The sequence below is a fragment of the Astyanax mexicanus genome, chromosome 19, assembly GCF_023375975.1.
Source record: "Astyanax mexicanus isolate ESR-SI-001 chromosome 19, AstMex3_surface, whole genome shotgun sequence".
NCBI classification, from domain to species: Eukaryota; Metazoa; Chordata; class Actinopteri; order Characiformes; family Acestrorhamphidae; genus Astyanax; species Astyanax mexicanus.
Window position 1 is genome coordinate 35524509 of NC_064426.1, and position 144179 is coordinate 35668687.

General features: G+C 38.7%; 2 protein-coding genes across 2 annotated transcripts in view; one reads left to right on the forward strand and one right to left on the reverse strand.

Annotated features, from left to right (window-relative positions):
• Positions 1–27618: 27618 nt before the first annotated feature.
• Positions 27619–102243, reverse strand: ngfra (nerve growth factor receptor a (TNFR superfamily, member 16)). The gene is made up of 6 exons (XM_022664978.2): positions 102059–102243; positions 94042–94204; positions 72815–73177; positions 49388–49613; positions 47379–47605; positions 27619–28613 (listed from the first exon to the last, which is right to left on the reverse strand). The coding sequence occupies exons 1-6, from the start codon at positions 102092–102094 to the stop codon at positions 28561–28563; spliced, it is 1068 nt and encodes a 355-aa protein (XP_022520699.2). The 5' UTR covers positions 102095–102243; the 3' UTR covers positions 27619–28560.
• A 33985-nt stretch (positions 102244–136228) lies between these two features.
• The window catches only part of selenow2a (selenoprotein W, 2a), a 12195-nt gene continuing 4244 nt past the window's right edge, over positions 136229–144179 (forward strand). Inside the window, exons 1-2 of the mRNA XM_022664998.2 lie at positions 136229–136352; positions 139554–139651. Of these exons, the coding sequence (XP_022520719.2) occupies positions 136324–136352; positions 139554–139651 (127 nt within the window). The 5' untranslated portion in view covers positions 136229–136323. The remainder of the gene's footprint in view (positions 136353–139553; positions 139652–144179) is intronic.

Below are 144179 nucleotides of genomic sequence, written 5' to 3' on the forward strand. Positions count from 1 at the left end.
CAAAGCAACACACACACACACACACACACACACAGTAGCTGTCCAAGTGAACAGATACAGGCTATATGTAGCAATTCAATAACAGCAAAGTTGGAAAAGAGATCCAACAAGTCAGCCAGTGAGCCTGAAAAGATTAGGGTAGATTAAGGCTGTAAAGTGAATCGCTAAAGCATATGGCAGAGAGTGTGTGTAAGTGTGTGTGGGGTGTGTGTGACTGTGTGTGTGTGTGTGTGAGACTGTGTGTGTGTCTGATATGATGATGGTGATGATGATGATGATGATAGTTACAGATGAACAGATGGTGAGACATTGCCATGGCGCTGGTTAACAAAGTGGCAGTGGAATGCTGTAATTGATACAGTGACAAAGTAATAGCCTAGTGTGTGTAAGCACATGTGTGTGTGTGTGTGTGTGTGTGTGTGTGTGCACATAGTTTATAAAGTCTACAAGTGTTGTTTTGTCCTAATATTATTTGGTAACAGTTTATTGAAGGGTGACATTCATAAGACTGAGCAACCGTACAAGTAGTGTTGCCAACTCCTCAGTATGGAAAGTAGCTATTGGCGCTAAATGAGGTCATCACCTAATTTGCATAATACATGTTTTTGAAGCTGTAAAGGGTTAAGGTTGTGGGAGAGAAAAAAGTGAGTAAAAAACACTCTAAATATGTTAGAAATGTTACAAATGAACTCCAACAAATGAACAACTTCTGTTGCTTTTTAAATAGGCAGTCACTTTTTTTACAATAACTTCATTTTTACGTGAATTACATAACTGAGTTTTTTGCCATGTTGTTTTTTTGTTTGTTTTATTTTATTTTTATTTTTTTAAGATTTCTTTCTTTTTAAACCAGTTATAGACCAATTGTTCAATGGTTCAATAGATATTTAGCTTTTTAAAAAGAGGCAGACACTGTGGAGGAGGTGAGTGACAGGCTATGTGGTGAATGAGGTGAGTGACTGACTGAGACTGTAAGTTAAATTAAGTGATTTCTTTTCGTGTCACACTGAAGACACATTTATATTTACATCCTGCTTTGTAAATATGGGGCGTGGTCAGTCGGCGGTGGCTGTGGGCAGGCACGGTTCATTAACAGTGTGTTCGTGGAGCGGTGAGGGTGTGGTCTGACTGTTGCGTCTTTTTGGGTCTTTACGTCTGTGAGAGACTGCACTGTGAGTGTTGTGGGCGGGGCTCACGGCAGCCCCCGCTGCTCGCTGCGGACAGTGACTGAAGAGCATGTGTGTTCATCTCAGAGTCGCCAAAAGTCTCCAATAACACCACAAAAACTCACTAGATTTGTCGCTAGTCGCTTTTTTTTTACAAAAAAAAGTCGCTAAATATAGAAAAAAAATATTTAAAAAAATCGCTAAATATAGCGACAAAGCCGCTAAGTTGGCAGCACTGCGTACAAGCCTATAATGATAACTGATAAAGTATTTCCATGTTGTTAAAAAAGAACAAAACAAAAAACTGTGAAGCTTGGTGGTGGAAGCCTCGTGGTTTGGAGTTGCTTTGCTTGTGATCTGATCATTGAGAAACAATATATATTTTTTATTTTAATAGGAGAACGTCAGTTGTGAAGAGGTAGAGTTGGTGTAATACAGTGAATAGTCCTATTTGAATAATGTTTTTTCATAATTCATATTATTATATTAACTACTTAACTGAGTAAAGAAAATTGACATGAAGTTCATTAAAGTAAAAGGCCAGTTAATGTGAAAAAGTTCAAGAACTTTTCAAGAAAGTATCCTCAAGTGCAGTCGCAAAGACCATCAAAAATGTTATGATGGAACTGGCACTCATCAGGACCACCACAGGAAAGGAAGACCAAGAGTTGCCTCTGTTGTACAGGATCATTTCATCAGAGTTATCAGCCTCAATGATATTTTGGATTGATATGTTTTAGGTGATCGCTTATGCATTCATTTATAGTTTGGATGACTTCAGTATTTCTTTATTTCAATGTAGGAAAAAAAAAAAACGTGTCCAAATTTTTTACTGGTACTATATATTTTATTTCCGATTTTAGGGTCACGGTTCGATTCTCGATTTTCTTTTTTCTTTTTTTTACAGCAGAGAGGCCTATGCCAGTTTTAGATTAGTCTATGGTCAGTCATTGGTTTGATTCATCAAATTTACAATATCTTATTTCAAAAGGTGGGCTTGATATAAGTGATGCAAAGTGATACAAGTGATCTGTAATACATCACATTAGGCACTAATGGTCAAATTTAAATAATTGAATTAAGATATATATGTAATGCCATCCAGTGGCTTTTTTTTGGTAGCAGCAGTGTGCACTATTAAAACAGCAATGTGCAACATAACAAAATAAATAATAAAAAATACAGGAACAGTCATGTACAAAATAATAGAACAATTAGAGCCTTAACAAACTGAACTCTATCCTACTATAACAGTTAAACATGAAAAATAAGACTCCATTTGCGTAGCGCGAGCGTGCTTGCGTAGCTTTGAGGGAGGGATCGTCGATCATCTTTTTTACTTCGAGGCTCGAGACCATGACATAATTTCAATCGATTTCGATAAAATATCGAAATCGTGACACCCCTATTATATATATATATTTTTTTTTTTTCAATACCCTTAACTTGGATGAAGATCACATCAAATTTTAAGGCCTATTTAATGCAGAAAACCATGAAATTCCAAAGGTTTCACATACTTCTCGCTGCCACTGTTCTGCTAACTACATAATGACAGAAACGACAAAGTGAAATGTATTTACCTGAGATATGTGGAATATATACTGTCAGAATAAGTGAGTATCTGATAATGATATATAATTATACGGAAGAAAAAAAGAGAAATGAACAGAATGAATGGCACCTCACTATGTGGACTATTCAGTACATCTGCTCGCTCATTTATTCGCTCTCCTCTTTCTCCTTTTCCCTCTTCCCCTTCTCCTTCCTTTCTTTCATCATGCTGGTGGTCCGTATTTCTTTTTGGGGGGTAGCAGCAGGTGGTGTGTGAGGGTAGGGTGTTGATTTGCAGATGTGATAATGAGTGTGTGGTAAGCTGAATTACTTCCCCCTGTGGATCCTGCAGCACCGCCTGCTGCTGTACTGCAGAGTTCTGTGGGAGACGGACGTGGCGGGACAGCCCTGCAGCTCCTCTGAGGCTGTGGAAGCAGAAGACACAACTCAAGAAGACAAATACTCACAAACTGAGAGACGTTTAGATGTATTATTGGGGGAAGTTCTAGTTTAAAGTGAGGAAATCAGTGTGGTAACTGTATTTGAGGTGTCCAGGATCCAGATACCCCTCAGTAATTCAGATACTTCAGGTGCAGCTACTGCCAACACAGGTTTACTGTTTTACAAACACACAGGATATTGTAGTGCCACAGAATTTTGGGGAGGAGGAGGGGCTAATAACCTCTCAGGGGACCACTTTAGGCACCACATGAACACTCTTTGCATTCAATGCATCACAAACCAAACTGCAATTCATTTCAGCATGGTCGAGCAATTAAACAATGATTTAATATTATTTTGTATGTTAACTTAAATAATAATGTCATTTTTAAACATCTGCAGCCAACCAAATGTTATGTTATGTAGCATAAAATAAATAAATGAAACATGTAGGGGAGGATGTTGTGTCTGTTAAGTTTAGTTGGTTGAGCATTATTCTCCCTCTTGGTGTTGGGTTACACAGTGGATAAGGGTCTCTGCCAGTGGGCAGCCATGTAAACTTGCTCTTCTTTTCAGAGTAAAGCTCAACTAAGCAAAGCCAGCTATGGTCTTGCCTAGTTACTCCGTCCCAGTGATGCTTTTCCACCAACACAGAACTGGCATCGTTTTGGTTCGCGAACATAATTTTGCAAAACTGTAATTTTCACCTACATAAGTACAATGAGAAATATGAGGAGGAAAATCAGTTCACATCCAAAGGTAATAAAAATGTATTTATTATTTATGTACTTGAAGGTCAGTGATTTTTAGGTGACCAAGGTGTTCTGAATGATGTAATTTGTGTTTAGCGATTTGCAAAAGCTGTGATTCAGAATGATATTTGAGTGTGAACATGTGGAATCGTGTTTAGAGTTTAGCAGTTTGGAGCAGTTTGTTTTTGGATTTGTGTGCATAGTTTCATATTTTGTGTGTACACAGTGTGGAAAAACTGTATAGTCTTCAGATCTACTGGAGTTGTGTCAGAGCCAAAGTCAGATAATCTGTAAATGATCTCTCGACTTTAATCCAGTCTTAACTAATTCCATATCTTATAAACCCTTTTTTTCAGAGTTTGTGAATGCCCACATTATCCTGCCTGACAGTGATGGAAGTTTGACATTCACAGGGTCTCCTGCCGTCTCCAGCTTTTGCCTCAGACCATCTGCTCACTGTTCAGTTACTGCTGCCAGCTTCAGACTAGATTCCTTCATTCCATCATTACTGCTACATTTACATGGATGCTGGTGGCTGCTGCTATTATTATTATTATTATTAGTAGTAGTAGTAGATTTATTATTATTAGCATGTTTCTTTATCTTTACTTTAACTATTTTTTACCATCACTACTTTAACCACATCATCATTGCATCTTATGTAGGTTATGGTCTAGTGGTCTATTTTTAGTGGTGTTAAAAATATAAATCAGTTTTTTAATAAATGATCAATCAATCTGAAAAAACTGCAAGAACCTTGAAATTCAAAGTTGGTCAAAAGTTATGATGAAACTGGCTCTCATCAGGACTGTCCCAGAAAGGGAAGAGCAAGAGTTTCCTCTGTTGCACAGGCTAAATTCATAAGAGTTACCAGCTTCGCAAGAAATCACAAGTTAACAACAATCCAGATAAGAGCAAGCTAAGTGCTTTTCTCAATTATTAATTAATCAATCAATTAATCAATCAATCAATCAATCAATACATTTACAAATTTAAAGGGAATGAAAAATTAGTTTGAATTATAAAAACAAGCAAACAATATAAGATTTAATTAAGAAGAAATAAAATAATTTCAAATAAAAGGATGTTCTTCTAAACGGACAGGATAAAATGTAAAGTAATAAAACAAAGAGATAAATAATTAGACTAATAAAATATAAACGCAATTTAAAAAGTGAGGACTAAAATAACACCACAATTATAAAAAAAAGGTGATTGATGAAACTAAAATAAATAAATAAATAATAATAACAATAATAATAATAATAATAATAAAAGTAAAAGTGCAAAATAAATTAAATAAAAAAGGTAAAACGCCAAATGTAAAACCGGTGACAAAACAAATATATAAATAAATAAATAGGCTAAAAGGTAAAATACAAAACTAGATAAATAAAAAGACAAAATAAATAAAAAAACTCAACTAAAACAGTTACAGGCTGTCTGATGGTGAGTATTGGTGAGTATAATGAGTCTTCATTTACAATGTAGGAAAAAAAAAAATAATTGTCCAAATTTACTGTAATGTACTATAAATTGTACAAAAAAAAAAAAAAAAAAAAAAAAAAAAAAAAAACCTGGTAGACAAATGTCCCGTTTTATACTCTTAATTTTAAAAACAATGTGTCTACAAACTTTTGAACATAAAGTGCAGGTCAAGGGTATAAAACACAATGCCATTTTTTTTCTTCTGAAAGATTTAATATATTTAATGTATTTTTTCCCTTGCACCCAACCCATTAAAAACTAGCTGGAATGCTACAGTCATTTGTCACCGAAACCTAATTGAGAATATTGAGCATGAATAATAGCACCCTGATTCTGGCTTAGCGCCACTTTGCTTAAATTGTGTCTTGAAAAAAAAAATTACGAATTACTCTCCTTATAAAGTGGAAATCAAACATCAATCAGAGGTTATATTAGTGCATGCTCTGCCTGTTTCAGCTCTTCCTGCTCGTATCCGGAGCAGGCGTGAACATTAGCGATGAGTAGGTTATAATTTATCAGTCTGATTTCCAGGGGTTACAGACACCCCTATAATTATAACTCAGTCTTTTCTCTTCTTTCTGCTGCCAGTGGGCACCAATCTGAGTAACGTAGGTGTGACACACTTCAGAGTGATGAGTTAAAGCTTACACATGAACAGAACAGCGTAGTGTGTGTGTTAATTTAAATATAAAGGTTTATATAGTGAAGTATGTTAGTATGTTTGGCCAGAAAAAAACACACTGAAGTCTTACAAGTTTGTGTTGATGTCCTCTCAGTGTGATTACAGTGAGAAGTTAGCTAAAAAAAAAAAAAAAGATATTGTAGAAGGCTCTGCTAGTGTTAGCTTTTAGCTCTCTTTTTTCACATGCTATACTTTTACTTGTACTATGCTCACTGTGTCTCTGGTAGAAACAATTTGGTTCGCGAACCTGATTTTGAAACTTTCGCTGCATTTTCAGCAAAAAAAAAGTAGGTTCCGTAAGCAGGAATATTAGTTTACAGCTTGAACTGAAGAATACTAGGTTCTTCAGCACAAACCGTGATCGCATCTGTTCACAGCCACTGTGCAGCGCCCTCTTCTGATGACATAGGGTTCCAGAACCAGTTCAAGTTCTTTTGGTGGAAAAGGGCTATCTGATAACATCGTTATCCAGGTTCAGAGTAGCTCCACACCTCATTGGTAGAATCCGGAGAGCCCTGAAATTTAAAACAAGCCACAAAATAAGGGAAAATAAGCTTTAAAATGAGATTTAAATCTTATTTCATTCATTTTAAGACTTTGAGATTATAGCTTATTTTAAAAAAAAAATCTTTTTAAGAAAATTTTGCTCACCTCATTGTCAGATTTTTCTACTTAATTTAGGTATTTACATCTAAATTGATCTACATTTTGTCTAGTTTTTGCTAATAAATTTTTTGCAGTTAATTCTGATGACATATGGTTCCAGAACCAGTTCAAGTTCTTTTGGTGGAAAAGGGCTATGTGGCAGGGACGTGCACAGGAATCTTGAAGGGCAGTTGCTCTAACCTGAAGAAAGCCCCCCCCCCCCCCCCCCCAAAAAAAAAAGAGTCTCTCTCTCTCTCCCTCTCTCTCTCCTGTATTCGTCTCTTTTCCATGGGCATTTCAAATTTTCTGCATTAACACAACGTGCATGTGAATAATTTGAATAGTGCTTTAAGTCCATCATTCATCTTGCTTGATAAAATGAAATGTTATCAGCTGCTTAGTTTGGTTAGCCTCCCACAAAACAACCTGAGCCATGTAAATCGGTGACTGCAAGTTAGCTGGCTGTCGAGTTTTTTTGCTAAACGTGGTACAGTAGGTGGCTGTCAGATTATTTAGGATCACTAAACGTCCTAAACTCGACGACATCGGATTTTAGAGAAGTTGATTGTGATCATGTCTTGTAATACTGTGAAGGCTACATTTCAAGCTCACCTTCAGGGCAGTCGCTCTACTCCCACCGGTCGTGTGCTGCGCTTTTTTTTTTTTTTTCTAGTGAAGCGTGCTGCATGTCCCCCGCTACGCCCGCGCCCCTCCCTTTTGCCTATCTCGAGGTGTCTGAATCTGAATGATTGACTCTGAAAACTTTGTTTTACAAAACTTCAAACAAAATTACAAATTATAAAGAAAATCTTGTTGAAATATGAATCATATTTGCCTATATTATTTTTTCCCCTTCCTTGGAAGGGCAATATCAGCCAAGGACGGCAAAAGGGCAGTTGCTCAAGCACATTGGGCCATAGCGTTTGCACGTCACTGCTATGTGGTAGGCTAGTGCCTTTCTGAACTGTGTCTAACTTGGAGCATTAGCTTTTAGCCTTTCAGCCACGCTTCCATATTCTCCCACTGCACCTGGAACATTTAGCATTAAAGGGCTTTCACTGGTGGGCTATGTGTGTGTAAACTTTAAAAAAAAAAAACAGTATGAATGAGTTAAAGGAGAACTTTTGGTGTAGTAAAATTGTTTTTTGTGTGCAGTAAAACATGATAAAGAGTACTGACCTTTGTTGCATAGCCCACCTCTGCTCTCCTACAGCTTTCTAAATTCTAGTAATTTTGTGCTTTTAGAACCAGCACTCTTTACAACGGGTGCTTCGGGTCATCCACTTTCCCCTGCAGATAAATTGTTATCTGATAACATTGTTATCCAGGTTCAGAGTAGCTCCACACCTCATTGGTAGAATCCGGAGAGCCCTGACATTTAAAACGAGCAACAAAATACGGGAAAATAAGCCACAAAAAAAGGCTATGTGGTAGGCTAGTGCCTTTCTGAACTGTGCCTAATTTGGAGCATTAGCTTATAGCCTTTCAGCCACACTTCCATATTGTCCCACTGTACCTGGAACATTTAGCATTAAAAGGCTTTCACTGGTGGGCTGTGTGTGTGTAAACTTTAAAAATAAATACAGCATGAATGAGTTAAAGGAGAACTTTAGGTGTAGTAAAATTGACTTTTGGTGTAGTAAAACATGATACCTCATACCTCATTGGTAGAATCCGGACAGCCCTGACATTTAAAACGAGCCACAAAATAAGGGATTTTTGCTAGATTTTAATCTTACTTCATTTATTTTCTCAATTGATCTACATTTTGTCTAGTTTTTGCCAATGGATTTTTTTGGCAGTGTAACATTTGCCCCACCCCTCCTGAGAGATTAATCAGGAGCCGCCGCTGATTTCAGTTATGGCAGATGTTCTTTGTAATGAAGAGACAGCAGTGATTGAGGTTCAGGGTTTGGTTCGTCACTTCTGCGTACTGAAGTCTCATTATTCAGCTTTCTAATGAAAATACTGTTTCCATTCTAGCGCACCTTTAATAAATTCATGAAAGGCAAACACTCCTCTGTCTGTTTTCAGCAGATTGTTAAATCTGTAATTAAAGTGGAGCAGAAATTAATAACTGACACGTCCTGTCTGACACTTCCTGTCATTTCTCTCACAACGTTTTTGTCTCCCTCTCTCTCTCTCTCTCTCTCCCGCTCTTCACTTCACTTGTCTTCTTTATCTCTCTATTTGCTCTCTCTCTCTCTTTCTCTCTCTCTTCTATTCTCTCTACCTTTCAATGTCCCTCCTTCAAGCATACATACAGTATATTTCAACACATCTCTGTGTCTTTGTCTTTCTCTCTGTTTCTTTCGTTCTTTCACAGTCTCTCTTTCTCTCTCTCTTTTTTATGTCACTTCCTCTAACACAGAAACATCCCTACACATCTCTCTCTCACGCACACTCTCTCTTTCTCTATCTCTCTTTCTTTGTCAAAGTCCCTCCTTCTAACATATCTCTCTCTCTCTCTCTCTTTTCTCTCTTTCATACCCTCACTCAAACACACATACATCACTACATATCTTTGTCTACTGTCTGTCTATCTCTTTTTTTCTCTTTCTGTTTTCCATTGTATGTCTCTCTCTCTCTCTCTCTCTCTCTCTCTCTCTCTCTCAATGTGTCTCCCTCTAACACACACATCCCTACAATCTCTGTCTTTGTCTCTCCTTCTCTTTTTAACAATCTTTCACTTTCTCCCTTAAACACACACATCACTACATATCTCTGTCTGTCTCTCTGTCTCTCTCTCTCTCTCTCTTTTTCTCTCTTTCTCAAGCTGTCTCCCTGTAACACATCACTACACATCTTTGTCTGTCTGTCTGTCTCTCTCTATCTCTCTCTTTCACAAGGTGTCTCCCTCTAACACATCACTACACATCTTTGTCTGTCTGTCTCTCTCTCTTTTTTTCTTTCTTTCTCAAGGTGTCTCCTTCTAACACATCACTACACATCTTTGTCTGTCTGTCTGTCTTTGCAAGGTGTCTCCCTCTGACACAACACTACACATCTTTGTCTGTCTCTCTCTTTTTCTTTCTTTCTTTCTTTTTTTCTTTCTCTCTCTCTCTCGCAGTCTGTCTCCCTCTAACACACACATCCCTACAATCTCTGTTTTTCTCTCCTTCTGTTTTACACTGTTTCACTCTCTCCCTCAAACACACACATCACTACACATCTTTGTCTTTTTGTCTGTCTCTCTCTCTCTCTCTCTTTCAATGTGTCTCCCTCTAACACACACATCCCTACACATCTCTCTCTTTCTTTTTACTATCGTTCACTCTCTTCCTCAAACACATACATCACTACACATTTCTTTCTCTGTCTCTCTCTTTCTCTGTCTCTCTCTTTCAATGTATCCTCTAACACACAGATCCCTAACACATCTCTCTCTTTTGCTCTTTCCCATGTTCACTGTCTGTCTATAAGTCTCTGTCTCTTTCTCTCTCAATGGGTCTCCCTTTAACACACACATCTCTACACATTTCTTTCTCTGTCTCTCTTTTTTCTCTCTTTCTCTTTTTCACTGTCTCTCTCTCTCTTTCAATGTATTTTCCTCTAACACACAGAACACTAACACATCTCTCTTTTGCTCTCTTCCTCTTTCATACTAATATTCATTCTCTCACATCACATCTTTGTGTCTCTGTCTGTCTCTCTCCTCTTTTTTCTCTTTCTCTTTTTCACTCTCTTTCACATTCTCCCTTAAACACACATGCATCCCTACACATTTTGGTCTGTCTGCCTGTTTTTCTCTTTCTTTCTCTCTCATTTTAAATTTATTTTTAAACTCAGACAGTAGATAATTCAGCCTGTAATTTTCTCAGAGGACATCTAAGAAAAACACGTACAGGGGTTGGACAATGAAACTGAAACACCTGGTTTTAGACCACAATAATTTATTGTGGTGACGGACAGTTCTGGTGGAAACAGGAGAGTTGAGGTGAACACTGAATTCTGCCGTGATTTGATCAGCCGTGGTTTTATGTTTTTTGGATACAATCCGGGTTAGCACCCGAACATCCCTTTCAGACAGCTTCCTCTTACAGCGTCCACAGTTAATCCTGTTGGATGTGGTTGGTCCTTCTTGGTGGTATGCTGACATTTCCTTGGATACCTCTTGATACATCGCAAAGACTTGCTGTCTTGATCACAGATGCGCCAGCAAGACGTGCACCAACAATTTGTCCTCTTTTGAACTCTGGTATGTCACCCATAATGTTGTGTGCATTGCAATATTTTGAGCAAAACTGTGCTCTTACCCTGCTAATTGAACCTTCACACTCTGCTCTTACTGGTGCAATGTGCAATTAATGAAGATTGACACCAGACTGCTCCAATTTAGCCATGAAACCTCCCACACTAAAATGACAGGTGTTTCAGTTTCATTGTCCAACCCCTGTACATGGTTGTTCTGGATGGGAATAAGGAGGGAATAAGAGGATAAGAACACCCCATGAAAGATAAAAGAAACGAATCCCATCCGGATAGGGCTTAACATGAACATTAAATCCGAAAACAATTTCATTCTTTCTTCCACAGCTTGAAGATTTTGTCCATGTTTATTTGGACCCTCATGGAGAAAATAAGAGCTCAGTTTTCTGTAACATGAGTTTGAGAGTCAAAGTTCAGACACCTGCTGAGACTCATACTTAAACAAACTCAAAGTTACCACACAGCTTTCTCAAACCTCCCTGCTGTTTATTTCATTCAGTCTGTTACAGTCTTATGTTCCAAAAACATGGAGATGGGAGGAGTCGGCGAGGCTCAACATTATCTGGATTCTATTTGACAGTTGACTCCCCATGACTGGTGCATGAAGGAAGGAGGGAACTGTAACTGTAACTAACAAACAAATAAGAAAAAATGTAACAACCAGAAGAAACTGGATCCAGTGAAAGGGTTTCTCAGCATTCTACAGTCTACAGTTAGAAAACGGGTGGCCTATTTTTTTGGTGAATACAAGCTTAACAAAAGAGCAGCTTTCACGGATATCAGCATGGAGGAATTGAGAGCTAAGCGGGGGTAAGTGGTGTATAGATTGCAGCGGGTCATGGGCCAGCTTTAATGAAGCATATGGATGTATTTTGCTATGTGGTTTGGCAGTCGCCTCAGCAAGCCATACTTTGTGGTCTTTCTCTCTGTGTCTGCTCTCTGGCATTCTTGAAGGAATTGAAAACAGTTCTCACATCCCCTACAGGGAAACCGAGACGTGGCCTCAGTCGACGATTAAGGGCAATCGACAAGTCGGCCGGTCGCTTTCCGCTGGGAATCAGATATGAATGACACCTTATAATGGAGCTGTTGACAGATATTTGATTTTGATGTGTTTTCGCTCTAATGAATTTCTACTGTCTAATAACCTCCAGTTGTTTGTAGGCTGGCCTTCATCAGCTGCAGGCAATCATTATTTCAGCATTATAAGTCATGTGAATGGGGAAAATTCATCAGTTCATGTCATCAGCCCTTTTTGAACCTGTTTCAGCTTGCATGGAGCTGGAGGTGGTACTGAAATGTTTCTGGGCCATTCCACCAAATGACCCAGAACAATACAAAAAAATAAACTTATTTTTTAACTTTTACCTCTGAACCTAATATCACATGTATTTAACTGTTCAAAACATGTACTGGTCAATCTCAGACAGCTTTACTTAATTTTTTACAAGGTTTCTAATCTGAAGCTGGTTACACAACTCAGGTGACATTTAAAAAGCAGGTTTAAAAACAACTCCACTCATTTCTTTGATTTTCTTTCAATAAAGTCTTTTTTTAAAGGAATGGTTGATTGCATATTCAAATAATTGATAGTTATGACAAAAAAATAATTCCTGTTACAGGCACTCATTCCTGTTACTTTTTATGTTTACATGAAAGTAACAGGAATCTGTTTGCAGCATTGAATTAGCAAAAACATGAAAAATAGCTAAATGGCGGCCACTAAAATGCATATTTTAACTTAAATATTATGGATTTTTTTTATATATATATATAATTTGATTTCTAATTTTTCTCCCCAGTTTTGCACAGATAATTACCCAACCCACTCATTAGGACTCCCCCTATCTCTAGTGATGCCCCAACACACCAGGAGATTGAAGACTAACACATGCTTCCTCTGATACATGTGAAGTCAGCCACCGCTTCTTTTCGAGCTGCTGCTGATGCAGCATTGCCGAGTAGCATCACAGCGCGCTTGGAGGAAAGCGCAGCGACTTGGTTCTAATACATCAGCTCACAGACGCCCTTTAGTGATGTGGGGAGAGAGCGCCATCTACCCACCCGGAGGGAGCAGGGCCAATTTTGCTCCCTCTGGGCGCCGGCAGCTTGATGGCCGCTGGACCACTCAGCGCCCACAAATATTATGGATTTATTATGAAAAATATACTTTTAAGCAAAGATTTGAGGTCACACAACAATGCGAAAAGAATTACATCTCTGAAGGTTTTTAATAATTATATTTCATGGTAAAGTTTATAGTTAGAGAGTGGGGACAGGTAACAAATACAATTTGTCCAGTATTTTTTTTCTATTTTAAGTAGTTTTTTTCTATTTTTTAAATTACATATCTTACTTTTGCAATTAGGTCAATGTACAAGACACTATGCTTAATGATAAATGTATTTTTAAGTTATTTTGTGTGCACATTTAATTAATACATGCAATTTCCTGGTGACAGAAATGGCACTAATTCTGTGAAATATGTCTTCTAGAGTTTAAGGTGAGTTTGGTTTTAAAAGCACTGTTTATCAAGCGTTCATTGGTGCTTGTCCAACAGAACAATGCTGGTCCACATACCACTGCCACGCTTGCCCAGCTACCGTTCCCAAACTTTTCACAAGAAGAAGCTATATCATATAATCTATCATATATGATTAAATTTCAGATTATTTGCTATTAATTTTAATAGCTTTTCTGCTCAGAATGTGTTTTTGCTCTACTGAATTTCTACTGTCTAAAAGCCTCTAGTTGTTTATAGGCTGGCCTTCCTCAGCTGTAAGCAATCATCTATCAATATTTAATTCTTTGAAATCATGTGAACTGTATCATGTGAATAATCATCAGTTAAAACATATGTAACATCTATTTTAAGCGTTTATTTCTTTTATTGTTGATGATGAAATTCCAAAAATCAGTGTCTCAGAAAATTAGAATATTATATAAGATCAATTGATACTTTCTGCAGTGTGGGCAGTGTGCCAAGTCCTGCTGGAAAATGAAATCTGCATCTCCTTAAAAGTTGTCAGTAGCAGAGGGAAGCATGAAGTGCTGTAAGATTTTGAGGGAAAACAAAACTGCACTGACTTTAGACTTGATAATAAAACACAGTGGATCAACACTAGCAGATGACTTGTCTTTCCAAACCATCACTGACCAGCTTGCTTGACCAGCTACTATTCCCCAGCTCTTCACATGTCAAAGCTAACCCTGTCTCAGTTTAACTGAACCCTAGTTCAACTCACACAGAGCTGGAGGCGATTCAGAAAGGTTCCTGTAAGTTTGAGGTGCAGAATTTGAAACTCGGCCAGTTCTGTTTTAAAAGCACAGTTTGCATTAATGTATGGTGGCTGAGAGCTGAGTTTAGAGCTTAATATTAGTGTACAGTACACGTCTGTTCCCTGAAGCGCAGCAAAGTAAAAAAAAAATATATATATATATAAAAAATGGTTTTGAATCTGGGAAGTTGGTTCTGGTCCAGCTACTGTTCCCACGCTTTTCACATGGCAAAGCAAAACTGTAGAACAATTGAATTACATTTTTTTTATTATTATTCATGAAGAGCCAAACCTCATTTTTATTTATTTTCAATTTGAGCTGCATGTTTTTGGGCAGTTACTAAATATCTAAAAAAAAGTCGTTATGTCACAGTACAAAGCAGATGTTTCTAGATGGAGTTTTTTTCATCCCTCTGACTTACTTTTTTTAAAAGTAGAAGAGGTAGCAAGAGAAATCTTTTTAATAGATTCTCTTTTGCAGCAGGCTACAGGCCGATAATACTAACCTCTGAATGGCGAAAGAGCTAGTGCTTAGCACGGTTAGTGGGTAATGCTAATGCTGCTCCAGCAGTGCAAGCCAGGGTTAGCAGCATGCTACAGGCTGATAGTACTCACCTCTAAGAGGCAAAAAAGAGCTAGCACTTAGCATGGTTATTGGCTAAAGAGAATCTATAAAATTGCTAAATAGGTGGTTGTAGCTTAGATGAGTACTATCAGCCTGTAGCATGCTGCTAACCCTGGCTTGCACTGCTGGAGCAGCATTAGCATTACGCACTAACCGTGCTAAGCACTAGCTCTTTCGCCATTCAGAGGTTAGTATTATCGGCCTGTAGCCTGCTGCAAAATCTATAAAATTGCTAATTAGGGGGTTGTAGCATGGGGTTGTAGTAATCCATCTTATACACCTTGAACATACAACCTTTTGTCAATGCTCATTCCAGTATGCAATTTCAACAGAACAATGCTTTTCACGTACTGCTTTTGCATGGAAAAGTGTAAACAAAAATTTTTACTGTTTTTTTTTTTTTTTTGCACGAAAATATTTTCATTTTTCAAAAAAAAAAAAATCATCAGTGCACTTTATAATGTGGTGCACCTTATGTAAAAACTCTATCTTGACTAGCACTGCTGGAGCAGCATTAGCATTAGCCAATAACCATGCTAAGTGCTAGCTCTTTTGCTGTTCAGAGGTGAGTACAGTATTATCAGCCTGTAGCATGCTGCTAACCCTGGCGAGCACTGCTGGATCAGCATTAGCATTACTCACTAACCTTGTGAAACACTAGCTCTTTTGCAATTCAGAGGTTAGTATTATCGACCGTAGTCTACTGCTAACCCTGGCTAGCACTGCTGAAGCTGCATTAGCATTACCGCACTAGCAAGTGCTAGCTCTTTACTCACCTAAATCTGTGTAGATTAACATCCAGTGCTCATTTGTCTTTAAAAGTAAATTATTTTTTTAAGAATTAGTTTTACAGTTTACTTAACTTAGCTTAGTATTATAGGTCTCACAACCCAGCGACAAGACCTGCTGAATTAGAAGGAAAACATGGCGACACCCCTGTTTCTTACTAGTGTTGCATAAGGGTAGATTGCAATGCTATTCAGAAGGATAATAACAGTTATGAGAAACAATAGTTCATTAAAAATTCAGACTGATATTGGCTGCTCATAACTCGCTACATGCTATATGTACAGAAGTAGCGTGTAAAGCATGTGTAACTCAACATGCCAGATGTCTCGGTACGAAGTTGTAGAGGTTCTTAATAGTGTCCTGCGATATTCCATTCCATGCAACTACATAAATATTCTCTCAGAGTTTTTGAGAGAGGTAGTGGTATGGCAGTATGTGGGTGAGCATTGTCCTGTTGAAACCTTGTTGATTTTGAATCCTAAAGCTTTTCTGCTTGTGAATTCCTGCCATCCAATAGCAGAGCTTCTTTAGCCTGTACCTACCCAGAAAGTGAAGAAAAAAAAAAAAGCTAGGGAAATTGTCCCACCCATTTAGCTGCTTATCACAAGTGATGCCACAACACAAGGATGAAGGTGAAGACTAGCACATGCCTCCTCTGATACATGTGAAGTGCTGCTGCTGATGCAGCATTGCTGAGTAGCATCACAGCGCATTTGGAGGTTCCGATACATCAGCTCACAGACGCAGACTTGTGCTGATCGACATCACCCTTTAGAGTTATAAAGGGGAAAGAGCGCCATTTACTGTACCCACCCAGAGTGAACAAGGCCAATTGTGTGTCTCTCTCTCTCTCTCTCTCTCTCTCTCTCTCTCAGGGCTCCGGCAGCTGATGGCAAGCTGCATGACCAGGATTTGAACCAGCGATTTCCCGAACATAGTGGCAGCACTTAAGACCGCTGGATCATTTGGGCGCCCCTATTATTAGATTATTGTTTTAATGATGAAATAATAAAAAGGCTCTCAGATTTAAGACCTAAATGATTTGATGGTGCTGTATTTGTTGTGAAAAAGGAAGAAGGAAAAAGGAGGCAGACGAGACAGAGTCAATTATATTTGGTTTTTATTCTATTAGATGACTAATTTATTTCCTTTGTAATTTACATAAGTGTACCGTCATAACAACTTCAGGAAATGTTGTTTTTTACATTTACACAATGCATTGTAAAGTATGGGCTAAGTACAGATAACATTCATCCCTACTGGAGGGGCGGCGACCGAGTGGAGACGTGGGTTTAAACATACTGTATAACTGGAGTATTAAAGGTTTTTTCTTCTGTGTTCGTCTAAAGCAGGAGCGTAAAAGGATTGGTTATGGCTTGCTGAACACAAACCTACATCAGATACTGTCACTTGTATAGGATATGCAATATAATGATAAAACATACAGAGAAAACATAAAACTCTTTGTGTTCAGTCTGTATCGGTCTTTAAATGCATAGTATGGTACAGTATTTAGTGAAAGTGGGAAAGTGACAGTAATTGAAATATTTGCTTTAGTGTCTAAATCCCCTGCTGGGGCACAAATACATAAAATATATACACTCATCATCATCATCATCAGAAGACACAAAATTGGTTGCATCAAGAAGGTAGTAGTATTGTATAGTAGATTGCATGCGTGCAATGATATTACACGCTTTTAATACACTTCTGTGGGCTAGTTTCAGCAGGATGATGCTCCTCCACATACTGCTAAAGTTTCGAGTATTTTTCGCACTATAGGATAGCACTTAAAATGCTTTAATTTTCCCAAAAATCAACAGTGTGTCTTATAATCTGGTGTGCCTTATGTATGAATTTAAACAGTCAGGTTGTAAGAAGCAGTAAAGCCACTCCTCTACGCTAAAATTCAGTTTAGTTCTCCAGCATCGAGACTAAAAACTGGAGCAGCACTAGCGTTAGCCGCTAACCGTGCTAAGCGCTAGTATATTGAAATGTAGTCTCTGTGTTGAATCGTTTACCGTGTTAAAACAAGCTACGTGGGGCGAACCGCTGGCTATTATTGCCCTGTTTTTTTTTTACTGGAACACTGAGGGTTCCTCAGTGTAGCGCTGCTGGGTGGAATTTAGTAGCGCTAGAGGTTAGCCGCTGATGCTAATGCTAATGCTGCTGCATCCAGCCTTAGTGGAAATCAGGAAATGAATAGAAGCGCTTTACTCTTTTACCCAAATCACACAAATAAACAGGTTTCAGGAGAGAAATCTGTGTAGATTAACACCCAGCACTCGTTTGACTTTAAAAATCACGTTGAAAATGTTTTTTTTTTTTTTTTTTACGAATTACAGTTTTGTTTACTTAGCTTAGCTTTTAGTTAATTTTAGCAAGAATTCCTGCTGAATTAGAAGGAAAACATGGCGACACCCCTGTTCCTTACTAGTGTCACATAATGCGCCTTACAATGTAAAAAAAATACGATACTATGCCATTGCTATTTCTCAATATGTATTATTCTAAATGTTGAATCATTTATTATTATTTTTCTGGTAACAAGACGGATCTTCCTTCCTTCTGGATGAAACTATTTTCTTTTTTCTTTTTTTTTATTGGATGATAATGATGATGATAAGTGTAGTTACTGCATGTGTGCAAGTGAATGTTAAAAAAAAAACACACACTTCAATCAAAAACACAGAACAGTGGATGAACATTAACCTGGATGTTTTAAACCTGGATAATGACATTTAATGTCCTGTAACCTACATCGACATCTTCTCTAGACAAGAAAAAAAAAAAGTGACATACATTTTTAATCACAACAGATATCAAGCAAAAAATTAAAACACAAAAAATGAACCCAAACCAAACGAAACAATGCAGAATACTGAACTCTCTGAAAGTAGCTCAAAGACGACGGATGTAGTCCACAGGCACTTTATGGTGCTGGACACTCTTTGAGTGTACTAATTCCACCTAGTTAAATGCTACAAAAGTAAACTGTCTTTAGAAAATACTGCTCTTAAAAGATAAGATTCTATTAAGAAACCAAGCCTAGTTCTCGTTTTAAAAACAGGAATGTGGTTAAAAGCTACAAGCGGAACAGAAAAACAATAAGACTGGACGAAGTTAGCGCAACACATTTAGCATATGAATATTGATAAATGGGCTTGAGTACATTCTCTCTCTTTTTTTTTTTCTTCCTGGAGCGATGAACAGATACGACACACACGGAGGAGGTTGTCAGATATTGATTGATGGCGACTGTATGCAATGAGCAGAAGGAAGTGCTTTATGGTGCTGCTGGCACGGCTTAGAAAGGGGAATTTGGAATCTGTCAATTTGCTGATTTAAGGGCTTTTTTTTGTTCAGGTTCTTTTATCCATATTACTTTTTTAAATACTTTTTCAAAAAGGTGGTTTGTATTAAGATACCCAAAATATTTCTCTCTCTCTTTCTATCTCTCTCTCTCTTTGTCTCTATGTTTCTGTGAGGTAAAACCATTTTCTCACATAAATCTCACAATCTCAAGTAACAGATTAAAATTTTGAGAGCAGTGTGAACACTCTTAAAATCCTGATTTAATCAAGTCTGATAAGGTTGTCCAGGCAGGCTAAATACATTTTGTCTCAAAGAAAAATAAGCCACACAAACTGATTGCCACTGATTCAAATCAATTCAGACTACATTCATTAATAAGTGGTCTTAAATCTGTCTCAAATATCTGAATGTGAATGCACAATTAAAGCATGTTAAATAAAGTAAAAGTGATACTAAATTATCTTACAGTTACAGTTTCGTCAACACTGTGGTGATTTTATTGCTGTTTAAAATACACTCACGTCCTCACTTTGGCTGTGCTCACATTGCAAAACTAAATTGACACAAATCTTTGTGACTTTTTATGTTTAACCAACTCAATTAAAAAAAAATCAAAAAGTAATTTCTTTGTGGTTTTAAAAGTTCACTTTACAACTGTAAAGTAACTGTTTCTGTGTGGTTTTTCCATTTTCTCACCTAAATGGGACGGATTAGATTTTTTTTTTTTTTTTTTTTTTTTTAGCAGTGTGAACACTCTATAGTCTTTTTTTTATCCCGATTTGACCAAGTTTGTATGTATTTGCCCAGGCATTTTGTATTTAAGCTATGTAAATTAAATGGATTCAGATTACATTCATATGCAAGCGGTTTTAAATCTAATTTAAATATCTGCAATGTGAATGCACAGTAAAAGTGTGAATACAATCTGAAAAAAAAAAAACAGAGTTTGTAAAATTGAAAGACTTTTTTCATGCTAGGCATCTTGGCATGTTCTCCTCTCCACCAGTCTTACACACTGCTTTTGGATAACTTTATGCTACTCACTACTGGTGCAAAAATTCTGGCATTTCAGCTTGGTTTGATGGCTTGATTATATTCCAGAGCTTTTCAATTTGGTAAAATCAAAGAAACTCTTTTTTTCAGAGATATATGTGTAAAGTAAATGCACCCTCTTTCTTTTCACCCACATCTGTAACCATATATAAACATGTATCAGTACTCTGGTCCCAGAGCTAGTCTATCAAAACCCAATAAACACATGATCAGCATTCCTCATGACTGCGATTCCTGCTTTGCATTCCTTTCACTGTACGGGCAAAGATGACAGCTGTTCTTCAGCAGCGTGAACATCCTCCGAGAACTCGATCCAGATAAAAACAGAGAGAAAAACGAGCCGGAGTGAAGCTTGTCTCTCTTTCTCATCTGTAAGTGCTTTTAAATAGGCCGACCTGACAACAAACAGCAGAGCAAGCCCCCAGCGAGTTAGGTGATGGAGCCATAAAACACATTAAACCCAAACGTAGCTAGTTGGCTAGCTATGGAGAGCAATGATATGCTCCATAGAATGGTTTAATGGAATGTTCCCGGTGTAGAGGAGGAGGGGAGGGGTCAGTTCTGAAGCATAATGCAGGCTAACAGGCTCTTCTGTAGCTCCGCCAGATGCAGGAGGTGAAGTTACAGCATAGACCTCAGCCTAACACGCCAAGCCATGCTTCATACTATCAGCCAAGAGAATTACAGTCACAGCAGAACAAAGCAACGTGGCCATGGACCAGATGGACCAGGATCAGAAAAAAAAAAAATCCTGATTGGTCCAGGCCCAGAGTAATCACACATACAATATTTATGATAAGTCTAAATAAAAAAATAAAATAAAAAGGTAATACTGCATTATTTTACAGTTAAAGGTTCATCAACACTGTGTTGGTTTTATTGCCGTTCAAACCCCCCCTCTTCCTCACTTTGGCTGTGTTCACATTGCAAAAGTGACTAGACACAAATCTGACTTATATGACATGTTTGTATGTCAAACCAACTGAATTCAAAACACGTTTCTAAGTGGTTTCAAATCTGACTCAAAAAAGTTCACATATTGGAATTATTTTTACCAGCAGGTTTCAACTTACATTTCTATGTGGTTTCAAATGCAATTCAAATTGCATATGTTCACACCACAGAAGTGAACTGACACAAATCTGGCTCTTTTTCCTCTAACTATACTAAAGCCACAAAACCAAAGTGTCACAAATCTGACTTCATAAAATCATTTTTACAAGTTTGATTCAATTCACAATTTGGCGTGGTTTTCAATCTGATTCAGAGTGGCTATGTTCACATCACAGAAATAAACTGACACAAATCTGAATTTTCCCAACTGCACTGAAGCCATATTTCAATTAGAAAAAAAAAATGAAATGAGCTGTGTCACAAATCTGACTTTTGTAAAAATAATTTTTATCAGTTTTATCCAATTCAGATTGGCTATGTTCACATCACAGACATGAACTGACACAAATCTGTCTTTTTCCCAACTGGACTGAAGCCACATTTCAATTTGATGGGAAACAATTAAATTGGCTACAAAAGTAAAGTGTCACAAATCTGACTTTTTACCAGTTTGATTCCATTCACATTTCTATTTGGTTTCAAATCCAATTCAGATCGACTATGTTCACATCATAGAACTTTTTGCCAACTAGTAACAAATAACTGAACTGAAGTTCTATTGAAGTTCTACTGAATAACAAATCTGGTTATTCTGTACTTTGTACTTTTCCTAGTTGAACTGAAGCCATATTTCTATATGGTTTAAAATCTGGTTCAAATCATTTGCTTTCACATTATATCAAAACTGAAATGTCACAAATGTAAATTCACCTCTTTTTTTTCAACAGAAGTCAAGAAAAATGTACATGTGATTTCAAATCCAGTTCAAACTGGGTTTGCCCACTTTAGAGAACTGTACAGTTTAAATATTTGTTTCAATTGGATTCAAGGCATATTTTAATTTGATTTCAAATCTAGTTTAAATTGACTGTGTTTATATTACGGTCTGAAGTGACACAAACCTTTTTTTTTTTCAAAGTTGAACTGAAAAATTTGTCTGTTTAAGTCAGATTTTATCCACTTTCACAAATGCTTCTAGGAATAATGGCTAACGCTAAAATGTGCGCAGAGGGCAGACACATTTAAACTGGTGCTGCTCTGTGTGTGTGTGTGTGTGTGTGTATTAATGTGTGTGTATGGTTTGCTGAATGCCTCTCTACCCAGGCCCATAATTCTGCTCATTAGCTTAATTAAGGATGGACGCAATCCAAGGAAAACAGCAGGTGAAATGAGCTGATTTGGGTTCTTCCGTTGTGGTGCGTGCACTGAATGCATGTGCTCGTCACGACAGCATGCAGACTGATCCGGACTGTTCTAAGCTCGCACAGCATGATCAATTTACAACCCAAATTCCGGGAAAGTCGGGATGCTGTATAAAAAGTTCATGACCGTTAATGTATAGAGCAGGGGTGTCCAAACTTTTTTTGTTGGGGCCAGAAGGAGAAATATATTTGAAGTCACGGGCCACAGACTCTGTAATAAAACAAATAATGAAATATACCAATTTAAATAATACTTTTTTCCTGATTATTTCATTTACACACCATTTTACTTGACGTACTATCTTTATCTTTGACAGTGTTGTGTAAACTAAGATTTTTCAAACTGATGTTTAATTTCATAATGTCTCTTAATATTAAACTCCTTAATCACGGCAACTTTTAGACTTTTTCTGCAATGTGCACCCTCTCCGCTTTTAGACTCTTTTGCCCCGTTTTTCTGTGCTAGAAATGCGCACCCTCTCCGCTTTTAGACTCTTTTGCCCCGTTTTTCTGTGCTAGAAATGCACACCCTCCCGCTTTTAGACTCTTTGGTCCGTTTTTCTGCACTAGAAATGCGCATTCTCTCCGCTTTTAGACTCTTGGCCCAAATGGCCCGCGGGCCATAATTTGTACACCCCTGGTATAGAGAATGCAATGCATTTCAAATTTTGTAGACCTATATTTCTATTTTAAAAAAAGCGTATCAGAGGAAATTATGGTACCACTTTAAAATAATAAGACAACCTTCATAAAGGGTTTATTAATGGTTTACAATTAGTTTATTAATGGTTACTAATTAGGTTGTAAATGCCTTAAAAATAACCATTAATAATCAGTTATAACACATACATAGAAAGGGCAACAATGAGCTGTTGTTTGTCAAATAGTGAACCCACAGCCATCTATATTGTTGCCCTTTCTACGTATGTGTTATAACTGATTATTAATTTTTAAGGCATTTACAACCTAATTAGTAACCATTAATAAACTAATTGTAAACCATTTATAACCCTTTATAAAGGGAGTCTTATTTTAAAGTGTTACCGAAATTAGACATGTTACTCAATTAGAACTTAATGGCAGCAACACATGAGAAAAAAGTTTGGAGAGGGTCAAGGATTTGCCATTTCATGATGTGCAGTGTTCTCAAGTCTCACGCTTTGAGCGTGTGACACACGCACCTCAGTGAGTTCACACGCCACACATGGTATTTCTCACGCTCGCCAATCCATCGGCTGTATATTATAATGTACTATCGTTGAGCCAATCAGAATATAGATCGCTCTGTTGTTAGGCAGACCTAGTCAAAGTGGGTGGAGTTTCAGCCAGGGGTGTCAGGCGCGAAGAACTGTCCGATTCGAAAGTCCCACCCCCCAACTCACTTCCAACAAACTTCAAAATTTGAGAGCCGGATGATGTGCTATATGTGTTTTGTCCAAGACTAGACAACAGGATGGCCAGTTCTGCACCAGGACTCTTCTTCTGTGAAGCCATGCTGTTGTAAAGGATGCAGCAGCATGTGGTTTAGCATTGTCTTGGTGACATTTGTAAGACCTTGTCCTTGTAAGGGGCAAAAAAAATTGTAGTGTTCAGGTAAATTTCTGTCAAATCATTCTATGTTTCTTAAGGAAAACACATGCTGTTGTAGTGGATGCAGCAGCATGTGGTTTAAGCATTGTCTTGCTGAAATACACTCTAATATTTCAATGGACCCCCTTAAGCTTTGATTGCTTTACACACTTTACACTGTGGCATTGTTTCGATAAGCTTCTGCAGTGTCACAAGATTTATTTTATCAATCCAGTGTTGCTGGATTAATTTTTCACCAAGATCTTGCAGCAGCATTGATGATGGTAGAGTCTGACCAACCGCTGCACAAAGCCTCTCTTCTCCATCCAGCACATCCCAACGATTCTCAATGAGGTTAAGATCTGGACTCTGTGGTGAACTCTCTCAATACATGTGTAAAAATGATGATCTCATGTTTTTTGAACCCTGAACTCTTTCACAATTCCAGCACCATGAGTCCTGGCATTGTCATCTTGGAATATCCATTGATGGAATAACCTGGTCTATATTCAGTATATTCAGGTAGTCAGCTGACCTCATTCTTTCAGCACATACTGTTGCTGAACCTAAACCTGCAGACCAACTGCAGCATCAACCCCACATCATTTACTTACTTAAATCCAGGTCCAGGTGGCGCCCTTTTTGTTTTTGGGCCAGGGTGGTGTATCTAAGGCCTTCTTTGAAAGGGGCAAAAGTAAGAAATGCCGAAAAGAATGAATGCTTCCAACAGGACAACATTTTTCTTCCAAAACTCCAGCAATTGGCCTCCTCACTTCCCTCACTTGCATCACAATGGTAGAAACAAGATTTTTTTTGTAAAGAAAAACAGAATGCTTAATAGTATTTAAAGGTTTTAGGGCAACATACTGAATGCTCCCATCCAGGCAATCACATCCCGTCTTATTAGGGAAAGAACTTACGTACATATTCCAGCAAGACAATGCCAAAGCTCATGCCGCATCTATTACAAAAGCATGGATCCATAGAAGAAGAGTGTGGTTGAGGAACTGGCCAACCAGAAAGCATTCAGCACAGCATCTTGAGGTGGATCTTTGAGAAGGATCTTTGGAATGCTTTGCTGCCATCAAGTTCTAAATGCATATAAGAAAGTTTTTCATGGTTTCAATGATTTTTCATAGTAAAAAGTCTCTGATATGTGTGTTTTATTTTCTTTTACTTTAAATAGGTCTATGAGATCTGCTAATCATTGAATTCTGTATCTACGTTCATTCATCTTCATTCTACACAGTGTTCCAACTTTTTAGGATCAGGGGCTGAACTTGCCTGTCATTTTTTTGATGACATAATCTCATCACGAGCAACATTTCCAGTATGGTGACATGGCACTTTCCCTTTCTTCGTGAAGAACATGACCAACGCTGGTACACTGATGCTGAGCTGGCCAAGGAAACCAACCGCATTAGAGCTTCTAATGGACCACAGTCTACCACATGTGTCCCATTCAGCAGCCATGGCATGAATCATTTACCCAGTGGCCTGGATTTAGTTTGCCTTGAGGAGAAATGGAGAGAGAGAGAGAGAGAGAGAGAGGAGAGGAGGCACATATGGTGGTGGGGATATGAGCCAGACATGGCGAGATAGAGTGGATAGAAATCATAAGTGTGGATGAATCACAAGGATATCAGTGTGGGAATTGCAGTGGTGATGAGTCTTTGAGTGTTGTTTGTTAGGGCTGTAACGATACATGGTGTCGCATTGTATTACTGTCGGCGTTCAAAGAAATGGCTCTCGAGTTTAAACGCTTGTGGCGTCAAACCATTTGTTCTGACTGTAGGTAATAAAGGGAAAAATTCAATTGCTCTTGAGCTCAGAATTGGATTTTGTTGGGAAACGTATTTAAGACCAGTGGCTCGCGTTTTTCGCTTGTGGATATAACCTTAAAAGAAAGAGTTTTTCAAGGGTTCTTTAGTAAAGATAACCAAGCACTCTATCTTCGCCTTTGGATCGAAATTGTAATCACCTGCGAAAACAGAAGAAAGTGTCAGGTTGCAACGCTATTCAGAAGGAAGATTGATTTAGATTGAAATAGTAGTTGTTGGGATGGGTCATCTCCACCAAGACAAATTTGTGACTATTGTAAATTGTCACTATAGATGAGCTCTGCTAGGTGGAGATGACGAATAAAACTCTGGGCCCCATCTTACACCCTGCACAAGGTGTGTTGTGATGCTTACCGCTATCTTACAACACAGCAAGTGTCATTTTTTACACCTTGTGCCTTGTGTCTTTAACAGTGCTTGTAAATATATATTTCTATGCCAATGGGTGTGACGGTCCTGAACTAAGGGGTGTTCAGGTAATTTTTTCACATATTGCTATGTTGTCAACAGAAAACACAGGTGCCCCACTGACTGAAAACAACCTACACTGTGTCTGTTGGCAGCTATGCAAACTTTTACATCAACACTAAACAGAATGAACGAGTGTGCACGAGCAGGTCAGTTTTTTTTCTTGCAAAGCTTAAGTTGGACATGTCCAGGTAGCTGCGCCTCTGAAATAGCAATCTACCAAAGTCAGAGCGCACTTGAATCTTAAATGTAATTGAAATCAGCAAGTGACACACTGATTGGTTTGTTGCCTATTAAGTCCAAAACACACCCATGATTAATTAATAGAATTATTACGTGCCTTTTGCATGCTTCGAGCCACGCTTCCAGGAGTACTTTTCCTGTTGTTGCGATAGCAAAGACACACTTACACCATTAGATATATTGCATTGCAAACTGACACTTCCTTCTGAGAGAATCAAGAAGCTCAGCAGGATTTGATAGGATTTGACGGTTTGATAGCTGCTACAGTCAATCAGAACTTTTTCAACAATTTTGCCTTCAAACCTTTATTGAACTTTCTTTATTAATGCATCAAAGAGTGGCTTTAGAGCATGCGGCAAAAAAAATTGTGACGCCTCTGTTTTGTATTAATAAACCAAATTGTAAATCATCACATCCTTTTGGCCATGTTTTTGAGGGCTGATACAGAAGAAGGAGAGTGACTACACTGTCTATAAAGGTCGAGTGGTCTCCTGTGTCCGACTGGCTTAAGACTTTGACAGTTGGCCAGCTTGCACTGCTGCCGATTAGCGCTGCACCATGCCGATGCTACGCTATAAATAAGAGAATAACAGAATCACTGCTGCTTCTCAGGCTTAGGGAGATGCGATGCGAGCCTGAGAGAATGATCAGACCGCGAAACATAAACCTGGCTGAGGTGAGGCGGTATAAACGGGAAATATGATGCATTGCAATGTACGTGTGTGTCCGAGTGTGTGCGTCTCTCTCTCTCTCTATATATATATATATAAGCATGTGTATTCGGAAACAGACACTGTATGTGGGTTTATCAGAAAAAAGATATCTGCCGAAAGAGAGAGAGAGAGAGAAAGAGACGGTGGGAGAGAGAGAGCTAAGTATAGATCTGAGTCATTACAAAAGTAAAGGTCGGTAAATGTCACCTTTCGAGATGTCGCATACACTTGCTGTTCCTGGATCAGCTTTTCTAAGCCCACAGAACCACCACCACCACTACCACCATTAGGACTGAAAGCAATGCTGCTCACTAGGCCTCGTCCTTAAAGGGCAGCTCCTGCTGCAACCTTTTAACACTTGGTGAAGCACCCTGATTGGAGGAATCTGACCGTTTCCTTTTCTGTTCCTGTTTTTTCATTTCTTCTTCGTGGGCATGTCAGGAATGGAGAATAAATGAGACTGAACTAAAAATGAGGAAGGATAGCATGGATTGTTTTTCTATTGATTTGAGGCATTGCATTGTCTCTTATTCTCAAGAGAGTCTCCAGAGCCAGGTCTAGAAGAAAGAAGTTCATCAGGAATCGGGTATTAGGAAGTTTAGCAGGATTCTAAAGGTGTGATTGCTACTTCAACAATTTCGCTTCAAGGATCAACACCTTCAAGGATCTTTACAGTTCATACATCCGAGAGGGGCTGTTGCTGCTTCTGCTGTTTTGTGTTAGTGCTATACTTGTCCAGTAAGTGTCCACAAGGATGGCCTGGTGCACTGATTGATTGATACTTTGATTGGTTACTTTGTTATTGGAAAACATGAACACATGGTTTAATACATACATACATAAATGTATGGCGGACTATACATCTTCAAAGCTCTATAATAGACATTAAGGAATGCTATAAGGCCATTTAGATTTGGTTGGTGGTGCAGAATAAACGATACCCTCAGATGCCTGGCTCTCGTCATCTGGAACATCAAAGGAGCTCAGGTGTCGTGAAAAGTGAAGAGTGTAAAGCGTCTGAAGCGTAATTCAGATCAAACGGTCACCTCAGACTTCAGCTACGGGTGTGATCTGAGCTGGGAGGAGGCCTCGTGAAGGCCTCGACCTTGACGTTTGCGGCTAACGCGGCGGTAATTATGCAGAAGTGGTTTTGGAGCAAGTGGTTTCTTTAAGCCCAGATGATCCAGAGCATCTATGTGATGTCCATACTGGGTGCCGCTGGAGCTTAACAGGTCTGGTGCAGTCTGGTCTCACAGACTGGCCAACGGTTCAACGGAACCAGTTCGTGAACGACCAGTAAAATCTCACACTTCCCACAGTCCTTCTTGCTCTTCCTGCTCCTTCATTGTCTTCCTTCTCACTTCTTCTTCTTTCTCTTTCCTCCGCTTGACGATGTCGTCCCTTCACTCGTCCCTCAGGCCTGTGGTGGAGAAGGGTCAGGCTGAGGACCCCCATCCACCCTCACCACTAGAGAGAAAGACACACGGAAAAGAAAGAAGAGAGGAAGAGTTAGCACTTGCACTTTGCATTTCCTGACATCATGATTTAGCAAAAATTGAGCAATCATGACCTATTTTGCTGTCGCATACAGATTTCATGCTTCCATCATTAGCATTGAGATCTGTGCCCACTCAGCGGAACATCGATACAATGGTTATTGTAGACAATCATGTTTTTTTTTAACGACTAAACGACTTGTGTTTAGACCCAGTTAGCAAATATACTTCTTTTTCATTGAGCTAAACTGGTGATAAGGCGCAGTTTAATCGGATGATACTATTAGATTAGATAATATACTGCTATGAACAAACACTGTCTTTGCTGCTCCATGCTGTTTATACACTAAGAGCACGGTATGTGCTGCGCTCACTGCTTCCAGCTGCGACACTCTGCACGACACGTCCCACTAAAAACAAAAGAACAAGTGCTGTTAATCGCAGTAAATCACAGAATATTGTTGTGATTAATCAAATTAATTTTTTTTTATCAATTGACACCACTAGTTATAATTATAATTTTCAATTGTAACTCGATTTTTCATTGGTATTGATACGTTAATTGAACTGAACCATCGAATCACAAATCATCCATCTATACACTTATCTATCAATCCACCCATTTATTCATTCATTTCAGCTGCTTCCGAGTTTTGAAACTGCACTTTATGCAATTTCTTGAAGTTTCGTAAGATTCTGAAACAGTGGCCGCAAAAATTTTGCAGTTGGAGCCGGACGTTTCTTTAGAATGTTATAAATCATCATTAAGTTGCAGTTACATCACCCTGCAGAGAGCTTTTCTTAAAAAAAAAAAGACAGATACAGGACATGGAACTTTTTTAGAGATAGGAACTTTTTTCGGATTTTATTTTTCAAAAATGTGACGCAACTCTAGGGAATACCTTCCAGACATCTCAATCTTTGACATTTTGCAGAGTAAGGAATATTAAGAACATGGTTGTCAAAGTTTCAAGGTATACAGGTTCCATTAGGGAATTATAAATGTGGGATTTGCACTCAGAATGTAGCTGTCAATCAAAATTTAAATGCTCATTATTGGTAATTCATGTAACGTGGTCAAATGTGCTATTTGATGTCTATGGGATTTGTTCTTTGTGGGTTAAACCTAAAGGAAGCTACAAACGAGGATTTGTGATTTGTGGCTGATATTAGCAATCATATGGAACAACATTTAAAAGATTGAGGTCATTCCATAGCAGGTTGTGGTTAAAGATGGGGGAAGTCTAGGGAAACCTATTGGATACATCATCCTCACCCTCACTTCGAGGGGACCTAAGTTAGAAACAGATTTTACAATGTATTTCTGAATGTATTGTACCTTTAACCTGTCACATGTTGATGGAATTACTGATCTAATGTGGACGTTTCTTGTTTCTCTCTATTTAGGCCACTAGATGTGGTAGAAAAGGACTGGATCCACCCCCCCCTTCCCATTGGTGGACCACACCTGCTCTTCATTTACAAATGCTTTTAGAGGAGTCGAGTCTTGTGTAGTGTTCGGTATATGTGATGAAGGCCTTGAAGTGTGGGCAGAAACATCATGCTGTTAATTAAATAAAGAAGTCTATTTTAACAACAGTGAGTGATGCCATCCTTTAAACCAATAAAGCAGATAGTCTACCATAATTTAGACCAGTAAAAACAAATAGCCTACCATCCTTTAAAGTAGAGAAAAAGAAAGAGTCTACCATCCTTTAAACCAGTAAAGAAACAGATAGAGTCTACCATCCTTTAAACCACTAGAGGAACAGATAGCGCCTACTGCTCTTTAAACCACTAGATGAACAGATAGAGCCTACCGCTCTTTAAACCACTAGAGGAACAGATAGAGCCTACCGCTCTTTAAACCAGTAGAGGAACAGATAGAGCCTACCGCTCTTTAAACCAGTAGAGGAACAGATAGAGTCTACCATTCTTTAAACCAGTAGAGGGACAGATAGAGCCTACCATTGTTTAAACCAGGTAAAAAACAGATAGTCTACCACTCTTTAAACCAGAGAAAAAGACAGTACCGCCCTTTAAACCACTAGAGGAACAGATAGAGCCTACTGCTCTTTAAACCACTAGAGGAACAGATAGAGCCTACCGCTCTTTAAACCAGTAGAGGAACAGATAGAGTCTACCATCGTTTAAACCAGTAGAGAAACAGATAGAGTCTATCATCCTTTAAACCAACAGAGGAACAGATATAGTCTACCATCCTTTAAACCAGTAGAGAAACAGATAGAGTCTACCCTCCTTTAAACCAGTAGAGAAACAGATAGAGTCTACCATCCTTTAAACCAACAGAGGAACAGATAGATTCTACCATCCTTTAAACCAACAGAGGAACAGATAGAGTCTACCATCCTTTAAACCAACAGAGGAACAGATAGAGTCTACCATCCTTTAAACCAGTAGAGGAACAGATATAGTCTACCATCCTTTAAACCAGAAGAGGAACAGATAGAATCTACCATCTTTTAAACCAGATAAACAGATAGAGTCTTCCATCCTTTAAACCAGAAAAAACAGATAGAGTCTACCATCTTTTAAACCAGAGAATCAGATAGAGTCTACTATACTTTAAATCAGTAGAGAAACAGGTAGAGTCTATCATCCTTTAAACCAGTAGAGGAACAGATAGAGTCTAACATCCTTTAAACCAGTAGAGGAACAGATAGAGCCTACCATCCTTTAAACCAGAGAAAAAGACAGTCTACCATCATTTAAACCAGAGAAACAGGTAGAGGAACAGATAGAGTCCATCATTCTTTAAACCAGAGAAAAAGACAGTATACCATCATTTAAACCAGTAGAGGAACAGATAGACTCTATCTGTTTCTCTGGTTGGAAAAATGGTAGACTGTATATATTTCCCTGGTTTAAAGGATGGTAGACATTTTTTTCCATCCTTTCAACCAGAGAAACAGATAGAGTCTACCGTCCTTTAAACCAGAGAAACAGATAGAGTCTACCATCTTTCCAACCAGAGAAACAGATCAAATCTACCATCCTTCAAACCAGAGAATTCCATACAGTCTACCATCCTTTAAACCATTCCTTCCTTTAACCATTTAACATCCAAATTTTTAATACCATCCTCAAAAAAATTGAAAAAACTTCATGAACCATTAAAAAATGGTCTAGGCCTGGCCCAACTGGACCCAATCACAAATTCTCTACTGTTTCTCATGCATTACAATTGGAGTATAGAATATAGTACTCTACTGTGTTGGTACTGTTTCCACTACCCAGCCCTTACACCACTTTTTGTGATAGTCACTATATAAAGGACTATTAGCATGTTTCTTTATACCATGATTTCATCACTGCACACTCTGCACTTTCTCATGGTTGTTTGGGAGCTTTTGAGCTCATGATTCTATTCTGTTTTTACCTAATGACAGTTCTCTCAAGCTAGACTCGCCCCCACGCCCAACCCACCCCCCCCTCCTCCTCCTCCTCCAGCAGTTTAACTGCAATCATTACTACATTCAGCGTGCCACACAAACGCCCCATTTTCCCACTAACCCCTCAATCTGTTGTCAATTGTGGGGAGCCATGGAAACGGTTCCGGAATGCGGAGAGGGTCTTTTGAGTTGCGTGGTTCCGTTTTGTGTCTGGATCACTGCAGCACTGTGCCAGCGCAGCGCCACAACAGTGCTCTGCTGCACCCCATACAACGCCTGTCTAGTTATTTATTTATTTCATTCATTATTTATTCTTGTCTTATACTCTGTGACATCATGTCTATCCACAGCATCCCTAACCCAGCGCGATAAACAAGAGTTAATGCTGCTACTGTTGTGCCTCTGCATAAACATGGCTGTCTAATTAGCTAGTTTAAGTGCAGATATAATACAGAGGGTCTGTTTACAGTGTTCTTCATTCCTGCACACTGGCTTTCTCCTTACTTAATAGCTAAAAACATTGGGATATTGGTGGGATATTTCCTTATAGTTCCTCACAACTGCTTGCTTCCTGTCCCTAATCAACATTTTGATTGGATTAAGGTCAAGACTTTATCCTTCTTGATCCATTCTTTGGTAGAACGACTTGTTCTACCAAGGGGCATTGTCTTGCTGCATGACGCAAATTCAGAGAGAGTCTACCAATCCTTTAAACCTGAGAAACCGATAGAGCCTACCATACTTCAAACCAGAGAAGTCGATAGTTTACCCTCCTTTTAACTAAAAAAAACACAAAGAGTTTACCATCCTTTAAAAAACAGAGAATCAGATTGAGTCTACCATCCTTTAAACCAGAGAAACAGATTGAGTCTACCATCCTTTAAACCAGTAGAGGGACAGATTGAGTCTACCATTCTTTAAACCAGAGAAACAGATTGAGTCTACCGTCCTTTAAACCAGAGAAACAGATTGAGTCTACCGTCCTTTAAACCAGAGAAACAGATTGAGTCTACCATCCTTTAAACCAGTAGAGGGACAGATAGAGTCTAGCATCCTTTAAACCAGTAGAAGAACAGAAAGAGTCTACCATCCTTTAAGCCAGTAGAAGAACAGATAGAGTCTACCCTCCTTTATACCAGAGAAACAGATAGTCTACCATTCTTTACACCAGTAGAGGAACAGATAGAGCCTACCACCCTTTAAACCAGAGAAACAAATAGAGTCTACCATCCTTTAGACCAGAGAAACAGTCTATACTTCCCAGTTCATCAACCTTTTCTCTTAGAATTCTCTGATATAATTTCGAATTCATTATTCCATCAATGAAGGCAAGCAATCCTGACCCAGATGCAGTAAAACAAGCTCAAACCATGCTACCACCACCATGTTTCACAGATAGGATAAGGTTCTTATGCTGGAATGCAATGTTTTCCTTTGTCCAAACATAATTATACCTCCTAACCCTGTGTTCACACTGGCCATGTAGTAAACTGGGTTCTGAAGCTCCGATAAAATGGACAGGTCTGGTGCTGAGAGTCTGTGGGATAAGAGGTTAGCGTTTCTCCAGTTTAGGATGTTCTGGTGTTGGTTTTTCCAACTATAAAACTGAAGGAGTAGATGCATGGGCATTTGGTTAAAAGTGTTACATTTAGCCATCATCAATAAACAAAGCTCCTTGGAACTTGTCAATGTTCTAGTGGAAAACCCATGGTCTTGGCTCTCGTGTAGACATCAGTTTGACATGTGCTACCTATCTAACCATTGCTGCAGATATACAGTACGCCCTTCGGCAATTCCTTTGTTTAGAAGGATAATGCAGCCTGCCATACTGAACATATTGTTTAGGAATGCCTGAGGAGCGTAATAATAAAGTGTTCAAGGTGTTGCATACACTGAGCTCCCCAATCTGAAAACCTTTTCATACCTCTTGGGGTGTAATGCTCTGGCCAGGGTTCAACTGGAAAACCCTGGATCTGGGGATTCATGTACTGTAGACGTTAGTTAGCTATAAGGTACCTATTGACACAAACCCCTTCTGTAGGAACACCACTTTTCAATTTCCAGGAATTGAATTTCTATACCTTATGCCAGATACCGAAGATAACCTTTTAAACCCTTGTAGACTCCATGCCTCTTGAGGTGTGATGCTCTGACAAAGGTTACACTAGAAAATGACCTAAACATCATTGCGAACATTCGCCATTTGGCACATTCCTGGTTTTTGACTTTAAATCTCTTGGAGTTTAATGCTCTGACCAGGGTTCTATGGGAAAACCCTGGGTCTGGGCATTCATGTACTGAAGATGTTAGTTTTCCATGTGCTACCCATTGGCACCACTTTGCAACTTTCAGGAATTGAATTCTTGTACCTATTGGCCCAAACCCCTTCTGTGGTAACACCACTTTTTAACTTCCAGGAATTTAATTCTTCTACCTAATGCCTAGATACCCAAGACAGCTTTTTAGAAGTTTTGTCAGTTCCATGCCTCTAAAAGTAAGAGGTTCTGGTCTAGGTTCCACTAGAAAATGATGTGCTACCTACCTAAACATCATTGCAAACATTCACCACTTGGCAATTTCCTGTTTCAGTTGTATAATGCCCTCTGCCACACCAAACATACTGCTCAAGAATGCTTTGAGGAACAAGAATAAGAGCATTAAGGTGTGGTCCCCTATTTTCGGCCGCCCCCTATTTTCAGCCAGTACTGCCTATTGCGCAGTTTTCTTTCCCTGTCTGCCAATCGCATTGAGGAAATTTCAAACAAGTCTCCTCCCGCCTTAGACTAACACTTAAACTTTATTCTTACAAAAAATCCCATCTTAAAACATTATTTTAACATTGCTAACAATGTTGTGAATCTGTGGGTCGTAAAGAACTGTGTGGAGTGTGCACTGCATTTTCATAGCGCAATGACTTTTTATTTTTATTTTTTGTGTTGTACACTACCTATCCTAATTCTAAGTGAACAAGGGTGTCGCCATGTTTTCCTGAAGTAATCAGTGTATGGATGCCCACAAAAGACAAATGCAATGTCATTATACACCACTAGAAAGCCGCTGGAGCGGCTCAGGCCAAGATGTTGTGGCCTGATGTTGTCCATAAAAATAATTTGCATTATTACACACATTATCAGCCACCAATATTATGTTAAGAGTTGTTATTGTTAAAATAAAAGCTGTATATTTTCCAGCTAATATAGGGTATTTTAAGCTAAATGTAAGGTGGCCGGAAATAGGGGACCCTTGTAATTTTGCAGGTCTTGCCGCTGGGGAGCGCAGAAGTAAAGAAAACTTTAATGCTTAAAAAACATTTTCTTTCAAAGCCAAACGAGCACTGGACTTTACTGGAAACTACACAAATTTCCTTCCTAAAAAAATGTTTACATGGGAGAGTAAAGTGCTTATGTTCAATTAAAATAAGTTTAGATGTCCACAATGTTGGCTATAATGGTAAAAACTCCACAATCTGGTCAACTAGTCCCTTTTTACTGCTAGGTTTTACTGCTTTCGTAAATTCCAGGACTTTAAAAGGTCTTGGAGAAAGATATTAAAGATAGCACCTTTAATGGTCTTGTAGATTCCATTGATCTTTGGGAACAGTTGGACCTGTTTTGTCAGCATCCAGAGGACCACTTGTTATCAGGCTTTACAACATTCTAGCTTAAAGGTGTCTACAGTTTGCATACATCCATTTTTCCTCATCACAGTAAGACCCAACCTTGCTGTGCCGCCCAAGGCGAATGCCGCTGTTCACTCCCTACATTAAATCGCCTCTGAGAGGCCAGGATTCTGAATCTATATGTATTAAACTTTGTTTTATGCTCTACACTGTACATCCTTTTATCCTAAGGCTGTTTCCCTTGATCACAGGCATATGAATACCTGCTGGTCTTAGTCGAAGGAAGCAGAACTGACTTCGTGAGCAATGTAAAGAAAAGAGAGAAGGAAAACGAGAGCACGGTTCCCTGCAGGGAGGTGGATGACAGAATGTTATTAAAAACAATAAAGTGAGAATGGAAAGTGGCAGAGGTACACAAACAGCGGCAAAGCAATACAAAGAGATTGCGCGAGAGTGCTGAATAGAGCGAGAAAGCGAGAGAGAAAGAGAGAGTGACGGCTCTCGTGAATGCTCTTCATGTAGAACGGTGGTTGAGCCTCAGGTCACGCTTAGAGAAGCAGCGAAGCAGATGGAACACTTTTAAAAATTAAACACCCTTTCACCCCTCTTCCCCTTCCGCTGACATCCACTCATCCATCCTTCCATTCCCCAGTGGGTCCGAAAGAGCAGTAGAGGATGGAAGGCCGAGGAAGAAGAAAAAGGAAAAATTGCTGTTGCAGTTGATCCTGTTGACGGAGGCTGGGCTTGTAGAGCGGCGGAGTTTACCTGAGGGAAATCTTCTCCGTAGCCTTGGGCTACGAGCCTTACTTCACACCGCCCCAAATTGCGCTCTGCTTTGATACCGACACTGTAGCCTTTCCAACTGTCTGCACTTGAACACGTACTGTATAGCCGAAGGGTTTTCAGAAAAATCGTTTCCGAGCGTTTTCAGCAGCCAATGCTTCGCATTGAAGTGGTTAGAGTGGCCATTAATCACTGTTGCTGTTATCTGACCCACCTCATGGTTCACTTACAGAAGCCTACTGGCTCGTGCAAATAGGAATTCAACACAAACAGGGCTTTTGTGGTGTCAAGATGGACCAAACAAGGTGGCTAACAGTTTAATCTAAAGCAAGCCATCTACTGTCAGCATCTATAGGTGCTCCATATGAAAATAAAACAAGCTGCTCTATCAGCGATTCTCAAGTTGTCACGTCCTCGCCCTGTTTTGTCTGTTCTCGCGCCTGTGTTGTTCCCACTTGACCCCTGTCTCAGTAGTCCACCACGTGTCTCATTTGTAGCTCCGCCCCTTCCCCAGGTGTTTCCACTTCTAGTGTGTTTCATGTTAGCCCTCCTCTGTCACTTGTCCCTCGTCGGTCTTTGCACTAACCTCTGTTTTGTCGTTCTCATGTTCTCTAGCTTAGCCCTCGTTTTCATAGCCTTAGCCCTTGTCCTTTGTTCTTTGTTTAGCTAAGGGAGGAGCAGGGGTCACGTGGGAACAACACACAGGCACGAGAACAGACAAAACACGGCGAGGAGGTGACACAAGTAATGGTTGGGGACCCAAAAGTGGGTTGCGGAAATGTTCCGGAAGGGTTTTAGACAGCTTGTAAAAAATAAAGTAACAATAATTAATGCTCATCTAATTTTATACTCATCTTTTATACTAAGGAAAACTGAACTATGTCTTTGCAGTACCAAAATTGGTTCTTTCACAGCATTGCTCAAAGCACCTTAATTTTTACTAAGTGATATTAAGTGTTTAATAAGCAAAGGAGGTCTAAAACTTTAGTTAATTCAGTCAAAAATTAAGCTTATTATACTAGTCACGTTGCTTTATTAGGTCTAGATCTAAAATGATTTCTCTAAATTGGCGACTTCATGCTACACCCACAAATGTGTTTTTCTTTTTTTTAGTCGTAACTCTTGTAAGACAAGCTTTACAAAACTTTGGCAAAACTCCTAATGAGATTCACACTAATGAGAACTGGCACAGAGCCCTTTGAGATTGTTAACGCTTTGCATCAACATGTTTCAGTATTCAGATCACATTCAGATTTCACTTGACCACATTAAAAAAGTCAGGTATGAACACAACCAGCACGCAGTGTGATTGGATTAGGATTGGACCAGTTTAATCAGAGCCGGAGGTGTTTAGAGATAAAGTGTAAAATCAGAAGTGTGATTTATGTAGTGTAGTTTAGGTATCAAGACCATCATTCCTGTGGTAGACTTGAAACCAATTCCTTGTTCAAGCAGTGCTTGGACAAGACCACAAATGCTACATTTTTAAGAGACTAAATGACTCTTAGATGGACAACAGTTAGAAACATTTTAAAATAAAGACATTTTTACACTAATAACAGTCTTTGCAAGTCATATGTTACTTTACAACATGTGTAATAATGCCCTGCTAGTTGCAGTACAGCCACTGATCTAGTCTTAGAGTCTCTATAAAACACAAACAATCCACTGGAGATCCTATGTAAACCTAGTTACCTGGGTAGTCTAGGTCCAGAGTAAAAAGTAAAAACCCACCCCTGGGATTTTTATTTTTAACTAGTGTAAACAGAATTGTTCTAAAAATAAACATACCTATCTCAATTGCACTTTGCTGGTGATGTTCCATAGACATTCCATAGAATTCTAACCATTTGTTCCTTAGCTCTGAATTACTGGAGAAATCATGTAACACTGATGTGTTATTTGCACAAATAACACAGGAACACAGGAGTTGCCATGCTGTTCTTAACTCTGTTAGCTCCTATCTGAAGAGACAGTGTCACTCATTCAGCTAGACGGCGGCTTTAGCGCTGCCTGTGGGCGGTCTCAAGCCGAGGTGGGCGGGGCCACGAATACTAATTCACGGGTTGATGTAGACATGAGTGCTTTTCCTGATCGACTCGTTTTTCTGAATATTTTCTTTTACCAGCTACTGCAGACAATGGAGGTTGAAGAACAGTTTCATATAAACTAAATTACATAAAACTCAGAGAGACCTATTGACCTATTATTTCACAAAGAACAAGAAAAAGTGGATTTTAGTGTATTTTTATATTTAAATATAAATACCATTCTATTGAAAAAAAAAAAAGAAAAACTACTGCCTGTCTCCTTGAATGGCCTAGAAGGCCAGAGATCATATTATTTCTATATTCAAAGTAGGGGTGGGCAATATTATATCGTATACAATATATCGTGACACAGAAATATCATGATATTAAAAATCCATATTGTGATAATAGGGCTGTTCTGTCTTAAAAGTAGTCTATTATTTACTGTGAAGCTTTAGGTGTATTTATTGTATAATTGTTTTAGTTTGCAGTTTATATGCATGCACTAAATATTCTGCAATATTATTTGCTGCATTATATTATTTTATGCTATATCGTTTATTTTGCCACATTATGATTATTCTGTTATACTATACTATATTCCTAAAATGAATTAATTATTTTAGTTTTCCTATATCGCCAAGTATATCGTTATCGCAAAAATACCCTGAAATATCGTGATATTATTTTAGAGCCATATCGCCCACCCCTAATTCAAAGTAAATATTTTGCTGTATGACTTTAAAGCAGTACACATCATTAAACCTGTATGCATGTGTGTGTCAAGACAGGAAAGGAAATTTTAGAAACCCAGTCACTTTTATCTGGACATCAGAAGAAAGATTCAAAAAGGGGGGGGAAAATAATGAGAAATCAAGTCTTCAGTGCAGGAGCGATAAAGTATGTGCTAATTTTACTGATTCATCCAACAGATTCACAGCTCCCCGGAGTGGCTTAATGAGTTGACTGTAGTAGCTACGCCGCTAACTGCCACCCACCACATACACATGTGAGTGCTCTCTCACACACACACACACACACACACACACACATAAAAATAAACACACACACACACACACACATAGTATGTGAATTTTAATGGCTTCCGTTCTAGCGGCAACAGACGTTTTTTGGCTAATGCTAATTAGCAGCCATTAAACACTGGTGTTGTATCAAATTTTAAGCAGCCCGGGGGACAGCAGCCGTCTGTAGCGAGCTCTGCTGTTCGTCACAAACACCTGCTAATGAGCCAGTCAGGAAAACACTCACACACACACACTACTGGGTAAAAATATAGGCTGAGGAAGCCAAGAAAGTGTCACGCAACTTTATATTATTTATTTATAGCAGGATGGCTACGCGTATGGATTCAGCTGAGTTGCTGTTTAGGTCAGAAATGTGCTTTACTACATTCAGACTCTACTGCTTTATCCCTGTTTCAGATATACTCCACACTATGGGCCTTATTTTAGCGATCTAAAATAAGCGAGCCATTAACTGTGCATCATGCAACACGATTTGGTCCATGTCAGTGTGTCTTTGCTATCGTAACGACAGGAAAAGTACACCTTACACATCTCGAAGCAGGCAAAATTTACTATTTTTTTTTAATGATTATGGGTGTGTTTTGGGCATAATGTGATAAAAAATAAACCAATCAGCGTGTCACTTGCCAATTTCTATTCCCTTTAAGAGCCAGATGTGCTCTGACTTTGGCGGTTTGCTATTTCAGGGGCGCAGCAACCTGAAAGTTTCCAATGCTTCTCAGCAGAGGAAAAAAGTTAAAAGTAAAAGTTTGCACAGCTGACAACAGGCACGCGCTATGGGTTTGTGCACTGCTGCATGTCCAAGTGTGCATAATAAGCAGGGTTCTACTCGTGTTGGAGATTCACCTGTGTTCACGTCTGTCTAGGTTCATTTTAGTAAGTGGCGCACTGGTTTTTCATTGTCAAGATAGCAATATGCCAGAAACAACGCAGGCGGTAGGTGTGAAAATAGACTGATGGCAGGGTGTAAGATAGTAATTGGCAACATGAGGGCGTAAGACGGGGTGTAAGATATTTGTTGATGCCCTTTTAAATGAAGGCACCAAGCTAACAATTTTTGTTTTTTGGTAAGAGGTTTTCTAAACGGTCGTAGAATGTTCAATCTGTCAAGTTTTCTAAAAGTTCTAAATACAGTGTTTAGTTTTGGGAATGTTGCATGAAATTTACCGTTTTGATGCAAACCATCATTATGCTACATGTCTTCAGAACATTACTGGAACCTACTTTTTTGTGATGTTACAGGCTAACCTAAAATTAGACGCATTAGTCGCATTTTGATGCGTTGTAGCATTCATAATAAAATTCAATAAATGGTTACGCTTGTGTATGTACGGGACAAGTCAAAAGTTTGGACACACCTTTAATTCAATGTATTTTTTGTATTATTTTAAAATGTTCTGCTTTGTAGATTAATACTAAAATTACCCAAACTATATAGAAAAGGATATGGAATTATTTAATTAACAAAAAGTGTTAAACAATGCAGAATATATGTTTTAGATTTAAGATTATTTAAAGTATCATCATCTCTTGCTTAGATCACAGCTTTGCACATCTTGGCATCTTGAATTTTCTCAGTCAGCTTTATGAGGTAGAGTCACCTGGAGTCACCTAGAGTTACAGGTATACAGTGAACAGTTCTATTTGAGTAATGTTTGAATCCATATTATGGCAAGAACTACCCAACTAGTTGGCAAGAACTACCCAACAAGAAGAAAAAATACTAATTGAAAAAAGATGGTCAGGCAAGAACTTTGAAATGATCCTCAAGTGCAGTTGCAAAGACCGTTAAAAATGCAAACTGAAAACTGATAAAACTGGCTCTCATCAGGACTGTTTAAAAATGGTAGAGCAAGAGTTCTATCTCTTTAGATTTACCAGCCTCAAAAAAAAGTACAAGTTAACAGCACCCCTGATAACTCTTAACTCTTAACAAAATAAGTATTTTTTTTTTAAACACTTTTAAGTTACTACATGATTCCTTATGTGTTTCTTCATAGTCTGAATCACTCCAGTATTAATTTACAATGTAGAAAAAAAAAACGAAACAAATTAAAGCATTGAATGAGAAGGTGTCCAAACATTTGACTGGCACTGCATATTTCTATATTTAATGTAGACTGCTTTTTGAGGCTACTTTCATGTGGTTGTACCATCTAGGCCTTCCCATGCTCCTCTGAAAACCCAAACAATAGCAGCTGATTAATGATTAGCATGCGTTGGAGCCTGCCGCCATGAGAACCGAGTGAGTCAGAACAAAAAGTGCTGATCTAGAACGAGCCGTCCCTCTTCATCTGCTGCGCGGTCAGAAGATCTGAAAGCACAGAATCTGTGAGTGATCCTAATTTAGCTCTGTTCTTCTGGTCTAAACCACCCCCTGCTAGGATTACCATACAAATCTGCCTGGATCCAAAGAGGAGAAAATCCTTTTTTAATCGAACTAAGAAGATCTCTGGAAGAGTTCTGCACCTGTTAAGTGTCTCTGTCTCTGTGTGTGAGTCTGTGAGTGTGTGTGTGTGTGTGTGTGTGTGTGTGTGTGTGTGTGTGTGTGTGTGTGTGTGTGTGTGTGTGTGTTTGTCAAGAAAAAGACGAGGCATCTGCTGGAGACATCCTGCAACAGGCACAGTAACAAAGTGAAAAGCCCCGGGGCTTCTTTTTGTGTGTGAGAGAGAATGAAAGAAAGAAAGAGAGAGAGAGAGGGGGATGTTGTGGAAGAACAGAACACTGGACACAGAACACACGCAGGACAGAAACAGGATGAACGGACAGATGGACAGTAGCACGACAGCTGAAAAGAAGAGTCTGTGTGTGTATCTGTTTGTGTGTGTGTGTGTATCTGTATTGTTGTGCAGACACTGTGTCTAGTTCACATTCGTGGAAAATCTTGGGCCTCTTCAGTCTCTGTCCCTCATTCCTTCCTTCTTTCTTTCAAGTGCTCTCTCTCTCTCTCTCTCTCTCTCTCTCTCTCTCTCTCATCCTGTCCCTCTCTCTCACTCTCATATATATGTAACTTGCTTCTCCTCCTTCACCTTCTTAAAGAACACAATATGGAAAAAATAAGACAATAACATAATATTTGAAGATGTTTATGATAGCATTAGGGATGTACCGATTCTGAAGGTTTGATACAATACATTGCAAATTATACAGAAAATTAATGGTGCCAGATAAATCTCAGATAGCGTGAAGAATCGGCCCAAGTTTAGCCGATGTTTGGCAGCACTGGCCATATGGAATTGGGCCAAATGTGGTTTATATTCTAAAACTAGGAGAGTTGTCAAAAGTGGTGCGGGTCAATTCCTGTATTGGGGTGTTTGCACAAGTGGTGCTGGTTAATACCCATATTATACTCAGTTACCGAGGTGTTAGCACAGGCAGCTCAGGCCAACTGCTGTATTATACTCGGCAACCGATATATTGGCACAATAGGCATTGGTCTATTCCCATATTATACCTGGCAGTTGGGGTTTTGGCACGTGCAACACAGGCCAATTGCTGTATTATACTTGGTAACCGGGGTGTTTGCACAAGTGACAATGGTTGATACCCATGTTATACTCAGCAACCGGGGTGTTGGCACATCCAGCTCAGGCCAGTTGCTTTGTTATGCTTAGCAACCTGGCTGTTGGCACAAGTGGCACTGGTTAATTCCCATATTATACTTAGCAACTGGGGTGTTGGCACAAGAGGCATGGGTCAATTCCCATACTATACTTGGCAACTGGGGGTTTGGCACATGCAGCTCAGGCCAACTGCTGTATTATACTCGGCAACCGGGGAGTTTGCACAAGTGGCGCTGGTTGATACCCATAATATACTCAGCAACTGGGGAGTTAGAACAGGAGACACAGGGTGCCAGATGAATCTCAGCATGAAGAATCAGCCCAAGTTTAGCCGATGTTTGGCAGCAGTGGCCATTGGAATTGGGTCCAATGTGGTTTATATTCTGAAACTAGGAGAGTTGTCAAAAGTGGCGTGGGTCAATTCCTATATTATACTTGGCAGCTGGGGTTTTGGCACCTGCAGCTCAGGCCAATTGCTGTATTATACTCGGCAACTGGGGTGTTGGCACAACTGGCACTGGTTGATGCCCATATTATACTCAGCAACCGGGGTGTTGGCACAAGAGGCACAGGTCAATTCCCATACTATACTTCGCAAGCAAAGTCTTGGGAAGCAAAGCTATTTTTACACCATCAACACGCTTACAGTAGCTCCACACTTTATTGGTAGAATTACGAGTGGCTTGACATTTAAAACGAGCCATAGAGAACTTTGAAAGAGCATAGATAGTTTATTAAAAAAGGGGAAATGCATGAGTTCCAGCTGTTGCAAAAAAAAAAAAACTACATAATATTTATGCATTTCCACTGAATTCATTTTGCAATCTGTTTCCCCATCCTATCTATTCGATCATACTTTTAAGTTAAATTATCATGACTTAATTTCCGCGACAGTAATGCCTGGAGAACTATCTCGGAGTACTGTATCTATAAACAGTCTTTTTAATAAACTCTGTGCTTTTTCAAAGTTCTCACTGCCTCGTTTTAAATGTCTTTTTACCAATTAAGTGTGGAGCTACTTTGAGCTTGTTGTTAATGGTGTAAAAATAGCAATTTATTTTCATGGACAATGCTATGCCCCTATTATTAGCATTGTAAGGCTGTTGGGAGCATCAACTAAAAGTTCTGTATTTCTGAATGCGGTGAGAGAACAGATATGGGCTTTTAGACAAGAGTTCATACTCTTTATCACGTTACATTACATCTCAAGTCCATTTCACACCTGAGTTTTCCTTTAAGCTTCCAAGAAACATGGCAAAAGTCATGCCACATTGGAGCATCATACATTGCAAAAAAATAATCTGGAGGTAGTGCACTATCATTGTGTCTCTGCTATTCCCCATGCCTATGATGATAAAGTCAGCTTCTGTCCACTGCTGTTAATACTGTAGCTCTGAAAAGTTTGAACATGATATACAATCCCTCCCTTTGCTGCTCATCTGTCTTGTAAACACCCCTCGGTCTGCACAGCTCCATCCTTTCACAGCACTGTCAGCGCTAGATGAAGTGCACCTCTATTCAGATAAGGATAAAGAGCGAGACTGAGAGAAGACAAGTCTGCCAAACACTCCTCATACACTGTCTGTATTGTATATGTCTTCATCTGTGTGTGTGTGTGTGCTGATGCTATGGAGGCTTTAATGAGCTTCTGTCTATTTAGACCCCGTGGGCCCGGGCAGGCATTTACATTTAAGTAAATGTGTATCGGCTGTCTTTCATTTATTCATTAATCAGGTGCTTTTATCCAGAGTGCTTCATATAGGCCAGCACTTCACACACACACACACACACACACTTTCTCACACTTACTAAGACACACATGCACACTCAACATTGCTATCTTAATCCCCACCAACAGCCTGCGTCGTTCAAATAGTAATAACATACAGCTCTGGAAAAAAATAAGAGACCACTAAAATGATGAGTTTCTTTGATTTTACCAAATTGAAAACCTCTGGAATATAATCAAGAGGAAGATGGATGATCACAAGCCATCAAACCAAACTGAACTACTTGAATTTTTGCACCAGGAGTAAAGGCATAAAGTTATCCAAAAGCAGTGTGTAAGACTGGTGGAGAAGAACATGCCAAGATGCATGAAAACCAAAAATAACCCTGATTAAAAACCAGGGTTATTTTAGCAAATATTGATTTCTGAACTCTTAAAACTTTATGAATATGAACTTGTTTTCTTTGCATTATTTGAGGTCTAAAAGCTCTGCCTTAGGAAAGGAAGACTAAGAGTTACTTCTGTTGCACAGGATAAGTTTATCGGAGTTACCAGCCTTGGAAAACAAAAGGAGTCAACCAAAATAACTCAGCTGATGATTCTGCTTTCTAGGAATTCCTTAATGTCATTTAGCAATTTCACATTTTCTGCAAATAAATGCTCTAAATGACTATATTTTTATTTGTAATTTGGGAGAAATATTGTCCGTAGTTTATAGACCAAGTTAACCAAGTTAACAACATCCCAGATAAGAGCACCTAAAAGCTTCTTTCCTGGAATATTTTGGTTTGTTTGACACTTTTAAATTACTACATGATTTCTTATGTGTTTCTTCATAGTCTGGTTGGCTCCAGTATTAATTTGAATTAATTTTTTAATTAAATTATTACTAAAAACAGGAACCATCCTATTCTCACTGGAATCTTGCACTCAATAAGCTGCTGTAGAAAGAGAGGTTTACAGGGTTTAGTGCCACAGAGTGATGCTTGAAATGTCCCTCTCTGCTCTGATAGGTGCTATCAACACACTCGCACTGTTTCTGCATCCGTCGCTCGCTCTATCTCTATCTCTATCTCTTGCTATTGTGTGTGCGTGTGTGTGTGTGTGTGTGTGTGTATCAGTGTGTCTACTCTGTGGGTGATCTGCATGCAAGACCACGTCACATCACTGTTGCATTTACTCTTTAAATATTATCATCAAGTTCTGAGTCAGCTAAGTACTCTTCTTCTATTTCTGTGGAACATATGAGCGTTCACGTGGCTTGCACCTACGTGTGTGTGTGTGTGTGTGTGTAAGAGAGTGTGTGTGTGTGTGTTTGTGAGAGGGAGTGAGTGTTCCTGACGTTTGTGGCTTTCCTTTATCTCTGGGTGAATGCCTGAGACAGCTCTGTACACATGTAGCCTCTCACAGCATACTGAGAGCACAGGGCACACAGATGGCTTTAATGAAGATTCCACTGGATAAGAAGAGATGAGCTGTGAAGGAGCTGAAGGATGAAGAGGAGAGTGATAAAGCTCAGAGCAGGAAAGAGAGGAGGAATGACAGTAGAGATCAGGAGCAGTGTGTTGCTCTGGAGTTTATAATGGTGAGCTGAAGATGCTGCTTTCTAGGAATTCCTTACTGTCATTCAGTATTCCGTTACTGTCATGCAAAAAACTGTAATGTCCAAAATAGCGGCCGTAATGGAATGCTGAATGAAAGTAAGGAATTCCTAGAAAGCTGAATCATCAGCTAATTAAGTTTGGAAGTAATGGAAGTCAAAGGAAAAGGAATCACAGACTTGACTCGTGGATTTTAAGCGACACTAGTAAAGAACACTGGTGTCGCCATGTTTTAATTCAAATTCAAGCAGGTCTCGCCGCTGAAGGCACCTAAGTAAACAAAACTGTAATAAAAAAAAAAATATTTAAAAAATAATTTCAAATCAAGCGAGTGTTGGTTAGCGGCTAATGCTAATACTGCTCTAGCCTCGGTGCTGGAGAACTAAACCGAAACTCCTGTATAAAGCTGTACTTCAGCAGAGTGGCTTTACTGCTCCTTACATCATGACTGGTAGAATTCATACACAAGACGCACCAGATTATAAGGCAAAATCTTTTAGGAAAATTAAAGGCGCACTGGATTATAAGGTGGATTTTAAGCGACATTAGTAAGGAACAGGGGTGTCGCCTTATGTTTTACTTCTAATTCAAGCAGGTCTCGCCGCTGAAGGCACCTAAGTAAACAAAACTGTAATTAAAAAAAATAAAAAATGATTTCAAATCAAGCGAGTGCTGGTTAGCGGCTAATGCTAATACTGCTCTAGCCTCGGTGCTGGAGAACTAAACCGAAACTCCTGTGTAAAGCTGTACTTCAGTAAAGTGGCTTTACTGCTCCCTACATCATGACTGGTAGAATTCATACACAAGACGCAGCAGATTATAAGGCAAAATCTTTTGTAAAAATGAAAGAATTTTAAGTGCACCTTATAGTGGGGAAAAATACGGTAAATAAAGTATGATGGAGGTAAAACCAAGAAAGCTAATGCAGCCTGCAAGCCAAATCTAGCCTTACCGATCTGTTCAGGTACGTGAAGCTGTGTATGAGTCTGCTGCTGTTGCTGCTGCTGCTGCTGCTGTTGCTGCTGCTGTTGTTGCTGTTGCTGCTGCTCCTGAAGGCTCTGGCTGTCCACTGAGATGCCGCTGTCGCTGTGGAGTTTCTCTCCCTCTGGAGAAGGCGTCTGATTGGCCGTGGCTGCGCGGTTGTTGGCCGCCTGCTTATTCTGTTTGCAGCTGTTCCACCTAAGAAACACACGCAAAGAAAAGAAAAAAAGAGAGAGAGAAGAAATATTGAAATAATGAAGAAATAATCCGTTCCCCATCATTGCTCTGTAAAAAAGCTCTCAGAGGCTACTTTTGGGTAGTGTTCCTCTTGGTGAGAGATCACTGACAGCTAGACATGCCTCTATGATGCACTCAAAAACTTTTTCCTCAGTTGATAAACATTGAAAGAGGGCACATCATTGGATAATTGGATCATTGGAAGTAGGATGCTGCTTATTTGAACAAATTGCCTTTCATCTACAGTATCTAGGCAGTTCCACAGCCAGAGAGTGCAGTCGTCATCTTTGTTTGCAGTGGGATCATAAAGAAAAAAATAGTAGTGGCAAAATTGAAGATTTTTGTTGATTAAATCAAACGAACCAACTGGTTCGAAAAAAAAAAAAATAATAATAATAATATTGTGAGACGTTGGAATCATCATTCACCCCAGAAACCTCTGCTGGCCAATCAGACACTTTACATATTTGTCTTCAAGTTAAAATGAATGAAGTTACACCTATATAGCACCTTTCTAGAAATCCAGGGACGCTTTACAATTTACACATTTTACACACAAACATTCACACTCAGCACTCATCCACACACTGGTGAGAAGCAGCAGCCAATGAGCTCTTTTCACACGGCCGCCATTTTTAATTGAAAGTGTGGCTGTGATGGGAGGAAGTAGACGAAATCCACACTCAACAATCTTTAGCTATTACCATGTTTTACCATGAATGATATAGAAAAATGGGCTGAAGAGGGATGTTTATTACCAAGAGCAGTTTTGTTAAAAGGATACCGCAACGGCATAGAGGGGTACATCACTAATATCAAAGGAGTGTTAAGGTTTTAGCCCAAATTAGCTAACCTCGCTAATGCTAGTCAGCTACTCTTGACTGTTCAAGCCCAGTAAAACAGGGTTCTGCACACTAACAACAGATTGTCGTTCCACTGATTGAATCCAGATCCAGCAACACAGGCCAATACCATGATACTACCACCCTCATTAACATTAGCCAATGTGAGAGAGAGAGGGCCTTCAGTTGCTTAGAAGTTACTCCGTGGTCCTCGTGATCTGATCTTTGAATAAAGATTGTCATCCCATTGATTAAAAAAATAAACATCTGAATCTAGTTTCACCCTTAAACTAGCTTCTAATCCTAGAGGTTCACATACTTTTGCCACTCACAAATATGTAATATCGGATTTTCATCAATTAAAAAAAAAAAAGTATATATTTTTTTAGATTTTTTTATATACTTTTAGGACTTGTGTTTAAATTTGATGATGTTTTAGGTCATATCTATGCAGAAAAAAAAATCTAAAGGGTTCACAAACTTTCAAGCACCACTGTATATGTACATTCCACTTACAGTAACACTTCCTCCACCATGTTTAACAGATGACATAGCATGCTGTATGCTTCAGATCATGAGCCCTTTTCCTTTCCGTACCTTCTACTATAATCTGATATTACTGTTTGTTATTTGAGTACAAGTTAGTATTGGTTTTATCTGATTAAAATATCCAATAAATTTCGTTCCACTTCACGATTGTGTCCCACTTGATGTTGATTCTTCACAAAAAAATTACAATTTTATATCAACTTCATGTTTGAAGCCTGAAATGTGGCAAAAGGTTGAAAAGTTCAAGGAGGCTGAATACTTTTGCAAGGCACTGTACCTTCTGTATTTAAATTCTTTAAGGTGTCCCTCAATTTAAGACTTTGGTAATGATAAGCCTACACTCGACACAAACCTTTTGTAGACGATGTAGGCCAGCAGGCCCACCAGTACAGGGGGCAGTATGGAGCAGTAGATGGGGATGAGGTTCACGTCGAAGCCGCTGCCGATGAAGTGGGGTGAGCTGGGCTTGGCTGTGGTGGTCTCTTCATCTGGGCCTCTCTGCAGCCCACCGTCCTCATCCCAGGAGGAAGATGAGGGGTCCTGAGCAGTGGTGGGAGTCGGAGTGGGGGCTGATGGATCTGATTGAGGAAAAACAGAGAAAAGGAAGGTAATATTTGTGTTACTGAAAAGTATTTGAACACGTTCCCATTACACCTACAGGCAGGAAATCATTAGACATTAGTATAGAGTCGGTTCCCCTCTTTAACAGCAGGTTCGAAACTCTACTTTGCTTAGTGGTTTACAGGGTATTGATACATAACAGGTGCTATGGCATCTCAGGTGGTTGATATGGTGTTGTAATGGTGGTAACTTGTAAAAATCCATGATATAGGCCGAAACATGACAATTCACATACAGTATAATGAGCATATTTGAAGCTTTGCAGGATGAATGGTTGCTATGGTTTGCTTAGACGTTGTTACGGTGTTGCTGGGCAGTCTCATAGGTGGTTGCTATGGTGTTGCTAATAAGTGGTAAAATTATGGACGCATCAACATGGATGGTTGCTGTGGTTTGCTTAGAGGTTGTTACGGTGTTGCTGGGCAATCTCATAGGTGGTTGCTATGGTGTTGCTGATAAGTGGTAAATAAATTAGGGATGCATCAACATGGATGATTGCTATGGTTTGTTTAGAGGTTGTTACGGTGTTGCTGGACAGTCTCATAGATGGTTGCTATGGTGTTGCTGATAAGTGGTAAAATTAGGGATGCACCAACGTGGATGGTTGCTATGGTTTGCTTAGAGGTTGTTACGGTGTTGCTGGGCAGTCTCATAGGTGGTTGCTATGGTGTTGCTGATAAGTGGTAAAATTAGCGATGCATCAACATGGACGGTTGCTATGGTTTGCTTAGAGGTTGTTACGGCCTTGCTGGGCAGTCTCATAGGTGGTTGCTACGGTGTTGCTGATAAGTGGTAAAATTAGGGATGCATCAACATGGATGATTGCTATGGTTTGCTTAGAGGTTGTTACGGTCTTGCTGGGCAGTCTCATAGGTGGTTGCTATGGTGTTGCTGATAAGTGGTAAAATTAGCGATGCATCAACATGGATGGTTGCTATGGTTTGCTTAGAGGTTGTTACGGTGTGGCTGAGCAGTCTCATAGGTGGTTGCTATGGTGTTGCTGATAAGTGGTAAAATTAGGGATGCATGAACATGCTGCATCTGTTCGCTAATAAGTGAAAAAAAGTGAATCATTACAGACAATGATGTTTTTGATAACAATTAAATTGCAAGTAGCAGGGAAATTTAGATATAAGTGTTCAATAGATATTTTTAGTGATACATTCAATGTAGAAAAATATTGCATTAAAAATATAATAGGACTTTATTTAGAAGATAAAATTGATCAATTGGCACATTTTGATGCATCCCTAGATAGAGAATAAAATACATTTTCGGATGCCGTCATTCATAAAAAAAAAAAGAAAAAAGGAATCACTGGTTTATTAGATCAACTCTTCTCAACAGGATCTCACTAATACTTCCAGCACACATTTTAATCCATTTTCTAATTTCTCATTTCTCTGACCAGATGTTTGGGAAATCCCATGATTAATAAAAAAAAAACAATAGCCTGTACATTTTCCCAGGAATCTCTGTAAAGTCAGCTTTTCTTGTAAATGAAGTCATCATGAATCATCACACATTCAGTCATCAGTCATCACAAATGATTTTACACAGATGAGTGTCTGGTGCTGTAGTCTATCAATCACTCTTCCTATCATTATTGATTTAATGCATAATGATTCAGACAGGGGTCACCACCATCCATCTCCTCAGTACATTAGTATTCTATGCTTTGAGGAATATCTGGAATGAGTATAGATCTACTCAATCTGCAGGTTTTTATAAGGATACAGTATTTTCTTGCATTTATGATTCTCATAGGAAAGTTCTGGAAACTGTTCTTTCCCATTTTCTCCCCAATTTACACGGCCAATTACCCAACCCACTCACTAGTGATGCCCCAACACACCAGGAGGGCAAAGACTAACACGTATCCTCCGATACATGTGAAGTCAGCCACCGCTTCTTTTCGAGCTGCTGCTGATGCAGCATTGCCGAGTAGCATACCAGTGCACTCGGAGGAAAGCACAGCGACTCGGTTCTGATGCATCAGCTCACAGATGCCCTGTGCTGTGGACATCACCTTAAGAGTGATGTGGGGAGAGAGCGCCATCTACCCACCCATCTCTTTGGAACTCTCCCCCCAAACCCATTTGAGACTGTTCAGATTCGTCTGCATTTAACTCCCTTCTCAAAACTCACCTCTTCAGATCTGCTTTTAACTAATAATGTAATGTAATGTAGAAACTATTTTTGTGTTTTTTTTTATTATTATTTTTTTTTTACCAATTGTCATTGGTAAAACTGCCTACACTGTAAGACCGGATAAGTTGAATTTACTTAAAAAATGTGAGGAAACCAGTTGCCTTAAAAAAGTTAAGTAATGGGTAATAAAAACTTAAGTTAGCATAACTTAGAACATCACGTTATTACAACTATAGGGGAAGATGATAAGTTGAGTTTACTTAACTTTTTTAAGGCAGCTGATTTGCTCAAATTTTTTAAGTAAGCTTAAGTCAGCATAAATTAAAACATCAAGGTATTACAACTAAAGGGGAAGTTGATTTATTTCTAAGGTAGCCCAGGGGGAATCACTACACACTGATGGTGAGTTTCTGTCAGAAACTGTTGGACACACCCAGTATGCAAATAGATTGTGGCAGAAGCCAATGTAAAAGAAGCTGCTAATGGCAACAGACTAAACTCATTATTATAAGTTGCTTCAACTCAAAGATCTCAGTTTAAATAGTACAGTATATGAGCCCACAAATGTCAACAATAGTTGAGTAATGTTTAGAAATATCCAATTTTATGTAAAACAGACTTAAATCATTTGAGTTCAAACAACATATTGGTTTACAGTGTATATTCTTATTTTTATGTTATGTTAACGACTGTTTCCCTTATTATCTTTGAGAATTTTGTCAAGCGCTATACAAATAAAATGTGTTTTTATTCTTGTTAAACTCATTAAACTTCTGGAGCCAATCATGTTTGGTCGTGATAGTGAAAGGCTACATGGCCTACCGTGGCTTTACCAAGACCCCAGAAGATGCACGCACACACACACACACACACACACACACACACACAATGCTAAGATTCCTGAAGTTTCAGAGTGTACAGTAAATCTTTTTTCACAGGTGAGAGGTGATAAATGGCTTTCCACAGCCAGGAGCCAAAGTCAGACACACACACAGCAGTTCCCTTATCTCTAGAAAACCGCTCAACATGTCGGCCATCTTAAGTCAAGGCGTATCGACCCAAGAGCCACCGATCTGTCAGCAAGCCACATCCTGTCTCTCTTTATCTCTCACTCTACCAGTCTCTGCCACTGCCTCCCACTGACCCACCTACTTTACCTATTTACCACTCTCTCTCTCTCTCACTCTCTCTCTCTTTCTCTCTCTCTCTCTCTCTCTCTCTCTCCGTTCACATTACAAGCCACATTAGCTCAAATCTGATTTTTTGTCTATCTTGACGGTTCACATTCACAAATGTAAGTGATCTGTATCTGTGTGTAATGTGTAAACGTGTGAATCTGTCCCTGAAACGCTGCCTCACATGCGCACACTGATACCTGTATAAACATCGCCTTCTTGTTCACCAAAAACAAAAAAAACTCATATTTGAGAGAGGACTCGTAGATTTACAAAGGGAAATGAATGAGTTAGCAGCTCATATGTGGAGCATCTTTTGCTGGAGTGGATAGAAAAAACAGTAAACAGCTGGTCTGAAGTTCATGCTCAGGTCGAGGAGGTGAGAAAAGGTCAGGTGGTTTGCTTTTGCTGTTTTTGCAGCTATAGCTGCACAGCTGCATCAAGAGATGCAGTGAGGGTACGAGAGAGAAGCACGTAGCGTTAATGCTAATGTGTACAAGCAAAAAGATGCACGAATTCCGATTTGACCGTTCACACTCATGTCGCATGTCCGAGGATAGAATATGTATCCGATGTAGGACCACATATGAGAGTGAAAAAAAAAAAAAAACTAATTTGGCACGTTCACACAGTCGTGAAAGAATCGGATCTGAGCCACATTAAGCCTTTAGCCTTTAGTAATGTGAACATAGCCTCTGTCTCTCTCTTTATTCTCTCTCTGTCTTTCACTCTCTCTTTTTCTGTCTCTTTTTTCTGTCTCTACCCCCCCTCTTCTGTCCCTCTCTTTTTCACTCTCTGTCTCTATTTCTCTCTATCTGTCTCTCTCTCTCTTTTTATGTCTGTTTCTCTCGCTATCTCTCTCTTTCTTTCTTTCTTCCTCTGTCCCCCTCTCTTCCTCTTTCTTTTTTCTGTCTCGCCCTTTCTCTGTCTTCTGCTTTTTCTGTCTCTGTCTCTCTCTTTCTCCACTCTCTGTCCTTTTTCTTTTTACTTTTGTTTTAAATGCGTTTTTTCATTCATTTTAAATTGTCTAGTTGTGGTCTCTAGTATGAATGAATGCCAAGTGAGCTTTTTTTTTTTTTTGTGAAAAAAAACTCTTGCTAATGAATATTCATGCATGCAAACACATCGCCTCTGATTGGCTAACAGCACTGCAGCAGAGAACTGCAGTGGAATCCACCGGAGATCCGTTTTAAACCTATAGTTACTTACACAAGATGGCTAATGTTAACTAACTGGTGTTAACAGAAGCTGTAAGCTCTTTAGCTAGCTGACAATGTCGGCTCTGCGGCAGCCTGGCTTTAGCTCTGTCTGTAAGCTGTCCTGAGGCAAGGTTGGGCGAGGCCATAAACTCATGAGTTGATGAACACATGGTGCTTTTCCTGATCGACTCGTTTTGAACATTTTCTTTTCTTAGCTAGTGCAGAACAGGGGGTTGTAGAACAGTTTCATGTGCAGCATGCATATTCAACTCAGATAGACCTATAGTATTATATTTTAGCAGAAGGAGACCTTTAATAGACCTTTAAAGACATTGATATGAGAGGCTTACACTATATTTATTGGGAAGTTCATTGGGTTTTAGTCAGGATTTCTTTGGGGAGGAAAATAAGCATTCTTTTATGGAGTTATTTATTTATTGTGGGATCCAGCCAAGCGTCCTCACATCCAAAAAAAAAAAATCTAGTAAAATCTGCATGTTGATTTAAACTGGCTGCTTTCTTTAAACAGCGCTGGATTAAAAGCAGGGTAAATCAGCTCCTGGGCTTTTTATTTTAAAGGCCGGGCCAGACTGGCTTAGCCACAGAGTCGCTCCGAGGGCGACGAGAGGAGAATCGTTTTTTTTTTTCATGATTTTCTTTTAGTTCCTCTATTCCGTTCTCAAGGAGACATTTTCAGGGTTTGTTGCCAAGCGTTTTAAGCGCTTGTTAACCCTCGGCTGGGTGCCCCCCTTTAATGAGGGGCCTTTATATTCACGGCTTTATTGCCGCTTCTTTTACAGGGAGGGGTTTGAGTGCCTATCTGATGTGAAGTGCCATAGGCCTTATAATGCGCTCTTTATCTGGCAGAATGCATTCGCTGCCTGGCTGCGCGCACACACACACACACACACACATACACACACATACAGAGCCTCTCTGAGTAGTGTGTGTGTGTGAATGTGATAAGAGAGTGTACTGACGGAGGAGTGGAGGATGGGGGGAGCGGGTGAAGGAGTAAATGAACAGAAACGCTGCTGTTAAGTGTTCTGATTAGCTGCAGTAATTACACTGCAGCAGGCATTTAATATGAACACACACACACACACACACACACACACACACTGACACATACAGACTTCCACACACACACACACACACACACGTAGATCATCCCCACTGTCTGCTTCTAACAGAGAGACTGTTAAACTAAAATATATAACTGTGTTCAGTCAGTTAATACACTGACATGCCAAAAGTCATGAAACAGGAAGTAGCATCGTCTCTTAGAAGCTGCACTGACTAGTGGAATATGTGCTTGAGGCCTCCTCCTACATTAAACATAGATTTATGGCGATTTGTTTTACTCTGCTTTTAATCCAGAACAGTTTAAAAAAAGCAGCCAGTTCATATAAACATGCAGATTTTATTTTATTTTATTATTTTTTTGTTGGATGTGTGGACGCTTGGCTGGATCCCACACTAAAAAAAGAATTACTCCATACAAAATACTTTTTTTTCCTCCCCAATGAAATCCTGACTAAAAACCCAATGAAAAACCTAATAAATATACTGCAAGCCTCTTATATCAATGTGTTTGAAGGTCTATTAAAACTAAAACATCCATATTCCCAATTTTTAATTTAAATTCTAATGTTAATAAACTCCACAAGTATGGGCATTCCCAAGTCATTCTCTGAGGGCATGAGCTATAGCTACAAACCTCAACTCACTTTATCTTGTCCATTGGCACCATCTATGTATCTATCAATGCATCAATGTGCGTACTTGCCATTGGCATCTTGTTCACCATCAGTGTTTAGTCATTCCCCTGTGGATTTCTATCGGCTGTATCTTTTTCTGTTGTTTCTTTATGTTGTTTTAATTGAAGCACAACTCTCAGCTTTATCTTTAACATTTGCAGCTCCGGAAAATTGCTATTTATAGGTATATATTTGAGTAAAATGAGAATTGTGTTTTATTCTATAAACTATAGACAACATTTCTCCCAAATTCCAAATAGAAATATTGTCATTTAGTGCATTTATTAACAGAAAATGAGAAATGGCTGAAATAACAAAAAAGACACAGAGCTTTCCGACCTCAGATAGTGTAAAGAAAACAACAAGTTCATATTCATAAAGTTTTAAGAGTTCAGAAATCAATATTTGGTGGAATAACCCTGGTTTTAATCACAGTTTTTATGCATCTTGGCATCATGCTCTCCTCCACCAGTCTTACACACTGCTTTTGGATAACTTTATGCTAATCACTCCTGCTGCAAAAAATTAAGCAGTTCAGCTTGATTTGATGGTTTGTGAGCATCCATCTTCCTCTTGATTATATTCCAGAGGTTTTCAATTTGGTAAAATCAAAGAAACTCATCATTTTGCCAACTGTCAGTGTGTAGTCATTCCCCCAGGCATTTTTATGGGTGTACTTTTGTTTTAACTTTAGGCATCCAGAGTAAATCCCACCATAGGAAACGTACTTGTGCAAGTGATAAAAAAAAGTAAAAAATGTCTATACGAAACAAATAAGTTCTCCTACTTTCAAACTGAAACAGCTGCTTCTGCTTAAAGGTTGAAAAGAGTTGAAAGAAAAGTGTCTTGGCTAAAATAACTCATTTTGGCTTAGAAACAGCATGCTGACTGATAGTGGGAGCTGTTAAAGAGTTCTCACCAACTCCGAAAAACACACACACACACACACACTGGAACGGTGTGAGCTTAACAGCAACACAGTTCTTATCTCTGTCGGAGGTTCAAAACCATTCAAAAAGCTAACCTGAAACTTTATACATAAGAAACCTCCTCTCTCTCTCTCTCTCTCTCTCTCTCTCTGTGTGTGTGTGTGTGTGTGTGTGTGTGTGTGCATGCTGCAGTAATAGCTGCTGATAGAGGTCACAGATTGAAATCTGAGGCTCGGAGAGAAACTTCAGCAGCTGCATCGACCCTGCCAAGAGAACAACTCAGCACATCTCTCTCTCTCAGTGTCTCTCAATGTCTCTCTATCTGTGCCTCTCTCTCTCTCTCTCTCTCTCTCTTTCTCTCTCTCACGCTTTCTCTCTCTCTCTCTGGTTCTCTTTCTGGATCTGGATCTTCTGCCATCTCATCCACTCCTTCTCAATTCCTTTCCCAGTGCCGTGCCGTCTCATGCCACGCCATCACCCCAACGAGCTCATGAATATGTTCATGTCTATATACAGTATGTCTGGCTCATATAAACAGATGGAAAGCAGGATGCTTCTACAGACGAGCAGCTTTGGGCAATGAGATTTCTATCTATCTGGCTTCCACTGGGTTCCATTCCTTCCCCTAGTGCTTCTGTAAATTCCACTTTCATCCAGGATAGTGTAACAACCTACAGTCCACCGCTTACAGCCTGCAATGATTCTGACGAGGTTCAGATTTGCCTTTTTTACCAGCGTATGAACGTATGAAAAGTTTTTCTCCTATAAGTAAAGTAAAGTTTACATACCCCTTGAACTTTTTCATATTTTGTCGCCTCACAACCACAAACTTAAATGTGTTTTATCAAGACTTTAAGTTCTAGACCACATGATTTACAAAATTTTAATCCAATAAAAATCTAAGAAAAAAAGGACCTAGTAGAGCCACCTTTTGCAGCAATTACAGCTCCAACTGTTTTGGGTTCATCTTTACCAGCTTTGCACATCTAGAGACCGAGATACTTGCCCAATGTCACTTTTATGTAAATAAGCTGTTGCTGGTCACGCCATGTTTACGCTAAGCATTTACCACACGATAGGGTTAGCTTGTGCTAATGAGCTAGTTCATGCTTAACCCGATAGAAGCACAAAACACATGACTGCTGCCACAGATCCCTCCTTCAGACAAAGTCTGCTGGCTTTAAAATAAGGAAGCTATCCAAAAATGCCTCGTAGAAGCATATAATTCCTGACTCTTTCAAAATCTTTCAACTGACTCAAAGAAAATAGATAGATGGATTTTATTTATTTATTTCATATTTTTTTTATTTACAGGGGCAGTCATGAAACCAAGTGGAAACACAAAAACATATAAAAAGGGAGTTTTGCATAATATGTCCCCTTTAAAAGTAAAATAGCAATTTTCTGTTTAGCAGGTTATGTCCCTACCGGCTTTACGCATATAGAGACTGAGATTTTTGTCACATTTATGCAAATAAGCTGTTGCTGGCCACACCATGTTTACACTGAGCGTTTACCACATGTTAGAGTTAGCTTGTGTTAATGGGCTAAGTCATGCTTAACCTCGTTAGAAGCACAAAACACATGACTACTGCCACAGATCCCTCCTTCAGATGAAGTCTGCTGGTTTTACAATAGGGAAGCCATCCAAACGGCTCATAGAAGCAAACTCTTGGAGTGTTTACAGGGGCAGTCAAGCCCCAGTGGAAAAACAAATGGAGGTAAAAAGTGAGTTTTGCATAATATGTCCCCTTTAAAAGTAAAATAGCAATTTTATTGTTTAGCAGGCATGATGAATAGTGGTTGTGGGGTGAAGTTAAGAGAAATGATTTCACGATGACTGTATTCTCAAAACAGGGACAAAAAAACAAGCTTCGACCAACTGGGACACAATAAGAAGGGGAAATAAATAACCGCCACACGCTTACTGGTGTGGGTGTGAATCACGCGGGTGAAAGGACCACCACTGTGGAAGGACCATTTAGTTTGATGACCATCATGGGTGCATGAGTGTGTGTGGTTGCGTTTGTGGTCGTGTTCTTGACAGAGCTCATCATTTACACACTGCGCTGCACACTAAAGGCCATGTAGATCAGCATCCCAGACAGAACGAGGGAAGAGAAAGAGAGAGAGAAGTTCAAAGAGATGGAGAAGAAAGAGAGTAAGAGAGAGAGTGGGAACAAGTGGGAGTGAAGCAACAGAAAGAATGAAAGCAAGTGTAAAGGTCAGTTGTGAGGTCATCGCTGATGTTGCGATGCGGCTAACGTTGAGGGTGGTCTTCGGTCCAGATAGGCGAGGAACTGTATGCCGTGTGTGTGAGGGGCTATATAAGTGTGTGTGTGTGTGTGTGTGTGTGTTGTCCATATAGCAGGGCCACAAGTCGTCTTTGTACTGGACGTTGGAGTGGACATAAGAAGGGGGAGATTCTATAGTGATGAGCTGAAGCTCTGAGAGCAGGAAGTGCTTTATTTTTCCTTCTTTTTCAGTGACAATAATGCATTTTTCAACAAGACAATGCTAAACCACATGCTGCACACATAGTCATGCACAGAAATGGTTATAAAAGCATTTGCTAAAGTGCCCAGATGCTCTTTTGTTGTGAAAAAATGATCGATTGTCCTCTATGGTGCCACTGTTTGCAATAAAGTATGATAAATGCACTTAAAGATTGATTTAAAGGTGCACTTTAAATCCTTTAATTTTTTTCCAAAAATTGTCTCCAGCACCATTTACAGGTGAGTATTATCGGTCTGTAGCCTGCTGCTAACCTTGGCTAGCATTGCTGGATCAGCATTAGCATTAGTGGCTAACCGCACTAAGCAGTAGCTCTTTTGCCATTCAGAGGTGAGTATATCAGACTGTAGCCTGTGCTTTTATCGTGTTAAAACAAGCTACGTGGGAGGAAACGCTAGCTAATATCGCCCTGTAGCTAGCACGGTTAGCTGCTAATGCTAATGCGACTGCACCCAGCCTTGGTGGAAATCTGGAAATCTAAGCTTACTGTAAATAAACAAAAGCACTTTATTCACCCAAATAAACAGGTTTTTTTTGTATTTTTACAGTTAAATATACACTAGGGTAGCACGGTTTGACAGTGCAGCACAATTCGACAGAACACCAGTTTTCTTCTTCAATTAATGTTTTATATTACAACATAAATCTATTGCCTACATATCAGTCAAACTTAGAATCGCATACGCAGCTAACTTAGTTCGCTAACCAGATATTTTAATGTTTAATGAAAATGTTTTTTTTTAAAGAATTACAGTTTTCAAGGGGAAAGTTGGTGACACCCCTGTTCCTTACTAGTGTCACATAATGTGCCTTATAATCCAGTGCTCCTCATGTATGAAAATAGACCATAAAATAGACGTTCATTGATAGTGTGCACCTTATAATCCGCTGCGCCTTATGGTGCAAAAAATACATTATGTTTAAATATACCATATATGTTCCATTTTAGCCACACCCCCTCTCTATAACGAACAGGACCCATATCAGGCAGTAGGTTTCCTTTAAAAAATTAAAAAAAAATTTGCCCCTCTGCCCTACAAACAGCCTGAGTCCTTTACTGATTCAGGCCAGAATGATAATCTCCCTCCCGCACCCAATGCAGCGATCCCTCATTTGCATATTTCTCTCCACTTTTCACTTTAAGAGCTTTCACTAAAAGCCTTTTCATTTAATTAGTGCAAAGTTGGTGTTACTGAACAGACTGGTTGCAGTGAAAGTAAAAAGTGGTCCAAATAAAAAGCAACACTATATGGACAAAAGTACTGGGACACCTGGTAATAATAAAAAACAGTTTATCCTCCTTTTGAACATTGCTGTGAAGATTTGATTGCATTTAGGGACAACTAAGAAATGTCAGCAAGAGTAGTAGACCTGTAGTAATAATTACATTATTAATGTATCATTATCAATCTTTTTTGCCAACCTTCCTTTCTCTTTCTCTCCTCCATATCTAATCATTCTTGTCCTTTCCTTCCCTTTCTTCTCAACAGATCTGTCCTTCTTTATTTTCTTTTGTCTCTTTTCATTGTGTCCTCTCTATTTTCACTTTTCACATTTGCTTCCTTCTTTTTTTATTCTATATGCTTCTCTTTTCCTTTCATTATTTTTCATACTTCATATCTTTCCCTTTCTTCCCTTCTCATTTCTTTACTACTTTTTTTCCTTCTCATTATTCCATTATCTTTTCTCATATTATCTTCTACTCTTTTTTCTTTGCATTCTCTTCTCCTTTCTTCTCATCTCTTCTTTTCCTTTATCTTCACTTCACTTATCTTTGAATTCCTCTTCTTTTTTCCTCTCTTTTCTTCTTTTTCCTTTCTCTTTTCTTTTTTTTTAATGTCTCACCTCTTCTCTTATTTTCTCTTTTCTTTTCAGTCTTTTCTTGTCTTTTTTACCCCTCTCTTGTCTTTTTTCTTCTTTTTGTCTCAAGTTTTTTCATCTCTTTTCTCCTCATCTGTTTCCCACTCCTCTCTTTTCTTTTTCATGCCACTATTCTCTTCTTTTCTCTTCTCTTTTGTTATTTAATTTCCTTTTTTCTCTGTTTTATTTTCTTCCGTCTTTTTTCATAATTCCTTCTCTATTTCACTTTACATTCACCTTTTTATTTTATATGCTTCTAGTTTTCTTTCATTATTTTTCATATTTCATATTTTTCTCTTTCTTCTTTCTCTTGTCTTATCTTCTCTTCTTTTCTATTCTTAAATTCTCTTTTCTAATCTTTATTAACTCTTTCTTTATTTTTTCTTTTCTTATTTTCTCTTTTCTATTAATTCTCTTCTCCTCTCTTCTATTTGTTCTACTCTCTTCTCATTTCTTTACTACTTTTCAATTTTCTGCTCACATATTTTCTCATGTATCTTCACTTATCTATGCTTTTATCTTTTCTTCACTTATCTTCTCCTTTCTTCTCATCTCTTCTTTTCCTTTATCTTCACTTCACTTATCTTTGCATTTCTCCTCTCCTTTCTCTCTTTTTTCTCCTATCTTCTTTTCTCCTTTCTCTTCTCTTTTTGTTTCTTTTAATGTCTCATCTCTTCTCTTATTTTCTATTTTTTTCCTTTATTCTTTTATCTTGTCTTGTATTTTTCCCTTCTATTTTGTCTCATTTCTTCTTCTTGTCTCATGTTTTGTTTTCTTTTCATCTCTTCTCTCCTCATCTTTTTCCCATTTGTCTCTTTACTTTTCCTAGCTACTCTTCTCTTCTTCCTTGTTATTTAATTTCACTTTAATTTCACACATCTTTTCTGATCTATTCTCTCCTCTTATTGCTACACTCCTCTGCGCTCTACTTCTATAAGGTCAGTAACATATTGGCTGGCAACCTTTTGCTGATGAACAGCTGGCAGTGAAGAGTGAGAAAGGATATTTGTGTGTGTGTGTGGGTGTGTGTGATCTTTACTAAGCCTCAGTAATTGTCTTGCACTTCTAGAGGCTCTCTGATTTATGCTCTTCATCTGTTGAGAGATATCCCTTAACATCTCCACTTCAAGTATCCATATGTGCACCAACACACACACACACACACACACACACACACACACACACACTTACACACACACACACAACCACTCACACAAACACTTTCAACGTGGCACAGCCAAGTGCAATCATAGTCCAGATCATGGCCGTTGCCAGAGCATGCCGGGATGTACCGGAACGGTCAGCACTAAACCCCTGAAGTTTTCCTTTCCAAGCCTGAGATTTACAGCCAGAAGAAGATCAGAACCTCAAGCTCGCTGTGCTATCAGCCCTGCTCACGCCGAGCGCTCTCTTCAGAGACATATACTCTACAAGAGCAGGCGTATCTTGAAGAGGATGAGAAATATCCCTTCAGTTTCAATAAATCCCTGGATGATTCAGTATGCAGCAGATTAGACTCCTATAGAACTTTCATCCAAATCCAGTCCAAATGATTCTGCCTCTCAGACCTAAACCACAAAACCTAACGCCTGTTGAAGCCAAACATCTAAACGCCTACTACAGTCACTGACAAAATTCTAACTAATCCCAAATACAATTTAAAAAAGTTAAGTCTAAACCTGGCTGTAGTCTAAAGGACACTGTCTGATAACCTGACAGTCATCTCACCCCACTGTAGACTAATATAATTCTGAATCTGACTGCAGTCTGACATCATTTTCTCAACCAAATCATAGCATGAAAAAAATACACTGAATTCTGGCTGTAGTCAGATAGATAATTTTTTTATTCTGTCAATCTGTCAGATTCGTACTGTAAAGTTAGATCTACTTCTAATTGTAGCTCAACAAAATTCAACCAAATTGTGTCTAAAATATATTGCAAGACAACCAAATTCTGTCTGATTTAATGCAAGTCAATATGATTCAGACTGATTCAAGTTAAACAAAACTGTCTAATTCCAATAGTAGTCCAATACAATTCTGACAGCAGACAAAATTTGGTTTAATTCCTACTTTTGCTCAACACAATTCCAGTTGAAACCTAAAAAAATCAGTTTAATTCTGATTGTAGTTTAATACAATTATTTTCCATACTGTGGCGTGAGGAGGCGGGGAGAGCCGTGGGTCCGCCCCACGCCGAGACGCACAGTCCTACCTGTTCCAGCTGGTTGGCATCCGGACTGATTAAGCAGCCAGCTGGGACAGGTATAAAAACGCAGCCAGTTTACTTAAAGTCTTTTTGAATGATCTGTTTCTGCCTCAAGTGAGAAAGAACCTTTCAAAAAGTCTTTAAGTAAACTCTACAGCGACTAGAGCCCCATTGGGCCGATTTCTGTTGTTTTGACTCCTTTTGGGTGTGGTGGAGGGTGTTTAAGCCGAAATAAAGGTACGAATTTGAGTTCAAATACCTATTGCAACTCTACAAAATTCTGTCTGATTCCAACTGTTGCCCCACAGAATTGTGCTTAATTCCGACCGTATCTCAACAAAAGTTGTTTCATTTTGATTGTAGATTAACAGACTTCTCTCATATACAAATTATACATTTTCAAAATTCTGATTTTCAGAATTCTTTTTCAAAATGTTAAAAATTCTGTTTCACTTTAGCTAGACACAAATCTGTCTGATTCAAGAGATGAACAGAATTCTCCCTGAATTCGACTGTAGTTTAGTGTAATTGTGCTAGATTCTGATTGTATCTGAAATTAATTGTAGCCTTCTGGCTGATTCAACTCAACAAAATTTTGTCTGATTTTGATTTGAACTCAACAAAATTCTGTGTGATTCTGATTTCAACTCAAAATTCGAGCTAATTCTGATTTCAAGTCAACAAATTTCTGTCTGATTCTGATTTCAACTCAACAAAATTTGAGCTGATTCTGATTTTAACTCAATAAAATTCTGCCTGATTTTGATTTTAACTCAACAACATTCTGGCGATTCCAAATGTAGCATGACACACACACACACACACACACTTATGCACAGAGGAAGCAGTGTTTCTACGGCTGGACGGGGCGTGTAATGTGCCGTGTTATTGGATTAGTGTTCTGCTCTTTGGGAGGAACGTCCTTCTCATGTTGGACGCCCTCAGGCGTGTGTGTTTGTGTGTGTGTGTGTGTTAGGCCTTCATTTGACTTGCCAACTATCACGAACATAATTGATAAGTTTATAAGTTTATGTTTTACAGCCTTAATATACATAGATGGACTGGCAACTACACTGTAAATTGTTTTTTTTTTTTTTATATATATTTTCTTATATGTTTATAGCCATTAAATTAAGTATAAGACAAATTACACATGGACAGAATAAGGAGCATCTTCTGTTTGAATTGGGAAAGACCAAAATGATCTTAACTAAAGGTCTACTAGCCATTTGAACAGCATATTTTAAATTACTAGTAAAATCTGCAAATAAAACTCACGAGTTGGCTCAAAAATACACAAAACGTTTTTACTGGCTACTGCGCCTGTGCAGATCTCCACAGCAGCTTAAATAATGCAAAGAAAACAAGTTTTTATTAATAAAGTTTTAGGAGTTCAGAAATCAATATTTGGTGCAATAACCCTGGTTTTTAATCACAGTTTTAATGCATCTTGGCATGTTCTCCTCCACCAGTCTTACACACTGCTTTTGGATAACTTTATGCCTTTACTCCTGGTGCAAAAATTCAAGCAGTTCAGCTTGGTTTGATGGCTTGTGATCATCCATCTTCCTCTTGATTATATTCCAGAGGTTTTCAATTTGGTAAAATCAAAGAAACTCAGCATTTTTAAGTGGTCTCTTATTTTTATATAGAGCTATATAAATTAAGAATATAATTATAATACACAGACAAAAACTGTCAAATACAATGATTCAAATATTATTTTTGGGGATGATCAACAACAGACACCAAAAACAGACACTTAACAGTGTTTATCAGTATCTTCTTGGTCCTCTTTAGGCCTTGATGGCCACCTTACACCTGTTCTATTTTCAGAATATAATCTAAATAAGATCTAAATGAACTGTTTCTCACACAACTTCACTGCTGCCCACACACCTGCTGGAGCTGTTGGGTTTTCCTTCCTCACATATTTCTCATCACAGTTCTCAATTACATCTCAATCTGCTGTTAAATCACTTCCACTTCCACACCCCTCCCCTCAGCCCACTCCATCACTAGATAAAGAGGAGGAGTGTGGCTTTACATGCTGAAGTTCAGCATGACCAATGCTGAATATTCACCAGAGGGCTGTAAAGCCCCCGAGTGTGGGTGTTTTGGAGCAGTGGAATCACTTTCTCTGGAGTAACGGAGCTCCAGCCAAAGAGTTGGAGTGTGGTCTGTGATCCAGAACTAATCATCCAGTGTAGTCTCTTTGGCACATTACAAACAGTAGAGACACATCCCGAACACCTGCTAAACATCACTGTATAAAAATGCGAGCAATTTATTTTGACTGCTAGTGTTAAAAATCACATAATGTGTATTATGACTAATATAGATATACACAGGATATTCATTACTGAAAATATAACAAACAAATACAATTGGGGTTTAATAAATTTGTATTCATAGTTTTGAAGTTGCGTTTTGTTTCTGCACGTTTTTGCCTGAATAAATGTTTCATTTTGTTCTTTTACTTTTTTTGGCATTGAGCCAAATGTTTGATTTTGTTTGGTATTTGTTTTTAACATGTGAGCAAAAGTTTCATTTAGATCCGTTTTGGTTTTTGGCGTTTGGCCAAATGATTCATTTTGTTTGGTGTTCTGTTGTCAGATTTCTTGCAAATTATATTAAATTTTCTACTTTTGACCAAATTATTTATTTTGTTCAATACTCTGTAATCTGCTTTTGTTCAAATTATTCTTTTTGTTAAATATTCTGTAATCTTCTTTTGTTTAAATTATTCTTTTGTTCAATTTTCTTTAATCTGCTTTTGTTTAAATTATTCATTTAGTTCAATATTCTGTAATCTGCATTTGTCCTAATTATTAATTTTGTTTAATATTCTTTAATCTGCTTTTGGCCAAAAGATTCATTTTGTTTAATATTCTGTAATCTGCTTTTGGCCAAATTATTAATATTGTTAAAATTTCTTTAATCTGCTTTTGGCCAAATTATTTATTTTGTTCGTTATTCTGTAATCTGCTTTTGTCCAAATTATTCTTTTTGTTTGATATTCAATGTTCTGCCTTTTGTTTGTTATTTAGTTTTCTGCATTTGGCCAAATTATTATGTTTATTTGATATATATTTGTTCATATTAAATTTGTTTCATATTTGGTGATTCTGGCCAAAATATTGATTTTCTTCGATGCTTCTTTTACTGCCTTTGGCCAAAGTTATTCTTTTGTATGATATTTGGTTACCTGACTTTGGTCAAATGATTAATTTTGTTTGGTTATTGACCTTTGGCCTTTTGTTTAATTGTGTTCAGTATTTGGTTTTCAGGTTTTCTTTGGCCAAAAATTTCATTTTGTTCGGTTTCAGTTTTTTGAATTTGGTCTAATATTTGATTTTGTTCAGTACTCGTTTTTTGGAATACAGACAAATATTACATGTTTTGGCATGCAGACAAATGTTTCATTATGATTGATATTACCCTTTCAGCATTTAGACCAATATTTTATTGTGTTTGCTATTTTTTTTTTAATTAAGCCCAATGTTTGATTTGAGTTCTTTCCTTGTTAAACGTTCAGCCTATGTGCTGGAATCACTCTCCCAGCAGAGACTCTGAGCTGTTTTATGACGGATTAGAAGAAACAGTCAAGCTTGACCTCTTTGACCTTTCTGACTTCTCTGACTGCACTTCCACACACAGAATATCTGCACTTTGACCTTTCACCTGCCAGACTGCAGCAGACCCATGAGGAAGTGACCCCAGTTAACCTCTGTACGTCTGAAAGTAAAGCAAACACTACGGAAGGAGATTTAATGCTGGCCTTCTCTGTGATTAGCTGACAAATGGGAGGAGAGAGAGAGAGGGGCCGTTGAGAGCGAGTGCAAACTGCAGTGCCCTTTTCTTAATCCTAATCACAGTTATGAACAATTACTGTATATGACTGACATACTGGGAACTATGACCCCTATAGAGCTGAAGATGATTAGTCTGGTTAAGCTGCTTGACTGGCTGAAAGATCCTTTTTACATATAGTTTGATTTTCTCAGACAGAAAAAATGGATGTGATATTAAATATAGGTTAAACTTCATAATGAGTTTAATATGTTTTATATGTTTTGTCCTCCGTGCTCTATGAACTGGGCTAGAAACTCCATGGCTGCGTCCAGAAACTTTTCCTACTCCTCCTATCCTACCCCGGAATAAGGTGGAGGAATCGAGGAGAGGAGAGGAGGAGGAGGAATGGAGGGAAGGAGCTGTAATTGGGGAAATGGGACAGCTGATCTCTTTTAGATAGGATGTTGTCTAACGATGAACTGAGCCAATCACAACGCTCACTTTTAGCACATGCTGGATACTGCCCAGCCAATCACAGCTTCTGGATAGAGCTTCACATACAAAAATAAAAATGAGAAATCAATAAAAACAATTCCAAGCTAGAGATCATAACTTTGACAAGCATATTAAGTTTCAAAGAACAGCCTGATTTGCTATTGATGAAGGTTGCATAATATAAATATTACATTATTTTAATAGTGAAATATGATTTAATTGAATGTAATAAAACAAAAAACTAATAATAAATATAATAATAAATATTTTATTTTGCATACATGTTGAAGTGATGTGTACATGTACAACAACATGTTACATATAGGGTCATTAATATAGTTTTACTGAACATACAGCTTACCTAAACTAAACATTATATTACTGCTTTACTAACTGTTTAATTAGATAAGGAACCTAGTTAATTAGTATGTTTATGATGTATATTTGGGCGTTGCCTTCTCCCTTCCCGCATGCTCTGTGGGCGTGGATGCAGTGATGTCATTCGAAAATCCTTAAAAGTCTTCCGGAGTAGGATACTTTAATGTATCCTCCATTGGAAGCCTATTTTGGCAGATTTTAAGCGGCTTCTTTAGTCTCCTACGGTATTCGGACAGGCGTCAAGATGGCGTCACGGGTCACGGAGGAGAGGAGGAGGATCGGTAGGAAAAAGGAGACACTTTTAAGATTTCTGGACGCAACCCTCATTTCTAATAAATGTCCATTCTTTCCTTATCTCTGCTTCCTGCCTTTTGCTACCAAAACGCTCTTTCAAAATAAAAGCTTTTAAAAACAGTTTCTGCTTTTTCTGTGGTATATATATATATATATTTTTTTTGCCATGTGAGGGGGCAAATATCCCCCCTCCCCCTTCCATAAACCAGTGGCAATGAGCATCGCAATGTGCCTTGCACAGGGCACAAGATAACTGCCCTATATATCAGTCAGCCAAGTTGCTGTCCATTGAAACACACACCATTAATCAATCTACAGATGCTTAAATACCAGGAAATGGACTGATGCTCATAAATGGTCTCTGTTAGACAGACAGAACTCCGGTTTGTGTCAGCACTGAAATTCCAAGGAATTTTCCCATCTGGAATTTCCTGACATCATGCCAGACGGCAGAACTTATCCTCTATACAGAGAAAAATCACATATATTACAAAGAGATGATTAACTAGAGTGTAAAGGACAGCAGCTGCTGTATGCAGCGTTGCTCTTGTCGTCTGTGATTAATTTCACTACCTAAAGAGCTCGTCCCCTCTGCAGCAGCAGCCTCTGCTCTTTGGGGAAGCCTTAAACTAGATCTTTTTTTATTTTTCGGAAACATTTCTGTGCAGACTGGATTGCACTCTGCCACAGGAACATTAGTGAAATACAGCTCTGGAAAAAATTAAGAGGCCACTTCAGTTTCTAAATCAGTTTCTCTGATTTTGCTATTTATATGTATAAAAAAGTAAAATGAACATTGTTGTTTTATTCTATAAACTACAGACAACATTCCTCCCAAATTCCAAATTAAAATATTGTCATTAAACATGTATTTGCAGAAAATTCGAAATTTTAATTTTAAGAGTTCGGAATTCAATATTTGTTGGAATAACCCTGGTTTTTAATCACAGTTTTCATGCATCTTGGCATGTTCTCCTCCACCAGTCTTACACACTGCTTTTGGATAACTTTATGGTGCAAAAATTCAAGCAGTTCAGCTTGGTTTGATGGCTTGTGATCATCCACCTTCCTCTTGATTAGATTCCAGAGGTTTTCAGTTTGGTAAAATCAAATAAACTCATACTTTTAACTGGTCTTTTTTCCAAGAGCTGTAGTCATCAGGACCAATAACTGCAGAGGCAAAACACTTTCTCTTTAGCTCCATCCATCTTCCCATCAACTCTGACCAGCTTCATTGTCCCTGCTGAAGAAAAATACCCCCACAGCACGATGCTGCCACCACCATGTTTCACCGTGAGGATGGTGTGTTCAGGGGGACGAGCAGTGTTACTCTTCTGACACACATAGCGCTTTGCATTCAGGCCAAAACCTTCATTTTTGTTTGCTGTGTTCCCTACATGGCTTGTGGCAAACTGCAAACGGCACTTCTTTGTCTTTGTTAACACCATGGTTCTCTTCTTGCCATTCTTCCATACAGGCCATTTTTCCAACTTATATTTGTTCTGTTGGACAGATTCTCCCACTTGAGCTTGTGGATTTCTGCAGCTCCTCCAGAGTGACCATGGGCCTATTGGCTGCTTCTCTGACCAGTGCTCTCCTTGTATGATCTGTCAGTTTGAGTGAACGGCAATGTCTCATTGGGTTTACCATTGTAGAATACATTTTCCAAATCTGCTCATTGGGATGTTCAAAGCTTGGGCAGCTAACCATGCTTTACACTTCAGCTACTGATGTGGGATGAAATGTTCTGGATCTCAGCGGAGTAGAAAGAGTAGTAGAGACATTTACTCCAACAAAAGCAGAACAAAAGCTCTTTTTAATGACCTTAATATTAGAAAAAAACATTAAACAAGCAGGTGTCCAGATATTTATTATATACTATAAGTGAACAGCACAAAGCAAACGTTTGGTCTTTGTCATTGTATTCAGGCTGAAGAGAGAACTGGGTCAATTTCAGTCAATTTTGAAAAATTGAATTAAAGCTCCAGCCCCGCTTTGAAGAGTTTTCCGATCAATTGAGATGGGCTTCCTGATGGAACTGGGTCGTGTTCCCGCTTCTGGAAGGATCTTTGTAAATAGCTCAGAGTGAATGGACACTGAAATACTGCGTATTGACTGCAGGATACGTCCTGCTGAAAACAGAGCCGGCTCCAGCCAAGCCTATATTAAGTTAGTTTAACTACAGCAGTTATCTTCTCCTGCTGAGTGAAGGGTTGGTGAGCCATGCCAAGTGTGTGTGTGTGTGTGTTTCCCCCTTACAGAAAAACACAGCTGGACTATACTCCCACAGAGCAGCAGGTGTGTGAGCGTGAGTGTGGGTGCAGGTGCATGTGTGTAGGGATCTATATTTATCCACTGAGAAAATTCTGGACAAAAGTATTGGGACAACAGCTCATTAAAATCCTACTTTTTAAATTTAGTTCATCCTACTTTTATTAGAGCAGACAGTAGAACTGTCATTACTGTCCTGGAAAGCAGTTCTACCATATTCTGAGGTGTTGCTGTGAAGATTTGATTGTTTAATGGTCAGTACCCCACCTCATCTCCATCATATGAACAACAATTTCATGTCTTGCCACAGAGGCTCAATGGGATTTAGGTCAGGATTTTAACTGGGCTATTCTAACACATGCATTTTCTTTGAGATAAAAATCATTCCACTGTAGCTTTGGCTGTATTTATAGGGTCATTGTCTTGCTGGAAGGTGAATCTCCTTCCCAGTCTAAAGTCTTTTGCAGCCTTCAACATGTTTTCAACAGCATGATGCTACCACCACCATGCTTCACAGTAAGGATGTTCAGAGTGTTCAGAGTTGATGAGCTTGGTTACTTTTCCATCACACAGGCCAAAACCTTCAACTTTGGTCTCATCTCTTAACCGCAGCACCTTCTTCCACATGTTTGCTGTGTCTCCTACATGGCTTGTGGCTACAAACTGCAAAACGGCACTTCTTTTCTCTCATTTGTCTTTGTTTCCACAATGTTTTTTTTTTAAGACTTCTATTAAGACCAGATGTGTGGAGTGCATGACTTATAGATGTCCTGTGGACAGATTCTATCACCTGAGCTGTGGATCTCTGCAGCTCCTCCAGAGTGACCATGGGCCTCTTGGCTCCATCTCTGACCAGTGCTCTCCTTGCTCCTTGCTGGTAGGTTTGCAGTTGCAGAATACCTTTTCCATACCATGGATGATGGATGATGGATTGTGGAACAGTGCTCTTTGGCATGCTCAAAGCTTGTGTTGTGTTTTTTATAAACTAACCCTGCTTCACTTAAAGTTCTTCACAACTTAACCTCTGACCTTTCTGGTGAGTTTCTTGGGCTTCATGGTGCTGTTTGTTCACTAGTGTTCTCTAACAAACCACTGAGGCTTTATAAACTAATTATTAAGTGACTTCTGAAGGAAAATGATTTCACTGGTTTTAGAGCAGGGGTGTCCAAACTACGGCCCGCGGGCCATTTGCGGCCCGTTTCCTTTTTTGGAGCGGCCTGCGAGGTATTTTAGAAATAGAATGAAAGTTGGCCCGCTGTTAAGCAGGTTTTTATAATGTGAGATTCAAAGTTTGAATGCTAGGTGTCAGAAATGGGCCAAAGAGTCTAAAAGCGGAGAGGGTGCACATTTCTAGCGCAGAAAAACAGGGCAAAAGAGTCTAAAAGCGGAAAGAGTGCGCATTTCTAGCTCAGAAAATCGGGCCAAAGAGTCTAAAACCGGAGAGAGTGCGCATTTCTAGAGCAGAAAAACGGGGCAAAAGAGTCTAAAAGCGGAGAGGGTGCGCATTTCTAGTGCAGAAAAACGGGGCAAAAGAGTCTAAAAGCCGAGAGGGTGCGCAGTTCTAGCGCAGAAAAACGGGCCAAAGAGTCTAAAAGCGGAGAGAGTGCGCATTTCTAGCGCATAAAACGGGGCAAAAGAGTCTAAAAGCGGAGAGGGTGCGCATTTCTAGTGCAGAAAAACGGGCCAAAGAGTCTAAAAGCGGAGAGGGTGCGCATTTCTAGCGCAGAAAATCGGGCCAAAGAGTCTAAAAGCAGAGAGGGTGCGCATTTCTAGCGCAGAAAAACGGGCCAAAGAGTCTAAAAGTTGCCGTAATTAAGGAGTTTAATATTAAGAGACATCATGAAATTAAACATCAATTTGAAAAATATTAGTTTACACAACACTGTCAAAGATAAAGCTAGTAAGTCAAGTAAAATGGTGTGTAAATAAAATAATCAGGAAAAAGTATTATTTAAAGTGGTATAATTCATTATTTGTTTTATTACAGAGTCTGTGGCCCGTGACTTTAAATATATTTCTCCTTTGTTTGTGTTAATCTATTACTTAAATTGCCAATAAAAAAAAAAACGATTAGTCAAAGTATTTTTTGAATCCATTGACAGCACTATCAGGAACGCACGTCTTACCGTAACACACAGCATCGGCAGTAGGAGAACACTCCTTCAGCTGGATCTCTGTGGTTTCGTCGCAGATGGTGCAGGGCAGACAGGGGTCCAGCGAGCTCTCCAGGTTTGAGTAGGTGTCCTCCTCGCACACCTCGCATATCGTGTCGTGGGTGGCCTCGCAGCGCGCGTACACGCCCTGGCCACGCGGGCACACCGTGCACAGCTCACAGCGGCCCGTCGTCTGGTCCTGGTAGTAGTTGTAGTCGCACACGCAGACGGCATCGTTGGAGTCGGTGCAGGGGGTCTGCATTCGCATCAGTCCAACGCACTCCGTGCACGGGAGACACATCTCCGTGTGACTGTAGGTGTCGGAATACGTCTCGCCTGCAAAGAGAGAGAAAAAGAGAAAAGGTAAAAAGGTCAGACAGTCTCTTATACAGGGGTATCTCAAAAAATTTTAGTATCTTTGAAACTTAACTTGATTTTAGTAATTCAGTTAAAAATGTGAAACTCATATATTATATAGGTGTATTACACACAGAGTGATCTGTTTTAAGCGTTTATTCATTTTATTGTTGATGATTATGTATTAAAGCTAATGAAAACCCAAAAATGCATCTTTATAAAAGTTGTCAGCAGAGGGAAGCATGAAATGCTGTAAGATTTTGTGGGAAAACAAAACTGCACTGACTTTAGACTTGATAATAAAACACAGTGGATCAACACCAGCAGATGACATGTCTCTCATGTTACATGTGGTAAGAACTGTGACCAGCACCAAGATCCACCAAACGAGTCAATGGCAGAATAAGCTGTTTGGCATTGGCAGAGAGGATTTAGCAATTTTTTCATGGATGCCACCAATATACTCAACTGCTGCTCTTCAACAAATTTGTTCCTTACATGTGCGGCATCATTAAAAAGAAAAATTAACAGGCTTTTCAGCAATATTTGAGAAGATTTGTGAAGTGAAATGTCAATGAAATGCCAATAAAAATTCTGTTTATTGGAAGAAACTCCCTGAGAGTTATTATAAACTCATTTAAGTGTATATGCGTGACCATATTTATCCCATCTAGAGTTAAATACAGCTCTCAGCTGGAGTTCATTCGACCATAAACTCCTTCAAAGTGTTAAAAAATAATGCAAAACTTGTGTTTTTACACTAATAATAAAAAAAAATTCTATTATAAAACCCTGGAACACTTAGGAGTAAAAATGACAACAAAAGCGGGAGGTCGCAAGTTCGCAGCTCATGCAGCTTTGCCATTTAGCTGCCGGCACTCAGAGGGAGCAAAATTGGCCCTGCTCCCTCCGGGTGGGTAGATGGCGCTCTCTCCCCACATCACTCCAAAGGGTGATGTCCACAGCACGGGTGTCTGTGAGCTGATGTATCAGAACCGAGCCGCTGCACTGTCCTCCGAGCGCGCTGTGATGCTGCTCTGCAATGCTGCATCAGCAGCAGCTCGAAAAGAAGCGGTGGCTGACTTCAAATGTATCAGAGGAGGCATGTGTTAGGCTTCACCCTCCTGGTGTGTTGGAGCATCACTAGTGATAGGGGGAGTCCTAATGAGTGGGCTGGGTAATTGGCCGTGTGAATTGGGGAGAAAATGGGAAAAATTAGAAAAAAAAATTACAACAAAAAGCATCATTACTGATTACAATAAGAATTTCATACTCAACAAGTGAGTGTCAGTGTATATTTTTTCATTGCACAGCAACTTTCATCCTGCATCAGTGCATTACCAGCACTTTGTCACACTTAACAGTGCAGAAGATGGTAACTTGCTCTTATAGCCAACAACACGTCAGCTAAGCAAACAACCACTATATAAAATATAATGAAATACCCCATGGCAGGAAGGAAGCCCTGGTGGGCAAGACTTTACACTGATGGTACTGTAAACTGGGATTGGGGGACACGCCCATTATAGTTCAGTCACGCTCCTCAACACCTTGGAATAAACTCTGAATTAATCTGATACACCACCAAAGAGTTCCCCTCAACTTAACTTGTAGTTTAAAGCCCCACTAGGTAGGATTGAGATTTTGTGCTCGTGGGCTCCTCCTACAGTTGTAGAGTGTAATAAATGTTTCAGACGGATTAGTTTCTCTTTCTCGTTGTCTGGCGTTCACAGACATATTCGGTCTCTTTCCAGCTTCTGTCAGAGTGTCTGTATGTTAGTTTGTAAAGAATGAACCAGTATTCCTTGTAAAACTGTTAGAACTAAAGGTCGGAAAGCAGGTCGCAGTTCTCACGAGCGTTGGTCGCGGCTGCCTCTGAAAACTTACAGAGTCTGGTTTGAGTTCAGAGGAGATCCGGCACAGACACGAGAGCACCGCTATTCCTCCTATTACACCTTAGTTAAACTCCAGCTTTTTAAACTCCAGAAATGTGCTGTGTATGACAAAAATAATATTATTGATTTGCGCCATTTGTCCTGCACAGCCAAAGTAAAGCAGGAAGAAAAAAAAAAGTCTGGAAAATGTTTCCGGAGCTGAGAATGAGAGACACTACTGGTGATAATAAAAGGAAGTAAGGCAGAAGGAAGAACCAGGACTACAGATGTAGAAACTGCAGAAAAGCCGGAAGAGGAGTAATGTGGATAATAGTGTTTACTGGGCGTCGCTAGAAAGGTCGCCCACATTGATCCAATTTTCGGTATCTGTGTGTGCGTGTGTGTGTGTGTGTGGACAGAGCCTTGTGTTCCTCATTATGGAATTGATCTTTGTGTACAGACAGAAGAAGTGAAGTTCAGTTGCAGTGCATTATCTAAACTCACTCTGATCATAAACACACACCAATACACTCCTGTAGAAAATGGCAACCAGTCTCACCAGACCTAGACACCACTTATCCTTCAGTTTATTAACCCCCTCCAACGTCTCCTGATAATACACTGAGAGACTTTGTTTGGATGCACTGTTTTCCCATCAGGTCATTAAAATCTGTCTTTTAACACGGCGAGCGACAATCATTGGACCCCATTGATTTTCAGTGAGAGGAGGTTGCACAAACAAAGCATAATAAGCGGAGCTGTGAACGAGCTTACCCTCGAGAAACCAAGACGAGCGTCCGCCCACCCACCTAACTGCCTATGATCTTGTGGTTGTGAAACATGAGAACTGCCATGCTGCTATAAGCCAATTACGTTGCAGTTTTTGCTGAGAGCTAAATGAAGGCCTAGACCAGCTTCATTGGAGGCTTTCCATGGTGGGTTCTTGCTGTTGTGTTTTTTTCGTTTTTGCATGCAATTACAGTCATATGAAAAAGTTTGGGCGAAAGAAGCCATTTCTGCAAGCAAGCCACAAACAGAGTCGCCTGTTTTTGCATACCTCAGGCGACTCTGTTTGTGGCGTGCTTGCGGAAATGGCTTCTTTCGCATCACTCTCCCCTACAGCTTCTCCTTGTGCAAAGTGCGCTGTATTGTTGACCGATGCACAGTGACACCATCTGCAGCAAGATGATGCTGCAGCTCTTTGGAGGTGGTCTGTGGATTGTCCTTGACTGTTCTCACCACTCTTCTTCTCTGCCTTTCTGATATTTTTCTTCTACTACTTCTGAGCTTAACAAGAACTGTCGCTGTGGTCTTCCATTTCCTTACTATGTTCCTCACAGTGGAAACTGACAGGTTAAATCTCTGAGACAACTTTCTGTATCCTTCCCCTGAACAACTATGTTGAACAATCTTTGCTTTTAGATCATTTGAGAGTTGGTTTGATGAGCCCATGGCGCCACTCTTCAGAGGAGATTCAAATAGGAGAACAACTTGCAATTGGCCACCTTAAATACCTTTTCTCATGATTGGATACACCTGGCTATGAAGTTCAAAGCTCAATGAGGTTACCAAACCAATTTTGTGCTTCAGTAAGTCAGTAAAAAGTAGTTAGGAGTATTCAAATCAATAAAATGATAAGGGTGCCCATACTTTTGCACCGGTATTTGCATGTGAACGCCTGGGGTCTGTTCCATGAAGCACAATTTCTTGTGTGCCCAGTTAGCTTAAAGCTAAAAACATGAACACATCGAATGGTTAAGATCATAAACAGCTTGCTCTAGGACCAATCAGGACTAGAGATGCATGAATACAGATACCATGTAGCATGGATTTGCCCAATATCATGCTCATTTATTTGCTATCGCTAACAAGGCTCTGATACCAACATCCGTGTGCCCAGTGCACATTACCACACTAACAAACAGATAATTCTTGGTTCTGGCGTATTGATTGCTTGAGTCTGAATTAAATATATATATTCTATATTATATATGAATTATTATAGTCCTGATGTGATCCCAATGTCACATAATCAAGCTGGAGTAATAAATATACATCCATAGAGTAAAATTAACCTCTATTTTCTATCTAAGCATAATTTTATAATTTCTTAAAATTGTACCTGTTTGGAAAAGTTTGCACAATAAAATGTCATTGTCACAACAAAACTCAAAATTACTCTCTTAGAAACAGTCTGAGCATTTTGGGACATTCTGAGACCAACACCAGCAGGTGACATGTCTCTCCAAACCATCACTGATCATCAGTAAATTTTACATTTCATCTGTAAATCAAGGAATCAAGAGTCAGAGTCTGGAGGAAGAGTGGAGACACAAGGAGTCCAAACTGCTTGAGGTCAAGTGTGAAGTTTCCACCAATCAGTGATGGTTTAGAGAGACATATCATCTGCTGGTGTTGATCCACTGTGTTTTATTATCAAGTCTAAAGTCAGTGCAGTTTCGTTTTCCCACAAAATCTTACAGCACTTCATGCTTCCCTCTGCTGTCAGCTTTTATGGAGATGCAGATTTCATTTTCCAGCAGGACTTGGCACACTGCCCACACTCACTGCCAAAAGTATCAATTGGTCTAATATAATATTCTCATTTTCTGAGACACTGAAGTTTGGCTTTTCATTGGCTGTAAGCCATAATCATCAACAATAAAATAAATAAATGCTTAAAATAGATCACTCTGTGTGTAATACATCTATATAATAGATGAGTTTCACATTTTGAACTGAATTACTGAAACAACCTTTCAATGATATTCTGCTTTTTTGAGATGCACTAGTGTCTACAGTAACTACTATGGAAATTATATCTAACTTTAAAGCTATGTATAATAAGCCTCATCAGATGGTCTTGTGTCCATATTGTGTGTTGCTCAGTACTCCTCCACCCAAAGAGTTTTAAGGGGGCTTAAAAGTGTGGGAAGTGACCACCACTAAGGTCTGGCTTACAAAAATAAAGCATTAATATTGTATGTTGTTGCAGCATTATTTCCCAGATATAATTAGAAAGAGCATCAATTATTCAGCAGGCCTGTGTGTGTGTGTGTGTCACTGAATCCAGAGAAGATTTCAGAGGAAGTGTGTGTGTGTGTGTTTACAATTGAAAATGCCTGGGGCCTGTATCAGGAAGCATCAGAAATTTCTTGCCTACCCAGCTAGCTTCAAGCGCAGTTTGATCTGACCAGAGACTGTAAAAAAGATGGACGCCGTGTCGCCGCTTCCATTCATTCAATGAAAATGAAGCCAAAATCTTTCTCCATGTTGGCGATCCTGATACCCGAGTCTGCGCAGTAGAGACCAGAGGAGGGAGAAAGACTGTGGAGAGACAGCCTACTCATTTAAATAACCCCGCCCCTGAGGGCTGCCTCGAGGTCACAGACTGCAGAGCAGGGCGGAGCGGAGCTGATGGTCTGTTATTGGTCCCGCCCATAACCAGCCCTTTTACAATAACCACACCTTTTTTGAATAAAGCTGAATGACGTTTTTAAAACTTAATTCTGTGGGGATATAAAAAATTGACAATATAAGCAGAGGTTACACTAGCTGCTGCATTTAAATAATGGAGGTAGAATGACAGTATATTGGGAAAAAAACGTGATTGAAAGTTGTTTGTTTTGCCGTTGAAACCTATGGGGCTGGGTGGGGTTACACAGCTTTCTGAAACCGAACAGCAGGGGGCGCCCGACCTGTGGTGGCTTCACTTTTGAGAGACGATGCTCTGTCCAGCTGTCCAGTCTATGGATCTAACAATGGAACCCTGTTGGACCACTACCATCCAAGATCCGCAATGCCAACTTAATCGAGAATTGAGTCTCAGACTGGAGGTGTGGGTGTGACAATGTGTGAGTATTCACCCAACCATGAAGATCCCACACCTAACAGCTGGGTTGCTGTGGATGTTTATGATCCTTTCGGCAACATTTAACACCAACACGAAATAACTACCGTAATTTTCAGGCTATTAAGCGCACCTGAATGTAAGCAGCACCCAAAAATGTAACAAAATTGTACATATACAGGCCATTACGTACCCCGAACAGTGCTGCAACATGAAAATTACAGTAACCTACCAGGGAAAAGTCACAAGAATAAAGTCGTAATATTAAAAAGGAAAAGTAGATTCATTAATTTTCCTGCCAGTTTAATAAGCTTGGAGGGAAAGGAGCATTTTCCGCTCATGATTTGTTACAGGGCTGCTGTGATTACCATCAGTTAGCTATATATTTATAACAGGCTGCTTATTAATGCTCTACTGTTACAGTTAAATAATAGAGGGTCCAGATTTTGCCAGATGTCACTAATGTTTTAGGATGTTTATTTGAGAGGGGTGTTGTTAAATGTGGTTTCTTTAAAACCGATTAGAAAGAAAATAAAAGCTCAAAACACAACAGCGGAACACCTCTGCGAAGCACCATGCACTCGGTCGACCGATGCACGGTTCACTCTGATGTTAAGTAGCTGCAAATACTTCCTGACGAGCCCTGGATTAATCTTCATGCTTATCTCTTCTGAAAACAGTATATATGGGTGAGTAAAGCACTTTTAACCCTTGTGTGGTGTTCATATTTTTTGTTACTCGTTTACTTTGTTACTTGTATTTAATTCAGCAAAATTAAGCAATTTTACATTATAATGCTTTACTCATGCTTGCTTCACCTAAATTGGAAGCAATATAAACAGCTTACATGGTTAATATTTGCCCTTTACCTTTCTTATGTTACATTTCTTTTAAAAAGTGCTACTCTTTTTTTTTTTGTTTTTTTAATAAAATGTAAAAGAAAATGAATTAAACTCAAGATATGAGTAGAAAATTTGTTTAGTTTCAAATTTACAAAAGAAGCAATGTTTATTAGCCCTTGGCCAAACATACTGTATGTAACATAAATGTGTGTGTGTGTGGGGGGGGGGGGGGGGGTTGGGGGGGTGTACAGTGTGTGTTTATCGAAAATGTGTTTTGATATATGTTTTTCACAAAAAATGAGCCAATGCCAATGAGTTTGAGTTAGAAAAAATATTTTTTTAGTGTCATTTGATGAAAAATGAAAATGGGTCCCACATACCCGAACACCACACAAGGGTTAAATCTCGTTAGCCTGTAAACAAAATTAAAACATATGTAAGTAGCGGCTCATAGCCCAGAATTTACGTAACCTTCTCATCACAAATACACTAATCATCCACTATGCTACAAGCTCTTCACAAGGGTCATCAGGGGTACCTCCCTCCGTAAATGTTTCCTTAAATGAGGCCCACAACACCTCCAGAACGCTGACATCCCAAACTCACTCCTCTCGAGGCTCACTACATAGCACATTACAAGATTTTACCCACAATCTTGATGCCACTATTCCAACATCAAATGCACTAAGCATCCTATATTTACACTCATAACCACTCTTTCGCCTTCCTCAACTAACTTCATTCCTTTTTATCTACAAATACTGACTTGATGCATAATGGGTGGTGCAACTGTCTAAGCGCTGGCTCTGATGAAGCCACACCCAGGTGAGTATGAGTCTCCTTTTTCTCAGCATAATTCTAGCCACTGCCGAGTTGCATCGGTTGTCTAATATAACAGAACTAGTAGGTAGGATAAGTTCACACATCAGGTAAAGAGGTAACCACGGCAGCATTTGCTATGATCTAGGAAGCTGATGCGTGCTCTGTAAGACACGCCCCTCAACATGTGCTTGAGTGTTTGTGTTTACAGCTTAGACGTGATAATAGCTGGCGGCCGTAGACAGACATAGTTGCTGTAAATTGCTACAAGACACTCTGGTTAAGTGTGTGTGTGTGTGTGTGTGTGTGTGTGTGTTGCAAGAGACAATGTTTTGGTGATTAGCAGCGGGATGTGCCTGGTGTAAAAGAGTCTTGAGGAATGCTTCGCTAAACTGTTTCTCTCTCTCGTTTTTTTCTATCTCTCTCTCGCTCTCTCTCGCACACACTCCCTTTTTCTCTCTCCTTTTCTGTCTCTCTTTCTGTGTCTCTCTCTCACACTCCCTCTGTCTTTCTCTCTTTCTTTCTGTCTCTCTCTTTCTGTGTCGTTCTCTTTCTGTGTCTCTCTCACACTTCCTCTGTCTCTCTTTTTTTTCTGTCTCTCTTTCTGTGTCTCTCTCACACTTCCTCTGTCTCCCTCTCTTTCTGACTCTCTCTTTCTGTGTCTCTCTCTCACACTCCCTCCGTCTCTCTTCTGTCTCTCTCTCACACTCCCTCCGTCTCTCTCTCTTCTGTCTCTCTCTCACACTTCCTCTGTCTCCCTCTCTTTCTGTCTCTCTTTTTCTGTCTCTCTCTTTTTTGTGTCTCTCTCACACTTCCTCCGTCTCTCTCTCTTTCTGTCTCTCTCTCTTTCTGTGTCTCTCTCTTTCACACTCCCTCCATCTCTCTTTCTTTCTGTCTCTCTCTTTCTGTGTCTCTCTCTCACACTCACTCCGTCTCTCTCTCTTTCTGTGTCTCTCTCTGACACTTCCTCCATCTCTCTCTCTTTTTGTGTCTTTCTCTCACACTTTCTTTGTCTCTCTCTTTCTGCCTCTCTTTTTTGTGTCTCTGACACTTCCTCCGTCTCTCTCTCTCTCTCTTTCTCTCTCTCTCTCAGTAAAATATTTAATCATATCAATATGGACCAAAACTGATATAATAGTTTATCCCTGCATTGAATTGACAAAATGAAAGGAATATAAACAGCAGATCGTTTGGATTTTCATACAGTGTAAATATTTAAATATCAATAAATATTTAATTCCACAAAATGCAAACTATGCAAAACTCATAATGCAGTTATGTCTCAGGCAGATTTTTAAATGATTACAATGGTCTGATTGGACACTGGGTCTTGCCATTAGAGAGCATAATATTGATTCCCCTGTTGTCCTGTAAAAAAACCTTTTAGAGACTACTTTTGGGTAGCGTTCCTCTTCACACAAAAAAAAAAATATTCATTGGCTCAACTTAACTCAAGTCAAATCATTGATTTAGTTAAAATTAAAAGGTAAATTAGTCAAAGCTAGATGAAAACTTGATTCAGTTAAGAGCTTATTCAACTCAACTGGGTTTTGCTCACACAACAGTAGTTTAATTAACTAAGTTTTTTCAAGTACTTTGTTTAATATATAGTGGAAATTCCAACATATTAAGCATATTTTTAAAGAACTGCCAATCCTGGCACACTGTAAACTCTGTAGCTCCAAATCAACATAAAGGTAACTTGTTCTTACAGCCTACAACACTGAGACCTGGCAACCAACACATATATCACAATAACGCATGCCTAAGATGAGGTAGCTTTGGGCGACAGACAACACAAAGATGGTAAGTAAGGGAGAGGCCACACCCAATATGCAAATATATGGTGATCATTGGTGTTTGTAGTAAACTAAAAGTTGGTTAAAATCACATTTTTTCCAGTGGGTCAACAAGTCATGAGATTTTAATTTTTCAGTACATAAACACATCATCCACTCCACACATCTGCACAGTTGAACCTGTGAGGGCGCGGTAGAGGTGGAAATTACCACAGTTAAAAGCGTTTTTAAAAAATTGTATGTTTTATTATTTCAAGGGACACATTTCAGCTAAAAATGAAAAAAAAATTGGTTTCTTTTAGAGGTAACGAACAGCGGCAAACACCGTCCTTGAACTGTCAAACTCACAGCCATGTACAGCTGACCGAGTGCTCTCTAAACTGTTCTACTGACAACTACTAAAGGTTCAAATCCCTTCACTGTGTTCATCCAACTCTGTGTACTGGTCATGAAAGAATCATTATGTATGTGGAAATCCAGGCTGTTAGAAACCAGCATCCTGTAAATGGATGGCACAAACATGTTTGGGCTGTTTGTTACCAAACCTCTATTTATACCCCAAGGTTTAAAATGCACAGGCCCACCGGAAGAGCTCCACAACCGCCTGTTTACCCTGAACTGCAGCATAAACACACTGATGCTATTCCATTACCCTCAAACATCTGTAGACTGGAAGGGCTGCAGCTGGTACACAAGTGTTGAATGATGGGAGGCAAAAAAGCCTTTGAACAAAACACAAACTTTAAACGTGTCCTATAGAGTGAAAGGGTGGATTCAAATGTACTAAAGGTTAAAGGTTTAAGATTTCATGCTTTAAAAGCAGGATATTTATTGCACTGTTTGAAATCACATGATTCCACTTCTCCTATTGGCTACTGGCACAATCTATCTGCATAATGGACGTGTCTTCTTATCACTGACACTCACCGTCAATGTGTAGTCGTTTCCCCCAGTGCTACTTTCTATTAGGTTTACATGTAGTGCTTCTGTTTAAATTGACTACAAGAGCAAGTTTACTATATTTCTAATGCTGAAGCAACATGTTTTCTTCCAGATTCCCTTGTTTTTAGTTCTATCCATCTTCCTGTCCTATTCAAGAAAGGAAAGCCAAAAGGTTGTACCTGTCTACCAAAAGTAGAACTGTGTTTCTTAGAGTATAAACTGTTAAAGTACACCTATAAGTAAACGTTCACATCTACAGTGACTAGGGGTGTGCTTGCTGGTTTTGCGGAGCGCGGTGGGCTTGTATTGACAGAACGTATCTACTCCCCTCCCCCCAGGGGGCGCTGATTCTACGTGTGTTGCCAGATCCTGCTTAAAAAGTCCACACTAACCTATTTTTTCCCGCGAGACAGGTTAAAGCTTGACGAGAAATCTCGTCACACCCCTAACAGTGACTTGCAAATGTTTTCAAAAATTTGAACTTTTTTACCTAAAAGGAATGTGCTATATGTGGCAGAAAAGTAACACTGCAAATCAACGTGAATCAACACACCATCCCCTACTGTGAAACATGGTGGTGGCAGCATCATGCTGTGTGGATGCCTATCTTTAGCAGGGACAGCTGAGGAAGTTGGTCAGAGTTGATGGGAGGATGGATGGAGATGAATACAGGACAATCCTGGAAGAAAACCTGTTGGAGGCTGTAAAAGACTTGAGACTGGAAAGGATATTCACCTTCCAGCAAGACAATGACCCTAAAAACATACAGCCAGAGCTAAAGTGGAATGATTTAGATTCTGTGGCAAGACATGAACATTGCTGCTGTTCACAGACGCTCTCCATCCAACCTGGCTGAGCTTGATCTGTTTCGCAAAGAAGAATTTCCCTCTATATTTCTCTCTACATTACATTACATTACATTACATTACATTACATTTGGCAGACGCTTTTGTCCAAAGCGACTTACAATAGTCAAGTACAAAGTAATAGGAATTAAGATAAACCATTTTTAGACAGGGCTTAAAGGAGGTCGAAGGGAAATAAAGGGATAGAGAAGTGAAGGAGGGGAAAAAGGAAATGAGGTTAGAAGTAGTTAGTGTGTTAGAGGTGTTAGGAGAGTAAGTGCTCTCTAGATTCACAAAGCTGGAAGAGACATCCCCCAAAATTGGTGGCTCTCCCTTTTCAGATTTTTATTTGATAACATTTTTGAAAAAACATGTTTTTCATTTTCGTTCCACAAAAAATCTCAATACAATACATTTACGTTTCTGGTTGTAACGTGACAAAATATGAAAAAGTAAGTTCAAAGGGTATGAATATTTGAATACTTTTGCAAGCCACAGAGACAAACGATTTTAGCCTTCTAGCTATGTAATGGTACCATTGTTATAAGAGTGTCACAAATGTAAAGAAGAGACTTTAGACACCACATTTATTTTAGACCCCCTTCCTCCACCACACACACACACTCACCCAAACACACACTCTCAAACACACACTCCTAATGCTGACCATTGAGAGCTGAGGACAGGCTGGTGTGTGTTTGTGCTGTGTGTTGATGATGAGAGATGGGTGGGCATATGGTGGAGGAGAACATGGCTCTGGCGTGCTAGAAATCTGTCAATTCAGCTAAACAACACATTCAACCCATCTGGCCATCTCTCATCCCCTCCCTCCCTCCCTCCCTCCCTCTCTTTCTTTCTTTTCTCCCCACATCCCTCTCTCTCCTTCATTAATTATTAATGGATGGCTATGACCTCTTTCAGCGTCGGAGCTGAAACATCAGCACACGCTGCTCTGTAAAGTGGTGTTCACTTGATCACCATGACCCATATAAGACACGCAGTGTACCATCACTTTTATAGCCCTGTAGTGCAGGACCCCAAACTAACAGTGGTCTTCACAGCTGGGGTTCACGTATACTCACATATACACTCATAGTAAAACTATGTATAACTGCACCCGGAAGGAATCAAGAGACAGGAACGTAACTTGGTGGGTAGTGGTGCTAGACTGTCATGGAGGGGCACAGTTTTGCTCAAAATATTGCAATGCACACAACATTATGGGTGACATACCAGAGTTCAAAATAGGACGAATTGTTGGTGCACGTCTTGCTGGCGCATCTGTGACCAAGACAGCAAGTCTTTGTGATGCATCAAGAGCCACGTTATCCAGGGTAATGTCAGCATACCACCAAGAAGGACCAACCACATCCAACAGGATTAACTGTGGACGCTGTAAGAGGAAGCTGTCTGAAAGGGATGTTCGGGTGCTAACCCGGATTGTATCCAAAAAACATAAAACCAGAACTGTCCGTCACCACAATAAATTAATGTGGTCTAAAACCAGGTGTTTCAGTTTCAAAATAAATTTAACTGCGTCAAAGCGAGTTGATAACTTCAATCAATTAAGTTGAATGAATTTAAAATGCTATATATTTACAACTTAACTCAGTCAAGTCATCAGTTTGAGTTGAACCAATAAATATTGTTTTTCAGTGATTGGGGCAACCACTCATTCGTTGTTGATTCTGAATTCAAGGGTATTAAAAGAAATTAATTTTCTGAAGCTTTTGTTACTTTTGTTGGAGTTACTGTCTCTACTATCCAGGGAAGACTTCTTGATCTACTAGGTTCTGGACCATTGTTGTGAGGATGTTGGACGACCACCTCCCGAACTACAGATCCATGAATGGAGTATTGAATGGAGCACCATCATTCCAGAGAACACAGTTCCACTGCTCCACAGCTTAATTCAATTCAACTCTTCTCTAGCTCATACTTGGCATTAGGCATGGTACCTAAAGGTTATAGAACCAAAAGTGGTTCTTCTATGGCTTCACCCAAAGAGCCCTTCAAAACTTTTATTTATCTATTTTTTTTATTATTTTATTTCTAATTTTTTCCCATTTTCTCCCAAATTTACACGGCCAATTGCCCAACCCACTCATTAGGACTCCCCCATCACTAGTAATGCCCCAACACACCAGGAGGGTGAAGACTAACATCTTTTTGAGCTGCTGCTGATGCAGCATTACCGAGCAGCATCACAGTGCGCTTGGAGGAAAGCACAGCGACTCGGTTCCGGTACATTAGCTCACAGACGCCCTGTGCTGCCGACATCACCGTAGCAGTGACGTGGGGAGAGAGCACCATCCACCCACCCGGAGGGAGCAGGGCCAATTGTGCTCCCTCTGAGCACCGGCAGCTTGATGGCAAAGCTGCATGAGCAGGGGTTCGAACCTGCGACCTTCTGCTCATAGTGGCAGCGCTTTAGACCGCTGGACCACTTTTTTAGAGTGTACTCGTTCCATTAGGATGGATTTAATGGGTTAGATTGCAAATACGATCTCAGTGCTTTCACACAGCTGGAGAGGAAGCCACCATTTCTCTTGTCAATTAGATAGCTCAGGAACATCCCTGAATCTTCACATATACGCAACATACTGTATATACACGTTAGGCGATCTCCGCTCGCCATGATAATGAGCGTTCTTTGTTCAACCACCTTTTAACTGCCATTTTGCCTTGATTGCAGAAGATTGCTCTGATTAGTGAAGTTAATGGGTTGACTCTTGGTGTAGTACAGCCGAGCACAGCAGGAACCCGGAGCATTGTGGATTGACCAAAAGTCAGCGTAATTGTTTTAATTGCTTCAATTGCTTCAATTATCGGTTTTATAATTTTATAATCTGTTTCATTTGCATATTAATGTGTTTCCACATGGTCTTTTTTTAGGGTTTGGAAAGGTGCATTGTGGAGGTAGCTGATGTCACCTTTTGAAATCATGCTGTGGGGGGGCTTTTTTATGCAAAGAGGGAAAAAATGGAAAGGGGGCTAGAATGTCTATTGTTATTAATCACTTAATAATTATTATTAAAAATTGCTTTCAAAATGTATTTGTTTGGTTTTTTTTTTTCAATTTCTGCCTTGAATACTCTCTCTCTCTCTCCCTCTCCTTCCAACTCTCTCTCTCTCTCTCTCTCTCTCGCTTGCTCACTCGCTCGCTCGCTCGCTCAGAGATAAGATCCATATCAGACTGAGGCAGCGAATCACAGCTTTAGCTGTCGGCTGTCTGTAAGTGCCTCATTAAGTAACGGTGCTTTCGCCAAATCCACTCTATAATCAGTCATCCGCAGCTCCAGCCTGAGTCTCCTCTGGGAAGCTGCACACATTTTAACCTCATTTGGTCGCTATGACTGTTTCAGGTACAATATGAAAAAGCATAATGCTTTAGATTTACTTCAGTAGAGTATGTTCATCATTTCCACATGAAATAAAAACACTAAAATAAAATATCACTGTGTCAGAGCATTGTCTCTTCCTGTTTTTTCACTAAAGCACTAAAAATGTTAATTAAACATTTTCTACTTTGCTTAAAAACCCATCTTAAGGCCAGATTGTGTTTGGTATTTGGTATTAAGGGCTTTGTATTCCAGGTTATACTGATCAACCAGCTCAATGATGCTGGAAATACTGATGGATTACTGATTTATAAAGTTGATCATGCTTGTAAACCAGCTAAACCTTAAAACTCAAGCTGATCAACAGCTAAACTAGTTTAAAGAACCAATAAAGATTCTATTTCTAGTGGTAAATGATAAAATGATCAGGCTCAGTCATCAGATATTAAGGAAACATGCCCTGTTATCTCTTGTCAGCAGAGCTTCAGGCAGTATTTTCTTACTAGAACTCTGCGATATGTCACAGACATCTGTGTAAGTGTGGGGTGTGCTGTTCATTCCCCTCCCCCTCAACACTAATTTTACCTCTGAGGTTGCCAGGTTTCATAAAAATAACCCAACAGTGGTGATAGCACACAGATGGAAGCTAGCAAGCAGACTGGTTCAGCTCAAATCTTACTACTTACTTACTGCTGCACAGCCTAAAAAGCCTCGGCATTCGTCAAAAAAACATCGAAATTCATTGGAAAAAAAAAACAAAGACAGAATACAATAACATTATAACATAGATGCTGAGCTGCTACTTTTCTCCTGAACAGGTAAGGTAGATACTTTAGCCAGGGAATTTATCACAACCAATAATTCATTACAACCACTAGGTTAACTTACTAGGACTGCGAAGTGACTAGGGAGGGTTGTATCTCATTGCTACCTCAGCAGTGACGAGTATGCCGAAAATATACATCAAAAATCGAAAGTTAGAAGCTATATTCACTCAGTTTATCTACAAATGTGATTATATTTTGAGTGATTTCCTATGTCCAAAATGAGTAACAGTTAGGGCCCTATTTTTAAGGTTCTTTTTTTACTTTTTTTTACTTGTATTTTTACTTTCTTTAGTATTTTAATTTTTGGATTTTTACATATTTTATTCATCTGTGTTAAATGTTGATTTAAAATGAGTATTTCTTTTCTTTATTCTTTTTGTTTCTATTGTGTTTCTTATTATTTCTAATTTCTTATTAAATGTTTTCAATCTCTTTTATACTGTAAATGCTCGGCAACATTGTAAATGAGGGTCATCCTCAATTTTCTCAATATATTTCAGAGTGAAAATAAAGGTTGATTGAATTGAGGTTTTTTGTTCACACAACAACAGTTTAATTAACTCAACTTTTTTTTTTTGTAGTATTGTGGGCTTAAGGAATCTGGTTTATTTAATATATGTATTGGCATATTTAGCATATTTATAAAGAACTACCAATACCAAGAAAATAACTCCAAGTTATTCTCTCCAAACCAACATACTGTGACAACTAGGATCACAGAACAAAGGTAACTTGCTCTTACAACCTGCAACACATAAACTACACGAATGCACACCTAGGATAAGGTAGCTTTGGACAATGGATAACTGAAAGATGGTAAGTAAGGGAAAGGCCACACCCAATATGCAAATATGTGGTGCAAAGAGCATTATGGGAAAGCTATATTAAGAGCATTGACACATATAGTAACTAAAAGTTAGTAAAAGTCACATTTTTTCATTGGCTCAATAAGCATTTTTACGTTTTCGGGTTGAAGTTCTCTGAACTCATTTCATTGAGTTGTTCTGACATTAGTTCTTCTGACTAAAACATAAAATCACTTTGGCCGTTTCTCAATCTGCGTTCTTGTCTGTACTTGTGTTCTTATGGACTCGGGAAACGGCTTCAGTCGCAGCCCAAGTACTGTTCCAATTCAGAAGATCACAGTTAACCAAGTACACAACTAATACCAGGATGTGTTCTTGCTCCTCCCACTTTATCGAGGATGCATAGAAGGTGACTTGTGTGAACTTCTTACAGCCCGATAACCCAGAATGCACCTCGCAGCAGTATCAGCGTAATGCAGGAGGAGAAGGTACATAACTGTAAGCACCTGTACGTCTTCAAAACAGTACTGCTGTGTGCTAAAACAATGTTTTAAGTTATTTTTAGGCGAGAATGTAGGGGTTTAGATTTCAGATATGTGGTTTATTTGTTAGGAAAGCGGATAGGTGAAAATGTGCTCATATGTTTTCGGAACAACGCTTTCCGCTCCTCTAAGACGGTGACGTCATCAAGTACACAGCTGTTCCAATTACACAACAACGTTCCGCGTCCTCCCGTCGTCGGGAGCACGCACTCGCGATCCGAACTTCCCAAGTCCGTACTTCCCAAGTCTGAGAGTACAGACTTGTGTACTTGTGTATTGAGAAACGTCCTTTATGTTTTAATCACTTCACTCAATCAGATTTAGAGTGAAGCTAGCATTGCTCTTACTGGTTCTGAGCTTATATGAACTATAAAAAAGCTTTACACTATTATGTATCGTGCCGGATTTTTCTCAGTAGCTCCTGCTGGACCCGCTCCTTCCCATCCATTCACTCAGAGGCGCCCTCTGATGGCTGAAGGACCCAGAAGACATTGTGGTAAAGTTCTCTATAATGTAGCTAAATATTACATCAGCACAGTCTATTCTCTGACTGTAATGAGAATTGTATTATATCTTATTCATGAGGAAACGATGTGCAGACTCGAATCCAATGAATCCAGAGCGTTCAGTGTGTGACTTCTGTCAGTGATATTAGCCCTGTCTCAGCACAAACACGCCTTCTATATTTAGCTATATGCTAATGATGCTTAGTGAACAGTCAGTGGGTCAAAGAGAGGGAAAGAGCGAGATACAAAGAGAGAGAGAGAGAGAGAATGAATTAGAGAGAGCAAACGAGAAAGGGAGAGAGAATGAATGAATGAATTAGAGAGAAAGAGAAAGACAGAGAGAGAGAGACAAAGAGAAAGACAATAAATTAGAGAGCAAGAGAGAAAGAGAGAGAGAGAGACAAGGAGAGAGAGACAATAAATGAGAGAGAAAGAGAGAGAGAGAGAGAGAGAGAGAGAGAGAGAGAGAGAGAGAGAGAGAGAGAAAGAAATAGACAGGGTGAGGGTGGGCAGATAAATATTTCAATGGCTGCTGACGTAGCTGCTTGCGTCTAGACTGTGGATGAGGCACTTTTAAGGAGGACAGTGTGTGTGTGTGTGTGTGTGTGTGTGTGTGTGTGTGTGTGTGTGTGTGTGTGTCTGTGCAGTAAAAAAGCATACAGGTCACTGAATGATTTTTTTTTCCATTTACTCTATTTTTGTTTTCTATTCAAAATACCATATTTAACATTTATATTGCTTCCGTCTCTCTCTCTCTCTCTCTCTCTCTCTCTCTCTCTCTCTCTCTCTCTCACTCTCTCTCTCTCTCTCTCTCTCTCTCTCACACACTCTCTCTCTCTCTCACTCTCTCTCTCTCTCTCTCTCTCTCTCTCACACACTCTCTCTCTCTCTCACTCTCTCTCTCTCTCTCTCTCTCTCTCTCTCTCACACACTCTCTCTCTCTCTGTATGACGTTTATTTATCTCTCTTACTTTCTCTTTTTTCTGTCAAACTCTTGCTTTTTTTTGCTATTTTTCTCTCTTGCTTTACTTTTCTCACATATTTTTTTCTTTCACTTTCTTTCTTTCTTTCTCCCTTTCAGTCTTAGTCCTGCTTTACTTCTTTTCTTACTTTCTCTTTTTTCTCTGTCTTACTGTCAATTTAGTTCTTTCTCTCTTACTCTTACTTTACGTTCTCATTCTCTATTACTCTCGTTTACTTCTTTCTCTGTTTATGTCTGACTCTCACTTTACTTCTTTTCCTTGTTTTTTTTTCTCTCTTCATTTATGACCGGCTTACTTTACACCTTCCTCCTTTTTCTTTCTCTCTTAGTCCATTTCTCTCCTACATTCTTCTGTTTCTTTCACTTTACTTTTTGTCTTTTTTCAGTTTCTCTGCTTTTCTTCATTTTGCCTTTCACCACTTTTTCTCTTTTTCTGTCTCTTTTTTCTGTCTCTCTCTATTTATGTTTCTCCATATCCTTCATTTTCTTTTCCTAATTTCTTTCTATCTTAATATTTACTTTACTTCTTTCTCACCTTATTTCTCTCTGGCTTTATTTATTTCTGTTGTTCTTTCTCTCTCTCCTTATGTGTTTCTTTTGCTAAATGTTTTTCTCTATTCAGAAAGGATTAGTTTTACATGGGGAGGTTGGATAAAGTAATTATTACTGAACACCCTCAGTGATTTAAGTCCTGTCTGGATGCACCATGTATGTCACTTTTACAGGACTTTGTGGTCTCACAGTAGTAGAGATGGTAAAATGAGCTGTAAAAAATAATTAATGTAATGTAAAGTTTAACTAATGCTGTGAGAATCAGATTGTGGTTAAATATTCTGCCAAATATTGAGCAATTTTTAGAAAATAAGCTAAAGGACTTCTCAGAGTGGGGAGGCTTCTCACAGTTTAAAGGAAGGGCATTATGTAAAGCCTGTAGCATTTTACTATAAGGCTACTGTAAGTGGCTTATGAGATTGATTACAATCACGTTTTTGGAGTTCAATTTCAGTGCGTAAATCGAGTAGCCACTCCCATCTTAGTCATTCATGCTGAGATTTCTTAACTGGTGCGAACCGGTCATACATTTTCCTGACATCCTGCAGCAAAAATACATTACCCCACCTCCTCAGGTAAAACTAATCCCATCCAAATAGGGCTTAAGACTCCCCCCATACCTAGCGCTCGTCTAAAAGGAGCAGCCGATCAAATGTCCTGGGACAGAGGGGTGCTATATTGAGCCTCAGCGCTGTGTATTTTCTCCCTCTCCTCTATCCTTCTGTATCAGATGAGCAGAGAGGGCTATTTTAGAACGCTGCTTTTTCTCCCCTGCATCAACAACATCAACTATTTATTACTGAAGGAAACAGAGATTACGTTTTTGGGACACAATATGAATAGAACTGGAACATACACAAAATATTAGACCATCCACAGTAGCTGTGCCTGCAGCTTTTAGGGAAAAACAAGCAAACTGACTTAATGGTGCCTTCATGTATCTATATTGGGTACCTTTATCCATATATAGCCAGGTTTGCAGTTTTTAAAGTATGAAGGAACGTTTAGAAATAGGTTACTATGATTAGGAGAGGCATCGAGAACCAGAAAGAAGAAATGTAACTTATCTAGCAAGATGGCGAGCAATTATTTGAAATAAGAATCCTAATTCTCTCAGTTCAATAAATGCACCATCTCTCAAAGTCTGTCATGGCTTACCATAGAGCAGGGGTCGGCAATTAAGTTTGGCAGTGGGTCAGTTATTTTTCAAGCTATAATGTCTGTTTTGGAAAATGAAGTGTAATGGGATGGGGTGCTACAGACTAGTAGCTCTCCAGCCCAGAGGGTTGTTGAACCCAATTGCAGAACAGTTGATCTCAAAGCAGGTAAACCCAAGAAGAAAGGAAACAAATAATTTTTTTAAGGCATTTATGCTATTTTATGGCAAGATGGCAGGCAAAGGGTTGAAATTCCCATCCTGCTTCTGTCAGTCCAATAGTGCTCCCACTTAAAGTCTGTTTACGGGGCAAAATATGTCAAATGTGTCAAAGTGATCTCTCACCATGAGGAACACTACCCTTAAGTAGCCTCTTTGAAGCTTTTTTACGGTAGTGGGAAAGCACTTTCACGCACTATTCTGGCAAGACCCAGTGCCTAATCAGACCACACCTCTAATCATTTACATATCTGGCTGAGACATAATTGGCTGCCAAACTTTGCAGCAACCTGGGGTGCATACATTTTTATCAGTAAGTGTAGTTCTTATTAGCAAATGCTAAAGTAGCTGTATTCTGAATACTGATGTTAATTTTTTTTGTTGCTGTTGGAGAAAAAAAAAAACTTGACATGTACATTTCTGTCAACTGACCATACTGTCTTTAATATATCGTAAAAGCATTTCTATCAGTCAACCATCTCTCACCATGAGGAACACTACCCAAATGTAGTCCCTGAGAGTCTTTACAGGGCAGCAGGAGAAGGCCTTTTACGCTATTTTATGGCAAGATGGCAGGTAATTTGTTGAAATGACCATCCTACTTCTCTTAGTCCAATAGTGCACCCCCTCAAAGTCTGGTATTAGGGCAAAATTTTTCATTGAGTGTCAAAGTGATCTCTCACTATGAGGAACACTACCCAGAAGTAGCCTCTGTAAACCTTTTTTACGGTAGTGGGAAAGCACTTTCACATACTATTCTGGCAAGACCCAGTGTCTAATCAGACCACAGCTGTAATCGTTTATATATACAGTACATGCAGACAAAACCTTGTAATTTAGAATCTACGAAGTCATGAAAAAAGTGAGAAAACAACAAAATAATGGAGATTCCATCAAAAAGGCTGCGTATGTGTGTATGTGTGCTGATTCTATATACTCACTGTCAAGGCACTGGCCGCACACTGTTTGCGTAGCTCCGCACTTTTGGATGACCCCCTCCCCCGGTGGACACTCTATACAGCACTCCCCGCTGATGGTGTACTGTCCAGAGTCACAGACCTCCTCCACTGCCCTCTCCAGCTTAGAGCCACACACTACTGCCACCTACGAAGGTACACACACACACACAGAGTAAGAATTTCACACAATGCCTTATATTTCAATTCTCAAAGCAGAAAATTAGAACACAAATTACTGTGATTTATTAATACAGTACATTATTTATCAGAAATTTTCAGTTCTGATACCAATACAATACATACAATTCATAAACTTTGTGTACTGCTTGATGCCTGATTTCTGTAGGTTACTATTACCTGAATTATGAAACAAAGAATAGTGGGTTAGCCACATTGCTAAAGGCCAGGCTCAGCCACGTTAAAACCACAATGCTAACAGACAAACAGCAGCTGCCTCAGAGGGTCGGAAGGCTTGACCGTTTTAGAGTTTTAATGCTTACAGACACAGCAAATGGTCTCTGCAGATTTGGAACGAGTTAGCTACAATGCTAACATTATTTTCTTAGCTTTGATTCATATAAAGTTAATGACATGCCAAGGGGACAGCACTGGGTAGATAGCGTAAGTTTTGCATTTTTATAAGAAATGTATATCATCTCTGAGAGTTACACAAAACCTGTTATGAAGCCTAGAAAATTGGGTTAGCCGTAATGCTAACAGCCAGGCTTAAAGTCCAGTTAAAGCCAAGATGCTAATAACTGGGCTCGTATTCACTCTCATTACGATGATAACTCTCAGCCTCCTTCACAGAGTAAGTGGACTGTATCTCCTGCTCCGCCCGCAGGGGCTGAGAGGTCATTAACGCAGAGCTGGAGCTCAGGCGGTGGGCCGCACTGAGCTGTGAGGGTCTGTAAGGAAGGGTGCGGGCACGAACGTCAGCGATGGTCCTGTTCGCAGCTGTGTCAGCTGTGCTGGTCTGAATGCAGCGTTAATGGGCCACACACCAGCACTCTGCGGCCTTATATATGTGCTTACAATCCTCACAGCAGCTGTTAGCCCTGCCTTTAAGACACATACACACACATATATGGACAAAAGTATTGGGACACCTGCTTATTCATTGTATGACCTTCCAAAATGAAGGGTGTCTTAATAAACAGGAGTTGATCTTGCATTTATTAAAGTAACAGTCTTTGGAAACTGTCCAGGAAAGGCTTTTTACTAGATATCGGAACACTGCTGTGAGGATTTGATTGCATTCAGTGGTTTGAGCCACTGTTCCAGAGAACACAGTTCCATTTCCTACAGCAAGAAAGAAGTAATTGCTACACTCAACCACTACATCACAAATCAAAAGTGTCAAAATAAAAGTCAATAATGCAAATGCCCAATCAGACTTTGTCAAAATAGAACTCACTATTGCAAACTGACAGACAAAATATAAGGTCAAAATATAATACATATATACAATAATACAAATGATCAAACAGACTGTTTCAAAATAAAAGTCTCTAATGCAAATGAACAAAAAGACTGTGTAAAAATACAAGTCAATAATAAAAATAAACCAACAGTTTTTATTCAAAATAAAGTCACTAGTGCAAATTGACAAACAGACTGTTTCAAAATAAATGTCTCTAATGCAAATGAACAAACAGACAGTATTAAAATAAAATACGCTAATGCAAATGTTCAATCAGACTGTTTCAAAATAAAAGTCAATAATACAAATGACCACAAAGACTGTGTCAAAATAAAAGTCTCTAATGCAAATGAACAAACAGGCTGCTTCAAAATACATTTCACTAATGCAAATGAACAAACAGACTCTACCAAAATATATGTCACTAAAACAAATTTACAATCAGTCTGTGTCGAGATAAAAGTCATTAGTGCAAAGGGACAAACAGACTGTGTCAAAATACAAGTCACTAATACAAATGAACCAACAGTTTTTATTCAAAATAAAGTCACTAGTGCAAATTGACAAATTGTGTCAACATAAAATAACTCATATAAATGAAACAGTAACAAAAAAGCCTCCAAACTGAAATCTAAGGGAAATTTCATGCCTAAAACTACAGAGTTAAGGTTTTATTACTTGTATACAGTTAGTAAAATTTACTTTTGGTTTCACACTGCAGTTTAGTAAGCAGCTTAAAACCTGTTCTACATCCCATCATCTATCATCACCTTTGTGGGCTGCAACTGCCTGTAATGAATACTGGTTTGTAGAATGTTTCAGATTTGTTGAGTTGCCTTTTCAGGTGTTGTGCCAAATTTTACCTACCTGACAGACTCAGATTCAGATTGTGTGAATGCAGATAACATATCAGATTAGCTTTGAATTAATTTTCATTCTGTTCATGAATAAGGGTTAATCTACAGTTACAGTAGATACAGAAGTCACCAGTGTAACCTGTTGCACCCATACTGCTGCAAAAGTCAGATTTCGGCACAACAGCGGACCTATTCTTCTTCTGTTGCTAAATGATTGATGACAGCCTGTCTTAACGTCCTTTGATTGGTCTGAAAGTCAAAACCATCCAAACAGATATATAAAATCGTAATTTCTGACATATGAACATGACTGAGGATGCAGTGCTGATCTGTCAATTATGACATAACTTGACAAACATGGTTTGGCTGGATTTAAGTAGGGGTCACATGGGCAGCACAGGACAGCATATATTATGGATATAGTATATATTCACAATATACTATCTAAAAAAAAATTGAATACCATTGAAAAGTTACTTTATTTCAGTTACATTCATTCAGTTCAAAATGTTAAACTTATATATTATATAGATGTATTACACACAGAGTGATCTATTTTAAGTGTTTATTTATTTTATTGTTGATGATTATGGTTTACAACCAATGGAACCCCAAAAATCTGTGTCTTAGAAAATTTGAATATTATATTAGACCAACTGGTACTTTTGGCAGTGTGGGCAGTGTGCCAAGTCCTGCTGAAAAATTAAATCTACATCTCTATAAAAGTTGTCAGTAGCAGAGGGAAGCATGAAGTGCTGTAAGATTTTGTGGGAAAACAAAACTGCACTGACTTTAGACTTGATAATAAAACACAGTGGATCAACACCAGCAGATGACAGACATATCTCTCCAAACCATCACTGATTGTAGAAACTTCACATTAGACCTCTAGCAGCTTGGACTGTGTGTCTCTCCACTCTTCCACCAGACTCTGTTAAAATAGATCACTCTGTGTGTAATACACCTATATAATATATGAGTTTCACATTTTGAGCAGAATTACTGAAAAAGGTCAATTTTTAATGATATTCAGATTTTTTTAGATGCACTAGTATATGAAAAATGTCACTATTAAACAAAGTGGGTACCTTATTAGGTAAGAGGATAAATGTGGAGCACTAAAGGGGAGGGTTTACTTAAAGCTAGGGAGCTTCATACAAGTTAGAACCGCCACTAGTTCCAAAGTGAAGAAGCAAACTACTGCTACCTAATATGGTGAATGGAGTCAGAGTTGACTATTATACAGTGTATGTCCATATATTTCATTTTTTTGCATGTGTGTGTTGACTACATTAATGCTATGAGTTATCTCCATTGTTTTTATATGGTGGACAGATAGAAACCGACTAAGTGGGTGCTACACACACACACACACATAAACACACACACACACACACACGTACACACATGTACACACACGTACACACACTTATATGCAGACTGTCTAAACATTTTCTTCTTCCTGACTGGTATTAACTTATTGATGAATTCATTAACGTTACTCTTTCCATATGTTGCTCTCACAACACACGAATGCACGCCTACACAGACACACACACACACACATGCATATACACACACATCTACTGACGCACATGTATATAAACACACACTTCCTCAAAAAGACAAATAGAAAACATGTCTCTGGCAGGAGGACCAAAGCATTTCACTGCATTTGCACTGAACCAGAGTAGGGAAGTAATTACTATGGAAATCGTACACCAGTCTGCCATAACATTAACACCACCTAATCGTTTCTTCATTCACTGTCCATTTTGGGTCAGTTCAGCAGTGACACTGAGGGGTCTCATCCACTCAAACCAGCACAACACACACTAACACACAACACACAACCGTGTCTGCGTCACTGCGAATGACTGAGAATGATGCTCAAGGGAGCCCTATTCTATTGGCAGTACATATAGATAAGCTATATGTATATATCTCCTTCCTGTACACGTCAGCAGTCATTCAGACACAGATGCACATATACGCCAGCTATATACATCCCCTCACTTACTCATTATCTCTCTTTTTCATTCCCTTCTTCTTCTTTCTCATTTCTTCTGATTTGTAACTCAGTTCAGTTCACTCACTTATATTAATGCATTCGTTTAGTTACAATAGATATCTCTATTTTGCACACTCTTTCTCTCACTCTCTTTCTCTCTCTCTCCTTCCTATACACTTCAGCATTCAGTCACACACAGATGCACACATATTGCTGCCAATTTAACCCCTCATTCACTCAATATCTCTCTTTTTAACTCCCTTCTTCTTCTTCTTCCCCCTTTCTTTATTGTGTCTTGTATCTTAGTTCAATTCACTCACTTACGCATTTACTTTCAATAGAAATTCCCAAATGTTTATAAAAAAGTAGCATCCCTCTCTTTTATCTTCCTTTCTTCTCTATCTCTCTCTATCTCCTTCCTCTACACTCCGGCAGTCATTTAGAAACAGATGCACATGCACATTCTCAAATGTTTATAAAAAAAGTTGCCTGTCTCTCTCTCTCTCCTCCTCCTCCTCCTGTCTCTCTCTCACCTTCTTTCTTTTTCTCTCTCTCTTCACAATATCTATATTTTTCACTCCCATCTAATTTACCCTTTTCTTTCTTCTGTCTTGTAACTCAGTTCAGTTCACTCACTTACAGTAATGCATTTCTTTAGTTACAATAGAAATTGCCAAACAATAATGAAACAAAGTAGCCTCCTCTATCTTCTCTCTCTCTCATTTCTCTACATTTCATTCAGCAGTCATTCAGACACAGATGTACACGTACAGCCACCAATGTAACCCCTCACTCACTCAATATCTCTCTTTTTAACTCCCTTCTTCTTCTCCTTCCCCCTTTTCTTTATTGTGTCTTGTATCTTAGTTCAGTTCACTCACACATTTACTTTCAATAGAAATTCTCAAATGTTTAGAAAAAAGTAGCATCCCTCTCTTTTCTCTTCCTTTCTCTCTCTCTCTATCTCTCTCTCTCCTTCCTCTACACTCCAGCAGTCATTTAGAAACAGATGCACATGCAAAATCTCAAATGTTTATAAAAAAGTAGCCTGCCTCTCTCTCTATCTCCTCTTCCTGTCTCTCTCTCTCTCTCTCTCTCTCTCCTTCTTTCTTTCTTCTCTCTCTCTCTTCACAGTATCTCTCTTTTTCACTCCCTTCTAATTTACCCTTTTCTTTCTTCTGTCTTGTAACTCAGTTGAGTTCACTCATTTATAGTAATAGTGTAATAGTAATGCATTTCTTTAGTTACAATAGGATTCCCAAACATTAATGAAACAAAGTAGCCTCCTCTATCTTCTCTCTTTCTTTCTTTTTCTCTCTCTCTTTCTCTCTCTCTCTCATTTCTCTACACTTCAGCAGTCATTCAGACACAGATGCACACATACAGCCACCAATTTAACCCCTCATTCACTCTCTATCTCTCTCTCTATCTCTCTCTCTCTCTCTGATTTAGTGCACTGCTCAACTCAAACTTCAGATTTCACTCTCTTCTCTCTCTCCCTCTCTCTCTTTCTCTCTCATTTCTCTACACTTCAGCATTCAGTCTGACACAGGTGCACACATACGCCAGACAAATTTGACCCCTCATTTACTCAATATCTCTATTTTTCACTCCTTTCTTCGTCTTCTTCCCCCTTTTCTTTCTTCTGTCTTGTAACTCAGTTCATTCCACTCACTAATAGTAATGCATTGTTTGGTTACAATAGAAATTCTCAAAGATTTATGAAACAAAATGTCCTCCCACACTCTTCTCTCTCATTTTCTTTCTTTCTCTCTCTCTCTCTCTCTAGTCTCTCTCTATCTCTCTCTGATTCAGTGCACCTCTCAACTCAAACTCAAGCAGCCCCCTCTCCTCCTCAGTTCCTCTCCCCATTCATTCAGCCACAGATGCACACATAGGACGGCCAATTTAACACTAACCCCCTCTCTTCTCCTTTCTTTCTCTCTGCTCCTTCCTTCCTTCCTCTTTCCTTCTCTCTATATTTTTCCTCTTCTCCCTCCTCTTTCCTCTCTCTCTCTCTCCTCTCTTCTCGCCTCTCTCTTTTAATTCACTTCAGTTCAGTTACTGGCAGCACCCTGTGCAGTTACAGCACAGCCACAGCATTATCAAATTTTCAATGAATGAATCAGCCTATATCTCTCTCTCTCTCTCTCTCTCTCTCTCTCTCTCTCTCTCTCTCTCTCCTAGACACACACACACACACACACACACAGTATTCAGCAGCACAGATTATCACACACACAAACACACTCGGGAGCATCTCTCAGCTCTGTACGCAGCTGTAATGTGAACGGGATGCACGTGCACAGATCGGATGCATAAGCAGATGCTCTGACTCCAACTCTTAGCATGAATAATGAGATTATTTAATGAGACGATAACACATAAACAAGCACATAAACAAACACCTGCATCAGACTGCAGCAACTGAGCACTAAAGACGGCCGGATGCAGTCCGGACAGATGCAGCTGCAGCTGCAGGTTAGTGTATGAGAGCGGGACGCCTGAGCCTAAGTGAGAAGTTTACAGCACAGGCAGCACACGCCCACCAGCTCAGCTCTATTACAGCTTCATACAGCAGCACTGGAGCACCAGCTCTACACTTATAGACTCTCACTTTCTCAGTGTATACATACGCATATACATCCAACACAACAATTCAACCCTATAACTAGTCTACTATATACACATAAACTCTGCTACAGCACATTCAGCACTACTGCTACTACTACTACTATACCTACCATAACAACATGGACTATATATAACACTGAGTACTATATATATATATATATATATATATATATATATATATATATATATATATATATAATACAATACAATTATTACTATATATGCACAATACTACTAATAACGTTTCTACAAAATATACAACATTACGATTACTACATACTATATGCAATGCTAATACTATATCTACTATAGACCACTATAAGACCACTACTACATTTACAACAATGCTACAACATGCTATAAACTATTTGCACATAAAAATACTACAATTGTATGTACATGTTACGAGCACTACTCACTAACGTACTATTCCTATATGTTACAATTATATTACAGTATATACAATACTACAGCATATACACAACACCTGGTAACAATGCTACTATTTTTTTTAATTCTGACTAGTGTATACACAACAATATATACATATATACATTATATATATATATATATGATATATTTTCTACTATGGGAAATTGTATAAACTACTTTGATATCAATACTATTTTTATTGTAACACTGGCGACTTAACCATTATACCATAATTATATATACAATATACCTAATACAATTTGTATGTATTATGTATTATTGTATGTATTATTGAATAAAATAATGCAACTTCCACATGTATTTTATTACTACTATTAATAGCAATAGTAATACTAATAATAATAATAATAATAATAATAATAATAAAATAACAATAATAACAATAATAATAATAATAAAAGCTAATATCAGTAATAGTTCATTTCAACAAGAACACATGCATTTATTATTATCATTATTTTTATTATTATTATCATCAGTATTAGTAATAGTCAAGGCAGTTTTCTGCGCATGGTAATAAGTTGTATATTACAGAGCTGTGATATAAAGCCGGTTGTGTGTATAAATGTGTGCCCACGCGCTCGTGTGTGTGTGTGTGTGTGTGTGTGTGTGTGTACTCACCGCTGCCCACAGCAGTGTCCAGCGCCGCGCGTCCATCGTGTCCGCCCGGCGCGCGCCTCCGTGCTCTCACTCTGCGCTGTAGCTCATACTCAACTCCCGCGCGCGAGTGCAGCTCTGGACCTCCGCGCGCTTCAGCTGCGCTCTCTGCGTGCGTGCGTGCGTGAGTTAGTGCGCGCTCCCGCTCTGCCCCCAGCAGTGCACTGCGGAGGAGGAGAGACGAGCACGCGCGCCTGACCGCAGTGCCTTCATCTTCACCCCCAACACCCCCCCCCCACACACACACGTACACTCTCTCTCACACACACACACACTCTCTCTCTCTCTCACACACTTTCTCTACCTCTCTCTTTCTCTCACCCACTCTCTTTCTGTCTCTCGCTCTCTCACTCACTCATTCTCTGTCTCTCTCTCAATCATACTCTGTCTCTCTTTATCTCTACCTCTCTGTCTGTCTCTTTCTCTCTGTCTCTCACTCACTATCCATCACTCTCTTTCCTTTCTCTCTCTCTTACTCCAGTCTCTCATTTTCTCTCTCTCTCTCACTTACTCTCTCTTCGTATTCAGTTCTTTTAACTATGTCTTTATCTAGTTGTTTGTGCAGAACAGAAACTCAAGTGTGTGTGTGTGTGTGTGTGTGTGTGTAAATGAAGACTGGACTGAATGAGCGCTCGCTATCAGTTGAACGACGTCACGAGGCTGCTCCTGCATCTGCTGAGTGATTTCACCTGCCACCAGCAGGAGGCGCGCGAGGAGAGCCTTCACTACTCCGGACAGCAGAGTGTGAGACAGGTAGCCTGAGAGAAAGAGAGAGAAAGAGAGAGAGAGAGAGAGAGAGAGACAGAGACATGTAATAAGTTGTACTAAAATTTAGCATAGTGGCCATATCTTAAAGAAAGAAAAAGAATATCATCACTGTGTTCCACAAAAACTATAGATATCAATTTCTTTCTGTTTTAAAGGTTTTGCAGCTATTAGAAATTGGCAATTGTTTTATTACATTAAATCAAAATTTCATGATGAACAGACAAACACAAATGCTCCAAAATGCTTGAAATAAAACTTTTTTATATTTTTATATTTTCTACCGAAAGTTACAAAGTTAACATTTTGGAGATACAAGGTTTTTAGTGCCAAGAAAACATGTAAAAATTAGTGCAACAGTATAGGTTGTTTATTAAAGCCCTATCCAGACGGGATTAGTTCTCAGAGGGATGAAAATGATGTGATGAAATATTTCACACTTCTACTCAGTAATATTGTTAGTTTATTAGTGATAGTGAACTTGCATCCGGAATGCAATTGAAAAAAACAGGAGGACCAGTGAGTTTTTTGGCTTTCTTGGTCACGTGACATCATGTTCAGTAGCTCCTCCATTTCCGCTAGCTGGACAAATAGCTATTTTATTGAACGTGAGGTGGCAAAAACTTAGAGATGTCAGTCCAGACGGTAATAAAATTACTGTATGTGTGTGTGTGTGAGCTCTGTCAGCTCAGGCAGACCTGCTCTTGTGCTCCAGCTCGCCCCTCCTCCCTCATTATGAATATTTAATTACTCACAACCGTCCCACTCTGCCTGCTCATCTGTGTCAAGAGGAACATGAAAGGAATTCCCTGCTTTTTCCAAAAGCTGTCTAGCCATGTAAGATCACCACAGTGGCCCATTAAAGTCCATCACAGCCAGTCTGAGCACTCTCTCTATCTGTTCAGAGGACCTGAGAGACTCTACCATCCTTCATTACCTCTCACTGGTTACTCTGATTACTGGGAAAGGTGCCCGAGGCTACTCAATACTCTCTTTTAAAAAATCGTATGTTATAATTGGGGAGGATTGACAGCGATGGTTTAAAAGTGCTTGAGTTTCCTGTCTCACAGACGGCTTAATTACTATATGCAGTATATTTATAATAATTATTGGAACTTTTAACTTTTAAAAAATTAAGAGAACACTTCAGTATCTGAATCAGTTTTAATCTGATTTTGCTGTTTATAGCTATATGTTCAAATAAAATGAACATTAAATAAAAAATGAATATTCTATAAACTACAGAAAAATATTCTCCCAAATTCCAAATAAAAATATTGTCATTTAGAGCATTTATTTGCAGAAAATGAGAAATGGCTGAAATTACAAATTCTGAGCTTTCAGACCTCAAATAATGCAGAGAAAACAAGTTCATATTCATAAAGTTTTAAGAGTTCAGAAATCAATATTTGGTGGAATAACCCTGGTTTTTAATCACAGTTTTCATGCATCTTGGCATGTTCTCCTCCAACAGTCATACACACTGCTTTTTGATATGCCACTCCTGGTGCACAAATTTAAGCAGTTCAGCTTGGTTTGATGGCTTGTGATCATCCATCTTCCTCTTGATTATATTCCAGAAGTTTTCAATTTGGTAAAATAAAAAAAACTCATAATTTTTAAGTGTTTTTTTATTTAGTGGTCAATCATTACTTGTTTAGAAGCTTCATAATGGAGAAAAGCAGCATGAATGTATCTGTTGCAACACTGTTTTCTCAATTCTTCTTCAAGTACAGGACAGACCTATTGTGTGTATTCGGCACTGAGGCTTTTTCATTTCTTCATAGAAATAATTTAAAGTTTGAAAACATTTTAAAACAAACTTTGAGTCTTCATTTCCCACCATTTTTCCCCAAGTATTGGAGGTGTGCAGTGAATTGTGGTTAAACGACAGCCGTGAAGGATACATCAGTTGCGTCCTTTAAATCGCTCTGAACTTTGACTGTATTACCTGGATGTATACTAAGGATGCTTCACTTTGGAACAGCCTAAGTAACATATAGAATCAACTCAATAAATGTGACGCAACAATCTGCTGTCACTTTGTTTGGGTAGAGTTACTCATAACTATTATCTACATGGAACAGCTAAGACTTATGGCTTTCTTAATATATTCGATCAAAAGTTACATCTTATCTATTGGCCCCTGACATCCCTTATTTGCACAATGGGTGTGTCCCCTCACTCCTATTGACCCTTACCTACCAGAGTTAACTTTTCCTTGTAGGTAAGAGCTATATATATAGCTCTGGAAAAAAAGAAGAAACCACTTAAACCACTTTTTAACAATGCACATCTGTTGTTTCACGATGTATATTATTTCTAATATAATAAAACTGTTCCAACTCTAGCTGGTTTGAGCTGATTATAACCCATAAATGATGTTATGTAATAACAAAAGTTTGGGAGAAGGACCACGCCCGAACTCTACGTTCTAACTCCACCCCGTATCAATCAACCGTCCTATAAATACCTCCTCTAACTAACTACCTCTCGTGACGAAAACTTCGCAACCCACCTCCTCCCCAACAACCCCCTTTTTTCTACTCTTCCACTTCTCATTAAATAAAAAGGGGGGGATATAACTGCACGCTTCTTCAGCACGCAGTTCAGAACTCCAGCCCAAATTTCCCCCAGTTCCCTCCCCTTTTTCTTCCTCCTTTTCTACTTCTATAAGGCGTGGTCCGCATTTAGCAAACCCATATAAGCATGAGTTTCTGTGTTTTTAGCACCCATATACAGCTCTGGAAAAAATAAGAGACCACTTACAAATTATGCATTTCTCTGATTTTACCCAATTGAAAACCTCTGGAATATAATCAAGAGGAAGATGGATGATCACAAGCCATCAAACCAAGCTGAACTGCTTGAATTTGTGCACCAGGAGTAAAGGCATAAAGTTATCCAAAAGCAGTGTGTAAGACTGATGGAGTAGAACATGCCACAGTAGAACTGTGGGTTAAAAACCAGGGTTATTCCACCAAATATATACATTTATTCTGCAACTAAATGCTTTAAATAACATTTTTTTTGGAAGAAATGTTGTCATTTAAAGAACAAACCAACAATGTTCATTTTACTCAAACATATACTATGTATAAATAGCAAAAATAGAGAAATTCAGATTCAGAAATTGAAGTGGTCTCTTATTTTTTGTTCCAGAGCTGTATATTGGCAACCTTTTTCAGTCATTAACTTACTGTATTAAATGTGAAACTTTTTACAGTGTACATAACACAGTTAAATATGTTTTATAAGAAATGACAGTTTTATCTTCTCATACACTGATCTAAGAACAGAGTCAGCTGGGCATGCTCAGCATTTAAAGGCCTACACACCACAGAGCATGGTAGTATGCTAATTGCTCATTTTATTATGCATTACCTGTCTGTAAGAATCTGCTTTGTGAGTTTTTGCTTTGTTGCTGGTCTGTAGTAACTGAAATGTGGCCACAGGGCCTCCCAGCTTAACGGATTAAAGGTGAAGGTTATGATGAAGGAATGCGTGGTGAATCATAATGCACCGTCAGCCTGACTCTGTTGACAAACAGACAGGGGTAATCTTTTGGTATGAAGAAGACGGGGAGTGTGTGGAGTGTGTGATAGGCAGCCGTGTCCGGTTTCTGTGTGTGCGGATCATGCAGCAGCTCGGAAGCCCTTTCTAATTGATTTGTGGAGATGTCAATAAATCCACTTCCTGCAGCTTTAGAGGACATCAGCACCCCTTTTATAGCCTTAATTAACCCTCATGTATGTATATATATAAATATGTGCACACACAGCTGATTGGGGAGTAGAGCAAAGCTCAGTTCTTTACTTGGTCATGAGTGTTATACATGTATTTGCATTTTGCAGAGAGAAATATCATTTATACAGTGTGATTTTCTGGATTTTATTTTTGATATTCTATTTCTTACTGTTAAAATGAACCTACCCTTAAAATTACAGACTGTTCATATCTTTGGCAGTGGTAAAAATGTATAAAATCAGCCAGGGATTAAATAATTATTCTCTCATGTTCAAATTGACAGACCCTGTACTGCTGTACTGATCTTCTCACAGCATGTTTATACGATTTAAAGAGCCAATCAGATATAAGCAAGGAAATATCTTGCTTATTTACACTTCACAACTAAAAGTGTTTTTTGCGATTGGTTCAAAGCAGGATTTGTTTTAAATACGCTTTATTTTAGAACAAATATTGACTGAGCAAGTGTTCCAATACTTTTGGAATTTTATTTAACATAAGAAAATTGGGGACTGCTTTAAAACACCAGAGAAAAAATACAGTACAGGCCAAAAGTGCAAAAATTCTCACTGAACGCATCAAAACTATGAATGAACACATGTGGAGTTTTTTTGTACTTAACAAAAAATGAGCTGTCCTCCACAGTCACCGGACCTGAACCCAATCCAGATGGTTTGGGGTGAGCTGGAGCACAGAGTGAAGAAGGCAAAGGGGCAACAAGTGCTAATAAACACCTCTGGGAACTCCTTCTCCTTCAAGACTGTTGGAAAACCATTTCAGGTGACCAACTCTGGAAGCTTATTGAGAGAATGATGCCAAGAGTGTGCAAAGCAGTAATCAGAGCAAAGGGTGAAATTAGAATTTTTTTTGTTAAGTACATAAAACTCAAATGTGTTCATTCATAGTTTTGATGCCTTCAGTGAGAATCCACAACGTAAATAGTCATGAAAATAAAAAAGAAAGCACATTGAAAAAGAGAAGGTGTGTCCAAACTGTGGGGGCTGTACTGTATAAAGTTAACTCTTTTAAAGCAGCACTAGGTAGGATTTCCTTGATTTTTAATATTTTTAAAGAAGTAAAATTACAGCTTGAAACTCACTGCAGCGCTGCATTGAGGTGTAATAGGAGGAATAGCGGTGCTCTCGTGTCTGTGCCGGAGCTCCTCTGAGCTCAAACCAGACTCTGTAAGTTTTCTGAGGCGGCCGCAACCAACGCTCGCGAGAACTGCGACCTGCTTTCCGACCTTTAGTTCTAACAGTTCTACAAGGAATACTGGTTCATTCTTTACAAATTAACATACAGACACTCTGACAGAAGCTGGAAAGAGACTGAATATGTCTGTGAAAGCCAAAAAACGAGAAAGAGAAACGAATCCGCCTGAAACATTTATTACACTCTACAACTGTAGGGGGAGCCCACGAGCACAAAATTTAAGTGCTCCCACCACCAACTGGGTGCAACGGCTCCCTTTGCTAGGCCCATCCATTTACTGTATATAGGTTATTTACTGCTATATAAATGGACTGCACATGGTCATCCATGTGCAGGCTTTGATACCTCAGCTCTGCTGAGGAATACAGGCCCAGTAGGAGCTTGTGACCTCATGGTAGATTGCACATGTCAAGCTCAGGCACCCTTAACGGTACGCAGCAATTAAACCTGAACTCCTGAAGTACTGATATGGATACTGGGAGGTTTCAATCCGTGCTGCATCAGCACTGTAACTGTATGCCTCCCCCAATCGCTCTCTCTCCAGTATCCACTTACCTGCTTTAGGATGGCTCAGCAAAAACCACAATGTCATTCCAAATCTCTGCAGGTCACACAGAGCATGTCAAAGCAGAGGACAGACCCTAGCACAGCAGATCACAACGGTGGGGCTTGATGAAGCTCTCAAATGTTCAATCATGTTGGCCTACTTTACCCATCTGGGCTTCAGAGGATGTGCAACCGTTGCTAAATATCTTACCTCAGTAGAGTGGTTGAGTCTGAAGCACTGCTGTAACATAGTGTAACACTAGACTAGCCTAGTTGTGTTGTAGACCCATGTTTAACAAATCTGTATTGTGGAGGCACCATGGTCAACATCAAGATGAATGGCTTGATGTCACTCGTCTCACTTCCACAAGGCCTGGTGTCGTGGTGTGGGGTGTATTTTTTGTACAATGCCAGATCACCATTGGTCTTCATTACAGGCACTATGACAACCCAACATTACATTAATATGGTACTGCAATCACTGGGCCTAGCTTTTCTGAATGCACACTCGTGTGCACTATTCCAGCAGGACAATGCTCATCCACATACTGGTGCCATCTCAAGAGCTTGAAGACAATAAGGCTCAATCCCATTTCACCTCTTGGCTCTACCACTTACCACTGGAGGGGAAAGTTAGGGGAAGGGATAGTGCTGGTTAGCCCTTCAAACTGAGATTTTTCATGCTTCAAATCAAGAGGTATGAGAATCACTGGTAAGATTACGACACAAGCTACCAAAGAAAACCACAAATGTAAGTATTTTCCTTGTTAAAAGTAATGATTAGCACTATTGTACCATAGTTTAATGTGTAGCTTCAATGTTTTCTGGCCAAATTCTTCATAACAAGCATAAAAAAGATGGCTAGTAGAATGTCTGAGTAGCTAGCTAACTAGCTAATTTTCCACCTTAAATGATGCAGCAGACGGCAGGTGCTGCAGCATTTAAGGCAGAACGGAAAATAAAATAAAAGCTAATTCCAGCTCCACATCCCAGAGGAATTAAGGAATGGACCATGATAATTAATTTCTGCACCACCTGCCCAGTTTCTGAAATCATACAATAATGCCCTAAAGCAGGGGTGTCCAAACTTTTTTGTTGGGGCCAGAAGGAGAAATATACTTGAAGTCACGGGCCACAGACTCTGTAATAAAACAAATAATGAAATATACCACTTTAAATAATACTTTTTTCCTGATTACTTTCATTTACGCACCATTTTACTTGACTTACTATATTTATCTTTGACAGCGTTGTGTAAACTAAGATTTTTCAAATTGATGTTTAATTTCATGATGTCTCTTAATATTAAACTTAGACTCTTTGGCCCGTTTTTCTGCGCTAGAAATGCGCACTCTCTCCGTTTTTAGACTCTTTGGCCCGTTTTTCTGTGCTAGAAATGCACACCCTCTCCGCTAGAAATGCGCACCCTCTCCGCTAGAAATGCGCACCCTCTCCGCTAGAAATGCGCACCCTCTCCGCTTTTAGACTCTTTTGCCCCGTTTTTCTGCGCTAAAAATGCACACTCTGTTCACTTTTAAACTCTTTTGGCCCGTCTTTCTGCGCTAGAAATGCACACTCTCTCCGCTTTTAGACTCTTTTGCCCCGTTTTCCTGCGCTAGAAATGACACCTAGCGTTCAAACTTTAAATCTCACAATATAAAAACCTGCTTAACAGCGGGCCAACTTTTATTCTATTTCTAAAATACCTTGTGGGCCGCTCCAAAAAAGGAAACGGGCCGCAAATGGCCTGTGGGCCGTAGTTTGGACACCTCTGCCCAAAAGTTAACTAGGTAGCCAGCAGCTAGCTAGGTTACTGAACTTTAGCACTCCTGATGACGTATCGAGTGCTTGAAGGCTTGTGCCAATTCTTAGGAGGAGGATTTCACCCCTTCCCTTCGTAACTCTGTTCTAAGAGAAAGGGTTTCACTTAAAAAGAAGGGGTAGGGCTAAGTGGTAGGACCAAGGGGTGAAATGGGATTGGGCCTAAGAAGATACACTGTATAGCTATAAGTATTTGTTATAAAAGCACTGACAGATTACCACAGGACACCATTAGGAACCTCTACAACTTGAACTCATGATGAGTTCAAAACTAACTGTTAATCTAAGTGAGGAGCATTTCCAGAAGAGGTGAAGGAATACTATAATTTATATTTAACACAACCTATTATCTACAGGTGTGTCAGGTAATCAGATAAAATGGGCATAGATTTTTTTTTTATCAAAAATAAGAGAAGAAAGCTACTCAAAACTCAGTATAGATAACATGAATTATCTCATACACATACAGACAGTACTAGTCTTTCACCTCACCTTCAATATGAATACACAAACTGACCACAAGCACCACAGATTTGAGCATTTTAGCTTATCAGAGACAAACCTCTGCTTAAAAAGTAAAAAAAAAAAAGTTATGCTTTCATACTTTACTTTAATACATTATTTTTAGGGGTGCTGGTGATTCCAGCATAATATTAATAATAATATTTAAAAATATTATTTTTTAAATATTATTAAAAATAATATTTAGGTGCTTGAGATTCCCTAGAATAAGCGCTAGGGATGCCCCTGCCAAAAGTCAAAGGTTACCTCAGCAGATGGCTTGGAAACACCCACACCTATATAAGTTGTGAGGTGTTATCATTATGTTGTGAGTGAGGTTGTAGTCAGGGGCCTCATGGCAAGGTGACACTAATTATCAAAGGTCTGGTGGGAGGTTGCACTTTTGAAGATAAGTGGACATTTACAGTATGTTCAATGTTCTTTAAGTTCCATGGGATGTGGCAAAAGTCATGGGACACTATACTAATTCCCTTCATTCGTCTCTGCTTGAAATGCTGGTGGGCCACATATTACCACTGCAGGATTTTTTTTTTCATCAAATACAGAATTGATTAAAAATGAAAAATAATTGGATGTGAATGACACAGACTCAGCAGAAAAACTATAGGATTGCCAAAGGCGTATGTTCTGGTCTTTATTAGGAATAAAATAAATCAGCTCTCGGCTGAAAATATGCAATAAGTGTATTTTTGTTTTCTATGTTTTATTCTCTTACACATTTTCAGTCTGTTGTTGATTAGAGATGATGCTCTATCAGCACGACATTTATTCCAGGATTCCATATAACATCTGTAAATGATCCGCAGTGAGCACACTGTTTTTATCATTGCTCTGTTACGGTTACTTGCTGATGGGATTGCATACATTTTATATATATATATATATATACTCTACTCAAAAGCTTGGTTCGTACTGTGGGGCCTTTTAAGACTTTTGGCTACCTTAGATGAAGCTTAAACTGCCATAATATGATCCCTTCCAATTGACAGATTGATTTGTAGGCTTCAGAACGTGTGTGCAGATCTTTGGTTCTCTGGGGGTCATCACCAGCTGTATACAGAGGCCTCATGGTCCCAGCATGCATTACAAATCAGGGGTGACGTGCTGCAGGAAAGCCATGTCAGGCCTGCAGGAGCAGAACTCATGAAGAGTGTGTGTGTACGTAAGACGGGTCTTCCTCGTCTTTGATCACATACAGAGGTGTAATGGTTCACAGAATTCATAAACTTAATATGATACTATACAGCAGTGGTGTGCAGTGAAGCTCTTCTAACCATTCAGAGAACAGAGACAATAGATGCATGTAAATCATTACATAATGTTTAAAAAGGAAATATATATAGTATAGTTACTGTAAACTATAACCATATATTTTATAAATTAACTTGGGTCTGTGTCTTGGGTCTTGGGTCTTGGGTTCAAGTCCCCATCTGGGTGAGATTTTAATGTTCTATCTGTGTCTGCGTGAGTTTTATTTGGGGTTTCCTTCCATTCAAAAACTTGGTGGATGGGGTGTGTTGATAGTAAAGTGTAATAGAAAACCAGTTAATAAGTTTAAATTTCATTCATTTAAACTTTTGCACCACATACAGCTGTGGAAAAAAAATTGAGTTTCTGTGATTTTACTATTTATAGGTATTTATTTAAGTAAAATGAACATTGTTCTTTTATTCTATAAACTACAGATATCATTTCTAACCAAAATCCATATAAAAAATGGGCATTTAGAGCATTTATTTACAGAAAATGAGAAAGGGCTGAAATAACAAAAAAAGACGCAGAGCTTTCAGACCTCAAATAATGCAAAGAAAACAAGTTCACATTCATATGCATAAAGTTTTAAGAGTTCAGAAATCAATATTTAGTTGAATAACTATAGTTTTTAATCACAGTTTTCGTGCATCCTGGCATCATGTTCTCCTCCACCAGTCTTGCACACTGCTTTTGGATAATGTTATGCTGCTTTACTCCTGGTGCAAGAATTCAAGCAGTTCAGCTTGGTTTGATGGCTTGTGATCACCATCTTCCTCTTGATTATATTCCAGAGGTTTTCAATTTGGTAAAATCAAAGAAACTCATCATTTAAATTTTTTTTCCAGAGCTGTATATGGGTGCTAAAAACCTGGAAACTCATGTTTATATAATCAGCTCAAACTATATAGAGTTGGAAATAATATAAATTGTGATACAACAGATGTGCATTGTTAAAAAAATAAGTATACATTTTGTTTGTATTGCTTTGCACTGTGCAATCATAATAAAGCTGTGTATTTGTTTGACCAATGCTAGACGACATCTGCCTGGAAAACCACAGAAAAATAGGAGTTTTCTCAACGGAAAACACCAACACAACTGACCCAGACAAATAAAAATCACAGAGTGACATCTGTGAGCGAGGAAATTACCCAGAATCCATTAAACATTTAATCCCATGCTAATCAGTCTATGAACATAAATCCTATTTAAGACCCATTTAAATGCAAATATAGCAAATATATAAAATACAGAATATCCTGTATAATTATGTAATTCTGCACAGTAAGAGACAAACTGACAGAATGAAATACTGAACCCAGGAGCTCCATCCAGAGCTGTTTAGGAAGCATCACCTGTGCTTGGTTAGTGGGAACGCTGTTTCACGGCGTGTGTGGAGCGGTGCCAGGCTGTAGGGGAGGTGCAGCGTGTATTTGAAGGGCACTCGTTACTGCTGTAGTTCATCCGCACTGTTTGTCATGCTGTCGTTTTATAACACTGTAAGCTCGAGCTGCAGTATACCTGTCAGCACTTCAAACAGCAGGAGAGGAGGAGCAGAGATAACAGAAGATCAAGAAGAAAATAAAGAATCTGTAATCAGTTCTGAAAGGTTTATACTGACCATAAACTATCCATCTATCCATCCATACGCCTGTTTATCCCTGTGACCATCTCACTACCTCTCCATCTGTTAATTCATTAATTTATCTGTCTATTAATTTATTTGTCTGTCAGTCTATCATGTGTCCATCACACTATCTTTCTAACTGTCTGTCTGTCTTCCCATCTATCCATTTGTCCGTCCATCCGTCCCTGTAAACATCTCTGTACTGGTCAATTTTTCTGTTAATTTATTCATCTATGAGCCTCTATCTGTTTGTCCATATGTCTGTCCATCTGACCATCACACCATCTATCTATCTATCTATCTATCTATCTATCCATCTATCCATCCATCCATCCATCCATCCATCCATCTGATCATTTTGGTACCCATCTATTAATTCATTCATTCATTTATCTATTTATAGACTGTTCATTTATTTGTCTGTCTATAAATCTACCTATTCATTCACGTGTCTACTCATCTGTCCATCACACTTTCTAAATAACTCTCTGTCTTCTTGTGTATCTATCCATCCATCCATCTGTTTTTTCACCCCTGTGAACATCTCTGTACCGGTCGATTTGTTCATTTATTTATCTGTTTATTAGTCTATTTGTACGTAGGTCTATCCATCACACTATCTAAATAACTGTCTGTCTGTCTGTCTGTCTCCCCATCCATCCATCCATCCACCCATTTACCATCTGTCAGTTTGTCCCTGTGAACATCTCTGTACTGGTCTATCTGTCAGTACATTTATTTATCTGTATTTTAGTCTACCTATTCGTCCATATGTCTATCCATTTGTCCATCACACAATCTAACTACATAACTGTCTGTCTGTTTGTCAATAAATCCATTCATCCATCCCTCCATCCACCCACCCACCCACCCACCCACCAATCCATCCCTCAATCCATCCATCTACCCACCCACCAATCCATCCCTCCATCCATCCATCTGTCCTTGTCTGTTCATTTATCTGTCTATTCATTTAGCTATTCATCTACATGTCAATCTATGCATCAATCTGCCTGTCTATCTGTCTTTTTCTCACTGTCTTTCCTTCCATTTGTCCTTCTATCCTAACAGCTATTTGTCTTTTTATCTATCTTTTTTTTCCCAATATTTGTCTCATATTCCCCCTTTGTTTTTATCTCATTTTGTTAATTGCACTCTTTCTTTTCTCTGTCTCTCTTTGTTCACTGTGTCTCTTGTTTAGTAAAATATAAACAGCTGTAATGAGTGATGAGTAGAACAGCGCAGTTGTCTGTGATTTATGTTTTCTAATTTATTTGAGCCGAATAAAATTTATGAGAACTCAGCGTCCTCCAAAAATCTGTACAGTTAGATTCATTAGGGTTTAAGAGTCAGAAACTGATCCTGAGTCAGTGCTCATATTCTGACCACCCAGACAAGAAAAATGTAATTTATCTGCATTCAGTCAGAGCTGGCAGTGTTTTCTCCCTGCAGTGGGATTGTGTTATTTAGAGCTTATGCATGATCTACAGTCAGCGTAATAATGACTTATTTGTAGAATGCTCCACATCGTTTACTCCTAATTTAAGTCGTGCAGATAAATGGAGCCTGCATAAATATGAACATACACAAGCACACACTCACTAATCTTTGTCCACTGCAGTGTGTTTTAACCTGCCGGAATTAAATTAGCTTGGGAATTCAAATGCAGGGCAGTGCAAGGCCAGACTCAGCACTCAACACTTACTACTCAAGAGCTTTCCAAAATAATCTGCTTATTCTATGATTATAGAGTATTAATTATGCTTATAGAGTAGGGGTGTCACGGTTTGATTCGATTCTCGATTTTATTATTATTATTATTTTTTACAGCAGAGAGGCCTATGCCAGTTTTAGATTAGTCTATGGTCAGTCATTGGTTTGATTCATCAAATTTACAATATCTTATTTCAAAAGGTGGGCTTGATACAAGTGATGCAAAGTGATACAAGTGATCTGTAATACACCACATTAGGCACTAATGGTCAAATTTAAATAATTTAATTAAGATATATATGTAATGCCATCTAGTGGCATTTTTTTGGAAGCAGCAGTGTGCACTATTAAAACAGCAATGTGCAACATAACAAAATAAATAATAAAAATACAGGAACAGTCATGTACAAAATAATAGAACAATTAGAGCCTTAACAAACTGAACTCTATCCTACTATAACATTTAAACATGAAAAATAAGACTCGGTCCCTGAGAATGACAAGTTCTTTTCTTTAACAAAGATATATTATTAACTTTATCTGAGAGAAAGATGCTCCTTAAGGTACCAAAACTATTAGACAAAACAACTGTTATTTTTTATATTTTCAAATTTTTCTTTAAGGATATGAGAATGTCAACATTCTCTGTAGAAAGGGCTGCTCTTTGAGCAGTCACAATGTCCGTGGGTCGGCTACAGTGTGCTGCGCCATTTGCGTAGCTTAGAGGGAGGGATCGTTGATCATCTTTTTGACGTCGATGCTCGAGACCATGACATAATTACGATCGATTTCGATAAAATATCAAAATCGTGACACCCCTATTGTAGAGCTATATCACCTCCAAAAAGGCCACCAACAGGAGCATTTATGAAACACACAAACACAAACTGGGGCAAGTTTACCTAAAATAATAAAGTATATACTCATTTACCACTTTTTTAACCTTGTGCATACACCTGAAAAAGACCATAGCTCATGTTTTTTCCTTTGAAAATATGCGTTAATCATCATCTCGTCCATCAGTGGTCCATTTTTGTCCACAGAATCACTGATAGTTGGATATTATTGGTTTAAATGCTGAACCAATACTTCAGACTAGACAGCAGCAGCACTGAGGCCTGATTTGAGACTACCATGGGGAAGGCAATGTATATTCAGATTATTCCCAGGTGTACAAGACAGTTATATATATATATATATATATATATATATATATATATATATATATATATATATATATATATATATATATATATATATATATATATATATATATTTGCAGTGACTGCAGTTTACAGATTCACAGTAGCAGTCAAAAAAAATTCACAGTAGCAAAGTTCACAATGTGCAAAGTCAGAGGTTCCCTTTGTTCGGTTAGCTAAGAGTCCACATTTTTGGATATGTAGAGCTAGCAGAGTCTGGGAGTTTGTGAGTGAAGGAGTGTGTGTGTGAGTGAGTGTGTGTGTGTGTGGTCCCGTGTCCATGTGTGTGAACCCAATTGTGCAGCATAATCTCCATGTTTTCTTTCAGCTGTTGTAATATGGGCAATTATGAAATGCAAGACCTTGAGTGGGGATAAGCAGGTAAAACACACAGCAGCTCCCACAGGAGAATACAGCACACATTATACAGCAAGTGTGTGTATGTAAGTGTGTGTGTTCTCATATTTATTCAAGCCCTGTTCATCTACATGATTTAAACCATGAGTAAATGATGTGGAACACACTACAAATAAATCACTGCAGCATACACACTGCACAGAGTGTGGGTTAATAAACTCTTCTCTATCTGATGATCAAATTTACCCAACTTTCTTCTCACAATCTTCTAAACCACAATCACACTTTCTTCCTCACCTGCTCTAAAACTGCAGAAACAAACACCTATATCTCTCCTTCTATCTCTCTCACCCTTTACTTCACTCTCTCTCTTCATCTTTCTCTCTGTTTGCCCAATTTCTCAGCTTCCCCATTTTCTACTTTCTTCGTCTCTTTAACTTACAGATAAAAAATGAGAAGAGTAAAAGTAAAGAAAAAAAATCAGAGAAAGTAAAAGGGCAAAACTGAGAAAAGAAGAGACTAGACGAGAAACTGAAAAAAAGAAAAGACAGAAAAAGAGAGAGAAAAGAAGAGATTGAGACTGAGAAAGGAAAAAGAGCATAGAATGAGAAAACCTAAGAAAGAACAACTTTTAAAAAGCTGGAAAAGGGAGAAGAAATTAGATGAGAAGAAATGAGACAATGGGAGATGAGGAGAGGATAATAGAAATAACTGAAGAGAAAAAATATAAGGGAAAACAAGAAAATATCCAAAATTGCAAGGAGAAAAGAAGAGAGGAGTGGATAATATGAAATAAGGGCAGAAAAGTAAAGAGAAGATCAGAAACTAATAAAATAAAGTAAAATAAAACAGAAGAATGAGAAAAGAAGAAAACAAAAGAAAGAAGTAAAAAAAAGAAATTAGGAAAGCTGAAAAAGGTAAAAAAAAAAGGGACAGTATAAGAAAAAAAGACAGGAGAAAAAGAGGTGTGTAAAAGAGAGGGGAAGAGAAGAAAAAAGAAGAAAAAAGTAAGAAAAATAAAAGTGTGGCAATGAGAAGCAATAAGAAGAGATCCAATGAGAAAAGGGGGGGGGGGCAGAATAGAAGCAAGAAGTGAAGAGAAGAAAAAAAAGGAGTTGAAAAAAGAAGAGAAATTAAATAAGAAAGGGGAGAAACAAAGATAGGAGTGGAGAATACAAGAGAAGTAAAGAAAAGACCAGAAACATACAAAAAGAAGAATGAGAAAAGAGGAGATAAAGAAAAGAAATTAGAAAAGCTGAGAAAAGAGAAAAGAAAGCAGAAGAAAAAAGATAATAGAAAAAGGTGTGAAAAGAGGGGTGAGGAGAAGAGAACTAATGAGAAAAGGGGAAATAAGGAAAAAAATACAAGAAAGAACTGAAGAGAAGAAATAAAAGCAGTTAAAAAGAACAGAAATTGAAAGAAAAAAAAGGAGAAGAAAAGACAGAAGTGGAGAATATTAGAAAAGTAAAGAGAAGAAAAGACAAGAAACATACAAAAATAGGAGAAGAATAAGAAAATATGACAAAAAGGAGAGTAGAAAAGATTAGAAAAGTAAATAAAAAGAGGAGAAAAAGAAAAATAGAGAATAAATAAAAAAAAAAACATAAAAAATAGAAAAAGGAGAGAAAAAGTGGTGTGGAGAAGAGAAGAAACAAGAAGAAAGGAAAAGAGAAAAGAATATACGAGAAGAGAAGAGAAGAGAAGAGAAGGTGTCCGTAATTAAAATCATCACTTTGGAGGGGTTAAGTGGTGAAGAGTGTTGGATATCTGATGGTGATAATCCGATCTCTCTGTTTTCCTCTATTCTTCCTTCCCCTCTTCCTATCTGTCAGTCTATTCCTACAGTCGAACCTGATCCTTTCCATCACTCTGTTCTTCCTCATACCTTATCCCTCATCTCTCCGTTCCTCTCTTCCTTTTTCCGCAGGCCGCAGAAGTGCTCGGCTTCCACGGCTGTAGTTTGAGTGGAGTAATGGATAGTGTTTGATCATATGATACACCTCACTCTTCTTAATGAATGTCTTACATGGAGGAGTTGCATTATGATGACCATTTCCATAATCAAACCATTATGTTTGTCTGATAAGTCTGATGCCATACATTATAATGGACATGCTTATCCTGAATCAGGCCATTAAACTTGGAAGTTATGAGTGGACATATTTACATAGCGTCATGTTAATGGCTGTACATTATTGTGAAGTGATTTGTTAGTGCAGAACAAGCTTATTACTCAAAGACAATAGCTTTGGAAAAAGATCATCTCTATAATAAACCAAATAGGCATTGGAAGACCGGATGGGAAGAGTCACACTATCATTTTACTGTGGTTAGGATTTGGGCTTAATGGAGGCAAGACTAAACTTGAACTTGCACTCAAGAAGCTACAGACTAGACTTGAACTTGTGCCTCAGAGTAAAGGTTCAGCTTGTCCACTTCAGAGGCTTACAACTCAATTAGGACTTGCACTCCAGAGACCAAAGACTCAACTTGGATACTTGACTACCAGTTACACAAGCCTCAATTTGAACTTTGTACCTCAGAGACTTAAGACTTGAGACTTGACTCAAGTCTCAAACCCAGAAAATTAAGACTTGACTAGGACAAAAAAACGGCATATAAGACTCTACTTTCAATTCAGAAAACTGAAAGGTAACTTGGACTAACATCCCAACGAAAAAGAATATGGATTCACACCCCAGATGTTTTAAAACTTCATAACCACCTCAACTTGAGTCTTAGCATAGAAAAGTTGATAACCAAGGACACAAGACTCAATCTGAACTTTGTACCTCAGAGACTTAAGATTTGAGTCTCAAACCCAGAAACAAAACAAACAGACATATAAGACTCTACTTTCAATTCAGAAAACTGAAAGGTAACTTGGACTAACATCCCAACGAATCATAATATGGATTTACACCCCAGATGTTCTAAATCTTCATAACCACCTCAACTTGAGTCTTAGCATAGAAAAGCAAAAAGGAATAAAAGACTCAACTTTACCAGCATTTCAGAAATTCAAATCTCAGCTTGGACTCAAGACTCATGACTTGGTCTAAAATGACACAGAGTCAAGACTTGGCTTGAACCAATTAATGGCTATCAACCAGAAACCTGAAACCTAATGTAAGACATTTCTTGGACTTGCACCTCATAGACTTGAGAGTTGACTTGAACTCAACACCAGACGCTACACAGCAGTTAAACATTGGAAGTTAACTTTCACTCTCAAAGTGTAATTTTAACTCATTTGAATATAAATGGTGTTCAGTGTTGGAGTTTAATTTATTATAGTGTTAACCCAGCTAAACATATATACTGCCCAACTATTTAAAGATTTATTTAAACTTTGCCCACTTATATTACTTCTTTGGTTGGAGACAAAAATATGTCTGCCTCATCCTGTTACCCAATTCTTGCCCAATTATTACCCAGACTCAAATAACAAACTACAACTAATCTACTCAATAAATCTGAAGCAACACTTTGCTCTCACCTTGGATGGATTGAGTTCCCCCAATTGTATATACCCTTTCATAGCCCATTACACAAAACATCATTGTTTAATGGCTTCTAGTATCATTTATTTGAATAATGGGCATGTTCCTCAACCATAGCTCACCATCAGTGTGCAGTTTTACCCACCAGGGCTCCCATTCCTTGGTTATTCTGTTCTGATATCTTATACAATGGTAGTTTGCCTAGTGTTATAGGTTTTCTGTACTATAAAATGTGGCAAAATGCTGGCAATTCAATGAGAATTGCAATGCAAGTGCAAATGGGACAACATACTGGCAAAGGGGAAGCAATGACTGAAGACTCCTACTCAACTTGGACTTGCAACTCAGATATTTGAGACTTGACTTGGATGAACAACTAGATATCAGATATGTATGGATTTTAATCAAGAAGTTTAAGACTTTACTTGGGCTATCAAACGAGATTTGCAATTTTAGTTCAGATTCACACCCAGGGATTAACTTTATTTAACTCAAACTCACAATCCACAGATTTGAAACTTAAAACAGACTTGCACAAAATTTAAAACGGAAATTGTACACATTTTTGGAATTAAGCAGCTTAATGCATTAATTTACTATAACAGCAATGAAATACCCAGAGGTGGAAAGCAATGAATTACATTTACTCAAGTTACTGTAATTGAGTAGATTTTATGAGTAATTTGTAATTTTTAAAGTAGTTTTTAAAATTGGTAATTTTACATTTCCTCAAGTGCATTTTGACACAAGTAATCTACATTGGAATGCTCCCGATTACTGAGTAAACAAATACAATGCTGGAAAAAAACAATTGTCTGAATTAAAAAAAATATTAATTGGCGCGGATGCGCCGTCACACGGATGCTCACATGTGGAATAAAGAGGCAATAACGTCCTCATGCAATACAACATGTGCCCCACTGGACAGGGCTGTCAGCTTTCAATACTTTCACATCAAACCTGAGAAAGCATGTGGTTGTAAGTATTTTTATCATTAAACAAACTGCTTGAGTGTTAAAAAAAAAACAAAAGCATAGCAATTGCAAGTTAAAATATAACAATGTCTGTAACACTATAAAAATTACAGTTTATAGTCACATATACGACCATAGAAAAAGTTATGTTTGTATAGGTGACTATGAACTGTATTTTTTAAAAGTAAAGAAAAACAATTGGCTCATAGAAACCTGACACTTGTTCTTGAAAATGTTTTATGAGGTGGTCTAGCCAAATACTGCCTGAAAGGTCCAAATTATTATGTGAAATAATAGTTCATTAAAAACAATTTAACTTATGATTTGTTGAACTTTTCACATCAAATAATTAAAAGTAACTATGTAACTTTTACTCAAAGTAAGTACTTTCTTACTTTTACTCGAGTAGATTTTTAGATGGGCACTTTTACTTTTACTTGAGTACAATTTTAGCAAAGTAAAGGTACTTTTTCCACCTCTGGAAATACCGGATTATAAAATGTATCAATATCTAAAACAATTAATGATTTAACAGTAAACAATCCCTCTACCAAGTAATATAGTCCCTTAAAAGTCCCTTTGGCAAATCTAGGCTATATTTGCGAAACAATAGAAGCTCATGCATACAGAATAATTTAATTAATGTTTGTACATGTGTCTATATTTAGCATTTTACACTGACCTTCAACATGACTCCAGTTACTCCATGAAACCAGTCAGATGTTTAAATTGGATCTCTCTATTTTATAATGAAGCTTAATTGTTTGTTTGTATGCAGTAGCACATAATCAGATTATAACTTTTGGAGGCTTATTAAAGACTTTTTTTTATTGTTTTCAGAAAAACAAACATATGAGAAATAATTTCCAGGTGCAACATGGTCCCAGGAGTTTTAAGGTCAGAGGCAGTTAGGGCTTCAATGATGCTTATCAAAGCCTGCGGAACCGTATGGAAACAGGGCAGAGGGCAAGGTCACCCCGTACACATGCTCCGCTGGAGGTTAATGTGCTGGAAATCCGTGCTTTGGGCTTTGGGTGTAACTGTGGGTAAATAAGTGTTTTCAGCTCAGTTCAACTAAATATTCCTTAATGTAGTAAAAAAGGAAACTGTGTTTCACAAGAATCCCCCAGGTTTCATCATTACACATACAGCTGGAACCCCATAACAGTGTTCCAACACAAACACAGGCCTGTAAACTGAAGCAGAAACCAGACGACTGCACAACAAACTGTGCAATAAGTTCAGTCCAAATTGAGCCTAATAAAGCAAAATATAGAAGAGAAACAAATACAAGATCACACAAGAGAAGAAAGGAGAAAGAGAATAAAGAAATGAAAAAAGAAGTGAAATAACAATAGAAGACTAAAAAAGTCATAACATAAGAAACAAAATAGAACACAGTGAGGTGAAAACTGAAAATGGAAGCAGTAAAGAAAATATAAAAAAATAATATAGGAGAAAACAATGAAAGAATAGAAGACAAAAATAAGACTAGGAAAAAGAAGCGAGAAGTCAAAATGAGAAAGGAAGAAAATATTAACTGAAAAGAAAAAATTAGATAAACAAAAGTAAAGAAACCAATCAGAAAAGACGACAACATGAAGAAGGGTATAAAAAAATGACGAAGAGAAAAGTGAAAAAGTAGAGGAAAAAACTATAAAAATGAAAAAAGACCAGAAGAGAAAAAGAGGGGGACTAAGAAGAAGAAAACAGCAAAAAGCAATGAAAAAAAATTGAAGAGACCAATGAAGCAAAGAACAGATTTAAAAAGAAAATTAAAAAAAAAATAAACCAACAAAGAGACTAAAAGGAGATAAAAGAATGAGAAAATGAGAAGAAATGAAAAGAGAAAGAAGAGAACTGGTAAGACAAAAGAAGAAATAATTTAGTAGAGAACAGAAAAATGAGAAGAAAAAAAAAAGAGATATGATAAGATGAGTTAGGCCCAGAGATCGCCAGTTTGAATCCCATTCATGTAGCTTGCCATCAGCTACCGGAGCCCTGAAAGCGCACACTTGGCCTTGTTCTCTTTAGGTGGGTAGATGTTGCTCTTTTCCCTCATCACTCCAAAAGGGTGATGTTGATCAGCACAAGACATCTGTGAGCTGATGTATCAGAACCGAGTTGCTGCGCTTTCCTCCGAGCAACAGTTACTCAGCAATACAGCATCAGCAGCAGTTCGAAAAGAGATGGTGGTTCTCCCTCCTGGTGTTGGGGCATCACTAGCGATAGGAGGATTCCTAATGAATGGATTGGCTGTGTAAATTGGAGAGAAAATGGGAAATAATTGAAATAAATTATACAAAAAAAGAATAAGAATAAGAGTGAGAAATTATAACAAAATAGAAAAACAAGTAAAGAAGGATCCTACTATACACTCTTTATAAAAATGGTTTTACAGTACTAAAGAGAGAATGAACCATATTCTTCATATAGAGATGCTTCACAGTTTTGGATCTATTTCAACACTAAATAAAACTTCTGTTTTTACTTTAATTACGTTTAGTGATAGTTGTGTACTGATCTTTATTGTAAATCTGTTTTTGGTGCTGTTGCTGATCGTGGGCAGATGTTTGAAGATGTTCTTCACTATAAAGAGCGGGGAATCTTTGTGTTTGATCTATTTGCCAGTGCTGTAAGTGCAGCCTCCTGCAGAGTTTAATACCAAACACAGATCACTGAACCATCAGGACAGCATTGCTCTGGTCCTTCAGCACCACTGAGCTGTGGGGAATTTGTTGCTCTAAATTTACTTACTTTATCTGTTCCATGTCCACCATGTTCCAGATGTATTTAGACACAGGATCACGGTTATTTATAACAATGTCTGTTACTGGGAAAAGGGCATGACCTAATCTCCCAACAGGCATAAAATTAAATATGAAACAATCCTTTAATGTATTGAATTGGTGAGTGAAAAAAGGAAAGCACACCATGCAAATGTTTGGGCACCCCAAGGGCTTTGGGCTCTCATAACTTTTACCAAGGTCTTAGACAATAACGTTTTAGGACCACTGAAAACGCATATACACAAAACACACAGCTTGTTTAGTCACTGTGTTGAAGTTTTGCCAATATAAATGTGAACCTCCATTAACCTATTGGCACCATGACGAATGCCATTTGTGGGCTAAAGGGCCATAAATCCCTTAATTGATCATTGTGCTTTGGAGAAGTGAAACTTTGTGTTTTCTGGAATGATGGTATTCCATGCAATACTCTTGGGCCTTGACGCTAGATACAATCAAATCCTCACAGTAATTGTAGGAAAGAATCTAGTAGAGAGCCTTCAATGGATGGTAGAGACTCTAGTCACTCCTACAAAAGCAGTGTAAACAATGTTTTAATACTTTTTTTTAAATACTTTTATTTTCTCCCCAATTTACAAGTACAATTACCCAAGCCACTTATTAGAACTCCCCCCTATCACTAGTGATGCCCCAACACGAGGAGGGTAAAAACTAGCACATACCTCCATCAACTCGGTTCCGATACATCAGCTCACAGACACCTTGTGCTGCGGACATCACCCTTTTGGAGAGAGCAAGAGAGCCAATTGTGCTCCCTCAGGGCTCCGGCAGCCAATGGCAAGCTACATGAACGAGATTCGAACCAAAGATCTTCAGATCATAGTGGCAGCGCTTAGCATGCTGGATCACTCGTAGCCCCATGTTTTAATACTTTTAATTTTAGAAAAAAGGAAAAATCATGTAGTTTTCACTATCTGGCCAAAAGTATACGAATACCCCGTTTTAGATGTTTAGATGTTTCAAACACACCCATTGCTAACAGATAGCCATGGACTCTCCATAGACAATCACTGGCAATAGAATAAGTCATATTGAAATATTGAAGAGGTCAATGTCTTCAAACGTGGATCTGCAGAAACGATTAGCCTCACTACAAAGCGATGCAAGAGTGCTGCTTCTGGAAGCAACATCAGTACAACAAATGGGCATCAGGAGCTTTGTGAAATGGGTTTCAATGGGAGAGCAGATAAACACATGCCTCAGATCCCCAGGCACAATACCAGGCATTACCTGGAGCGGTGTAAAGCACACCACTGCTGGACTCTGCAGCCAAGAGACATATTCTCCGCAGTGATGAATCACACTTCACTCCCTGGCAGCCTGATAGACAAATCTGGGTTTGGCGGATGCTAGGAGAACACCACCTATAGGGCTGCATTTCTAATTCCTTGTTCCAACAGTACCTTGTGAGAGAATGCAGCTGAATAGGTCCTACTGAAGATATGAAAGCTCTAGGGAAAGTTCTATCAGAAGACACTAATGCAACCTCCCCTTTACTTTGATCAATCACCAGATTCCAAATGTACATAAAAATCTCAACTTTGAGATTCATTTATACTTCTGCATAGTCTAGAGCGTAGCTTAGACAAGTAGCCTACGTCATTGTGAGTTTTTATACTTGTGCATTGGTGTGTCTGCGATGATCTGCAACCTGTAGAATTCGCAACTGGAACCACACTTAAACACACACAGCTGAGAAAAGGCTAAGAGAATGCAAAATCATTTTACCAATTGAGAAAGGTATACATTATATAGTGTAGCTATAGCTATAGTGTAGATTTTGGCATAGGGTACATGGCTACCCACAGGGTAAACCCAGACGATGACACAGATTCAACCCAGAAGCATGAATTTTACTTTTAACTTTACATGCTGGCTTTGCTGCTTTCAGATACTGATGTTGTGTCTTTTTCCTCCATTTTTTCTATCATCATCAGTTTGTCCAACAGGTCCGCTCTGTCCTTGCCTTCTACATGCAGCAACCAATATATTGTTTTTGTTAAAATTGTTAATATTTTATCTAAAAATAAAAAAATAAAAATTCCCTTTTTGAGTTTGCCTCTGGGGTCTTCTGGTAGAACATCTTTGTCAGCTGAGTTTTGAGAAAGGAAGCAATTATACTGTGGAAGCACAAAAAGAACATTTTCATCTCCATAATTCTGAACCATCTGTCTGCCAAAGAATTCTACAGGCAAATCAGGCAGATCTCTTTCTTTTTACTCTCTTAGTCTTTCCCAGACTATTGCCTGGAGAGTTGGCTTTGCCCCTGACTTCTATGTACCTGCGAAGGTCTAGATCCTGAGCTGATGATGGGTTAAACACCAAAGATTCTTACTTCAAGTCAAAGACTTTTACTGAAATCCAAAACTAGGTTTTCTTTGAAATGTTGCCTCCAGACTTATCTGGTAGATCTTTTTTTTCAGCTGGGTGTTAAGTCAAGAAGCTAAATTGTACTGTAGCATAGATCTCCACTGGTAAAGACTTTTCTACTCTCTGAGTCTTTCCAACTCCTACACCAGTTTAGTCCTGGACGATTGCCCGTTGGATTGGCTCCACCTTTGCCTTCTACATGCAGCAGGATATAAAAGGGTCCAGATGCTACAAGACGTAGGCTGAAAGGGGGTCACCACCAAAGATATTGTTTCCTGTCAAATTGTTAATATTAATGTTATATAATAAAGTTTTTCTTTTGTACATTTGTCTCCAGAGTCTTCTAGTAGAAGACTCTATTATCACTATAATTCTGAACCATCTGTCCGGCGTAGATCTCTAAAGGCAGAGACCTTTCCACTCTCTGAGTCTTTCCAACTCATGTCTCAGGTGCCAACACTTCAACTGGTCCACAGCAGGATTAGTGCCAGCTTTAGCAATGACCTGCCCTTGAGAGCGGCTCTAAACAGATGCTAAAGCTCAGAGCCAATCTAGACCTTTCCGTACCGCTCCCTATTATGACCTATAATTGCTTCCTGACCTTTACCCACGGGGCTTCATGTTGACCTGTCGCATCCCATTTCAGCGCTCCAGAAGTCGTCCCGATGGGAATGGGGGGGGTGGTGAAGTCGGACTTGCTAAACCAGCCCCTAATACTGGTTGGAATAATGTGGCTGGCAATTAGCCATTCTGAATGAAGACGTATGGAGACTGATCTGTGGGTGGGGGAGGGGTGGTGAGGTGCGGGGTGAGGAAAGGCCAGCGGTGGAAGCTGGTGGCTGCTGGCTGTAAGAGCGGATGAGTGATCTCAGGCTCTGGGGAATGATGGAGATGCAGGTGGGCAATGTGGTGGGCTATTGGAGCTGGTAGGAAAGGGACCAGGAGTATGGGTTGGCGTCTTAATGGGTTGTTTAGGAACAAAATTGGTTGTACACTAACATGCCACGGACAAGCAGTATGTAAATGGATTAAGTAGTGTCCATTTGAACATGGTCGTTTTTCAGTTACAGCGAGTTGTTCAGGTCCTAAAGCAGCAAAGCAGCCACAGACCCTCACACTACCACCACCATGTTTAACAGTCCTGGGGATCATCAAGATGTTTGTTAGCAATTGTAAGTTGAGCTTTTCTTTTTGGTTCTTTTCTTTTTCCCCTTGGAACTCTTCCATTTATTTCATTTTCGCCGTTTTCATCTCTTTCTTATTATTGAATTATCAACACTGACATTAACTAAGGTGGGTGTGGCCTGCAGTTCTTTAGATGTTGTTCTGGGTTCTTTTGTGACCTCCTGGATGAGTTGTCCATACCCTTTTTGGAGTAGTCTTGGTAGGCCGGTCACTCCTGGGAACATTCACCACTGTTCGATATTATCTCGATTTGTGAATAATAGCTTTGACTGTGGTTCACTGTCCCAATACCTTATGAGTCCCAATGCCTTAAAATGACTTGGTAACATTTTTTCAGACTACCAGATGTAAAGACTTCTCATCTGTTCTTGAATTTCTTTAGATCAGGGTATAATGTGTTGCTTTTGTAGAGCTTTTATCCTGTCTTGTGTTGCCAGACAGGCTCTATTTAAGAGATTTAATTCCTTTATTGTACAGGCCTGGAAGTAAGCTGGCCTACCTGTGTCTAGTGAAATTGTACTCAGACTGCCAGAAAATCTAATGAAATCATAATTTAAAAACAGCTTTTTGTACCTACTCAGGTTATCTTTGGCTGATATATATGTTTAATAATCTTAAAATTGTAAGTCTGATATAAAAAAACAGCAAAAACAAAAGAAATCTGTAAAGGGGCAAATATTTTTTATATACCATAGCATAGGTAATTAAGATAAATTGTACTGATAGACAGGGGCATCAGTTACAATGTTGTGCAAAGTGTTTATCCCCCTAAGAAGTTATTAAAAGCTGCAGTATTTATTCCTCAGTTCCCAGGAATCAATACCGGCAACTTGTCAATGGACAAGAGGTATGTGATCCCAGTGTAGCGCAGTTTGGGGGAATCTGAATGGCACAGAGGAAACCCTTTAATACACACACACACACACACACACACACACACTAACATTGGCATAGTCTCTAAACTAGAGCTGGTCTGAGAGTCAAGCCTCCCTTGAGGACTGTGACATCGGAGAGTGGACAGGAAGCTAAGGATGGATGACTCTTTTTCGCCAGAGTCTAAATCATCTCTCTCTCTTTTCCTCTGGATGCCATCCCACCTTCTCTCTCTCTCTCTCTCTCTCTCTCCCTTTCTCTCACTCCACCTGGAAAAATAGCAGTGAGAGAAATGCGATCCTGAGAGAAGGGTGAGGGGTGTGTGTGGGTGGAGAGGGGGGAGGTGGAGTTGTCTGAGCTGCTATACGCTGTTACACTAATGGAGATGGATGTGGGCAGGAGAGAAAGAGAGAGAGAAGAGAGAGAGAGAGAGAGAGAGAGAGAGAGAGAGAGAGAGAGAGAGAAATAGAGAGAGAGAAAGAGAGCAAGGGAGAGAGAGGGAGAGATCTATTTCTCCAGTGCTTCCTGTCAGGCTGCAGACTTATTCTAATGAGCAAGGAGTACCTAGTGTGAGGAGAGGGGAGAGAGAGAAAGAGAGGGAGGGAGGGAGGGAGGGAGGGAGGGAGAGAGAGATGGAGTATGATTGCGCTGATAAATGTGTAAGAGAGGTAGGGGAGCTCAAAGAGAAAGGTAGTAACAAACAGGAAGAGAGAGTGTGTGGTCAAGGGGGGGCTGAAAAAGAGTAAAATAGTAGCAGGAAAGATGCGATCAAAAGCATAAATTACTCTGATTTTACTATTTACAGGTATATTTTTGAGTAAAATTAACATTGTTTTTTATTCTATAAACTACGGACAACATTCTTCCCAAAATCCAAATAATAAAAATTTAATTTAGAGCATTTATTTGAAGAAAATAAGAAAAATATATTCATTCACACAATTCATTTAAAAACAACAAGACTTATGTTTTAACTCAAGAGAGGTTCAGATATCAATATATGGTGGAACAACCCTGATTTTTACATCACAGCTTTCAAACATCTTGGCATGCTCTCCAGCAGTTTTTCACACTGCTTTTGGGTGACCTTATGCCACTTCTTGTGAAAAATCCAAGCAGTTCAGCTTTGTGTGATGGCTTGTGACCATCCATCTTCCTCTTGATTACATTCCGGAGGTTTTTAATGGGGTTCAGGTCTGAAGATTGGGCTTGCCATGACAGGGTCATGATTAGGGGTTTCTTCAGACCACCAGTGAGAACATGCCAAGATGCATGAAAGCTGTGATTAAAACTCAGGATTATTCCAACTAATATAGATTTCTGAACTCTTCTTTAGTGATGTTGCTGGCCACGCCATGTTTACATATAGCGTTTACCACAAACATTAATGGATGATATTAACGGGCCCCCGGCATGTTGATTCGAGAGTGGGGGGAAGTGGGGGGTGTGGGGATTGGGGGGGGTTTATGTATCTCTGTGCTTGGGCCCCATTCAAAAGCTCCTGAGCTTCCTAGGGTGTCCCTTTTCACATGATATAAATGTTACAAATTGTTTAATTGCTTAAACATAAGTGTGAATAAAGTGATGATGATGATAGTATAATGTTAGACTGTCTGTAGGGGGGTGTAATGGTCAGTGAGTGACTACAGTCTGGGCTGATGGCCTACAGTGGAAACAACACTTGATTGTTGCTCTCCTACAGTTCAGCTTCACCTAAAGCACTTTTCCACCAAAAAACTCTGGTTCTTGAACCAGTTCCATTTGAGCTTATAAAAACTAGAGGAACCTTCAAAACGTCACATCATACGTCATCAAAAGAGGATTTTGAGGATCTTCTTTCCCCATTCCTCATTCTTCTTTATTTTCTTTCATTCCCATTTTTTAAGTCTCTCCTTTCTATTTTTGTTCTCTTCCTTTCTTTCTAACACCTTCATTTTTGCCTATGCTATGATTTGTCTTTTTATGTTTTTACTCTCTCTCTCTCTCTCTCTTGTTCTTTTCTCTCCCTCCCTCCCTCTTTTATTTCCAATCCTCTCCCCCCAACTCTCTGTTTTCTCCTCCGTCACGACCCTGGTGGTACTCAGTCAGATTGAGGATGAGTAGGCCCATGTCACCATGAAGAAGCCATTATCGTGTCATATAGCTCTCGTCTGGATTCCTCATTTTAAACCCACCTGGCCCCTAATCGATGTTGCGGCAGGTCGGCCTCCGCTGGGCAGAACCTGTGCAATCAGAGCGGTGAGTCACACGCCGCACTTTACAGCATTACAATGCCATGCATTTGCTTCTTAGCTCATTTCAGAGGCCTGGCTCGCCCGCTCGCTCTCGTAATAAATGTATGATTAATGAGATGCTGTAAGTCCTCTCAGCACTGCATTAAAGTAGTTATGCTTTATTCTATGTATAGCTCAGCTTTGAGTTTCAGTAAGTAATAAATAAAATACTATATGAGTGCAGCCAGATTGCACTGTATATCCAACAATGTCCAGGATAAGTTTTTTTTGCTATAACCATATTCAGGAGTATACTACTGCAATCAGATACATATTAAAGTATAAAAATAACAGTTTTATACATTCAGTAGAAATATAAAAATGAGAAATTGTCTATTTTGTAAACAGAAACCTACCAAGACTCTCAGACTCCACCAGTTTAATCACACAATCAGCTTAAACACAGAAGAAGTTACAGGGGCCTGGATGAAAAAGCTTCACAATTTAAGATGTCACAAAGCTGCAAACTGGAGAGTAAACACATAAGCTGTCTTCTTTTCCCTATATTCCACTTTAAGTACTGTATTTAAGTGCTCTGTTCTTCTGTTCCACCTTAAATGGTGATAAATAGTGATAATAATGAAATTAGAATGAGTTAAGTGCTGCAACTTGGTTTCTTAAAATTGTAGTTTTTCCACTTTAAATTCTATATCTGTTTGGGTAAATGCATACATATTACTGTGAATCTCAAACACTAAATGAAACTCTGCCTCTTTAAAGCAGTAACTCTGTGAGGAACAGTATAGAGAGAGTATATTGTTGCTTAGTCCGATTAAAAACATGTATCTCCAAAACAGGAACTTTACAGGATAGGGATAAAACCTTTTTAACTTTCAATGAAAGTCAATGTAAAAAGAGTTTATTTAAGGGTTTATTTTGAGTTTGTTCCATTCGTCAAGAAATTGTAACAAAGTGTAAGGGACCATTTGTTTGTTCAAAAATAAAGATACTTGTTTTTCATTGGACAGTGATGATATGATGACAAGCCAATGCTTATCCAGTCTCTCAATTTCAATTAATTATTAAGAATTAAGTATTCAGATAATAGTATAAATATTCCCCAAATCGATACCTTCCTAAAATAATCTCATAAACTCATTTTATTTGAGTTTATAAGAAACACAAATAACACATGACAGCTGTTATGGCTATTTAAAAAAAGCAATGGTTTGAAAGGATAGTTTATCATACAGTCGAGCAGTAGAACCAACCAGAAGTAATCCTAATTAAATGATTTTGATTGAAATTACAGAAATTACAGCTTCTTGGACTTTTCTTAGTAAAATGCAGAATCAATAAAAAGACTAAACCACTATACACTATTTATAGCCTATATACCTTATTAATAAGAAGGAAACTTTATTTTATAGTAAAAAAATAAAATTATAATAAATGTCATCACTTACCAATTGGCGACGATCCCTGGACTGTGGAAATGAGTTCACTGAAGGTATTAGACGCCATCTTGGAAAGCTATTTAAACTGCTTATGTCACATTTTATTTGAATTAGGTATAATAAATTAGCTATTAGAATCACACTCTTTACATAGACCATTATCCTAAAGGGGTAGGATCCAATGATCTGATCAGCAGGCCATCAACGTCATTTAGGCAAAAAAAAAAAAAAGTAAAATTGGCCAAACAATTACTTAGGGGATTGTTTTAGGAAGGTCACTATATTCACCATGTATTCATCATGTTTAAAAAAGGCGTCTCACTCTAACAAACAGAGTTTAGGTAGCAAAACTAAGAAAACAATTAAGTGAAGTTTTGCACTGCAGCTGCTTTAGTTGTTGGTTGCCGCCATCTTGTGGCTTCTTACGTCACTAAGAGTCTTCTGAAGGAAGAGATTTATCACTGCTATCATTTAAAAAAAATGTTCAAATTAGTTTTCAAGAAGATTCAGATCTCTTAAAAAAGTAGTTCGAATAATTTTTAAAGGGTTTAAAAATGTTTAGTTTTTTGATCGATTTTTTTAGGTAACATTGCCTCTAGCTTTCGAAAAATTTTCCAATATTTCAAGTATGTTATATTGTTCATTTTCTGACCACAAATTATTTAGATCAGCTAAGATACTAAAGAAATATAAAGACTACATTTAAGACAAATGTGTTGTATATTTCTATCTTTTACATACTCTGAGTAAAAAAAACAGATTTCAAGTTGCATATTGTTTAGATTTGGGCATAATAAATGAGCTTATATCACACTGTTTACATAGAACATTATCCTGAAGGGGTAGAATCAAACGATCAACTGATGACTAACAGAGTTCAGGTAGCAACACTGAGAAAACAGTTGTGCGAAGACTTTAGTTCCTTTAGTTGTTGGCTGCCGCCATCTTGTGGCTTCTTACTTCACTGAAGGCCTTTAACTGAGAGTTTGCTGAGGGAAGAGATGTTTATCAGTGTTACGCATAAAATACCTTATTTTATGGCAGTATTTCTTAAGACGTAATATTCGTATTAATGTGAGGACTGTCCGTTAACTATCTCTTATCTACGGTGGCCGAGAAAGCCCAGCGCAGTGCAAATTGAAAAGCGCTGCAAAAGCACAAAACACATCCATTAAAATTACAACACAGGCGCAGCAAATAGAAAAACGCGCTGCAAAAAGAAAAACGCGCTGCAAATAGAACCACAACACAACAGAAGTGAGTCACAACACAACAGAATTTTCCCGGGGGACCTTAAAAGATGCTGTACCAGCCGTATACAAAGGACAATAAGTGGCAAACAAGCTTCTGAAAAGTAAGTTATGTTTATTACCTGTGATTACCACGGTTGTGTGCATATTATTAAAAGTTCTGCTTCACAAAACGCCTTGTTTGCCACTTATTGTCCTTTGTACACATAGTGAAGTCCGAGACGTTACTGAAGACGCAGCTTAGCTGGTACAGTACCTTTTAAGGTCCCCCGGGAAAATTCCGTTGTGTTGTGACTCACTTCCGTTGTGTTGTGGTTCTATTTGCAGCGCGTTTTTCAAGTTGCAGCGCGTTTTTCTATTTGCTGCGCCTGTGTTGTAATTTTGATGGATGTGTTTTGTGCTTTTGCAGCGCTTTTCAATTTGCACTGCGTTGGGCTTTCTCGGCCACCGTACTTATCTCTCCTACCGACGGAAATTAGGAGAAAACATTTCTTGTTTCTTCAATCCGGGTCCTGGCGCCAATGTCCTGCACATTTAGTTCTCGCCCTTTTACTAACACACCTGATTCCACTCATTAACTCATTAACATGGGTGTGATAATTAAAAGGAACAATACTCTAAAACGTGCTGTCTTAAAGAAACTGTGATAGAGGAACATTTTTCTGTCCTGGACAGCCCGAAACAAAATAATTAATGAAAGCCAAGCTTTATTTGACTGTATGTGTACAGTCAAATAACACAGTGGACCAACACCAGCAGATGACATGTCTCTCCCACCATCACTGATTGTAGAAACTTCACACTAGACCTCAAGCAGCTTGAACTCTGGTCCCTTGATTTCCAAAGTAAAGGTTTGTGAGAGACATGTCATCTGCTGGTGTTGATCCACGGTGTTTTATCAAGTCTAAAGTCAGTGCAGTTTTGTTTTCCTGAAAAAATGTACAGCACTTCATTCTTCCCTCTGCTGAAAGCTTTTATGAAGAGGCAGATTTCATTTTCATTTTTCCAGCAGGACTAGCACACTGCCCACACTGCCAAAAGTACCAATCGTTTCTGAGACACTGATTTTTGGGGGTTTTCATTGGCTGTAAGCCATAATCATCAACAATAAATGAAATAAACGCTTAAAATAGAGTACTCTGTGTGTAATACGTGTACATAACATATGAGTTTCATATTTTAAACTGAATTACTGAAATAAAGTAATTTTTAATGATATTCTATTTTTTGAGATGCACTAGCATGTTGGAAATATATAGACAAGGAATATGCAAGAAATATATAGGCAAGGAATTCTGCCCACACGCTTTCACCTATAAGTCAGTGTTTTTTATGAAGGTCTCTGTATCCAAATAAAAAGGAACAGGAGTCCTGCATATGCCAGGCTATAGATAGTTCACTGCTGGATATGAGCTTTTAGCTGTGTTGTGATTAGCTGTTGCGCATTTTCGCCCAATAAAACAGAAGGCTTGATTAATAAACTTCAGTTCAAACATGACTCTATGTACCATTCGCCTCACAATCCTGCCTGAGTAGGCAGCATTTCTTACATTTCCGACACACCAGTATCTTTTTACCTGTGTTTTTCCCGCTCTTACCTTTCTGTTCCTGTAGATGTCAATCAGGCACGTTGTTGGTCGGCTACCAATCAAGCGCAGAGACGTGACAAAAATAAGGCGGAAACTCTTCTTTAATATTTTCATACTCCCACCAGGCATCTTTAAAAAGTGATTTGAATGGCTTTTTAATGTTTTAAAATAATTTCCAAAGTAGTTTAAGTCAGTTCTCAGAAATATTTCGATGTTTTTGTTTGAAAAAGTAGTTTGAATCGTTTTATTTATTTATCTATTTATTTATTTATTTATTAAGCAGTTTTAATTCATTTTCAGAAAGATTCGGATCTTTTTTTTTTTAAATGTTAGAATCAGTTTTGAAAAAGATTTTTTACATTTCCAAAGTAGTAGAATGGCTTTTTAAAATAAGTTTCAAAGTAGTTCAATTTTCTGAAATATTCAGATTTTATTTTGGAAAAAGTCGTTTTTCTTTTTTTAATTTTTAAGCAGTTTGAATCCATTTTCAGAAAGATTTGATTCATTTCCAAAGTAGTTTAAATCTTTTTTTTTTTTTCAAAAAAGAGTCGAATCCTTAAAAACAATTGTTCAAATCAGTTTTCAAAAAGATTCAGATTAAAAAAAGTTTATTTATTTTTATTTATTTAAAAATACATATTTTTAAAATCAGTTTGGATATATAACAACAAGTTCTTTTAAAGACTTTACGTAACATTGCCTCTAGCGTTTGAAATGTTTCAATATTCCAATTATGTTATATTGTTCATTTTCTGCCAATACAACACGTTAACGTTATATGTTTAGAACAACTAGGACACTAAGGAAATGACTAAATACATGTTTCTCTGTTTTGAAAAGCAGATACAAGTATGTTTCATTTTTAAGCTGTGCGTTTGGCTACATTTAAGCCACATTTATTGTATATTTCTTTCTTTCCCGTGTTCTGTTTCCATATAACTTAATCAAAACAAATGAGTCAAAAACAGATTTCAGAAATCAATAGTAGGCGCAAGATCACCTGATATACTGGATCATCATGATTCATCATGAAGGCTGGGTTCCAAATACGTGTCTGTTGGATATGAAGGACACTATTCAGGAGCAGAATATGTGGTCTCGTTTCCTGTGTAGTGCACTAGCTATATAGGAAGCATGTGGCGATTTGAGACGCAGCCGAAATCTGAGCGAAAACTTCAGTCGGTGTGAGGCAGCGGGGCAGCGGGGAAGCAGGGAGCTGAATTATTGTGGTGAAGCGCGATGGGTGTGCAGGTCCGAGTGGAATATTGGTGAGTTGTGATTTGGCTGGATGAGAATATGGTGTGAAATATGTGTGTCGTGTGTTTTTTGAGCGGCGTTAACCAAGTTCATAGCTAAGTATTAGCTAACGTTAGCTAGTTAGCTGTGCTAGCATTGCCCGGTGTCTTTGTGACAATGCGAACCTAAATAACGTTAGCTAAACAAAATAGGATATATTTGTCAGTAAACGTTTAAAGTTAGCTAAATGTTTGACAAATTTACGACAAAAGTTGATAACCAGTTAGTTACATATGTTGTAATAATACATGGAAGCGCAATAGGTAACGTTAGCTGTGACTAGCCCTATCTTGTTGTGAAATCAACGAGCTAAAGGGTTAGCCAAGTTAGCTAACTAACTAGCTAGCTAATTCACTGTATCAATAAACGCCTGGTTAGCTAGTTACTTAGCTACCAAAGCTAACGGCTAACTAGCTAGCATTAGTTTACATAGCTAGCTACCTTCTTTAAAAACAACTGAGTGACATTTCTTACACAAGAAGATGCAGTTTATATAGAAAATTAGCGACAACCTCCCTATTGATACCCTTTATTTCTGAACAAACACTGGGGTAGCAGGTGCCTACAAACCTACAGCATATAGTTGTAGATGTGCCAATTTCTTCATACTAGTGCGTCTCAAAAAAATAGAATATCATTGAAAAGTTACTTTATTTCAGTAATTCAGTTCAAAATGTAAAACTCATATATTCCATATAACGTTATATGTATTACACACAGTGTGATCTATTTTAAGCATTTATTTTTTATTGCTGATTTATTATGGCTTACAGCCAATGAAAACCCAAAAACCAGTGTCTCAAAAAAATTAAATATAAAATACCAATTAGGACTTTTGGCAGTGTGGGCAGTGTGCCAAGTCCTGCTGGAAAATGAAATCTGCATCTCCATATTAGTTGTCATCAGAGGGAACATAACATGGCTCTCCAAACTACCACTGACCATCAGTTAATTTTGCATTTCATTTGGAAATCAACAGAGTCTGGAGGAAGAGTGGAGAGAAACGCAGTCCAAACTGCTCGAGGTCTAGTGTGAAGTTTCTACAAATCAGTGATGGTTTGGAGAGACATGTCATCTGCTGGTGTTGGTCCACTGTGTAATATTAAGCCCAAAGTCAGTGAATTGCAGCAGGACTTGGCACACTGCTCACACTGCCAAAAGTATCAATTGGTCTTAGATCATATTCAGATTTTCTCAGAAACTGATTTTTCGGTTTTTATTGGCTGTAAGCCAGAATCATCAACAATAAAATAAATAAATACTTAAAATAGACCCCTTTGTGTAATAGAAGTATATAATGAGTTTTACATTTTAAAATACATTACTGAAATAAAGTAACTTTTCAGTAACTTTTTTCAGATGCATTAGTAGATACTCATAGCTTGCCAATGGAATATAATGACAGGTGTAGGTTAGAGGGGTAAAAAGGATAAGAAGGGATTATCATTATTTTCTGAATGCAATCAAATCATTACAGCAATGCCACACAATCTTGTATAATGTGTTCATGGGAATGTAGAGGCAGATGCTCTAACAAAAAGTGGAAATTTTTTTTTTTCTTTTTTTAAAATACTGTTTATTTAATAAACACTAAATGAGCAGGTCTCCCCATACCATTGCCAATAAAGTGTATTTCTTGGCTTATGTTGTTAATATTGCTAAAAAAAATAAAAACGGCTAAGGGGTTGGGTTGCCAGACTGATTCGTTGTCAAACAAGTTCTACAAGACTATGCAGACTAGAGCGTACCACCCATGTCATTTGACATTTAACACACTCCTGAGCAAGAGGTCACTGCCTACAGAGTTCAGTTCAGTTTGTTATAAGAGGAAAACATTAAAGAATGCTGTTGCTAGGTAGTACAACTTTATTTAGTCTAAAATTAGGCCCAATACATCAAAAGATACTCAAAAGAAGTTTAAAAAGTAGTGGGTTGTGCAGAAGCCAAGAATATGTAAATCTTACACCAAGTGTTGTAATGTCAAGGAGACAGACAGTCATAGATTTCTACAGGTGTTCAGAAATTTAGAAGTTCAGAAACAAGTTAAAGATCCAAGGTTTTGTTTCCCAGACAGGGAGTAAGTTTAATTCTGAACTACACAGCAATCTGAATGGAAATCTGCTTTTTGAAGAAAACATAATCAAGGATTAGGCTTGATTCACATCCTATAAACCAATCCAAATTTTTTAAAGTGTCTGCTAAATTGAGGTTGACGTTTGATCCAAAGTAACAAGATTACATGTTGGAGTTTCAAGCAGTCAGAGATTAACATCTTCAGTAAACAAATAAAATGAATAACAAATGAATGTTTACACCTTGGCTTAATACGTAAAACTGGTTTATATCTGGATAAGTGTAAATGCACCTAAGATGCATTCAACTGGTTAAATATCTATTTGCTCCAACCACTTCAGGAGATGGTTTGAGACTTGTGTGATCCATATGTTACAGCAGTGTCCCTCCAAGACTCCTTTATCTATCGAAACTTCTCTTAGTACAACCGAAACCCCAGTAATAATTGCCTCGCAAAAAGCACATTTGCATATACTGCTCTACACAGCGGACAGGTTTCAGTGTCACTAAACAGAAATACATTTAAATGACCAAATCTAAATGCATCTTATCTTACGAGAATGTGAAACTAGTCAAATTGTCAGGTGTAAACTGAGTTTAATAGTTGGTTTACCAAGCAAGGATAAAGGCAAGTGCTTGACTGCATAGGATTTTGGAGGGAAATTCATGATTTAAAGGGCAACAAAGTCGAGCAAATCGGTCCATGAAACTACAAAGTTTTCAACTTAACTCCTTATTTCAGTGATTTAGCAATAAGTGCTTTGTTCTACAGGTTTACTGGTCCTTTTTGTGGATTACAAAAAATGTGTGGGGATTGATTTTTATTTCTTTTACATTTTCAGCATTACGTATATAATGTCAGATTTTTTTTTTTAAACACACTACAATAATCAACATTCTGCATTTAAACAATGCCAACAGTATGGTAAACTTTCCTTTTAGCAGGTCACACTTTTCTTAAGGGCATTTTGCAATAACATACTTGAGTATAGTGACAGCATTTTCTGTTTTCTTGTTTAAGGTTTTTACTAGAACATGTGAAGTGTGGGGTGGTCTTGTACACACAGTGGTCTAATTCTCTCTTCTCCTGTTTTCTCCAGTGGCGGATGAGGCTACGAGCCCCGCTATCAGGAGCTCAAGCGAGTTGTCGTCGCTGAGTTTCCTGAGGCGGCGGTGTCCGGCTTCGTCGGCAGACAAGGTTGGTCAATGTCATTTTCTTAGATAGTGTTATAGTTAATAATGCTAATAATGATAAACTGTTTATAGAGCATTTTATACAGATAGTTGCTCAAAGTGCTTTACAAACAAATGATCAATTTTAGTTACAAGTTATAGTCATTCTATGTTAGCTATAGCACATTATCTGTCTGTACAGTTGTGTTTGTTCTGTTATTTGTTTGTGCTGTCTGGGTTGACCAGAGGGGAATTGGTTCCTCTTAGTATGAGGGAGTTTTTCCTTGCCACTGTTGCCACAACCACCACCACCACTGTTGGCACTATCACTGGACCTGTATGTAACCCCTAGCTTCCTGTAAGGAAGCTACACTATGCTAATAGCTTGATTACAAGAACCCAATCTGTACTCACAAAAAATTAAAAAAAAACTACTTGTACAGAACTAAAAGAACTTTGGACCAGTTAGGTTCGCTCTAGGAGCAGTTGAAAGGAGAGACACAAGACCGTGTGTATGGTAAAGGTAGTGATTGTATTGACAAAATTAGTATTTACTTCACCATATATAAAAAATAAATAAATCAGAAAAAAATAATGGTTCAAGTGAAAGGCTCAGAAAGAAAGAAATAAAATAAACATCCAGTAGGAACTTAAACAGGTAAGTACCTTAGAACTCTCTTTTTATATTAAGTGTCACTTATCACTCAGTGCTAATGTTTGTTATTTCTTATTTCAGGTGTTACTCAGTCCTCAGGTAAGTATGGTCACAACTTTTAGGATATAGGTGAGTATTAAGGTAAGTATTATCATTTAAAAGGTTTTAGGATTTTGGTTTAGTGTTGGAGGTAAGTATCTAGGTAAGTATTGTTTTATTTCAGAAGCTTTAGGTAAGTGTATATATATATATATAAATAGTATCATTATTTAAGGGTTTAATTTTAGTATATGAGGTAGTTTAGCTCCTATATATTATTTGGTAAGTTGTATTAAACCTTATATATAGTTTAGTTGTAGGTTTAGAATTTTACCTTAGTGACCATTTGAAATACTAAATACCAGAGTAGTATCCTTTTAACACAGAATACTCTCAATATTAACAAAATTCCAACCCAAAACAATTAAACAGGTAGTGCAAACTCTTAACCTTGGAAATGAACAGAAGAATTCCAGTTACAATAACCGTTACTTGGTGTGCTTCAAATAATTTCCCCTTATGAGTGTTGTTTTTTTTTCAGATAAAAAAAAATGGAAAAATTGAGAAAAGCTGTCCTTTTTTTCTTTAGAGAAATGTTCAACCGTCTATCAGAACTCTGTCCTTCAGTACTTTAAAGAGTTACCCTCTCAAAAAAAGAAAAAAAATATAGTCCTGGGGGAAAAAATAAAAAAAATACTCAAGCTCAGTTAAGTTGTCCTCATGGGCTGTGGCTCGCCATCTTGTTTTCCCAGGCAACAGGTATACATGTGACTGGGCAGAATGTCCTTAGCAGTCAGTCTCATCCCATAGAAACCTGGCCTGTTTATACAAAACAGTACCTTCAGTGTCCAAATCACAATTTTCCTTACTTTACAAAAAAATATACATAGTACATTCAGAGTCTAAGCACAGCTTGTCTTCATTTTACAACTATATTCAGCACATTTAGATTTACACACATTCACACAGTAGCTTTAAATTCAGTGCAGTTCAGTATCACACTGCATTAGCCAGCTTATGGCTGGATATTAAAGCAGTAAACTCAGTTAAAATGAGTTAGCTTAGCTCATACTATGCTCAGCCCATCAAAATCACTACTAAAGGTTTAGTTAATCAAGTAAATGTAACCAAAATACTGATATTAAATTCATTTCACTCACCAAATCCAATCGTGAATGTTTAAGTTTCACCAATCTGGCAACCCGGCATGAAACGCGATCTTGTGCACATGAAATCCAACTGACTCAGCAGTTCACCTTAATCCTCTACTCTGACGGTTTTAATTAGCTTTACAAACTCTTATTAAGCTAACCAAGCTTTAATACTGGCTGCAAGCAGCTTCTAGTGAAGAGTACTCACACTTAAAGTGCTTAATTTTTTAGCGTTTTTGCTCAATTTTAGCGCGATTGCCGCACCGCGATCCTTCCTATCTTCACCCCGACGTCCGACTGAGCTTCTGGCCGTGCGGGAACCCGTGGCCACTCCCACTTGGCTGCTGATTGGCTACCATAGCTAGCTAGACTTACACTTATCATTGGCTAGATTTTTGCGCAGTGAACTTCTAATTTACCTTTATTGGCTAGATTTTTGCGCAGTGGGCGTTCCTGGAATCGCCACTGACTTTTAATAATAGTTTTAATTATTTTTTTTAATTATTATTGTTAAGGATCATTAATAATAATTCCTGTTATGTTTATTTTCCCAAATTAAATAATCTTTTACGTATTAGATGCTTCAAATTAATTAGATTTATGTTCTAACCTATTTATTTAGTTTTATTTAGTCTCATTATTATGCCTATAATGTAATTTATTTATTTATTTTAAACAAATTATAATTAATGAATTGCATTGACTCTACGTGTTCTAAACCTGGGTTACACCCTCCCGCCGTAAACTGTATGCACGTCCCTGTGCATGGGATGATGGGGCATTTCTAGCAGGTTGGCTTGGGTCTATATAGGGGGTTTCCATGAGAGATTGAGTAAGGGCAGTGCTTAAACCTTGGAATAGAGATTGCACTATGGAGACAAGGGGATTACCTAGTTCAGGATATGTTAGCCTCTTAGCCTTTTCTCTACGCCTTGTAGAATGCCTTACAGGGATTTCAGTTTCACTGTCTTCGGATGCATTCATGAACTGTTGCTGAACCTCGTCATTCTCTTCTACTCTTTCCACAGACTCAATAAGTTCCAGTGTATCCTGGGTTGCAGTTTGATCAGATACAGGTAAGTAAGCATCAACTTCAGTTCTTTCAGGTAAGTTTTCAGGAATTTCATCAGGTAGGTTTTCAGGAATTTTCTCAGGTGAGTATCCAGAGCTTATCTCAGGGGAATGTTCAGGGTTTTTCTCATGTGAGTCTTCAGCACAAAAGTCAGGAATTGGCTGACTGGCTATCAGTTTAGGCTGTACTTCAGGAACAGGTATGGATACCAGATCTTTGCTCTCGTGGATCCGAATGACTTCCACTGGCTCAGGCCTTAAAGAACCTGTGTAGTAGTAAACAGGATTGTCGTCTGAATCTGAACCTGGCTCTGATTCTTCTGAGTCGCTCTTGTGTAAGACTGTGCGTGTTCGAGGCCTCCTTACTTTAGCTTTAGGGGAATCTTCTTCGGCCACTGACAGGAAATTGCAAGGTCGGAGTAAGTCCCTGTGCAGTGTACGCAATGGTCCCTCTTTGTTTTCTGGCCTGACTGTGTACACAGGAAGTTCTCCAGCACGTTGCACCACAACATGGACAGTCGATTCCCACTTATCAGCTAATTTGTGCTTGCCTCTCAATTTCACATTTCTGACCAGTACCCGGTCATCTTTGTCTAGGATAGACTCAGTTACCTTTTTATCAAACCTGGTCTTGTTTTTCTCCGCCATCTTTGCAGCATTCCCCATAGCCAACTTATAACTCTCTTCCAGTTGTGTTTTCAGATGTTTTACATACTGAGAGTGGGATGTTCCTTTCTGTTGACTCAATGACACATCAAAGGCAAGGTCAATTGGTAATCGGGGCTTTCTTCCGAACATGAGCTCGTAGGGAGTATATCCAGTGCTTTCGTGTTTTGTGCAGTTATAAGCATGCACTAAAGGCTTCACAAAATCACGCCAATGTGACTTCTGCTCTCCTTTCAGGGTTCCGAGCATGCTCAACAGAGTTCGGTTAAAGCGTTCAACTGGATTTCCCCTTGGGTGATACGGTGAGGTACGCACCTTCCGGGTACCAATGACTTCGCACAGCTCTTTGATGGTCTTTGATTCGAAGTCAGGGCCTTGATCACTGTGTAGTCTTTCTGGGATGCCGTAGTGAACTATAAAGTTCTCCCATAAGCATTTAGCAACTGTTCTTGCCTTCTGGTTGGGAGTAGGTACTGCTACTGCATATTTAGTAAAGAAATCAGTGATTACCAAGACATCTTTAGTGTTACTGCGGTCAGGTTCAATAGAAAGGAAATCCATGCATACCAGCTCTAAAGGTCTGCTGGCTCGAATATTCACTAAGGGGGCTGCTTTCTCCAATGGTGCTTTGCGGAGAACACATTGACGGCAGTTTATGTGGCAGTTGTTCATGGCACGTAGCATGGGCAGCTTTGTTGTTGATCTGCATCTTGTTGGAGTAGGGACTTCTTCTTGGTCCAGTCTCTGTTCGTCCCTCAACGGAGACTGAGGTCAGTTTAAAGGAGGTTGGGAGTCATGCCCAAGTTCCCAAGCTTGCTGCTTTTCTCGCAGTTGCTTTCTTTTAACAGCCACCAAAGATGGGTTTGGATCAGCATTGCACGAAGTAGCGATATGCCCATCTTCACCCCGACGTCCGACTGAGCTTCTGGCCGTGCGGGAACCCGTGGCCACTCCCACTTGGCTGCTGATTG

Excerpts from the sequence above, each read along its gene's own strand:
- ngfra (XM_022664978.2), bottom strand. The coding sequence starts at position 102,094 with ATGGACGCGCGGCGCTGGACACTGCTGTGGGCAGCG. Across the intron at positions 47,606-49,387 it reads GCCTACATCGTCTACAAAAG|GTGGAACAGCTGCAAACAGA; the intron begins GTTTGTGTCGAG and ends TGTGTTTCTTAG. Across the intron at positions 28,614-47,378 it reads TCACGTACCTGAACAGATCG|TGGTGAGGGTGGATGGGGGT; the intron begins GTAAGGCTAGAT and ends CTTTCTCTCTAG.